Raw genomic sequence first — 144,179 nt, forward strand, 5'->3', positions numbered from 1 at the left:
TGGCAACACAACTGCACCAGGGGGCACTGCCCAGGAAACAGGCTGCCTGGAAACAGTGCTGAGGATGGGCAGGGTCCGATCAGAAACAGCCCCTTCCCCTCTTTCTGAGGGGGAAGCGAAGACAGGAGAAGCCAGGCAAGAGAGATGGCCCTCCAGCAGGAGTGGGGAAGCCCAGCAAGCATCTCCTCGCCCACTATGTAAAGAGACAACAGCAGAGGGTCGTCAGGACCACTTTGGATCTTGCAGTCACTGCTCTGTCTGGAGAAGGGTAGCCCAGAGACAGGTTAAGAGCTTTGGCTCTGGAGCAGACAACCTCAGCTGGTCAATAAGCTCTATCACAAATGTTGGCATCTCCCTGTGCCTCAGTTTCCTCATCTGCGTAAAAGAGGGATAATAGAAGTACCTGCCTCTCCTGGTTCTTGTGAGGAATAAATACAAGTCTGCTTAGAGAGTATAAACACAATACACGTCAGCTCTTGTTATTAAAGTGCCTGGCACATAGTAAACACTCAATAAGCATGCTAATTATTAATTCCTCCTCATCCTGGTAGATTCCAGACAGCCTGCATCCTCAATTGACCCTCAACAATTATTTGTTGACACACACTCTGCCAAGCTTTGTTCTTGGCCCGGGGGATACAAGATTTAATAAAAATAATAATTATTCTTTGTGGACCTCACAGACTAGGGGGTTGTGGAAACCCATAGAGAGACGATGTGACTCTGTGACCTGTGCTAGATGGAAGCAAGAGCAGACTTGGGGGAAGCTTGTCCTGAGGCAGTAACACCTGAGCTCAAGTTTGATTAAGACACTGGCCAGGGAGAGAAAGGCATTCCAGGCAGGGAACAGCATATGCAAAGGCACAGAGGTAAGCAGGAAACAGCAAGTTGCACTTGCAGAATGGCAAGGAGGGTGGTGCAGTTGGAGTGGGAACTGGGTATGGTGGAGTCGAGAGCCCAAGGCTGGAAAAGTGGGCACGGAGCAGGTGGTAAATGGCCTTGAGTACCAAGTGATGTCCCCCTGGATGTCCCCCTGAGGATGGGGAAGAGCCCTGGAGAGTCTCTAGCAGGGGAGGACAGAAGGATACCTGGAGAGGGAGTGGGTGGAGGTAAGGGGGGTATCAGGAGGGTCACTGGATCAGGGCAGGAGCCATGGAAAGAGTGGGAGGGGCGGGAAGGCCTCCTGCCCTCTTCCCACGACACGATGTGGGGCTCATAGCCCCACTGGCTCCTCTCTGCAGCCTCATCCCAAGGGGATGCAGGACGTGATCTGAAGAACTGGCCAAGTCTTAGTGCCTGGAGCACTTTGTCAGTTCCTCCTAGGTCTCCTGGTAACTCTAATGGCCTGGCCCAAAGGGGACCTCCCAGACAGTCCGAGCAAGCACAGTGTCACCAGAACAAGTGCTGTGCCTCCCGAGAGAATGCCAGCACGGTAGACAGAGCTCAGGTCACACATGCCGTCTCATCTTTCTGTTCCAAGAAAATCCAGGCACTCAGCGGCATAGTCACACCTTGGATTTGGGGTCAGAGCTCAGATGTGCAGGAGCCTTGGAGACCCTGCTCTCTGGTTCTTGGACACCCAACAACCCCTACATGAGGGAGTCTCCCCAGTTTCCCCAGCCCATTTCTTGGGAGCCAGAAGGACCCTGAGTTCCTTGGCGGAGCTGGAGCTGCTGTGAACAGGAAATGGGGGTGGCGAAGGTTTTAGCCGGTGGGAGCCCAGTACATTCTCCCCTGAGTTTTACAGGTGAGGAAACAGAAGGCCAGTGAGGACTGACTTGCTCAAGGCTGCGAGAGGCGCTGGGTCATTTTGTCTGCCAAGCCCCTCCCCCAGCTTTCCAAAGGACCAGACGGGCAGTGCCTGCCACACCTGCCAGCGTGGAATCTCAGCTCCAACCTGACTCAGAGGCTGCCTGGACAGCCTGATCTGCTCCTGCTCTTTTGTAAAACCTTTTTTCTTTTAACCTGACCTTGAGCTCTGCTCAGCTGAGGAAATAAAGTGAGCTTTCCGAATGGCAAAAGAGAAGGGGATGAAACTCAGTGCGAGGAGCGAGGTTCAGCCGTTTCAGGTTCCTCATAAGCCCAGGATTTTACCCATTTCCAGCGGGGCTCAAAACAGAAGGGGTTTGGAACACAGCCCTAGAAAGAGACATCACTCAACTGAGAAATTAAGAGAAGACAAGGACAGGGGATTAGGGACACAGGGACCACCAGCTTATAAAGCCTGGACCTGGGAACATCCTCTTTTAAGCAGCAGCCTGTTTTAACTTGAGCCCTCCTGAGTTTCCACAGGTCTTCCCCAGCCCCACTGGAAGTGAATTAATGAAGCAAGAAGGGAGGGAGGAAGGAAGGAGGAAGGGGAGGGAGGAGAGGCTCCTCGCACTAGACTGTGAGGTCCTGAAGAGAAGAATCTTATTCCTTGTCGAGTCCTCAGTATCAAACACAATAAATTGCCTTTAATTGAAGTTCAATAAATATGTGTCACAATAGAAGAAAGAAGCAAGTATTTATTAAGCACTCACTGTGAATGAGGCTCTCTGCTAGGAGAATTCACGTATCTTGCCTCATGTTAGCAACACTTCAATATGCTCAGAGAGCTGTGGCTGTCCCCACCTTGCAGCTGAGGACACTGAGGTTCAGAAAGGTTAACTTCATCTCCTAAGGCCACACAGCTTGTGAGGGGCAGAGCTGGGATTCACACCGGGGCAGCCTGGCTCTGAAGCCTGGGTTTGCTCCTCCTCACCTGTTACCCACAGAGTGGAGGAGCTGTGGGGTGCGGAGAGGACACGCAGCTCTGGCAGGCAGACCTCCCGGAGCAGCCCCCGGGTCTGGAATCCATGTCCTCGCACAGTTCAGCATCTACAGAGCCAGCTTCCACCTCAGCCTGGTTCCTGGAACCCGGCTCCCTGTCAATGCCTCGGTTCAGTGCTCCTGAATAAATGTTTACCGGGAAATGGAAATTTCCCAAAATGACTTTTTTCACCAAATCTGACCTTTGGGGCTTGCTTCGAAAGGGCACTGTGACTGCGGTGTGTACTGGTGGCTGGAGCACCGCACTGGAGAGACAGGGCGGGAAGGTACGGGGCCTGGGAGCATGTGCAGTGTGAGTCCCAAGCAGCCACCTCATACCCCTGTCCCAACCCTCCCTGCATTTGGCAGGTGGAGAAGCCAGGGTACAGAGGAGTGCAGGGACTTAGCCAAGCCCACCACCAGTCTGTGGGGGGCTGAGACAAAAGCACTCACCCCCTGCCACCCTCCCCTTGTGGGAGCTCCTCCTCCCACAGGCTCGGGGGCCGGTTGAGAAGCCTGGACCCTGAGCCAGTACCAACTGGTGGGTGCTGGGGAGGCCGGAATGACTGGATTAATGTCGCCTTGGTCCAGTGGATAATTATTTCTTATGGTTTGGGTCGGGGTGAGATGGCACGGCAGATGGAGAGGATGGAGCTCCAGGGACATAGTAGGTTCATCATCGTGATAAAGGGCTTAGCTTGTGCCAGGCTTTCCACATGCCATCTCACGCAACCCTCTGTTAAATGAGAGCATCACTGTCATGTTCGCAATGAAGGCCCCGAGGCCCAGGTCACACGGCCAGTGAGTGGCTCGGCCAGGATCCGAGCTTCCCATGTCGGTGACCCCAACACCCCCCCCCCATCTCTTGGAGCTCCCTCCTCCTCCCCCGTCTAGGTCACAGTTGGTAAGGATGAAGCACAGCCCCTTCACCACACCAGGTGCCTCCAAGCACCTGGAAACGGGCTGCGCTGGGAGCGGCAGCGGGAGCAGGCTGGGAGACGTGCTGTCAGCTCCCATCTGCGTGGGTTTGATGCCTGCTTCAAGCTTCCCATTCAGGGGTGGTGATTGAAGGCACCGGAGGGGAACCGAACGTCTTCCAGGATGATGATGATTATTTGCTGGATAATGACTCTATGTCTATTCTTAAGCAGGGGGCTGGTGTCATGTGCCCCCTCCTACGGCGACCTCAGCTCTTGACTAAGGCCTGCTGTCCATGGGCCGCCCTTCCAAGTCACAGGAAACCTCCGCTGAAACCCACTGGGAACATGTAGCTGGAGATCTAGGCTCGGCCTCCCTGATGGTCAGCTGGAACTCTCAGGCTGCCCTTGGTGGGTGAGCCACCAGAGAGCTCTCTCTCAGCCAACTCTGAGATCCCTCTGCATTTGTGTCAACTGTCAGAGGCAGGGAGTTTTTTCTCAAGTTCAACCTGTGATGGGAAGGGCTAAGACACTAGCCTAAAAGGAACCCAAGTTCCAATCCTGAATCTGCCACTAACATGCTGGATGCCCACCCCTGCGTCAAAGGTGCTTGACTGGGGATTCTTTTTTTTTTTAATTTTATTGGAGTATAGTTGATTTTAAATGTTGTGTTAGTTTCAGGTGTACAGTAGAGTGAATCAGTTATACATATACATCTATCTACTCTTTTTTAGATTCTTTTCCCACATAGGCCATTACAGAGTATTGAGTAGGGTTCTCTGTGCAATACAGTAGGTCCTTATTAATTATCTATTTTATATGTAGTAGTGTGTATATGTCAATCCCAGTCTCCCAACTTATCCCTCCCCCCACCCTTGACTGGAGACTCTTGAAGCTCTGCCAGCTTATGGTTCAAACCCGAGACATCCTGCAGGTCATTCTCATCTGTTGCTCAGGCCCCAGAAGAGCCACATAGCCCCTTCACCGGCTTGCCCTTCCCATCTCAGTCACCATAAGACAATGAAGAGGGGGAACAATTTCTACTCCACAGCTCTTGGGGCCAAGGTCCAGCTGTTCCTGTTTATGACACTATGGTGTAGTCGAGGATGCCCCCTCCTCCCCCATAAAGAGCTGTGCCTTCCCTATTGGAATAGGGCCTCCTCCAGGCCCACAGTGGGTCTCCCCACCACCCACAAGGGACCCGTTTCCATGGAAATGCTGCCTCCCTCCATCCTCAGATCCCTCAGGACCCCTTTCACTAGGCTTAGACTCCACCTCCCCCCAGACCCTGAAGCACCAAACTGGGTTGGAGCCTCTTAGAGCTGTACCCCCACTGGTCATGGAGATGTCTGATCAGGGGAGCAGTGCAGAGAGACGCCCCAGACCCCACTGAAGCTCTGAAAGCCATCCAGCCCTCAGAAGAGCCCCCCTGAATCTCAGTGTCCATAGGCCAGGCTGGTAAGCAGGGCAAGAGGTCTGCACCACCCCCTCCCATCAAGACACCAATGCTCCAATTAGAGCAATGGCAGCAGCTAATGCCCACCTCCCCCCAGCCCACCTCCCCGCAGGTCAGGGCCAAAAGTGGGACATCTCCCTCCAGAGGCTCAAGAGGAGTAGGGAAAGGGATGGGGTGAGATTGGGGGCTGGCAGCAGAGGCAGCGGGCCTGGAAAGAAGGGGTCAAGGTGTTTTCCTGTGTCTCTTGCAAATTTTCTATACAGAGGGCTCCAGGGCACAAATCTCTTCCAAAGGAGCTTCCAAAACTCCTCAACATGGGCTGCCTTTGCACAGTGAGCCTGCTATTACTCTGTAGATTCTTTCAGATCAATGAAAACAGCCAAGCTTCTAAAGGTGCCTTATTTATACTTCCCATGAGATTGAGAAATCATCAATTGCCGATATTGCGAATAATCCCACCACTTTAAAGGGTGACTTTAGAGGTAGGTGGGGAGATAGGGAGGCTGATGAAATCCTGGGGAAGCAAAAGCCATTCCAGAAGCCTTGGCATGAGGCAACCCCCCTTGGCTGGCTTCTTAGAAGGATGAGGCTGGTGAGTCCCATTCTGAAATCTACCAGGTTTCTCCCCATCCCCTTCTATCGAAGACAGTTTTCCAGAAGTTTTCACATAGTAAGTCCTGAATGAAAAAGTGGGGACCCCAGTCCACAGGGCCCTTAGGAGCCAGGTCTCCAAAGACTGAGGCACCAGAGGGTACGCAAGTCTGTTTACTCCTTGGCAGAAACACAAGTTTCCCTGGCTTCAAAGAAAAGAGGCTTAAAAGGGTTTGGGCACCAAGATGCAGACATCAAAAGCCTCCTGCCCACGGCCAACCAGATGTGTTAACTGCAAATGCAGCTGAAATGTGCAGATTCAATTTCCCTTGAAATGTACCTGTCAGCCCAGAAGGGAAAGATTAGAGAAACAAGGGCTCTTTGTGGCCTACCGCATCTGCCCTCCTCCCTGGCCCCCAATCCCCCAGCCGCCCCTCCACACAGCTACTGAAATCTCTTCTTCGTTTGGTTCACTGCTCATTCTCAGGGTGTTTCGGGAAGGGAGGAGAAAGCTCCTCTGGAGACATGTCGGGGTTGAAGGCAGAGGGATCCTTATAAGGCTCTCAGATATAGAAAGTGAATTGAGGATGCTTTGCCTCTTTCATTGGAGCAAAGGGACATCTATCTAAGGATTGAAAATGACACAACCCCTACCCCATCCCAGGGATGCCCAAGTCTGGTAGGAAAGACCCAGTCCTTGCACCAGAGCCTTCAGTTTGATGGGAAAGACATGGCCCAACTGGAGAAGCAGGGTTCCCCTAGTCTGATGGGGCACAGACAATAGACAACTCATGCTTCCCAGGAGCCCCAGCCTGATAGAGGAGACATAGCCTTACCTCAGATGTGCTCCTACACTGATGGAGGGACAGCTCTGCCCAAGATCCCCCAGTCTGATGGTCGGTCAGCTTTTCCAGTATCTAATAAACAATCAAACAACCAGAGATTCCCTAGCCCTGAAAATTCCCTGGATGAGCCTCTACCAGCTTTGCCATAAGCACAGACAGCTGCTGGGTGTCTGAGCACCAGATGCTCTCCTCATCTGCTTCCTGCCCAACACTGGGATCCAGGACCTCTCCCCTACTCACACTTAGAGCCTGAGCAGGGCCCAGCCTGGGTTGCCCTGCCCACTCTCACCCATTAGCCCTCCATCCACATTCCCCACCTAACATTCTGGAAAGCCTGGATTCCTAAGGCAGAAATAGTAGTGTCCACTCAGCCTGGCAACAGTCCCTGAAAGTCAGCAACAAAAGCAGTGAACATTATCGAGTGCTTATCACGTGCCAAGCACGTGCAATGTGCTGGGGAGGAAACAGCCAATAAGACACGGTCCTGCCCCTGGGGGATCCCCTGTCCCAAACACAGAGTTGTCACACAATCTGGTGCCTGCATATTGAGTGTGCCTGTATGAATCCTGAAGAAATGCAGAGGAGGGACTGATTAATTCTGTCTGGGGTCGGGGTGGGGTGGAGAGGCTTCCGGGAGGAGGGGACATGTGGCTCAAGCCTTGAAAAATAAACAGGAAGTTGCCAAGTGAGGGAGGAAGGAGAGAGAAGCATTCCGGCAGGGAGAGAAGATAAAGGCTCCAGGAAGGGACGTAGCTTGTGGCACTCAGGGATAAAGAAAGGGGCAGCCTGGTTGTACACCTGTGGCTCTCAAACTAGAGCCTGCATCACCCCCAGAGTTTCTGCTTCAGTAGGTCTGGGGTGGGGTTCAGGTGAGGCTGATGATACTTACTAGTCCAGGGACTGACTATACCTTCATGTACCACAGTTGTAAAGGACTGTGGCAAACTGTATTATTATTCCCAGTTCTTCAGTTCCTCCTTGTAATAGAATCACATATCTGCTCCTTTGGCCATGGAGCTTGCCCTCTCCTATTAGAGGAACTGGAGTATATTTCTCTGCCCCACTGGGCTTGGCCACGTGACTTGCTTTGGCCAATGAAGCGTTAGTAGACTTGCCGTGAGCAGAGACTTTAATCTCACTTATGTGGGTCAGCTTGGCGCCTTGTGCTTGTGCCATCTGGCATGGGAAGAGCATGCTTTGCGTAGTTGCTGGTCCCAGAACAAGAGCCATGTGTCATGTTCCTGAACCCAGCCTGCAGCTTGAAACAGAGCTGCCCTAGCCGACCTGAAGACTCAGGAGTGAGAAAAATAAGTGCTTGGGTTTGCGAGCCATTGAAGTCTGGGGGACTGTTCGTTATACAGCATCATCACAGCAGAAGCCTGATGAATACAAAGGCTTTGAATGACACACCAAGTAATTTGGGATCAGTACAGGGAGGAGAATAAAAGCTGAGTGTGGAGTAGGTATAACTGGGCAAAATTGGAGGCAGGGAGGCCAGGTAGGAGGCTGTTGCCATGTTTCAGATGAGATACAGGATGAATGTCCCAATGAGCAGAGGGGAGAGGGTAGGGTATGGACTGGAGAGGCACAGAGATGCTAGAACCAAACCCACAGGACCTGATGAGTAACTGGCTAAAGAGAGGAGGAAGGCAGGAGAAGCTCACAATAACAGCCACCCTCCTGGCAGCAGGGAGGAGATGGAGCAGTTCACCAAGAACACAGACACCTTCTGTTCCACGACGCCCCAGGGAGGCCCGTCACACCTTGAAAGCCAGTACACACAGAGCTTCCCCCAGGAACCTCACCACCCACCTAAGCAGTGCCCTAGCCAGGGTGCTCACCTGGGTGAGCTGCAAATCCCCCAACCCCACCAGAGCAGCGTCTAAGAGCTGCGGGGGGACTTGCCTGGCTGAGGAACTGGAGCCTCTGCAAATTATATTGTTTTTCTTCGATCCATTTGGTTCTAAGTCAGCTGTAGAAGAGTTTCGCCCACAAGCGCTGGGCTTTTAATTTAATTGTGTGGTGCTGGGGTGTTTTTCCCACTGGCAAATACATCAAAATTGTCACATTGTAAATAAACAGCCTTCTTCCCCCACTCAGCACCCACCATCCACCATCATGCCCCCTCACCATGCACAGCTGCAACAATGGGAAGGGAAGGAGGCCCGCTAGGGGCGTGGATCCCCGAGGAAAGCAGGGATGCTCCCCTAGAAGGAAGTGAGACCTGCCTTCTGAGCTGAAGGACCTCAGGGATAGATTCTCCTAAAACCCTCAGCCAACTATAGACCACATGGAGCCCTGGAGAGGCTCGGACGCAAGCTGAGCCATTGGAGAGCATACCCGCTTGTCTGAGCCTCGGTCTTCTTATCTGGAAAAGGGTTTCATTGCAAATCAAAGTACATCATAGCTACAACCAGAACTTGTCAACTGTACACAGTTATAGTGTCGCAGTCACTGGTGTGTGCTTGGTGTTTATCCCAGCTCCACCACTTGCTGTGTGATCTTTGGCAGGTTATTTAACCTCTCTGTGCCTCAGTTTCCTTGTCTGCAAAATAGAACTAATAAAGGTGCCCGAATCAAATGACTGGGTGAGAAGTAAATATGGTACATTTAAAGCATCTAGAACAGAGCCAGTACACAATAAGGGACTGATGAATGCTAGCTATTAATGTTATATCCAGGAAGAAACTGATTCAAGAGGCACAGCCTCCCTCCGATTACTCAGCCTCTAACTCCCAAGCTGTGTTCCATGAAGAGTGAGACGCAGATACGGTTTGAGGGCCAGGAAACCACACAGCAAGAATTATTTTTGGCTGAGTTCTCGCTCTTGAAAATCAGACTCACTGTGCAATGCCACCACACACACACACACACACACACACACACACACACACAGAGCAAGGAAAGCAAAGTTGCAGTGGGGGGTACCCCCAATGGGAGGGAATAAGTAAAGAAATGGAGACCCCACCGGCACATTCCCACAGGGCAAGAAAAAATGGAAGTCCCTCCTCTTGGGTTGAGGTGCCAACATAAAGAAAAGAACAGAAATTCACTCATTCCAGAAATATTAGTAATTCGCCCCCTACTGTTATAAGTGCTGGGAATAAAGTCGTGAGGAAAACTGACAATGCCCTTCCTTTCTTGGAATATCCCTTCTGTGGGATGTGATGGGAAAGTCCTGGGCTCTGACCTCAGGGGCCATCACTGTGGACCCCATCTTTTAAGCTTTGTCACTTTTAAGCTTTGCGATCTTGAGTGAGTCATTCAATGACCCCTCCTCACCCCAGTTTCCTCCTCAGTGAAGAGGAGATGATCGCAGCTGCTGGCAGTGTTGCCAAAAGGTACAAATGAGAGCATGTGCCTACTCAATAAATGCCTGGTTTTGGCGTCTGTTATTTTAGTCCCTTAAATCTGTGCAGTGGAGATGGCTGGTTGTCTCTCCCTCTTCCCTAAGTGATGGATGACGCTCCAGGTTTTAGCTGGGTGCACAGCCCTGCAGAATGAACTACATTTCCCAGCCCTCCCTTGCAGCTCAATCCACGCTGTTTGTGAGAAGGGGCTTGTGCACCTCGGGCTGTGCTCTTAGGAAAGGTGGCTGGAGGCCTCTAGTTCCCCTCCTCCTTTCTAACTGGCTGGAAGGCAGACCCAGTGGACATGCTGGTAAGTCATCTTGCCCGTGTCAAGTAGGGCAGCACCCTGAGGAAGGTGGAGCAGTCAGATAGAAGGGATCCCCAACACCAAGAGACCAGCCTATAAACATGAGGAAGGAAAGAAAGAAGGAAAGAAAGAGGGGGGGGGGAGAAGGAGGGAGGGAGGGAGGGAGGGAGGGAGGGAGGGAGGGAGGGAGAGAGAGAGAGAGAGAGAGAGAGAGAGAGAGAGAGAGAGAGAAAGAAAGAAAGAAAGAAAGAAAGAAAGAAAGAAAGAAAGAAAGAAAGAAAGAAAGAAAGAAAGAAAGAAAGAAAGAAAGAAAGAAAAAGAAAATTTGATCTTGTTCAAGCCACTGTTGTCTTAGACTTGTGGTACAGCAACTGAAGATGTATCTCAGTTGAAATAAGACTATTTTTCCTGAGTCTCCACAGCTACCACTGCAGCTTGATTGTGAGGAGTGAAAAAAACACGAGGAGAAAGGTTTTTGCATAGAGTAAAGTGATGTGCACATGCAAGCTGCTCCAGTAAAACCTGAGGGTGGAGGTAAGAATGGACCAATGGGACATTAAGTATGAAGAGACTGCGTTAGTGAGGAGGGTGATGAAGATGGAGAAGTGTGTGATGACTCCAAGAAGTCTTGTTTGGAAGATGAGAAGAATGATGACAGAGCTGGTTACAGGGCGTGATGGGGAGATGAGGCCACCTGGGAGGGGAGGGGAGGTGATGAGCCCAGTCTGGGACCCATGGAGTTGAGGGGTGTGCACGACCTCCAGGATGCAGGGGAGTTTTGGGGGCTGGAGGTGGAGACTTAGGGGCCATCTCTCTAAGGAACTGAAGCCCAGGTCTAGGCACAGGGGTGACCAAAACCTTTGGAGAGGAGACGGACAAACACTGAAACACAATGTGATAAAGTACAAGAAGGAAAAGAGTCAGGTGCTGTCTGAGCCTATAGAGAGGCTGTGTGAGGAGGGGCAGGGCAAACCTCCAGGAGATGATGGTGTTTAAATGGAGACCTGGACTCTGTGGAGGGCTTACTGGTCAATGGTAGGTGGGGAATGGGGTAGAAAAACAGCATAAGCAAAGGCCCTGTGTTAGGGAGACTTTGGTGTGATTGAAGGCAGGAGCAATGGAAATATGTCATTCCTTTTGGCTGTCCAACATTAGAACCCCCTATGTTTGAGGAGTCCTCTACTTTTCTGGCAAGAGCAGCTTCCCACCCTGGACACTAAAAATGTCAAATAATCACATTGCCAGTCTTCCTTGCAGCTAGGCTGCAGGCACGTGACCTGGGCTGGGTCACCCGAGGCATGCCGTGCCTCACTCTGTCACCCAGGACCCTGCTGCTGCACAGAGATCACAGGAAGGGCAGCTTTGTCATTTAGGATTGCGATCTGTTAGAAGAACCCTATTCAGCCTTTACACAGAGCCCCTCTTTGCCAAATGGAAATCTGCTTTCTGACCCCCAAACACATAACCGCACACTTGCCACAGAGACCTCTTCATGGACCCAGACGCCTGCCCTCACACACAGAATTCCACTTGATGCTACAGAACTCCACGCAGCTTCACAGAACTCGGCTCTCAGCTTTTTAAAAAACAGGTTCCTTAAAAAACTAAAAATAGGGCTTCCCTGGTGGCGCAGTGGTTGAGAGTCCGCCTGCCGATGCAGGGGACACGGGTTCGTGCCCCGGTCTGGGAAGATCTCACATGCCGCAGAGCGGCTGGGCCCGTGAGCCATGGCTGCTGAGCCTGTGTGTCCGGAGCCTGTGCTCCGCAACAGGAGAGGCCACAATGGTGAGAGGCCCGCGTACCGCCAAAAAAAAAAAAAAAAAAAAAAACTAAAACTAGAACTACTATACAACCCAGCAATCCCACTGCTGGGCATATACCCTGAGAAAACCATAATTCAAAAAGAGTCATGTACCACAATGTTCATTGCAGCACTATTTACAATAGCCAGGACATGGAAGCAACCTAAGTGTCCATTGACAGATAAATGGATAAAGAAGATGTGGCACATATATACAATGGAATATTACTCAGCCATAAAAAGGAATGAAATTGAGTTATCTGTAGTAAGGTGGATGGACCTAGAATGTGTCATACAGAGTGAAGTAAGTCAGAAAGAGAAAAATACCGTATGCTAACACATATATATGGAATCCCCAAAAAAAAATTGGTTAGGAAGAACTTAGGGGTAGGACAGGAATAAAGATGCAGACATTGAGAATGGACTTGAGGACACGGGGAGGGGAAAGGGTAAGCTGGGACGAAGTGAGAGAGTGGCATGGACATATATACACTACCAAATGTAAAATAGATAGCTAGTGGGAAGCAGCCACATAGCACAGGGAGATCAGCTCAGTGCTTTGTGACCACCTAGAGGGGTGGGATAGGGAGGGTGGGAGGGAGATGCAATAGGGAGGAGATATGGGGATATATGTATACATATAGCTGATTCAATTTGTTATAAAGCAGAAACTAACACACCATTGTAAAGCAATTATACTCCAATAAAGATGTTTAAAAAAAATAGATTTCAATATTGATATACAGGGACCACCTTTATTCTAAATCACCGTGGTTGGTTATACAGAAACTCACCCGGCTACACAGAATCCTGCCTTTTTCTTCAGAACCATTCTTGGTTGTGCTACACCCTTGGCGATTTTGCAGAAATCTGAATTCACAGAATCCTGCTTTGTTACAGAGAAACCTGCTGTGCTCTGCACAGCCCTGCCCCATTAGAGAGAACTCAGCATCATTACACCAGCATAGTTGACTCAGACACCTGCTCTGGGGCTCAGGACCCTGCTGTCGGCCTGACCCCTGCTTACCAACCTCATTGTGCCATAGAACCCACTTTGGCTGCACAAAGCCCTCCCGGGAGGTTCAAAATTCTGATTTTTAAAATAGATCCCAGAATTGGTACATAGAAACCTAGTGGGTTACACTGAATTCATCTGTTTCGTAGGACCCCGGCCTGGTACATTTTCCCCCACAAAGCCCAGCATCACCCCTGTGGCTTCCCTAAGGATGCTGCACTGTACCTGCCTTTGTGAGGGCAGTGGGGGGAAGAACAGCGGAAGGGTCCTCCCAATATCACCCTTGCTTTAGGGGAGGCTGGGAGGACTCACACCCCCTCCCCCAATTCAGGGTCCAGGCCCCCTTCACTCCTTCCACCCCTGCCAGGGAGGACTTAAGCTTGAGCTCTACAGAGCAAGGGGCCAGCAGGGACTCTGGTCAAGGCCTCAGGGGAGGGGCCCAAGAACCAACCTAGCTTCCCCTCAGTGCTGGCCCCAGCCACCTGGGCACAAATGTACCTGGACAGAAATAATCAGCCGAAGTAATTTAGCTTTAAATAGCAACACTGAGAATGTTTCCACAAAATTTTCTCCAAGGAGACCTAAGCAAAATTAATGATGGCACAATTTCAGAGAGAAATGTTATTTATTAAGGCCTAATCATTCTGAGGAGGGGGGAGTCATTAAAACATAATAAAGTAGAAATCAGCCTGCCCGGCCCAGCCTGGCCCTGCTCAGCCCAGGAGCCAAGGAGGAGCCCCGGGAGGCCGGCCGGGATTAGGAAAGCCTCGAAAAGAAGCTTCCTGCAAAATGAACAGCTTCTGCAGGGGTCTCCCTGGTATGGGAGGACTAGGCGAGGCTCCCCGGTCCCAGCCACGTTTCCTATGGGCTGTGTCCACTCCAGCTCATTTGCTTCTTTGCTGAGTGCCCCAAAGGGGAACAGCCTTGACAATCAATCGCCAAGACGCCGTTAAGGAATGGAGCTCCCCAAAAGAAGACCTTGTCCTGCCCCATCCCACTTCCTGCTGCCCTCACCTTAAAGCAGCCTTCATCCACTTCTTCTTTCAACTGTTATGTATTGAGCACCTAAAACTGAGAGCCCAGCGCTGTCCTAGATGCTGGGGAATAGAACAGTGGGAAGATGGGTAAACAAGTATTGATAAATAAACAAGATGACATCTGGCAGTAATCGTGTTATGGAGGCAATAAAGTGATGGGGGTGATGGGAGAGGGTGAGTGATTTGGGCATCATGATCAGGAAGGGGCGCTAAGAGAAGGCAGCATTGGAGCTGAGACGCTAAAAACAAGGAGGAGTTGGTCCTGTGAAGATCTGGGGGGCGGGAAGGACTCCCAGGCAGAGGGCACAGCACGGGCAAAAGGCCTGGAAGAGAAGAGAAGCTTGGCTTCCTGAAGGAAGCGTGAGATGGCCAGAGTGCCTGGGGCCTGGAGGGTGGAGGGGAGAGTGACAGGGCCTATATTTGTCATTGCGTTACCAACAGTGCAGGGATGGGTCAAAGTCACCAAGGGAAAGATGAGATTCAGAGGAGAAAGAGTGAGGGACCACTGATTCTACAGCCACTGCCCACCCTGAGATCTTCCTCCCATTATACTGTGACCTCCGATGTGCCTGACACTGATGTGAAGCTTGGTCGTTCCCCACCTACATGGGTTACAGGCTACCGGACAAGATATCTGTCCACTCAGGAGACATTTATCAAGCAGCTGCTGTGTGCCGGCTGCCACTTTCCGTAAGGACAGTCAACAGAGTAAGAAAGGTCTGGAGGAGGCTGTCTCGCATCTGTTGAGGACATGATCTCCGGGTAGTTTTCTGGGTCTGTGGTCCAAAATGCAGGTCCTAGGGTTGGCAAGACATTTCATCTCTAAACTTCAGCTCTTCAATTACAAAATGGGATGATTGTACCTACCCTGTGGAATTCTTTAGGCAATTAAGTGGGTGCAAGTAGGCTGCTGTTTGGCTGATCTGGGGCGGGCTCAGCAGGGCCAGTCCGTTGCAGGCAGTGTGGCTGGGTGGCTCAGCTTTACGTGGCTCTCATCCTCCTTGGGCCAGCAGTCTAGCTCGTTCTTCTCATAAGAATGGCAAAGGGGCAAGAGAGTAAGGAGAAATATTCAATCTCTTCAAGACTAGACTCAGAACTGTCACTTCTGCCCCATTCCATTGGCCAAAGTAAGTCACACAGCCCAGCCCAGAGTCCAAAGGAACTGAAATCCCCTCTGTCCCTTAAGTGGAAGGAACTGTAGAGTCCCATTACCAAGGGAGTGGACACAAAGAGGGGTTAAGATTTGGGGCCAGGAATGCAATCTACTATGGGTGGTACCATTTGGGCTCCTAGATCCAGCTGAACCTGAGCCACATTCACCACTTGAATCCAACTGATCTTTCTGCCCTGTTCATACCTTGACAGAGTCCATGTTTTACTTAACATCGAAGACAATTTTCTTCTAAGGGAGACAGGAGGAGCCTTATTACATATTGAGTCCCACCATGTGACAAGCACTGTGCTAGAAGCTATACACCCGTTCTCACACTTGACCCTTAAATAGTAGCTCTGTGAAGCAGCTGGGGACATGCCCATCTTGCAAGTAGGAAATAGGGTCAGCTGGGTTGTGTGACCTGTCCACGGTCTCATGGTGAGGAAGTAGCTGAGTGGTGAGGGTTGAAAGTGCCCAGTGGTCGGCTTGAGAATGAAACGCGTGCTTTCCCCACTTTGTAATTGTGACCCTTCACCCTGGAAGTGGGTGGCACAGATCTTATGCCCCACGCTCCCCTCAGCCAGCAAAACTAACAAAGATAACAACTAATTCTCCTGAGCCCTTCCTGTGTGCCAAGTAACTGCTAAGCACTTCAAATGCGTTAGCTCAGGTAATCTTTGCAAGGCCCTGGATGGATGTAAGTGTTAGCATTATCTCTGTTTTACCGATGAGGAAACTGAGCCTCAGAAAGGTTAGAGAACCTACCCAGGTACTAAGTGGTGGGGCCAGTATTCCAACCTCTCCTGTCTGGCAGCAGAGCCTGGCCTCAGAGACTCCGTTTAGGCCAAAATGAGGGTCCTTAAAACCCAGGGAGGGACAGAGGCTTCAAACCTAGATCACCCGGCCTCTTCCCAGGGGACCATCACCCCAGGCTCCCCCAGTCTCACAAATTCTCAACTCACCCCTCATGAACCAACCCTTTCTCTAGCTGCAGACATGATAAATGGCTCCAATTATCCCCTCCGAACTCCGATTTAATGCAATGTTTTATTAATGGCAACTATCAGAGGACAGCATTAGCCCACTGCGCGGGCTGCCTGCCTTCATTCTGAAGCCTGAGCTCCATGCAGAAATGAAAGGGTGAGAAGGGAAAGGCACTGCCCTCCTCTCCAGGTCCACAGGCAGGGGAATTACTCCACGCCCCTTCCCACCAAGGCCCCAGGCTGAAGGAAAGCCATGTTTTAGCCTGGCACATTCCACACATTGCTAATGCTTTGTTGCTTCCTTGACTGACAAATTAGGGGTTTGAACAAAACGGTGGTGAGGGAGGAGGGAAGATGGCAGCGGCCCACCCTGCAATTAAGAGGGTGTGACAGAAAATGAGGGCCAGGAGAGTTTGCCATCCCGCAAACATTCCTTCGTCTTGTCCAGCTTTGGCTGAGAATTTTGAGAGTGACTATGGGCAACCCTCTGTTAACCACTGATGAATTTTCCACGCAGAGCCTGCCCTCTGGGTCATCCCACTGATCCAGGCTGAAAGTTCCCACCCAGCTTTCAGACCTGCCGTCCCAGGCCATCTGAGACTCAGGCTGGGCAGGTTTCACTGGCCCCACTGGACAGATGGAAAACTGAGTCCTGGAGAGAGGCAGTGCTTTATTCCAGGTCACAGTGGGAGCTGGTGGGAGAGCCAGCTCTCGCACCCCAGGCTTCTGACCCAGCCCAGAATCCTCCTACATGGCCACAGATGGTTTGCAGTGAGGAAGGGGCGTGGGTATCTTCTCCCCACTTCCCTGGTAGACTCTTGAGTCATCAGTCACCAGCAAATTCTAGACGGCGTGTGTATGTATGTGCATGTATGCAATGGATGCTCACCTGAGACTCACCTGATGCCGTGAAATCCCCCTCTTCCCAGGATTAACATAGAAAGAGGCCTGATGTTACTCGTTCAGTCAACAAACGGGTACTGAGTGCCCGCAACAGGCATGTGCTGTGGAAAGAATGGGAGACCAGACCAGACTGTGCTCCCAAAGCACCTTCAAACGTTAACAGACTACTTCAATACCCTCTAAAAATGAGGTAAAGGAGGCAGGTATAGAGGGCCCAGGGGCCCCAGATAGAGGTACTGTTTTGTCCATTCCAGCCTATAGACGGGGATGCTCTCAGCTAGGAATGCCTGAGGCCTTCACCTGGCCCATATTATTCCTAATGAGCCCCATAGACACTTCCCCCACCAGGGCTAGTGTTGTGGCTGGACCCGCCCTTGTGGTTCTAATTGTCATCCCAGGACACTCACTTCAGTAAAAACCACCAGGGAACTTTGAAGATGTATCACTCACAGGTCTTGGAAGGTACACAGCACGCTGGAGGGCCATACAGTGATGTCGTGGGGAGAGAGAGAGTACAGACTTGGGGCTCTGTTTATTAGGGTCCAAATGTGGAGTATCTAGGGTTTTCTGGGTTGGCTCCTTATGGGTAATTTAAAGCATAAGAGCAGGCATTAGTATGTGGGAAGGGATAAGCAGGGCCTTTCAAGCAGTGTATTATCTACGTTACCCAGGGATTTCTGAAAAAGAGCCCTTCCTGGGTGGGGCAACTTAATTCCTTATATTCCTTATCTGGTTGTTGTGGTAGTAGCTGTGTCATAAGCTGGCACTATTTTAATTCAAGATGGACGTCTTGTGAAATGGATACCTTGGCCATCATAAGCTTAATATCAGGCACTTACTGAGCTATAGGATGAAGTCAAGGAAAACTTCTGGGAGGAAAAAATATCCAAGGTGGGACTGAAAAAAGAGTGGGAACTAACCAAGTAAAGGGGGTGGGAGGTAATTCCAAGCAAAGGGAACAGTGCAAGAGGAGAATGGGTGGGGCTCAAACTCCCAGGAGAAGGCATTGGCTAGAGAGCCTGAAATGAAACTGAGGTTGGAAGGGGACAGACCCCCCCAGGGCCAGGCTAGAGAAGTTGTCCTTCCCCACCCAGGACCTGTGTGGCTCTAAGCAGGGAGATGAGGAAGTGATGCTTCAGAAAGAGCATTCTCGCTACAGTGTGGAGAAGGGATGGAAGCCGCAGGACCGTGGTGGGAAGGGCAGTGAGAGGCTGTTACCATGGTCCAGAGCAGGGAAGGCAGGGACTGTGGCCTGAATTGGGGAAGATGGCAATGTAGATTCAAAACAGATTAAGGGACTTCTAATTGACTTACAGAGGTCGGGTGAGGAAGGAAGCATCAAAATATCACCCTGTTTTCTTTTTTTTTTTTTGGCTGTGTTGGGTCTTCGTTGCTGTGTCTGGGCTTTCTCTAGTTGCAGCGAGCAGGGGCTACTCTTTGTTGCGGTACACAGTCTTCTCACTGCAGTGGCTTCTTTTGTTGTGGAGCATGGGCTCTAGGCCAACGGGCTTCAGTAGTTGTGGTACGTGGGCTCAGTAGTTGAGGCTCACGGGCTTAGTTGCTCCACGGCATGTGGGACCTTCCCAGACCAGGGCTTGAAACTGTGTCCCCTGCATTGGCAGGCAGATTCTTAACCACTGCGCCACCAGGGAAGCCCCACCCTGTTTTCTAACATGGGAAATTGTGGCTGTAACAGCAGGAGAAGATTCCCTGAGAGGAAGTTGAGATAGAGGAGACAAATATCCATGATTTTTTTAATGGATATTTTTAATGTGTGAAATCAGATAATGTTGGGTTTCCCAGGGCCCCCAAGCTAGACCAGATGGATGGTGATAATGGGAAGTGGTAATTAGAAAGGAAATTGTTTTCCTTATGACAATAAAACCTAGTACCTCCAAGGCTTGGCTCTGGAATGGGACCTCCTGATGGGGAGGTGGCTGGACCTGTGATTTCACATCCCTCTGCAACTCTGTTCTCCCATCCCTAGAGACTCCAGCATGCTGGCCTGCCAGGGTACTGCTACCCTTTTAACTTCTTTTCTCTTTCCTTTTTTAAAAAAATTGTTAACATAGAATAAAATTAGCTTTTGTTTGATTACAGTTCTTTGAATTTTAACTCATGTATAGATTCATGTTCCCACGGCTACAGAGCAATTCCATCACCCCAGAAAATCCTCATGCTGCCCCTTTGTATTTAAGTATTTTTCCCACTCCTATCCCTTGGCAACCACTAATCTGTTCTCTTTCAGTATAATTTGCCCTTTCCAGAATGTCATATAAATAGAATCACATAATATGTGACCTTGTAAGACTGTTTTTTTCACTCAGCATAATGCCTTCAAGACTCATGTAAAGTGTTTTATGTATCAATAGTTCTTACTGCTGAGGAGTATCTCATTCTATGGATGTACTACATTCATTCACCCATCAAAGGACAATTGGACTGTTTCCAGTTTTGGGTGATTATGAGTACAGCGGCTATAAACTCTCAAATACAGGTTTTTGTGTGAACGTAAGTTTCCATTTCTCTAGGGTAAATACCTAGAAGTGGGAATGCTGGGTTGTATGATGTGTATGTTTTATAACAAACTGCCAAACTGTTTTCTAGAGTGACTGTACCATTTGTGTACACCAGCAATGTATGAGAGTTTCAGTTTCTCCCTATCTTCACCAGTGCTTATTTTTTGTCAGTATTTTTTATTTTAGCCATTCTAATAGGTAGGTAATAGTATCTCAATGTGGTTTTAATTTGCAGTTCCATAGTGGCTAGGATGTCAAACATCTTTTCATGTGCTTGCTTGCCATCTATATATTCTCTTTGATGAGATGTCTTTTGCCCATTTTTTAATCAAGTTGTTTGTTTATTATTGGGTTTTGAGACATATATATATACATATATTACAAATCCTTCACCAGATATGTGATTTGCAAATATTTTCTCCCAGTCTAGTATCTTGTCTTAGTAGTGTCTTTCACTTAGCAAGAATTTTTCATTTTGATGAAGTCTGATTTATCAAATTTTTATTTTATAGATAATGCTTTTGGTGTCATATCAAAGAATTCTTTGCCTAGCCCCAAATCACTAAAGTTTCCTCCTTTGAGTTCTTCTAGAGGGTTTTTTTTTTTTAACATCTTTATTGGGGTATAATCGCTTTACAATGGTGTGTTAGTTTCTGCTTTATAACAAAGTGAATCAGTCATACATAAACATATGTTCCCATATGTCTTCCCTCTTGCGTCTCCCTCGTTCTAGAGGTTTTATAGTTTTATGTTTTACATTTAGATCTATGCTCCATTTTTATTGAATTTTTGTGTAAGGTATGAAGCTTAGGGTAAGGATCACTTTTGTACATATGGATGCCCAACTATTACAATACCATTTATGGAGGAAATAAAAAAACAACTATCCTTTCTCCATTGAATTGCCTTTGCATTTTTGTCAAAAATCAAATGATCTTATTTGTATAGGTCTCTTTCTGGACTTTCTATGCTGCTCCATTAATCTATGTTTTTTTTCTTGCATATGTATCTTTATTTTTACCATTGCCACACTGCCTTGATTACTGTATAAGCTTTATATTGTCTTAAAATTGGGTACTGTGAGTCCTCCAACTTTATTCTTCTTTTTCTAAATTCTTTTGGCTCTTCTACTTCCTATGCGTTTCCATAAGAATGGTAGAGTCAGCTCATCTATATCCACTGTTGACTTAAAAAAATGCACAACGTGAGCATTGTGAGTTAAGTTTTATTGGGGGCAAAATAAGGACTGCAGCCCAGGAGACAGTGTTTCAGATAATTCTGAGAGGAGGCAGGGGAGGAGCCAGCACATATAGGAGTTTTGCAACAAAAGGGTAGGTAGTCAGAATGTCAAAAGATTATTGTTAATGAAAGAAAACCAGATATCTCAAGTTAAGGAATTTAGCGCTTCTCAATGTATGGGAAGATTCAAGAGTCTGGGCTCACAGAAATCATTCCTTTGACATGCACCTCAGCTATCTGGGGCCAGTATCCTGTATTTTCACATCCTGAGTTTCCTCAGGGTTTACCGCAGGGAGTGGATGCAGTCTGATGGCTGCTAGATGGCAGGTATTCTATTCAGCCCTGATTTTCTGGGGCTCACCGGCTCACGTTAGAGGGTTGCAATCATTGATGACTGTAACATCCTTTGTTTATTGATATGGCAGGAAATATTCCATTTATAAATATTCCGTTCCATTTATAAATATTCCATTTATCGCCACAAGAAAAATTCTGCTCGATTTTCATTGGAATTGCCTTAAATCAATATAGACGGATATATTTGGAGAAAATTGACTTCTTTATTATTTTGAATCTTCCAATACATCCACATTATATGTCTCTCCATTTATTTAGGTCTTCTTTGATCTCTTTCATCAGCATTTCATAATTTTCAGCATGCTAAACCTCTGCACATTTTGTTAAATTTATACGTAAGTATTTCATATTTTTTAAGCTATTATTATAAATGACACTGTTTTTAAATTTTGGTGTCCAATTATTTGTTTCTCGTTTTTAGAAATATGTTTGATTTTCTGTGTTGATTTTGTATCCTGCAACCTTGCTAAACTGCCACTTAGTTGTAGGAGTCTTTGTTTTTGTAGATTCCTTAGAATTTTCTACATAGACATACATTTGGTCCTTCAGTAGGGACAGTTATCTTTATTACTTTTCAATCTGCATGCCTTTATTTCTTTTTCTTTCCTGATTTCATTGGCTAGAACTTCCAGTGGTGAGTGAACATCCTTGACTTGTTGCTGATCTTAGGGGGAAAACATTCTATTTTCACCATCAAGTATGATGTTAGTTGTAGGGTTTTTTTTATAGAGATCCTTTATCAGGTTAAGGAAGTTCCCTTATATTCCTAGTTTCCTGAAAGTTTGTATCATAAATCAATATTCTATTTTGTTAAATGTGTTTTTGTATTGGTTTATATGATCATGTGATTTTTCTTCTTTAGACTGTTAATATGGTGGCTGACATTTATTAATTTTCAAATATCTAACCAGCTTGACATTCTTGTAATTAACTGCACTTAGTCACAGTGTATTACCCTTTTCATGTATTGTTAGAATCAATGTGCTAATATTTTGTTAGGAAATTTTGTATCTGTATTCATGAAGAAAATCAATCTATAGTTTTCTTTTTTTATGCTTTGTATGTCTGGTTTTAGTATCAGGATAATCCTGGCCTCACAAAATGAGTTGGGTAGTATTTTCCAGAAGAGATTGGGTAGAATTTGTTATTTCTTCTTTAAATGTTTGGAAGAATTTGACAGAGAAATCATCTTGACTGGGAGATATATTTTTTGAAAGATTTTCTGTGTAAAAATTCAAATTCTTTAATAACTATAGGACTGCTTAGGTTATCTATTTTGTCATGGGTGCGTTTTGATAGCTTGTGATTTTTGAAGAATTGATCCATTTCATCTAAGTTGTCAAATTTATGTGACTGGAGTTGTTCATATTATTCCCTTAATATCCTTTTAATGTCTGTGGTGATATCCCTTCTCTTATTCCTGATAGTAGTAATTTTGTCTTCTCTTTCCCTCCCTCTCTCTCTCTTTTTTCCTTTATCAGTCTTGCTAGAGGTTTATCAATTTTATTGATATTTTTAAGAACCAGCTTCTGATTTCATTGATTTTTCTCTATTGTCTTTCTGTTTTCAATATCATTGAGTGGGGTTCAGATTGATTGATTTGTGCTTTATCTTCCTTCTTCAGCTTGCTTTCAATTTATTTGCTCTTCCCTTTCTAGTTTCTTAAGATAGAACCTAACATTATAGATTTAAAACCTTTCTTCTTTCCCAATATGTGTTGAATGCTATAAATATTCCTCTTACTATTGCTTTAACTGCATGCCACAAATTTTGATATGTTGTGTTTTCATTTTCATTCCGTTCAAAATATTTTCTCATTTCCCTTGAGGATTCTGATTTGACTCATGGATTATTTAAATGTATGTTGTTTAATTCAAAGTATCTGGAGATTTTCCTAGTTTAATATCTGGAGATATCTAGTTTAATTCCATTATGGTCAGAGAACATATTTTGTATAATTTCTACTTAATGTTGATAAGATTTGTTTTACGACCCAGTATTTCCCCTATCTTGGTGAATGTTCCATGTGCTCTTGAAAAGAATGTACATTCTACTTTAGTTAGGTTGAATGTTATGCAAATAACTATTAGATCCAGTTGATTGATTGTGTTGTTCATTTCTACTGATTTTTTTGTCTGTTAGTTCTTCCAATAACTGAGAAAGGAGTTTTAATGTTTCCAGTTATAATTATGGGTTTGTCTATTTCTCCTTCCGGTTCTGTCAGTTTTTGCTCTGATGTTAAATGAATCCACATTTAGACTTTTTTTTGGTCTTCTTTGTGAATTAATGCTTTTATCATTATGTAAAAACCCATTTTATCCCTGTTAATTTCCTTTGCTCTGAAGTCTACTTCATCTGATATTAACAAAGCAACCCAGCTTTCTTTTGATTAGTATTTGCATGGTATATATTTTTCCCTCCTTTTACTTTTAACCCGTTTACATCAATATATTTGATGTGAGTGTCTTGAAGATAGGATATACTTGGGCCAGGGTTTTTTCTTAATCCATTCTGATGATCTCTACATTTAAATGGATGTGTTCAGATCATTTACATTTAATATAATTATTGATATGTTTGGCTTTAGACCTACCATTTTATCAGTTTCCTGTTTAATCCCTCTATTCTTTTGGTATTTGTTTCTCTATTTCCTCCTTTTCTGACATATTTTGGGTTAGGTAAACATTTTTTGTATTTAACTTAAATTTATCTATTGTACATTTTACAATATCTCTTTTTATAGCTGTTTTTAGTGTTGCTCTAGGAATTAAAGTATATATATTATAGCTAACTTCTACAAGGTCACTCAGTAAGTAAGTGGCAGAGCCAGAATCCACACCCACCCCCGCAACCCAGGGAGCCTGAGACCAAAAGCAGGAACATAATCACACCCCCTGGTTCCAATCTGGCCCAGTAGAAAGCCCCGTGAGCTGGAATCAGCAAAGATCCCAGCGCCGGTTATAAAATGCCTTGACTCCAAGAGATGAAAAGGGTATCCCAAGTCACCCCGTCAGACCAGGACCCTGCAGGGCTTCAGCTACCAAGTTTTTAGCTGCTTTAAAAGAAGAAACAGCAAAGGTGGAGTCCTAAGAATGATGCTCCAGGATATAGGGCACCTTCTGTCACTTGCTCCCTCATCAATAACCCATGGAGCAGGAGTCACTAAGAGCTCATGGCCTTGACCTCCAGGTCAGGATTGTGAACAACATCCTAGGCTTGCTGATGAGCGTGGCTCACCAGGAGCTCAGGCAGTGACCTCAGGATCAGAGGCAGGGATCCCAAACTTCCCACCACCTCAGGCCGGTCAGGCCTCCAACCTCCTCAGCCTCCAGCCCTGCCCTGCTTCCTGCCTCTGAACCTTCTCAGCCTCACTCTCCATCTCTCCAGCCCTGCCCCTGCCCTTCAGTTTGATCTCCTTTTTGTTCATCTTTTGCATGTTCTCCCTAGTTCCTCATTACACTTTCCCCTTCTTCCCTCCTTCTCAACGCTTATTCCTCCTTCACTCTCCCTCATCTCTCCCTATTCCTCCCCTCTTGTCCATCCCAGATTCATTCATTCATTCATTCAACAATCATCAAGTGCCTAGTACTGGGATAAACATGGACAATTCCAAAAAAAAAAAATGAGGATACTGCTTTGCCCTGGAGGAGCTCATAGTTCTAGTAAGAGAGACAGATGAGAATGCAATATGACAAGTTCTTAAAACACCTAGGCTCCTGGGTTGATTTGAAGAAGTTTTCCCTCCCTCCCCATACCCTGAGTCCAAGCAGACTTACTCCCAATGTAAGAAGCTTCTCAGCCTCATCCAAGGGTAAGATACCTCTTCCTCTGGGAAAACATGTTAGAAAACAACTCTCACTTGCCCTCTTGGCTAGGAGTCTTTGTGCTGTGTACAACCTGCCCAACAGTTCATGGAAGCCCTGCCCTGGGGTTCACACCTCAGCCAGTGAATAGCTCTGCTTCCCTGGACCTTCCTGGACCTTTTGGCAGAACCAGAAAGGTCTTTTCAAATTGAGCATGGCTCCCCAGACAGATGAGGGAAAATCACAGTGTCTACCAGGTGCTGCCCAACACCTCTATCATCCAGGTTGGCGGGGGCCTCTCTCTTGCTTCTTTGGCTGAACTCCCCCCTTCTCTTCTTCTCCCTCATCCTCCAAGGCTCAGGAAGACAGTGAATCTCTTGCCTGTCATCTTTCTGCACAGTTGGAATTGACAGGTCCTTGGGTGGAGGGACTGGTCCCTCCTCTGACAGCAAACTGTTCTAGATAAATGAGTATTGGTTTTGTTCTGTTTGGTTTTCATCTGTAGCTATCCTCTGATTTTTTTTCCCCCCTACAAAATTGGTTAAGCAATGATACTGTGGCCTGGATCTGCAGTTGCACTGATTGAGAGGCTCCTGGAGACTGGATCTTTCAGTGAGCTTTCTGCTTTGTTTAGCTTTCCACTCCACCCCCAACTCAACTGCCTCTTCTAGATTTGTGAGAAAAGTAGAAAGGGAGGGAACTAACATATACAGAGCATCTATTAGTGCCAGGCACTGTGCAGGTGATTTATGCCAGTTGTCTCATTCTAGCTTCAAAAACAAACCAATGTGGTGGACATTATTATTCCTATTCTTCAGATGAAGAAAATGGGGTTCAGAGAGGTTCAGAAACCCGTTCAAGATTGCACAGCCAGAAATCAGCAGAGCCAGCAGGGGAGCCCAGTGCTTCCCCTGCCAGACACGTGCATTTTATTCTTGGCCAGCTCACTATGTGGCCCTCAGCAAGTGGTCCTCTCTAGACTTCAGGCTTCCCCTCTGTGAAATGGTGAGAGCCCAGGAGGGAGCATGGCAGGGTGTGGGAGCTGGGAGGAGTAGACAGCAATCAGTGGGGGCAGTGGAGTGAGCTGGCTCACAGGTCTGCTTGCTGGGTGGGCAGGTTCCCAGGAGCAGTCAGTCCTGGTATTCAAAGCAAAGACCTAGAGGTCTGACTCTTTCCCTCCCTCCCCCTCCTCCATGGGGTCATGTAGTTGCCAGGCATTGCAGAACTCGCCTTAGTGCCGACCTCAAGAACTCAAGGGAGAAGGTTCCTGTGAACTTTGTGATACCTGGAGCTTGGGACTTAGCATGCCTTCAAGTCCTAGGGTATGTATGGTAGGAGGATCCTCTGTGGATTGGCCAAGCCCTCTGTGACGCCGCCAGGGCTTGAGAGGGAGCAGCCTCTTAAATGCCAGGAAAGGAGAGGGAGAGGGAAGGAGCTTCCAGGGGAGCAGCAACGAGGAGAAATGGAAAGGCCACTGGTTGAAGAGTCAGGAGACCTGGGTGTGAGCCCCACCCCATTTGCACACCTCTTAGCCATGTGACCTTGGATGAGTCACTTCACCCCTCGAAGGCCTTAAAAATAACAAAAAGTTGATATTGGAGGGTTTACTGTCTTCCAAGCACTGATCTAAGCACTTTCCAAATATTAACTCATTTAATCCTCAAGATAGCTCTAAGAAGAGCATCATCCTTACTTTACATTCATCAAAATCAAGGGAAGTTGTGAAGATCAAATGACATAAAACAGTAAAGCTGTTTTTACAGTGTGTGTGGAGGCGGGGGAGGACTGTGTGTGTGTGTGTGTGTGTGTGTGTGTGTGTGCGTGTGCGAGTGTAAGGGGAGGACGTCATTGCAGAACTCAGCTCTGCCAGAGCCCATCAGGGAGGAGCAGCCTCCTGAGGCCTGGCCACCCCCAGAGATGCTGACAACCTCCGTGGTCCCCTGGGAGACCTCCTTGCCCTGGCCTTGCCCTGACCACAGTCCATCACTCAATCCACAAATATTTGAGGGTGGGTCATAGGCCAGGTATGTTCTAGGTGCTGGGACCAGAGACACAGAGAGAGCATTCCTGCCTGTTTAACATATGCATCATCCATAATAAAATCTCATGTGGAGGAGATAAGTGTTTTGGAGAAAAAGAAAGCAGAGTGAGAGATTCTGAAAGGATGGTTGGGGAGGCCCGCTTGAAAAGATGACCTCTGAGCAGATTCCTGAATGAAGGGAAGCAGAGGACCTGCAAGGTCCTGTGGTGGGGACAGGCTCGGCGGATCCAAGCAGCCACAGCCCAGCCCGATGGAGAAGAGCAAGCGAGCAGGGCCAGGTCTCCCTCAGCGCTGCGGCCCACATGAGGACACAGGGTTTGTTGTAAGCATGGTGGTGCGCCTTGGAAGATTCTGAGCAAAAGGGGGCGACCTCATCTGACAGGGAACAGGAGGTGGCTATGCACCTGGCAGAGTGATCTTTCAAAACCTCTCACAATCCCTATCCTCTTTTACAGCTCTTCAGGGGACTCCACGGTCCTCAGGATACAGGCCAGGCTCCAAGGTGTGGCCCCGCTCCTGTGGCCTCCCAGTCAAGCACCTCCCTTCCCAAGTACCAACCAACCTCCAGGCTCGCTGACCCCCACTCTTCTCCTACTGTCCCTAAACCTTTATCCTCTAAATGTGCAGACTCTGCCTGGAGTACCTGTCTCTCCACCAGAACGGGACACCCTGACCCTCACCTCCATCTTGGCCTGTCATCTCCTGCAGGAAATCTCTCCCGGCTGCCATGTCCCACAGCAGGTGAGGGCACTACATTCGGCTCTCAGGGCCCGTGCTGACAGCTGTTTCTCGCAGAGATCGTCACTGCCTGCCCTCTCGTGAGTCTCTGCCAGACGAAGCAAGCTCCTTCAGGCTGACACCGGAAATTACCCAGCCCCTAGTGCCAGCCCCTGGTGCCGTGCCTGACAGATGTTCGGTAGATGCTTAGCAAACACTGAATGAATTAATAATAATAATTGAGTTAATAATATCCGAGTAAGACTGCCCCCTCTCCCCACCCTTACTGCACAAGGCTTCCAGGTTCCCAGGGTCGGGGGCCTGAGGGGAGAACCCCCTTTTGCTTCTCCAGGGAGAGGCAGCAGAGGCTGGGCCAGGCTGGCTCTGAGGGGGCCGGGAGCCAACTGCAAGGCTGACTTAGCACTCATAAACAGCCCAGTTACATTTATAGCCATGTTCTTATTAAGCACCAGGAGAGAAGAGATGAATCATACCCCCTCCTCCTGCCCACAGCCTGGGGAGGTGGAGCCCACCAGCCAGCCTGGCCTTAAATCTCAGGAAACGTAAAAGTCACAAGTGCTCAGGGCCAGCCCTGCATCACCAGGGACAACTGAGAGTAATGCAGCTTCTCAGGCAGAGCCCTGACCTATGCCCTACAAGGGTTCAGGCTGAAGGCAAAAGAGGGAAGGGGTAGGAAGGAGGAGGTGCTCCTCCCCAAGAAGTCTAGGAACAGGATCCTCAATTCAGAGCTGTACTAAATGCTGTGTGACCTTGGGAAGGTCAGATGACCTCTCTGAGCCTTTGGGTGACACGCTTCCCCTTGGTGAACAGAATCTAGGTGTTTTAGGAAACACTCCCAAAAGATACATTTTGCTTCCCCTCAATCCTCCCATTTTACACAACGGGAAAGTAGAACCCAGAGGGTACCCTGGCTACCTGACTCCCACTGCCCTGAAGTTTAGAACTACAGTGAGTTCATAGACTGGACATGGCCTTGAAGGTGAGGCCAGAGACAGCATTTACAACCTCGCCTTCATGGCATCCTCACCCCAACCCTAATCTAGAAGCCACAAAATCCATTACCCTCCTAGAACAGGATAGGGGCCCTTAGCAAATGTTCTGCTCCTGCTACCCCAGGCTCACTTCCCTGGATGGGTGAGGGGTGAGGATGGTTGTACCCATTTCCCAGGGGGGAGTAGCTGGGGCACAGACCACCTGCCAGGACCGGTAACTTGGATGGGGGTTTCCTCAGACCTGAGGCCTCTTTATCTTTCTTTTGCATGTGTAATTGATTTCAGCAAGATTTATTAGGGTTTTTAAACCCTTTTTCATTGTGAAACATAACACAAATACCAAAAAGTGAATAATCCATAGCTGTAGAGCTTAATGAGTTATATAAAGTGAACACCCAGGAAACCACCTCCCAGGGCCCAGGAACTAGGACAGTGCCAGAAGTCACCCATCCCCATGCCAGCTCCTCCCTCCCCACTCAGGGAAATCACAACCTGACCTTTATGGGAGTTCTTTTTTCTGCCCTGTACTGAGCCCACTCACCTGGGAATTCAAGAGAATGAAGACACTGAACGGGAAGGCAAGAGGCATGGTTCCAGATCCCCTCCCCTCTGGGGGCCTCAATTTCTTCATTGGAAAGTAGAGGATTGAAGTCACCCAGCCAGAACAATCGAGAATCCTAACCTAGCAGGAACAAGTTCCTCTGGGGAAACGCGTGTGTGCAGGGGTGGGGGGCGGAAGGCACCTGGACACACCCTGGCAGGCTGCAGTTTCCTTCGTCCCCGTTCCAGGTAAGCAGTGGTGCTGGGATGCTGCGACTCAGGGCGGACCTCTTTCTGCCTCCCCTGCAGATGGAGTTTGGGGGTTTCCTGCCTGGAGATCTATGGGGGAACCCTGGGGTTCTCCAGGCTTATGCCTCGCCCCTGCCCTCCTGGTGAGCCTTTTGCTCAGTTCTGAGTTTTTCCTGTTTAAAAAAAAAAAAGTAACAACACAGAAGCCAAGCGGAGTTTCTTCCTTCCTGCTGTCATGAGCTCTGATGTGGCTTCAGGTCCCCTGCCTGCACAGACCTGGTGTCCCAGGGCTCTGCAGCCTGAGGGTCCAGACATGCATGACTATGGAGGAAAGGGAGAAAGAAGGGGGAAGGTGGGAAGGTGGAGCCAGCATCCCCTGAGCCCCTACTGTGTGCCAAGCACTGCACTTAGCATTCACTTTCAGGTTGAACCAGCCTCTCACACATTCAGAAGCAATATTAACACCTCCATTGCCCAAAGGAAGACACTGCGGCGTGCAGTTTCAGCAACTTGCCCAAAGCCACACTGTGAGGAAGCGGCAGAGGCAGGCTCAGAACCAACCTGACTCCACGGTCCTTATTCTCACTCTATGCCCAGTCCTGGCATGGAATCAAGACAAAGTCAATCTCTTCCCAAGGTCTGGCTCCCCTCTGCCCTGGCTGGGAGGGAATGGTGCTGATGAATGAAGGGGTGGATAAGTTATCAAAGAAAGTTAGAGGTGATGGAAGATGAAATGAATTAAAAGGGAAAATGAGAGTTGGGTGAGGACGTGGAGGCAGGCAAGGTTTCAGAGAACAGGCTGCAGTTTCCAGCTGGAGAAACTCAGTGGATGGTAGAGCCAAAATCCAAGATAGGAAAGAGCAGTTTTGACGGGGGAGGAGCTTAACTTTGAAGACTTTAACATCTTATTTTTTACTTTCTTATTCTTTGCAAAGAGCCAGCTGTGGAGGGTGAACCTTATAAATGGCGGGCTGGCAGATGGATGGATGGATGGATGGATGGATGGTTGGTTGGGAGAAGGGAGGGCTGAGCACATTTATGTCTGATGATCCTCTAGGTCACCACTGCATTTCTGGTGGGGATGGAGAGATGCACACACATTTGGAGTAAATACACTACGAGCAAGTCACATAGCTCATGTGACACAGGCTCGCATCCACAGCATTCCTGGCTCTCCTCCTGCACCCCTACTCCCTCCCCCTCTTCCTGCTCTCCCACCCTTGACCCTCGCTTCCTCCTCTATCTCCCTTCCCCATTGCCCTCCAGACCCCAGAAGGAAAAATGCTTCTCTGAGCCCAGGAACAATGGCTGTGAGCTCCAAACTCCTTTGCGTGTACCAGCAATTCCAGCCGGCAAAGCTGGGGCCCTGCTCAAAGCCACCTACAAGGCCTGGTGCAGACGTGGGACCAGATTGCCTGGTCACTCGACTCCTGGGACTCACTGCTGACCACATGCTGGACGAGAGGTGCCCGGGGGGGGGCGCTGCATTCCCTGGCTTGGGAAAACGCTGAAACCAGCCAGCCTCTCAGCCCGGCTGGGCTCCTGCTTCCCAGCCTAGGTTAGGGCCAGGGCTTCTCAGCTGTAAGCCTTGATTACTCAGTTGCCTTTCCTGCTGAATGATTTTAGTTGAATAATTTTGCATGATCTCTGCACAGTGTGAGAGAGCCCCAAGCTGAGGATGAGGAGCTAACACAGTGGGGGGAAGGGTCAAACTGGAATGTAAAAAGCTCCCTACAAACCAGCCTCTGCTGGGGACGAGGGTTTCCTACACTAGTGGCTGCTGGTCACCACTAACTGGTTCCTCATCCCCTTTGTGATGTGGGCTTTTGATGTGAGGTGGTTCCCGCTTGGTTCCTCATCCCCTTTGTGATGTGGGCCCTTTGGTGTGACTAACTACAGCAGCCCCTCCCTCTGTTCTTTGCTCCGAGGAGCCCCCAAAAGGAAAGGGCCCATGGGTGGCTCCCAGACTTGTGTGGTCATGGGTGGGTCCCATGTGAATCAATGTACCAGGCACTGCACTAGTGTTACCTCACTGCATCTCCACCACATCTAGCCACACGCATGCACGCCCTGGAAACAGGCATTGTCATCCCTAACATGCAATGAGGAAACAGGTGCAGACTTGCATGAGACCCCCCGCCCAGTTAAGACTAAGGGAGCCAAGGTCAAGCCCAAGATTGACAGACCTCAAAAGGGGGAGTGCTCAGGACTCCAAGAGAAGGCACTGGATCTGGGTTGGAAGTGGAGACTTCAAACCGGAAGACCTCCCTAGGTGCAGAGCAGAGTCCAGTAGAGGAAACTAAGGAGTTTCCCTGAAGAAGAAGGAGCTGGGAAAGCAGAGCAGTTAGAAGATCTGCAAGAAACTTAGAATCACAGTCTAGAGCTGCCAGGACTCTTAGAGGGCTTCGAATCATCCTCTTCATTTTACAGACGAATTTCACAGTAATCCCAGAGAAGTCAAGTGGCTTAGCCAAGGTCACACGGTAGGGGAGCTGAGATCAGAGCCAAATGCTTCCAATCCCCATAACCCCACACTGGGCTGAACCTCCCCCTTTCCCTAAGGCCAGCCCAGCTTTAGTTCCAGCAAGCCCCGGGTCAAGTCAGAGCAAGAGGAAGAGGGAATGAGGGAAGGTGGTCCCAGGCCAGGCCCAGGCAGGGAGGGTACCTCTCCTGCTGTCCCACCCCTACTCATTACTATTCCCAGCATCACCCCCTCACTCTCCTTACTGTGGAAATCCAGTGATACTGAGAGCTGGAATTTGGATGTTTTCCCAGCATTGGGGCTGTTAATTAAAACGAATAAATCTGCCACTTGGAGTTGGGTTGAAGAGGAGAAAGGCTGAGGTAGGAGAGGGAGAGGGGGACTCAGGCATAGGCTCCCCACGCACCCCCCTGCAAGGGTCTTTCCCTTTCAGTCCTGCCTCCTGAATTATCTTCTCTATCGGCCACTTACTCATTCCACACTTGAGTCTCTCAGCTGCCAGCTGCAGCCACTTCCTAGTCATTCTCTACTTCGTTCCAAGGAGGGAAGAAAGACTCGTTCCTAAGGCCAGGACTGGCCAGCCCTCCCCTGCCACTCCATGGGATTGAGCAAAAAGCATGCGATCCAGCTGGACAGACCTGGGTTCAAATCCCAGCATTCTAGCCCCATGACCTCTGGGAGTCATTTTTCCTCTCCAAGCTTCCCCTCCCTTACATCTAAAATGCATATTATATTTCCTACTTTGAAAGATTATTGCAAAGATGACATAGGAAAGTATATGGAAAAATAACCTGTCACAAACTAAGTGGTCTCTCTCTTTCTTGGCCTCTGTGATCCCCTATCCTGATCTCCACTTCCTTCTTTCCCATCTCCCCTGACTCTCAGACAGTCTCACCAACATTGTAAGTCATATATTAGTAAGAATAGAAAGAGTGCCATCTTGTAACTGTAAAGCAGACTTTACAGAAGTTGCTCAATAGACTAGGGGGTGCTCTGGGCAATGATAGTGTTTTATTCATCTTAATTTTCTCAGTGCCCACCCCAGTGCTAGACACATAGGAAGTGCTCAATTAACATGTCTTGGATGAATGAATGAAGTGCTTTAATGGCTGGAGGGGACATCCATTCCACTTGTCTGCCCAGTACCCTGTCCCCTTCATCTAGTAACGGCTTCTCCTTTACTCAGGGAACTGTGTTCCCCCACTGCAATCACTGAGTGCTCCTTCCCCTTCCTGCTACACAGTTGGTCATGTGACCAGGCTGGTCCAATCAGAGCCTTCCCCAGGATTTTTCTCCCTGGGACTGGGGGAGAACCCTCTTTCCTGTTCACTCTTGAGGCAGAAAGTAGGTAGAACTGCCTACTGGCAGAGCACCAGCCTTTCTCACTGGCAAAGATGAAGTCATGTGCACAAAAAGAGAGATGAGAGATGAAAAGAGGGTGCCCAGATCCACCGGTCCTGGCTTTCCTATGATGGTTATGTGAATAAATGAAATTCCCATTTCTTCATTAAACAGTCAAGCTGGGATTCTGCCATTCACAGACACTGACTCACAAAACATCTGTTATCTAATCTTCTCAATAACATCCCAAGCCAAGCCAGGAGGGATTCGTTATTCCCATTTTATAGATGAGGAAGTCAAGTCTTGAGAAAGTGAATTTATTTCCTGAGACCACACAGCTGGTAATGATGTAACTAGATCTGATAACAAAGAGTGGAATTTTATCCAGAGTGGCAGGCAGTGTGATTAGGGACTCGTGTGTGTTTTTTTTTTTGTTTGTTTTTTTTTTTTACTGTTGTGGCCTCTCCCGTTGTGGAGCACAGGCTCCGGACGCACAGGCTCAGCGGCCATGGCTCACGGGCCCAGCCGCTCCGCGGCATGTGGGATCTTTCCGGACTGGGGCACGAACCCGCGTCCCCTGTATCGGCAGGCGGACTCTCAACCACTGCGCCACCAGGGAAGCCCGACTCGTGTGTTTAATTCCATACCATCAATAACCCAGTGACATCACAATATCTGCCCTCATATAGATGGGGAAACTGAAGAAGTAAATTACCCAAGGTCACCAAGGTAGTCAGTGGCGTTAGCCTAGGTCTGTCTGCCCAGAGCCGGTACCACTAGCCACGGCGCAGCATCGCCTCCAAGTCCAGGGACCTTTCCAGCCTCTGATGCCGCCTTTCTGGAAGAGGATCACCTCTGGGCAGGGGAAGACTAAGAGCACTGGGAGATAATGAAGGACCTGTCATATGCATAGCTTTGTGCAAGGGCTGTAGGGATGCAGAGATGGCCAAGCCATGCTGCTTACCTCAAGGAACTTCAAGACGTGTCCATAAATTCCAAGCTGCAAAGTGTGAGGGTCCTAATGGAAACTCTGGTGAAGTGCTCTGTGGCCCAGAGGAGGGGGAGGTGATTCCAGCTGGGGGAGGCACGGGACTGGGAAAGAGTTATGGGGCAAGCAGGACTTAAACATGTTCTTTAATACAGGTAAGATCTGTACCTGTGGACACGGCGTGGTCATCAAGCAGAGGGAGATGCGTAAGTAAACAAAGCAGAGGGAGATGCGTAAGTAAACAAACTTCGCGATGGCAAGTCCAGTAGTGCAGCTGGATAGGAGGAAATGGACTAATTTCCGTAGTATGCGTAAGTGGGAAAAGACAAGAAGTGAGTTAGAGGCAACAAGTCTTCCACGCCAGGTTGAAAAGTCTGGGCTTCGTTCAGCCAATAGGGAGCAACTGGGGCCTTTTGAGAAGGACAGTGACACCACTGGACTGGAACATTAATATGGAGGACAGATGAGGAGGGAGAGACCAGTTAGGAGGAGGTCATCTGGAAAGGCAGTGAGGCCTGAAGTAGGCCAGGGGAGGGCAGGGGGAGGGGGACAGCAGATGACCCCAATGACGTTGCGGAGGCAGAACAGTCAGAGAAGAGCAGGTGTGGAAGAAAGAGCTCAGACTTAGGAAGCAGACCCGGCTTGAGCCTGAACTGCCTGCCTCTAAGAGCTGCAATGCAGGTGCGGGTCACCAGGACCTTGAATGGACAGCAAGCGCACTTGATGGATAGATGCTGTCCCAGGAGCCAGATCTCAGCCTGACGTCTAGTAGGTGTTTGACGAATGTGGAAGTGACGATGGGAGGATGGATGGACAAGCGAGTGAATGATCCAGTGAATGAATGAACAAATGAATAAATGAGTAAAGGAAACAGGGGAGGGAGAAAGGGAGGCAAAACAGCTTCCAGTGCTCCCAGAGGAAACTTCCTGACCCTTTTCCCACCTCCATCAGCTCAGTCCCAAGCCTGAACACAGCCCTGGGCTGAGCCAGGGTTTCCACAGCTGCAGAACCTTAGATGGAGGAGGAGGAGGGAAGGGAGGGCGGTGAGGGTTGAAACATGATGAACTGCTTGCCATGTACCACCGGCATCCCTCCTCCTGAAAAAACAGGAGTACTTAGAAGCAAATGTTACTTAAAACCCAGTTAGCGCTGCTGTGATTTAAGGCTCCTCTGTACTTGGTTCCCCACCAGCCCTGCCAGTTTGGGTCAGGGATGACAGCCACTGCTGGGACTGCGACCTCAGCCTAGCCAGGGTCCACGGGGTCCCAGCGCTTCCTCAGTGTGGGCCTGGCCCAGGGGCCAATGGTGTCTGAGCCCGTGTGGAGCCTGGGAGCTAGGAGGCCTCCAGGCAGCCTTCCTGTTGGGACCACTCCTTCCCTTTCAGACACTTCACTCACCTGCCAGTCAATAATCACGCCGTAAATATTATTAATGGTGACTAATGTTGTATACTCATTCTCATTTGATGTCTACTCTACAGCAGCACTGTGAGGTTTCTCCCCAGATCACAGATGAAGAAATTGAGACTCAGAGAACGTGACTTTCCCCAGTTCACACAGTAAGGCGTAGAAGCTGGTCCAACATGAAGCACAAGAAGGTGCCCGGTCACTTCCCACTGCCCATCTCACATTTGCGCTAAACGGGGCTGAGAGGGGAGAACCGATGCAAATTAATCCCCCTGCCAGGAATAGAAAATGCCACCCAGGCAGGAGGGCAGGCAAAAAAGTCCTCACAATAATCATATTGATGAGTGTTAATATTATTGAGGTTTTCTCTTTGCCAGGTCCTCCTACACACTAGAAATGAATCAACTCATTTAACCCCATGGTAACAATGGTTACTATCTCCCCTGTACAGGTAAGTCTCCAGGGAGGTGAATGACTGGCCCAGGGTCACGCACGGCCAGGACACGGCAGAGCCTGGACTCAAACCCAGGTCGTTCAACTCCAGAGCCAGGGCCCTACACTTCCTCTAGTTCCAAAACTGCTCTGAGGGTTACTGCTGCCCCTAGGTTCTCCGGTTTGTTAAATGGAGACAATGACAGTACTTGCCATACACCATGGTTATAAAAAGCTAGTTGAGAATATGGCTACAGGGTCACCCCCAAACTGTCAGATGTCATGTAGTGGATCTTATCATTGTCCCTGGGGCTTGCATGGCCTTGAGAGCCACTTTTTGTTCAAAAGACAGGAGAGGAGTTGGTGTAGGTGGATGGTAGGCCAAGCAGGTGTGTGGACAGGGAGGCAGAGACGGGGTGGGGGCAGCTGGGCAGAAGAGGCTGGGACAGTGCTGATGGAGACAGACAGAAGTCACATTGAGTGCAGACTAGGGTTCCTGGGGCCTGCTGTGTGATCTTGGGCAAGTCACTGCCCCTCTCTGGTCCCAGCTTCCTCCTCTGAAAATAAAGGTAGGGGTGGTGATGAGTGGGATGAAGATGCTCCCTGAGGTCACTTCCAGTCTCACTGCACTGATTCAATTTTCCCGAGAGCTGGCCTGCAGCACGGTGGAACACAGGAAACAGATTTTTGGGTGTCGGTACGGTACAAGAGCCAGTTCTCCACAAGCTTTGCTACTGGAGACCCAGAACTCCAAGCAAATGTGAATGCCCCCAGCTTCCTGCCCTCCACCCCACCCATCCTGTACTCACCCTACCAACTCCCCAAAGATACTGAGAAAATGGAGCACTGGGGACATAGCAGAGTCACTGATCTACTCTGAGCTTCAGTTTCCTCATCTATAAAGTGGGGGCGGGGCACTGTGGCAAGGTGGTAGCTTAGGTCCCTTCCAGCTCTGCCAGCCTAGGGTTCTGGCCTTCAAATGAAGCTTATTTTTTCACGAGGTTATGTGTTTCTCGTGGGATAGGAGTTGGGAGAGGGTGAGAGCAGTGCTAACTCAGTTCTTCCTGGAGTAGAACACCCTCCAGAGGGAGATGAGATGGGAGATGGGTGCCCTGCAGCTGAGAAGAGGAGAATAAAGGAGGGGCTTTAACATCTCTGTGCTAAATTCCGGATCAGCTTGGTGAAAGAATGTCACTTCCTCCGGGAAGCTCCTGGGACTTTTCTGGGTGCTGACTGCCTGAATACATGGTAGTCGTCCCATCTGACCACCTCCTCCCCATCTCCAGCCCGTTCCCATCTGGGTGCCCCCCACACACACTCTCACACACCGACGCCCCTGCCCTACAAGCGCAGGTGTCCCACTGACTGACCACAAGTCCCCACCACCCTGACCTCTGACCCCTGCCCGAGGCCCACTACAGAAGTCAGGGCTTCTGTCCTATTTTCTAATTTCCTTCTGCTTTGATTTTGCAGGGTTTTTTTTGACAGCCTGTGGACTTCCAGGCTTGGCTGAAGGGCAGCTCTTTACAAGGAAAAAAATAGTTGAAGAGAAAGCTGGGAAATAAATACAGAGCCTGCCTCCTTCTCTGCCCAATGTTCTGACCAGGCTCCAGGAAAGGTCCTGTGACCGTGGGGCCCCTCAGAGGCCACTTCATTGTTTGAGGTTCCCAGTGTGTTCAAACAATGAGACTTTGCTGATTTCGGCTTACAAAAAGTATGGTATATATTACAATTTAACATTTAACAAGTTAAAGCTTTAACACAAAAATTACAATGTAATATAATTGCTCTATTAACAAGATAATTACAGGTTTATTTTTAATTAATTCATAATATGCTGCAGATGGTGTGGTCTGGTAATAGGACCAAGTTTAAAGTTACGGGATGAACAGTTTCTTTTGAACCTGTCAGGGTAGCTCTGAGACAGGAGAAATAAACTCATTTGAAAAAAAATGTCAAGAGTTGAATGTGAGAATGGGGGACCCAGCTGGAAAGTTTCTCCTGCCCCTTTCATGCCCCCCACTCCCTTCCCCCATAACAAGCTCTGCTCCCGAACATGTCACTCCCCCGAGATACCCTAAAACCTAGACCAGGGAGGAAATTTCTAGATTAACAGTCCAGACTCCTCCATTGACCAGATGGGAGGACCAAGGCCCCAGGCAGCAGAAAGAGCACTGGATTTGGAGCCAGGAGAGTCTGTTTTCAAACACACCTCTTTCACTTATATGGCCTCGGAAAAGTCAGTTCACCTGTCTGAGCCTCAGTCTCCTCATTTGTGAAATGGGCACAAATAAAGGACGCCTTCTGGTGCTGCAGTGAGGTACCCAGGAATGGACACTGGTGACATGATTCCTGCCCGGGGGAGATGAGGGCGATGTCGACAGGGGTAGCAGCAGAACTGAGATTAAAACCCAGGCCAGGGAACCGTGCATCCCCTATGCTCACCTGGCCCTCCGAAGCTGAGCAGAAAGTGGGTTGGAGGATAGAGCCTTCCCTAATTCCGGGGTCAGCAGGGAGAAACTGTGTCACCTGGCACAAGTCATGCCCCACTATGAGTCAGGCTTTCACCCTCCAGCCATGAAAGTGGGGAGAGCTTGAGGTCAGGGAGGAACTGACCATCCGAGAGGTGTAACCCTGGGGGGCAATCACCCCATGCCTGTCAGATCCAAGCAAAGCCGTCTGTACCCAGAGGCCTCTGGCTATGCCGGAGAGAAATAGTCAGTCAAATTGGCTCCAGCCCTGGGTATTAAGGGACATTGGGAGGGGTTGAATCCTAGACAGAAGGTCCCCCTGGCAAGACTGACTCTGGATTCCAGGGCCCCAGAGACCTGTTCCCAAGCAATCCCCCCACTTCTTTTCCACCTCAAAACCAGAGATGGAGCCCCAGGATTCCAAGAGTGTTGAGGAGGACAGCAACAGCCAACCCCGGCTCCCAAACCCTTCCTGGGTAGCAGGGGCAGCTGGGAGTGAGACTCCAGGCTGGGAAGGAACCCTAGGAGAAGGCAGGTAGGGAGCCAAGAGGCATGTGGAAGCCGCTCAGCAAGGAAAAGGGCTCCTTCCCCGGCCCCCACCTGCATGGAGCATGGAAGCCCACTGGGCAGGAGCCAAAAGCTTCACTCGCAGCTCTGGATTCAGTCTTTGAACTGGTGCCCTCTCTCCAGGTGGGTGCCGCTCCCCTTCCCTCACCCACCCATGCTGCTGAGGTGAACTTTCTAGAACACAGTCTGACCAGGTGCTGCTCATTTCAGCTCTCGTGACTCTCGCCACCTACAGATCAATGAGTGAACCATGTGGCCAATATGGGGTCAGAGTTTCTGGCCCTTCCTCCTACCCATCCTGACCCCTGAGAGCCCAATGCTCTGCCAGCCGTTGCCCTCTCCTCGCTAGACTCCAGGCCCTCAGCTCTCCAACGAGCCTCCTCTGCTCGCTCAGGTCACTTGCGGCCCTGCACCTGAACAACCTCCCTTCCAAGCCCTGGAGCCCTTCCTCGCGGGCAGGGATCTGCTTCCTCTCCCATGACTCAGCGCTGGACACGCCGGCCACTACCTGGGAAGACCAGCTTTCACTGCTGAGCGCTTTGGAGGTCAGCCCTTTCTGGTGGGGAACCTGAAGCCCTCAAGCAAGGAGGAGACAGACCCCACCCCAGGATCCCATCCCAGGTCCATAGGTAACCTGTGAGAGAAAGAAAAGGTCACCTCCCCTCCAAAGGGCTGCAGGGTTATCAGTATTCTTGAAGAAAACCCAGTTTCAGGTAGAGGGAGAAGAGAAAAAGAAATGTGGCTTCTAGCTGCCACTGCTCTCCAAGGACCCCTCCTGCAAGCTGCCCTAAATCGGCCTAACAGGCTGCCCCCAGGGAGGCCTCTGCCCATCCCCCAGAAGCCCAAATCCCCTATTACAGGACAGAAGAGCTACCTGGGCCTCCAGGACCAATGCCATGATGGGTTTCATCCCCCTCCCTTCCCCACCTCACACATCATCCCCCTGCTGAGGCAGTCTGTCCCCAGTTGGATCCAGGTCTCTGGCATCCCCCACCTTGGTCCTAGGGCTTATCCCAACATTGTCCTGCACACCCCCTAGTCGGACCCTATCTCCCACCCCTTCCCAGACTCCCAGCCCTCTGGATCCACTGGTCATTAGCAAATACACCCAATCCCCGGCTTTCTCTGAAGTTTCCCTTCTCCTTCTTGCTCGAGGACTGGCTCCCCTCTGAGAACACAGGTTCTCCTACAGTCCTTTCAAGTGGCATCTATTTTCTTTCACACCCATTGCTCCTAAGTTTCACTTCCCAGAAATTTCCCTGGCTTCTTGCTTTACCATCTTTGAAGGGCACGGCATCAGATACCTACCGCCTGCCTCCCCGCTAGCTGCAATCATTCACAGCCCTCACTCACTGAGGAGCTGAGCACTCGCCTCACCACCTTCTCCATCAAACACCTGTCATTAGCCAGCATCCATGAAGAGGGTCGAGGCAATGCACTGGCCTCTCAGTTCTTTTGATCTCCTTCCACCTTCCCATCATATGCTCATTCTCTAAACCTTATATTATCATATCTGCACCTCCCTTGAAATCTTGATTATAAACATCTCTGAAAATACTCTGCCCGTCACCCCTCTCCTTCCATCTCACCCACTCTGATGCCCCCATCCTAGCAGCACTAACCTCATAGAGACCGCTTCCATTTTCTCAAATCCATCACCCTGGATGAAGCCTCCCTTAACCAGCCTGGATGCCACGGGTCAGCACTCCAGCCATCCCGCCACAAGTGCCCCCAACACCCTCGTCCTTCTTTGCTTTTGTCACATTACCTGGCAAGACCCTGACTCTGGTTAAACCCAGCGATCCATCCACTTTGTGCTAGCACCGAACAGCTGAAAGCCACCGCGGACAATCAGGCACTCATCATGACTGGACCTACTTCATACTGATGGGCTCTCAAAACTGCCCGGGAATCCTACTATAGTTCCCTGGAAAATTCACTTCCCTAATCTCTGAGAACACCATTTCCCACCTTCTCTCCTTGAATCTCTAATGCGTCTCTCATTCTTTTACTCTCGCCTGATGATCTTGTTTCATATTTCATAGGAAAAAAATAGAATCAGGAATAAAGATCTGCCTTGAATTCCTCCTACCAATTCCTCCTTTCTTACCTGCATCTCAACCCACGTAGTCTGTCCTCCCTCCCATAATTACACAAGGAGAGTCTCCATCTACCTCCAACCTCCCGCTGTGAGTTATCTTTACCCACTCTTGCCAACTCTAGGACTTTGCCCTTATTGTGGTCCCCTTTCTCTCCTGCACCATCGTCATTTCTCGCTCTGTTGGAACATTCCATCACCACACAAACATGCCTTAATACAGTGCATCTTAAAAATGCCTCCATGGTCCCCGCATCCCCTCCTGCTGTTGCCCTGTTTCCCTCACTTGTCTTCATAGAAAAACTCCTCCAAAGAGTTGTACATGTCCACTCTCCACCTCCTCGTCCCCGTTCCTTCATTACTGCCAAGCAGATTTCGTCACCACCTGTCCACTGACCCAGCTACAGTTAAGGTCACCAATCACCTACACCTAAAAGAAATCGATGGTCACGTCTCTGTCCTCGCCTTGTTTCATCTCTCAGAAGTCTTCATCGAGGTGACCACTCCCTCCTTTTGAAATGATTGCTCCTCTTGCTTCCTTGACAACACCTCACTTACCTTTCTTCCTCCTTCAGGGCCACTTCTCCTGAATCACCTTTCCAGGTTTCTCCTCCGCCTGGACCCTAAATCGTGGGGTGCCCCAGCCCCCTTATGCTGTGTATGAACCTTCTCTCTTCAGGGGGTCTGGTCTCCTCACACTGCACACGCCATCTATGTGCTGACGGCCTTCCCCTTGTATCTCCAGCTGTGACCCTTCCTTTGATCTGCAGACTCACTTCCCCAACTGCCTATTCAACATCTCCCCTTGAATATCTGAGGCATCTCAAACTCAGCCGGTCCAAGAAGCACCTTTGATCCCCCCACAAATCCACTCCTTTTCCCTATAAAGGCTTCCATATCTCAGCAAGTAGCACCACCATCCACCAGGCTCAGATACCCAGAGTTATCCCTGATTCTTCTTTCCATCACACCCGACAGAGAGTCCTATTGGCTCCGCCTCCTAAATAAACATATCCAGGAACTGACCATTTATCACCATCTCCACTGCTCCAGCCCCACACTCACCTCTCACCTGCACTATTACATCTGTCCCCCGCTGGCCTTCTCACTGCCACCCCTGCTCTTTCACACAGCGGCCAGAGCAAACTTTCTAGAGTGTAATTCAGGTCACACTCTGCCCGCATTTAAATGCCCCAATGGCTTTCTGTTGCAACTAGAATAAATAAACCAGTACCTGACCATGATGTTGCAGATCAGGTTCCCTGGACAGCCTCTGAGGTGGAGAGCAGCATGCAGGAAGTTGGTTGGGGTGTGCTTTCAGGATCGGGACCTGTTGGGGAAGGAAGGGAAAAGGTGAGCTGCCATACAGTTGTAACAGAGGCCTCAGCCGATCCCATGGGAGCGCTGGGGTAGGATAGTCCTTCCGAGGCGTCCCAGGAAGGGAGGTCAAGCCTTACACCCAGCATTGACCTGTCATGGCTGTGGGCTGTCTTCCCCCGGGCACAGGGCATTACCCTGAGGGGACCAGACAGCTCTCTTCAGCTGACCACAATTCCTAGCAAAGGACTCAGCTGAGAGAGCTCAGCTGCCCACCCTCCCAGCCACAAAGGAGAAGGGGTGCAGTCTCCAGGGCACCCACGGCCTCCGAGACCCTGCATGCTCTGCCCCCTGGCCCCCAACGCATTCCCCACCACGCTCCCCTGTGTTTACTCTGCTCCAGTCACGCTGACCATCATTTGGCCCCTAAAACATGACGAGCTCGAGAACTTTGCTCGTGCGGCTTCCTCTGTGTCTCAGTTTCCCCATCTGTAAAATGGAGGAAATAATCACACCTACCTTATAGGTTGAGAGGAGTAAATGTGTCAATACGTGTAAAGAGCAGTGCTTGGCATGTGGAAGTGTCATGTAATCAGAAGTGATGCTGATGATGATGACAATGGCAATGACAATGACAATGATGATAACAGAGGAGACTCTCTTCCCCATTCCCTGCTAAACATCCTAAAATGCACAGGGCAGCTTCCCCTCAACAAAGAATTATCTAGCCCACAATGTCAGTAGAGCCAAGGCTGAGAAATCCCGGTTTCCATGCTGATTTTCTGCACAGTGAGAAGGTTTGTCTTATTCTCTCTTATAGCCCCAATATTGACACCCTGTAGATGTTCAGTAAATAGCTATCAACTGGCAGGGCTTATATGCCCTCGATATGTAGTAGGTGGTCCAAAATGTTTGCTAGGTGAATATGTGATAAGCTCAGTTGACTTCAGAGCTTAGGATCTTGGGGAGTCATTTAACCTCTCCAAGCTTCAATTTGCAATTTGTTCATTTGTGAAACAACTTAAATATTCATCCATGCAACCGACATGTACTGAGAGCTCACTGAGTTTCTGCCCGTCCACCCTTCAGAACTGTTTAGGGGAGCTCTGTGAATTCATCCTTTGAGACCTGCTGACGTGTCACCTCCCCTGTGAAGTCTTCCCTGATCCTTGACCTCCCCAGGGGCCCACTCCCCATTGAAAGACTCTCCTCCTTCTGTTTCCCAAAGCCCCATATTTGCAGTGCTATCGGCTTGAAATGCTCCTTTAGTTCTAGGCCCTATATCCCCTGCTTTTAAAACAAATAGCTTGCAATGGCTCCTTTACAATCCTGAAATGAAATTCATAGACCGTATAACCTTCCTAGACACATCGTTTGAAAATAAATCAACATAATGTCTTAACTATAATACAAAAGTAAAGTAAAGATCATTTCTAATAAAAAATGTATTTCAATATGTAAATGCTCAGGTTCAAGTACACGAGAAGACGTAACGAAAAAGTCAGAACCTTGCACCCACAAGCTGGATCAACGCAAGGGCCGCAGCCTCAAATGCAGCCTGACATTCAGGGGTTATGGGTGGGACTCAAATACCACAAAGAGCATTGTCATCGGAAATGTGATTTTCCAAAAATGATGAATAACTCCGGGTAATGTTTGCAACAGAACAAAATACAGTCTTCCTTCAATTTACGCGGTAGTTGTATTCCTGGAAATTCAGGACACAAATGCTTTATGTTTATATACAAAACAGAGTTAGGTTCCAGGCTCAAATAATTATAAACAGGTTTTCACCTATTTAAATGTCAACCAGGATATTTGAAAGTCAGGCAGGATGCGGGGTAATTCTTTGTTATGCAAGACTCTCCCGTGTGGTTTGTAAGACTTTAGGAATCACCGGCACTTCCCACTCAATGCCAGCAGCATCCTCTATAGTAACTGTGACCATCAAAACACCTTCACTTATTCCCAAAGCTCTCCCTAAGGGACAGCACTGTCCCCATGGAGAATTTGTTCTCATTTGTTTGTCTCTTTCTCCAGACTATGAGCCACCAGAGGGCAGATGAACTTGTCCTGTCCGTCAGTGTGTTCCCAGAGCCTAGAAGGAGCTGGGTACATGATGGGTGCTCAGTAAATACTGATTGCTCAAGTAGCTGGGGTCATGCCCACATCCCCTCAGCCAACCCCAGAGGTCACCTCCAGATGGACATGCCAGCTGCTTCCTAAGCCACAGCCTGTGGGAGGTCTCTGACCCCAGGGGGTGCCAGCCCTTGTGCAGGGCAGGCTCAAAATGCCAGGGAGTTAATAGCCTGGAGGCCACCCACCACAGATGGGGATAAACCCCCCACCTTCCTCCCTGCTCTGTGGGACCGATCTGAGGGACACTGGGCACAGTGTCTCAGAGGGTCCCTTTGTGAGGCTGAGCCCCAGCCACCCTGCATGAACACACCTGCCTGGCTTCCCCTCCCCCGTCTCACCTCCCCACTCCTCAGAGCTTCCTGCGATCGCCTCCCAAATAGAGCACTTGCACCAGACTCTGTTTCAGGTACTATTGCTACATTACAAACTACCCCAAAATGGCTGGAAACAGCAACGATTTCTCATTTCTCCCGATTCTGTGGGTGGCTGAGTGGATCCTCTGCGGTATGGCCAAGTCTCTCAGCTACATCCAGCTGGAAGGTCAAAGCTGGCCTCACCCACATATCAGACAGGCTGGTGGTGCTGGCCCGTGGCCAGGAGACTCTGTTCTCCCACTCAGGGCTTCCCATCCTGTAGTAGCTAGACTGGCTTCCATGCATGACACCTCAGGACAATACCCCATGATGGCAAAGGAGAAAGCTGCTCCTCTTAAGGCCTAGGCCTCAGATCACAAACACCCTTTGCACTGCATCCTGTAGGTCAAGGCAATCACAGGCCACCCAGGTTTGGAGAAACAGACTCCTCTATGAATGGGAGTTGCAGTGAACAGTGTGCATGCAAGGACGGCAGGGGTTTGTGACCATTAAGCAATCTTCCACTTGGGGTCTGCTTTTGTGGGGGGGGGCGGTCCCACATTGACAGTGGAAGATGGAAGCCACGTGAGAAGCGCCTTGGAAACCAAGCCAAAGCACTCCCCAGGCCTCTGGTGAGGACTTGGGCGTGTAGCTCGTGGACACAGGCTGGGAGGCAGCCGAGACCTTCTCAGCATCTCTCGTTCCACTGCCAGACTTGTATTTTTCCACAAGACTGCATAGTTCACCAAAGATACAATTACTGAAGGCAGAACATAAATAGTGTGTGTCATGCACCCGTGGGGGTCTGTAATTCAGACATGTCTCCAGGGGTAATTAGAACCTCCCCCAGAAACACAAAGTCTTGAAATAGTGCCCCAGCCGTGTGCCCTGTGCCTGCTGAGCCAGGGGGGTGGCTGGGGACTCCTTAGGGGGAAAAGGAGCTGAAGGTGGGGAGGTGGAGGCAGCCAGAAATCCTCGGAGAACTCTCTCCAGGAGGCCTCGGCCAGAGGAAACGACACCCTGCTGCAGTGGCAGGAGGGAGTTCAATGTCAGGGAAAACTCTTACCACCAGGGCCATTTTTCGACCCCAGCACAGGGTTGCCTCCTTTGCCTGTAGATGGGAGAGGAGAGTCGGGGGAAGCCTGGCTGGACAGAGGCAGGATAGGGGTACGATGGGCCTTCCAAGGGAGGCTGGGGATGGGGAGAAGGAGACTTCCTGGATAAGGGAGAGGAAGGGACCATGGAGCCTTGCAGACCTGCTCTGTGGCAGGCACTGTGCTAGACACTTCACACCCATTCTCACTCAATTTGTCCCCATTTTATAGATCCGAAAGCTGAGTCTCAGAGACATGAAATGCTACGCCCAAGAGCACCACGTTGCTACGTGGCAGAGCAGGGACCAAGGGCTTTTGACTCCAAAGCCAACAGGAGCATCTAGAGGAGAGCAACAGGCAAGGTGAGGTGTCTAGACAGCAAAGAGAGGATGCTGTCCAGAAGGAAGGAAACACTTCTGCCTTAAAATTCTTGAAGGCCACTCACAGAAAAGAGATTGCCTTAGTCTGCATGTCTCCAAAGGCCAGAAACAGGCCAGGGAGGAGATGTTATCGAAAGATAGATTCCAGTTTGATACAAGAAAGAACTTTTTTTTGTGTGTGTGTAGTACGCGGGCCTCTCACTGCCGCAGCCTCTCCCGTCGCGGAGCACAGGCTCCGGACACGCAGGCCCAGCGGCCACGGCCCACGGGCCCAGCCTCTCCGTGGCACGCGGGATCCTCCTGGACCGGGGCACGAACCCACTTCCCCTGCATCGGCAGGCGGAACCCCAACCACTGCGCCACCAGGGAAGCCTGAAAGAACTTTTAATAGACAGAAATGTCCCACTCTGGAACGAATGGGCTGTGTGGATAGGAAGTGAGCTCCCCATCCCTGGAAGCATGTAAGCACAGCCTGGATGCTCACCATCAGAACTTCTGCAGAAAGGTCGGAGCTGGTTCCTGTGAGTCTCCTGAAGCTTGAGGATCTCTGGGAGTGGCTGGGGTGCACTAGCTGGGGTGCCCCTGGTGTACAGGAACAGAGTCAGGGCAGGGGAGACTTGGTATCTAATGGACAGGCCCTGGGCCCCACTTTCTCTCTTCCCTGAGCCTCCAGACACCCTCATTTCATTGCTGTTCTCCCGGCAGAGCCACTGCCTAGGGGAGGAGAGGGATCAGGTGATGCCCAGCCCCGCCTGCATGCTGAATGGCAACCAGCTAACCCGCTGACCCTTAATCAAAGTCTTGGAGCACAGCGGCAGCTGGATGGATGCAGGCGTTTCTCCAGCTCCAGTTACTCTACAGGAGGCTCATGTGGTAGCAAGAGGCAGAAGGAGCGGAAGGCAGAGACAGCAGAGATGGAACGGTCCTAGGGGAGCCCACAGCCATGGCCTCAGCCCGGGGCTGGGGGCACAGAGGAGGAAGGTCTCCTTCTCCATCCCCGACCACTGGCGCCTTCCACTCCAGCCCGAGCTCACAGAGCTCAGCTACCAGGGAGGTCCCCCAGCCGGGTTGGGAGAGGCCTGGTGCTGGGCAAGGGAGAGGGGAGACTGAGGACCATGAGGCAGCCCAGGCCCTGGTGGTACCAGGGAGATGAGCCATCGAGACCATGAAAGCCTCTACCCCTGAAGCACACCCCCCCATACTGGGGGCTGGAGGTGGTACACAGGGGCCAGCTTGAGGTTGTGGGAGGCATCTGTCCATCCTGGGGAGCCCTCCTCCACCCCATTCCACCCAGCAAAGTCACCCTATGTTCCACCTGGGAGCGGTCAGCCCTAAAAGTGGAGAAAGGGTGGCGTGGATAGAACACACTCACATCCAACCACCAAGATCCTTCCCATCTAGAATTTCTAGAACAAGGTGGTTTAGGAGCCCTGCCAGCCCTCCTTCCTCTGCCCCCTCATCTTCCTCCCGATTCAGAAGAACTTGACAGGTGGGCAGGGGTTCTGGGCCCCAAAGCTACCTGTTGGGGGGCGTGGGAGGCTCCCATCCAAGAAGTGCCATCTGATGGAGGAGACACAGACCCTACCCTGGAGGATCTCCCAGGCTGATGGGAGAGGCAGAGTTCTGAGGTCAAGAACCCAGTCTGAGGGAGGAAGACAAACACGCAGATATGGACTCACAAAGGCTCACACAATGTATTGATAGAAAACAAACTTAAGGTTACCAGGGGATAAGCGGGGGAGGGAGGGATAAATTGGAAGATAGGGATTGACATATGCACACTACTCTATATAAATAGATAACTAATAAGGACCTACTGTATAGCACAGGGAACTCTACTCAATACTCTGTAATGGCCTATATGGGAAAAGAATCTAAAAAAGAGTGGACAGATGTATATCTGACTCACTTTGCTGTAAACCTGAAACTAACACAACATTGTAAATCAACTATACTCCCATAAAATTTTTTTTAAAAGGCTCACACGGTGAGAGGGTCCCCTGCCCTCTGTCACAATTGCACACGTCAGTGCTGGGAGAGCAGTGTATATGCAGAAGGAGGGACAGAGGTCAATCCTGGGGGTGCCCCTGAGGAGGAGGTAAGCTCGGAAGTGGCTTTACTTCCTCCAGACGCTGCCTCAGAAGGCGTTTCCCAGGGCACAGGAGCCCCAGTCTGTACAGCTGTGGAAGCCAAGAAAGAGCAGCTTATTAATTTAATCCTTAAGCAAATTTACAAAATTGCCAGTGGATTTGCAGGAAGCCGAAGGAAGTGGCTTCCGGGGGAGCGGGCAGGGAGGGAGGATCCTTGCAGCACCTCCAGGCAGGGCCCCTGCTTCTCTGCATCCCTGGTCTCAATCTCTTCTCTAGAAGCAGAACCTGAAAATGGGCCAGGGAGGACTTCAGCCATGTTGGCTGCTAAGAGGAATAATTCTAAGATACTGAGTAAGTGCTTTCAGCACTCTGGACACTGAACATACATTAACTCATTTCACCCTTTCTTTCTTACACTTTCTTCTGCTTTAGTGAGGTATAATTGACAAATAAAACTGAAATAAAGCAGGTGTTATTACTAGTCACATTTTACAAATGGGAAAACTGAGGCACAGAGTCCTTCAGTCACTTATGGCCCGAGGTCACACAGCTCGTGAGTGGTAGAGACAGGCTGGGATCGAGACAGGCTGTCTGGCACCAGAAGTCGGCATCCTTAACCTCGCTGCAAGTCTAAGTCCTCCTGGGTCTTTTGCCTCTCTATTTCTTTCCCTTTTGGCTTCTGTGAAATGGGGGAGAGACCGTCCCCAAGGGCAGCGCCAAGGGTCAGCCTGGCCATCCCCCAGCCTCGAAGCACCTCTGCCACTCAGTGCCAGGGTAAACATCTCTCTCACCCCTCCTCTGTCTCCCTCCACCCACTCCTTCCATCTTCCATCTCCCCCCTCCATCCTCCAACCCAAGTGATGGAACAGATGACAATCAATGCTTCCATTCAACTTGTGTTCTGAGCATTCCCCTCAGTCCCTGAGGAAGGCACAGCCTCTCTGTGGGGCCTCAGGCCTTCAAGCCCTACAGAGACTTCCCTGTTTGCATAATAAGCCCTGCGCCCATTAGCCTTCTTGTTTGAAGAGGCCTCTGTGAGCCAGCTGACCCAGCGCTGGCTGAGTCTCAGTCCCCACGGCTGAGTCTCAGTCCCCACGGAAGCCAAGGCCAGTTAACCTGTTTGGAGAGTTCACTGATTAAGCACTAATAAGAAATGACCAGCCTGCAACCCCACCCAGGCCACTGGGCCTGGTCCCTGGTCCAGCTCTAGCACCTCTGTCCAACAGATCCCTTATTAGCATCTTAATGTAACAAGCATATGCAATGAGGCATCAGAGAAAATCCCCAGCATTTAAATTCATTAACAGTCTCTGGAAGTCTTCAGTGTGGAGATGGAATTATCGCTAAACTGCTTTTAACTTACCAGCTGTGCACTAAACGGCAGAGGAGTCTGGCTCTAGTGTTTAGGGGGGCTGGATGGGTGTTGCCATCTGGGGGCCCAAACTCAAACCCAGGGGTGCCGAGGCTTCTGGCTGGAGAGCTGTGTTTTCTAGATTCTGTTCCGCATCCTAATGATGAGTGAAAAATTCAATCAACCAGCTGGCTTGTCCACTTAGGAACAAACAGTCGCCTCAACTGATACTGATGTGGCTGCACGTCTCAGGCTAAGTTTTGTGACCCTGCTTCTCTCTGCTCAGCATCTGATGGATGATGGAGGAAATGTCTCTCCTCTCCCAGGCATGGCCTCCCTCTGCCTGGACGGACGCCGCCCAGGCATCAGTCATCCCCTCCAGGAAGTATTTCCTGATGCTCATCCCCGTCATCTCCATCACCCTGTGCATCCACTGTCCCAGCACACAGCCCACAGTGCAGCCATGACCTTGCTAAGATCATGTGCCCAAGAGCCCTGGAGGGCAGCATTTAGCCTCTGTGTATCCCAGAGCCCAGCCAGCAGCTGACACAAAAGATATGCTTCACAAAGATTCACTGAATCAATTAATTGATCGATTAAATGTTCCTCCTTGCCTGCAGTGTCGATCACAGTGCCTGACTCATTGCAGTTTCTCAATAAATATTTGCTGAATAAATGTTGAATGACAGATAAGCCGGAGCTGCAGGGATAGGGTGGAGGTAAGGAGGTTAGGATTCAGAAATTCAATGCTTTATTCAACAAATATTAATTGAGTAATTAATTGAGTAATCAGAACGATGGTTAATATTTATATTGGACTTCCTATCTGCAAAGCACCAGTTAACTCATTTAATATTTATAACAACCCTATGCAGAGGATTCTAATACTATCCTCATTTTACAGCTGTGAAAACTGAGGCACAGAATATCTAAACATCTTGCCCAAGGCTATATATGGCTAGTGAGTAATGGAGCCTGGATTTGGACCTAGGGGTCTAGCTCAGGGCAGTGCTGTCCAGAGGAAGTATAACGTGAGCCGTGTGTGTAGTTTTACATTTTCTAAGAACCCCATTCTAAAGAGTAAAAATAAATAGGTGAAATTAATTTTAATAAGATATTTTACTCAACCCAATATATCCAAAATACTATTATTTCAACATATAATCAATATAAAAAAGTATTAATGAGATACTTAACACTCTTGTTTTCATGCGAAGCTTTTGAAATCCAGTGTGAATTTTATGTGGGTTTTTTTTGTTTTGTTTTGTTTTGTTTTTGTTTTTGTTTTTTTGGCCAAGCAGCAGGTGGGATCTTAGTTCCCCAACTAGGGCATTAGAAGTGCAGAGTCGTAACCACTGGAGTGCCAGGGAAGCCCCCAGTGTGAATTTTAGACTCACAGCACTTCTCAGTGTAGACACTCAACATTGTAAGCATTCAGTGGCCACGTGCAGACGTGTATTGGATGGGGCTCAGCCAAAGTCTGGATTCTTAAATCCCCTGTGCTCTACTGCCTCTGCCTATCCTGTGTCTGGCACAGATACTGAGGGCACGTAGATGAATCAGGCACAGTCTCTTCAAGGAACCCACAATTTGCTGGGAAAGACACACAGGATGTGACAACACACTGTGGTGAGTGTCAGTAACAGGAGACATGATAAGATCATGGTAAGAGTATGGTGTTGTAGACTCGTACAGAAGGAGCACCTATTCAAGTCTTGAGGGTGGGAGCTTCAGGAAGTCAGGGAGATCTTCCAGAAATCAGAGACCTGAAGTTTGAATTGAGGTTAGCCAAGTAAAGAGGCAGGGAGCAGCACGTGCAAAGGTCCATAGGTGGGAAAGTGGACTGCAAATTCCTGAGACTGCAGGCAGTTCATTCAGAACAGTGGAGTCAGGAGTTTGAAGTGGGTGAAGACGTTGAAAGCTGAGGCTGGAGAGGTAGGCAGGGGCCAGAACACACAGGGCTGTACATAAGCCACAGTGCGAGGGTTTGGACTTGACCCTGAGAAACATAGGGAGACACTGAAGGATTCTAAAGAGGAAGGGATGGAATCAGATGTACCTTTCAGAATGAGGCTGGAGGAGTTAATACCACAGACAGGAGGCTGTGGCCAAGGTCTGGGTGATGGAGCAGAGGCCACGGCACAGGTGGAAAAAAGATGAGGAAGTGAAGTCAACAGGACTTGGTAACTGTGGGTGGTGGAAACTGAGTGGACAATTTGACCCCTGGGTTTCTGACGGGGCAACTGGGTGGATGATGGGGTCATTCATTGAGAAGAAGGAACACAGAGTGGGTTTGGAGAAGAGGATGCAGAGTTTGGATTCTGTCATTGAATTTCTGGTAATGGATGGACAGGCCTTAGAATAGCTTAGGAGAGAAGGCAGGTCTGGAGGTACAGATTGGGAACTTCAGTGGACAGGTGGTTATTGTGGATGGGTGGCAGAATCTCTGGACCCTGCCCTTTGTGGAAGACAAGGCACACACAAGATGTGGCCACAAGTTCTCCTGTGGTTACATGCAGTTAGGTGAAAGGAAGAAAACATCCTGAGGATTTAGGGCCAAAGAGACCACATTAATAAGGGAATAAATCATCTTCGTTATCTCTTTTCATCTGTGTGAATAGCTTTAGGGAGTAGAAAACGGAGGCCCAGAGAGGTTAAGTGATTTGTCCTAAGCCACACAGCCAGTTAGTGGTCAAGCTGAAGCCAGAATCCAGGTCTCCTGACTCTAACTCCAGTGTCCTTTCATCCATCCAGCCATCCATTCAGCAGCTGCTTATTGAGCACCTACTGCATGCAATGCACTGGGCACTGGGATGCACGGTTGAACTCTGACATGCTATGTCCAGGATTTAAAAATGAAAAAGGGCCTGGCAGAACAAAGGGGGGCAATGGTATAGACAAGACCTGTGGTGGGAACTAGTCATGCAAGGTGGTGAGGAAGGGGCTCGCAAGAGCAGCGAATCCAGTCTGGGGAGAGGTGAGGCATGGTGAGATGAAGGGCTTGAGCTTTTGCACAGCCCTGGCCTCACAGACACAGACACCTCATCTTTGCACACCACGAATGACTCCATCTGGCCCTAATGCCAGCAGTAGGACCTAGGATGGCATAAAGAAGTCCTGTTAAAACAACCAGGCCCTCTCGTATTCAGTTCCTCACAGCACCTCTCCCCGTGGCTCACCCTGGGGGTGAGGCAGCAGGACCAAGGTCCTGTAGGTCCAGCTTGGAAGTCATAGTTCACAGTGTGGCCTTGCCTCCCTGCCCTCCTCGGCTCAATGGAGACAGCGGGCTAGATCTGCCTTTCCCTGTCCCAGCTGAGGCTTGGAGTCACCTCACCACTTGTCAACCACTCAGATGCCTGAGCCCAGCTTGGGGAATCAATCCTTCCAGGAATGGGGATCAGATGGGGCTTGAAAACCTATGTGACCCATAAAGACCTCTTCAGCCCAGACCTTCTCAGAGCTCATGGGATACACAAGGAGCAGAAGAGGAGGCTAGGAGGCTGTCAGACCCAAGCCTTAAAATTCATGGTCTTCCTCACCCTCCCACCTTGTCACCAGGGTACCCAGTTACAGATGAGAGCACTCAGGAGCACACCCTGTCACACCCAAGGGCAAAGCACATCACCCTAGTTTGCCCATTTTCAATGGACCAGGTGGCCTTCCAGGTTTGCCAGGTTTAGGAAATAAAAACACAGGATGCCCAGTTAAATTGAAACTGCAACCACAAATAATTTTTTTTTTTTTTTTTTTTTGCGGTACGCAGGGCTCTCACTGCTGTGGCCTCTCCCGTTGCGGAGCACAGGCTCCGGCCACACGGGCTCAGCGGCCATGGCTCACGGGCCCAGCCACTCCGCGGCATGTGGGATCTTCCCGGACCGGGGCACAAACCCGTGTCCCCTGCATAGGCAGGCGGACTCTCAACCACTGCACCACCAAGGAAGCCCCACAAATAATTTTTTAGTAGAAGCATGTGCCCTTCAATATGGGCCCAAGAGTTAGATGAATGGATCCCCCAGCCTTTAGGCTTCAGAAAGCATCAAGGGCCTTCCTCTGGAATTCTCTCCTGCTGCCTCTGAGGGGTGAGAGGCTATTTCAGATTGAAATACACGGAGATCATCTGTGAAGAGAATCAGGGCAGCAGCTCCACGCAGCCTATAGCACCTGACTCAGGTGATCCGGCCGTTGTCTCAATCACCTCAAACCACTGCATCACCCCAGACCACCAGCCCCAGGCCCCACAGCCCACAGAAACAGAGCAGGACTCCCCATGCTTTGGAGAGGAAGGGGCTGGGTGGAGAGATCCGCTGATTAGGACAAGGTCTCCAGGTTATAGTCTGGAAGGTCCTGCTTCCAGACAGACCCAGGCCCAGGAGCCCCGGGCATAGGAGGAGTCCCTCAGTGACTCTTGCCTGCGCTGGTCCAACCCCAAATGATGGGCCACAAGACAGGGCCCTGACCCGGTCCAGGCCCAGGCCTGAGAAGGAGCTCAAGTTCATCATCCACAAGTAATTGTGTAAATCCCTCATCCCATAGCCCGTCCCTAAACATACACACATACACCCCCCCACACCACCCCAACACGTACTAATATTCCCAGCACTTCCCAGCCCCACCCCGGTGCCCTGCTCTCCTAACTCCCAAAACAGACTCCTCACTATTCAGAGATTGAAAACTGATAAGCAGTGAGGCTGCCAGCCCCACCCTCATCCCTCAAAGCCATCACCTGAGAGCCACCAGTTAATAAGCTGTGGGATAACGAGGGCCCTGCACTCCCAGAAGGCGGGCACTGCCATTCTGGGACATTAACTTCCTAAGTTAGGAGGCACCTTCCGCTGCAAACACCAACCCAGCCCTGAAGATGGATTGGCAGGGTAGGAGCCGGCCTGGGGTGGGGGAAGAAGCAATATGCCTCTGGAAGCCCTTTATCAACTCTGTAGCTAATTCACTCCATACACTCCAGGGAGCCCGGCCTGAGAGCCCAAGAGAGGGGAGAAGGACATGGGAGGAAGACTTGAGACTGAACAAAGTACTGTAGCCTAGGAGCACCTGGATTGTGCAGATGGGGAAACGAAGGCCCCTCGAGGGGAAAGGAGGTACCCGAGGGCCCGATGTGGTAGAGGTGGGGTTCCTCCTGGTTACACTCAGCTGAAGCCAGGAGCCCTGATGATCCTTTTTCTGGCTAAAGGGCTGATCCTGAGCGGAGGTGGGGAGTGGAGGGGTGTGATAGGAATGGGGAACTGGGCCAGGTGGCCTGGGGAAGGGCGGCTGGCAGGGGCAGGCGGGGCGGGAGGCCTCCCCTTAGCTGGAACGGCTGTCACTTCTCAGGCCGCGACCAGGAAGGCTGTGAGGCAGGCTCCCCCTGAAGCTGAGCAAATGCTTCCCTCTTGCTTGAAAGATTGCAGCTGTGAGTGGAAGCGGCTGACAACCCTGGAAGCAGGCGTGCCACAGGGGCGGGCGTGTGTCTTCAAGGGGCCAAGCACAGACACGTTCCTGCCATCAGGAGCACAGGCAACCCGGCTCCCCTTGGAGCACACACTCCAGAAGGTCCACATGTGACAGTCAGGTGTACACACACACACACACACACACACACACACACACACACACACACACGTAGCAGTAGAGGTGCAGGGGTGGGGAGGTGGAGACCTGAAGCAACAACTTGGCCCTCCAGCAGCCCCAGAACTGCCACCTGGCCCCGGCCCTGACCACGCAGGGATGGGCCCAACCAGGAATTCTTCCAGCTGGGCTAGTCTCAGGTTTATCATCATCCCTTTTTGTAACAAACATTTTGGAATGCCCTCTTGAAATGAAATGAAATTCAGAGAATATAACCTACTTCTGTAGGTAACTTTAAATGCCCTAATTGTAATATAAATGGGGGGGGGACGTTACAATGAAATAATATGTATCGCAGTGTGTGAATGCTTGAGCGTGACCACCCATGAAGACACATAAAGGAGTCTAACTCTTGCACCTGAGCACATTCATGATTTTCATACACAAAACCACAAATGCTGGCAGGTCAGTGGGCTCTTTTCAGGACTGTGACACCATGAGCCATGTAGCCATTCACAGAATGGTTTTCCAACTGGCAAACAGTTCTTAGTAAAATGCTCATCAAAACAAAGTCCAATCTTCCTTCCATTTACTTGGTGGTTACATTCCTAGAAAATGTCTATTTTCACATACACACACACACACACACACACACACACACACACACATAACATTTATAAATCTATAAAAACATGATCCCAAATAGTGGAAACATAAGTAACACACAGTTAAGTTCTAGCCTCAGCAAATATACTCGGATGTTTCACCTACATCTGGCAGGACACAAAGCATCTTCAGTCCTGTTCACTAGATGCCAGGGCACCCTCACAGCAGGTCAGTGGGCCAAAATGCCCCCTAGGGGGCAGTACTGCCCTCACAGAGAACCACACATGAACCACCACAACTGCCTCTGAAGTTGTGTCCAGGGTGCATCTGCCCACCTCTGAGGGCTGAGGTGAAGGACACAGGGGACCAAAGATGGAAACTAGTTTGAAAACAGCAGGGCCTATGTGAGGTGCCGTCATTACCCCAGAGGCAAAGGCTGGCTGCTGGCCACGGCTTGAGGGGGTGCCAAGGAGACCCATCCCAGCTGGATGCCTGGCACATATTGTCTGTGAGGCAGGCTTTGGTGTTCTCCTTGCACTGGGGGTGGGGAGCGGAGTGACTGAAGCTCTATGAGGTTAACTGGTTGAGTCCAAGTTTTTCTGAGTCCAAAGCCCTTACTCTTTCTAAGACCCCTCTCGCCCTCAGGAAAGGCTCCAGGGAGGATCAGGTATTTGCAGTGATGATCATGCCATTCAAGCTAAAAGAAGGAGAGATTTCCAGCAGGCAGAGATGGAAGGAGGAAGCCATCCCAGGTGGGGAAAGAGCGTGAGCAAAGACATGGAAAGTGCGTCCAAGTCACATGAGTCCTGGGTTTGCTCAGAAGATGGACTGTGTGTAGCTGTGATAGAAGATAACTCTGGAAAGATGGGTTAGGCCAGATAATAGATGGCCTTGAATGTTCAAGTAGGTAGTTTAGTCTTGACTTGATAGAGACTAGGGAGCCAGTGAAAGTTCTTGAGCGGAGGCGGGGAGTTGCCCAGATCTGCCTTTCTGCAATACCCTAAACTGGGCTCCACGGCCATTTCTCCAGTCCCCCAGACTAGGCTTAGCTCAGCCCTACTCCTAAACCAGGCATCTTCCTGGGGCTGGTGCTGTCAAGGAATTCCTCCCAGCCTCCTCAAGCAGTTTTCAAGCCATAATTAATTGCACAGTAATGAGGATCTAATTGCCTTCCCCCTGCTAGCACCCCAGAGATGATGGGCTGTACCTGGAAGAAGGTGTGTTCAGAAGAAACGTGTTAACACCCTGAACAAAGAGGCTGCTAATTGCATTGTTTCCATCACTTGGGAAGACACTTTTTAGGAATGGGAGTCTATTGCCTTGGGCTCACTGTTGGAAAAACTCAGGTCTCTAGGCGAAGAGGCCCTAGTCCCTCTCCTCCCCACAAAAGAACTGCAGTAACAGGCATCCAGATTGCAGGAGCAAGGGCGCATTTTCCCTGGGAGAGCCAAGAACCCAGGTGCCTTCCTGTCCCCGTGTTACAGATGGAAGAAATGAAACCACAAAGGACACAAGGATTTAACAGCTTGGTAGCTTGGGCGCCTTCCACAGTGCTCCTGCCTGCCATAATCTAACAAGGAGGGTGGAAAGGACAGGGCGAGACTGGGGTAAATTTTTCCCCTAAATTCTCTCTGCTCATGAAGGAGGAAGTGTGTGCAAAGAGGCCGGGAAGGCTTAGACTCCAGGGGAAAGTGAGGAAAACCTCTGCTGTTCTCTCCTGGGGCTGCTAACCACCAGGGGGTCGGCCCATCTCACTAGGGAGACTGGCAGGTGGGGAGTGGGTTCTGCATTGAGCCCTCCTGGGGACGTTAGCCTTAAGACCACGCCTCACAGCCCATCCCTGAAGGAGGGGCAGGTACAATGCCTCTGGTGGCCCCCTTGGTATCCATCCGTGGACTTAGCATAGTTCCTGGTGTGTGGTAGGAAACCTCCTCCTGTCTGGGCAACAGAACAGCATAGGAGGGGACTGCCCATGCTGCTGACAACTCACCAAGAGACGGGTAAAGTCCTCTGCAGGCCCTAGACCCAGAAGTCCCCCTGCTCCCCGCCACTCACCTCCCCCAACTCCTTCCATGGTTTACTGTCCAGAGTGAGGCCACCTCCCTTGTCAAACCTGCTGGCCTGAAAGCTTCTTGGCCTGGGGACCTGGCTTCTTCTCCTAGTGGGTGGGCTACCCCCAGGAGGCTCTTCCATCAGTTTCTCTCCCCAGGCAGACAATCCCATGGCAGGGGCAGAAAGGGAGAGAGGTGCTGGCAGGCAAGCATTCTGGGAAAATCCACAGACCTTGATGAATGGAGGGGAAAGCCCAAGCAGCTAGACCAAGCAGAGCCTGGCTGTGGGCTCGTGGCCAAGGCAGGAGGGAGGGGCAAGTCACAGTGGCAGGGGCTTGGCTCTGAGGCTGGGCTCTGGGCTCTCCGGGAGGCTGGAGAGAGTTCCAGCGGATCCCAATTGTGAAAGCTAGACGTTTCAGGAAAGGCTCTAGGACCTCTGAGGAGGTATGGATGGAACACAGATCAAAGCCTGGAATTGAAGTTGGAGACGGGAGAGAATCCAGCACAGGCTGCCTTCATACTGGCTGCCCTGTCAGTCTCTGGCTCTACCAAGTGCCCCTGGAGCCCAGAGGATCTGCGAGGGGTCAGTGAGTACAGAGAGGAGGGAGGTTGGCAGGAGGGTGAGCATGGTCAGCCCTGCCCGGGGCCCATGGTAAACAGATCCAGAGAAGGCCAGGGCTGGGCTACCCACCGAGGAAGATAAGGCACTTTTTAGGACCCTGCCCAATTTATCCTGACTAGAGAAGAGGAAGCAGCAATAACTTGCCTTGTGGACATCCAGCATGAGAAGCATCACACCAGACTAGGGAGGGCACAGGGTCCTTGGAAAATATTACTCATATTGAGTGCTCCAGCAGGCCAGTCACTGTCATACTATGTTACATGTATCACCTCATTTAACTCTCTGGAACAATGTTATACAGTGGGTATTTTTATTCCCATTTTACAGATGAAGAAACTGAGATTCCAAGATATCATGTCATCTGCTCAAATTCCACAAAGCCAACAAGTATCAAGTTTGGATGACTCTCAAACATTTCCTCTGTGCCCAGGGATGAAATTCAAAACAGGTAATGAGCAGCATGGCATGGATGTCAACCCTGGATGCCAAGTGTAAACAGCTAGTACAGCTAAACAGCTGGTTGCACCAGGCAACCACTGCATGGAATCCTACCCCCACACATACTCACAACACAATCCATCTAAAATACAAACAGGAAGTCATCCCCTCATTGTCTTCACTGCTGAGGAAAGGATCCCAATCCCAATGAGTCTGAGACCCCGATGTCCGACAATCAAACCAGCCCACAGTCAAGGGGCCTGGTGTGTCCACCAACACAGATCGTCCTGCCCAACTCCTTCATTTTACAGACAAGAACACCTAGGTCCAGAGAGAGGAACTGACTTGCCCAAGGTCACACAGCAAGTTGGGGGCTGACCCTAGTCCCAAGAAACAGAAGTCCTTGTCCCCATTGCATGGTCCCATCCCTGCACATGCTGGTGGCAGTGCTATAACTCGAGTCTGTTCTTGGGAAAAGCAATCTGCAGTATGTTCGTGTCCTCTGACCTGGTACTTCTCCTTGTGGGAATCAACCTTTGGGAAATAATCTAAAGGGGAAGAAAAACAGGGAGTTTAACAAAGATGTTCATGGCAACATTGTTCGCAAGATTGGAAATTTGGCCATCACCCAAATGCCCAACAATAGCAGTAAGCAAACAGTGGTCATATTAATGTGCTATGGTTATTAAAAATGACAGCTCTGTAGACTAAGTGTACACAAAAGAAACATTCATATTAAATACCATTAAGTGGAAAAAGCAGAAAACGTCTTCGCATGTTGGTTACAACCAGGCAAAACAAGTGTGTGCATTAACAGAGGCTGGAGGAGATGAGGAGAGATGAAAGTGGCTTATTGTTCAATTGGGGTGGGGTTTTTCCCTGAGTGTTGTTTGGTGTCATAATTTTTTGTGAAGATTTTTAAGTTACCCAACTGCAATGGAGGAGAATTAACTATGGTAGAACAATACTGCATTCAAACCCACCAAGCAGAGTCCTAAATCCCACTTAGCTCTGCTTCCATGCCACACCCAGCAACCCTAGAGACCTGATCAGCACCTGCCTCCCTTTTAGAAGGATGGTTAACAAACTGCTTTGGAGACATGAGATGTCAGGAAGTTCTTCACTGTCTACCCATCTCCTGGAGACTTTAGCAGAAGTGAGAATTGGCTCCATGGAGGCATCTTGGCCATGAGTCCTAATAGAAACAGATCCAAAGCTGAGAGAAGCAGAGAAAAACACCTGAGAAATGAAGACAGTGAGACAGAGAAACTGGGTAGGAGACAGTGAATATTAAGCCCCATAGGAGTGCATTTGGGGGAAATAAGAAGTGTAGCTGGTTCCAGGCCCAGGAGGAATTATGAAAATCCTTCCGTATAGAGGGAGCTGGTGTAATCAGAGATATGCAGCCTGCAAAGCCAAGCAGAGGCACCACATTTGCAGCGGAATTGGGGGAGTGGGTGACGGTCACTTGGTTGTGTTGAGTGAGGAACACAAAAGAACAGGAGGAAAATATAAGGAGGGCAGTGAGGGGGAGATAAATGCACACTCTTCCTAGCCCCTCAACTCCTTCTCCCTCCTTAATCATTTCAAAATTCATGGCTGTGAGCCTGGGAGGATCCTAGCATCCAAGAGCTTTTGGTTACACTACCACCTGTACCACCATTGCCTCCGTGTCAAACTGATGAGGCCCCTTGGCCTTAAGCAGAGGAGGGAACAGTAGTTAGAGGACAACTCTGTGAGCCAGTCCCTAAGGAGTAACCTATGAGGTCAATACTCCCTTTTACAGATGGAGAAACTGAGACTTGAGAAGGCTATCTGACTTGCGCAAGGTCACACTGGTAAAGGATGGAGATGCTTCTTGATCCCAAAGGCTGTATTTTCCACCATACCACATTCCAGGGAAGGAAAGAGCCCCACCAGGGATAAGCAGGGTCCTTGGAAAACTAGACATATCCCACTTCTTCAGGCCTTCATCCCAGTTGAATCATAGCTAAATATGGCCAGAAGAACAATCCACAGTTTCAGCATCAGGAACAGCAGGAATTGGACACGTTGTAGGGGAATAAAAGCTTTCGGAGGGGGGCTCTTTACACGGCTGTCTGGACTTGCCTCTTCATGGTCACAACCCAGCTCGGCATCATTCTTGGAAAGTGAGGAAGGCACTTAGCACCAAGTGTGTGGTTGTAGGATCCTGCTAGGCTACTTCGGGGCTGACTGTTTAGGAAGAAGGGTATTGGTCTAAAACAGGTCCCATATCTTGGACAAGGCAATGAAGCCCACCGTGCAAAGTCAGGCATATGCCATGTGACCAGGTCACAGCACATTGGAAAACCAAATGTGGGCTCCTCAGACTGGGAACACCCTCCCCTAAAAGGGCTGAACTGGGCTAGTCAGGTACTCTCTGCAGAATGTGAGTTGGAAAATACACAAAGTTTGTCAGGCCATGAGGCTGCCAGAGAGCAGGGGTAACTTAAAGTTACAAGTAAGTAGAAACTGTGAGGCATTCAGATGTTGAGAAAAGGAGAAGGAAGCTTTTGAGAGCAGAAGCAGACAGACCCAGAGAGAAGCCTCCACATGGGGCACAGCTGAGCCACGTTCATATGCTTAGTAGGGGAGCTAAGCAACACTTGATGCTGCTAGGGAAACAAGAAAACCAGATTCTTGGTCCCTGAATTCTTTCCCAGATCCAATTACTGTGACGCCTGAATCCTGTATATCACACAGGATTCCTGTCAATACTGCTATTGTAGCTTTACAATAAGTTCCATTTGTTGAAGAAATTCAAGTGAATGTCTCTGTTCCTTGCAATCCAAATGTCTGAACACAGAGCACAGACCTGGGTTAGATGCCCTTTTTTTAAAATTGGGGTATAGTTGTTTTACACTGTTGTGTTAGTTTCTACTGTACAGCGAAGTGGAGTTCCCTGTGCTATTCAGCAGGTTCTCATTAGTTATCTACTTTATACATATTAGTGTATATATGTTAATCCCAATCTCCCAATTAATCCCACCCCCACTTCCCCCCTTGGTGTCCATACGTTTGTTCTCTACATCTATGTCTCTGCTTCTGCCTTACAAACTGGTTCGTCTGTACCATTTTTCTAGATTCCACAAATACATGTTAATATACAATATCTGTTTTTCTCCGAGTTACTTCACTCTGTATGACAGTCTCTAGGTCCACCCACGTCTCTACAAATGACCCAATTTCGTTCCTTTTTATGGCTGCGTAATATTCCATTGTATATATGTATCACATCTTCTTTATCCCTTCGTCTGTCGATGGGCATTTAGGTTGCTTCCATGACCTGGCTATTGTAAATAGTGCTGCAATGAACATTGGGGTGCATGTGTCTTTTTGAATTATGGTTTTCTCAGGGTATATGCCCAGTAGTGGGATTGCTGGGTCATATGGTAGCTCTATTTTTAGTTTCTTAAGGAACCTCCATACTGTTCTCCATAGTGGCTGTACCAATTTATGTTCCCACCAACAGTTCAGGAGGGTTCCCTTTTCTCCACACCCTCTCCAGCATTTACTGTTTGTAGATTTTCTGATGATGCCCATTCTAACCAGTGTGAGGTGATACCTCATTGTAGTTTTGATTTGCATTTCTCTAATAATTAGTGATGTTGAGCATCTTTTCATGTGCCTCTTGGCCATCTGTATGTCTTCTTTGGAGGAATGTCTATTTAGGTCTTTTGCCCATTTTTTGATTGGGTTGTTTTGATGGTATTAAGCCACATGAGCTGTTTGTAAATTTTAGAGATTAATCCCTTATCGGTCACATCATTTGCAAATATTTTCTCCCATTCTGTGGGTTGTCTTTTCATTTTGTTTATGGTTTCCTTTGCTGTGCAAAAGCTTTTGAGTTTAATTAGGTTCCATTTGTTACAAAATTCAACACCCATTTATGATAAAAACTCTCCAGAAAGTGGGCATAGAGGGAACACACCTCAACATAATAAAGGCCATATACGACAAACCTACAGCTAACATCATACTCAATGGTGAAAAGCTAAAAAGCATTTCCTCTAAGATCAGGATCAAGACAAGGATGTCCACTCTCGCCACTTTTATTCAACATAGTTTTGGAAGTCCTAGCTATGGCAATCAAAGAAGAAAAAGAAATAAAAGGAATCCAAATTGGAAAAGAAGTTAAACTACCACCATTTGCAGATGACATGATACTATACATAGAAAATCCTAAAGATGCTACCAGAAAACTACTAGAGCTCATCAATAGATGCTCTTTTACATTTTCCCACCCAGCACTTCCCCATCACAGCCCTTTTGTCTAGCTCTCCCTCTAGACTCTAAGCTCCATGAGATGGTGACTTGTGCACCATTTTATGCCCAGAATTTGACAGTATTGGGAAAAGAAAAAAAGAAGGGGGGGGAGGGGAGGGGAGGGGAGGTTGGTAGGAAGGAGAAGCGACATGGGCAAGTTTGTGTTGCTAGACAGCCAGCCCAGCATATCGCACATGCACAGAGGGCTGAAGTTGACCTCTATCCTCTCCAAGCCAACTGCACCCAGAGCCAGAGCTAGCCATCCAAGCTGCATTTCCCATAGAGGCACCACTGGCATAGTGGGGGAAAGTGGTTCTTCATGAATTGGGATGTCCTGCATATTAAAAGATATATATCACCCCAGCCCCTTCCTAGTAAACACCAGGAGTAGCTCCCAATCATTAGGAAAATCCAAAATACCCCATTTCTGGTTGCCCTTCTGGAACTGTCCCCAGTTCCTCTGACCATGTCTTCCCCCCTCAGAAAATCTTTCAATGGTGCCACAGAACACTTGTAATACTAATGGCTAACATCCATAGACTACCTTCTCTATGACAGGCACTATTCTAAGTACTTTTTTTTTTTTTAAAGACGTTGGGGGTAGGAGTTTATTTTTGCTGTGTTAGGTCTTCGTTTCTGTGCGAGGGTTTTCTCTAGTTGTGGCTAGCAGGGGCCACTCTTCATCGCGGTGCACGGGTCCCTCACTATCGCGGCCTCTTTTGTTGCGGAATACAAGCTCCAGACACGCAGGCTCAGTAGTTGTGGCTCACGGGCCTAGTTGCTCCACAGCATGTGGGATCCTCCCAGACCAGGGCTCAAACCCGTGTCCCCTGCATTAGCAGGCAGATTCTCAACCACTGCGCCACCAGGGAAACCCCTATTCTAAGTACTTTATATGTATTAATTCCTTTGCTACTCAGAGCAATTTTTATTGTAAGGTGAGTACTGATTTTACAGATGAGGAAGATGAGGCTCAGAGAAGTTAAGCAATATGACCAGAGCACAGTCCATAAGTGGCAGAGCCAGGACTCAAACCTATATGAGCCTGACATGAGCCTACACTCTTAACCACCACTCCAGGCTCCAAGCTTGCAACAAGCTCATGCTCCTGAGTGCATGCAAACACATACACCCACCCCAGCTATGGTGGACCACTCACTGCTGTCACAACATGCTCGTGTTTTCTCTGCTGAAGCTCCTCCTGAAATGTGCTTCCCTCACTCACGACCAGTTAGGTCTTTCCCAGCCTCAGAGTTCCTACTCAGATAGTGTTTTCTCCATGAGGCTTGCAAGCTTCTCCCAGGCAGAATAAACTATTCCATTCCCTCATCCTCCAGCGGCCCTAGAGTCATGTTCCGGTTAACGCAGGCTGCCTTGGAGCCCAGCTGCTTCGTGGGTGTTTAGTGGATGGCTGGGCCAGCTCTGAGCACCTGGAGTCTGTTCACAGCATGTGCTGGTGGCCCAGACTTCTTCTCCCAGCCCTCACCAGTTGTCTCGCTGGATCACTCCACCGCTCCAGCTGGCCAGGCCCTATGCAATCTTCCAATATGCCATTTCTAGAGATAGCTTTGACCACAACCTCCCTCAGTCCCCAACCCTGGCACGCAGGATCCCAGGGCCACCACTGGGGGTGTGTCATTTAGCCTCGAGCCTTCCTACTACCCAAGCTGGTGATGGGCAGCTAGAACCCAGGGGTCATCATGCCCTCACTCTGCCCTCCCCATAGGTGGCCAGTCCTGTCCCCAGCATACATTCCCTCAACACAAGGCTAATGCCCCTTCTCCCTCAAACTCCAATCTAGGTCCACTCCCAGCCATTAATAATAGCAGCACCATCAAGTGGTTCGTTACTTAGCAATTTGCAATCATTAATTAGTGGAAATTGAAGATTGGGGCCATGAAGGAGGATAGCATGATTAAGCTCATTTGGAAATCAAGTTAATCGAGTGATAGAGAGGGATGGCTGCCTGGTCCAGAGCAAGAGGCCCTCCTGTACCTGCTGAGCCAGCCTCAGCAGGTGGACCCTGGACCAGGGCGCAGCTTCCCCACGGGCAAAACAGGAAGGAGGTGCCTGGAGGTACCCTGGGCTGTGAAATAGGAGAGTCTAGAAAGTTACTGGGATAGACATGAAAGACTAACATGGACACCATGGTCACTCACTCTCTAAATTGATACTTGTTCCCAAGTTGCCAACTGCCCCCTTGAACCTCTATGTTTCCCCCTCCTGTCCTCTTAGTCCCAACCAACCTCTTTGAAGGATTTCAAATTCCTTAGGCATTATTCACCTCTGGGAATTGATTTTGCAGAAAGCATTTAAGGGAAAAGGGTTAAACACTCTTCCTTACCCCACCCCACTCTGGAGAAGGATGCTGAGTAGACATCTCTTCTCCCAAAGCTGAAAGAAAGATGCTGCTGCCTGTGCCCATATTTCTTCCTGAGGAGACACAATTATCTCCCCCACTTCCTTTTCCAGTGAGCAACAAGACGACACAGCCCCTGATATACGGGCGGCCAGCGAGTGCCCTATGCTGGATAAGGATTCATCTGAGGGCTGCCGCCCCTAAGTCATTCCTCCACCCCCCTTGTCTCTGAGGAGGAATCTCAATGAGGAAGGCAAAATCTGAGCCGGCTGGCAGATGCTGGGCAGACTCCTAGTCTCTCCCACCCCTCCCATTCCAGGACCCAGAGCTTGGAGTTCCCTTCCCAGAATGTAGGATAAGGACCCAGAGGGCTGCAGCCTCCACTGCACCCCAGCTCCTAGGTCACTTCCCATTCCAGCACAGGGATCACTTGTTGTCCCTCCTCCACGCCTATGCCCAGGCTGTGTTCACTGCCTGGAATGCCACTTAGTAACTTCATCATCTGGTCATTCAACATGCACTAAGTGTCTACTGTTGGCACTAATAAAACACTGACTAGGATGAGATTAACAAGCCCCTGCCTGGTGTAACAGAGGAAGACTGTCTCACCAAAAAGTAATTAAAATGTAGTGTGGTGGGTGTGATGGTAGAGAGAGACCTACAAAGGGCACCTGCAGCATAGGGTTGGGTCCCGGAAGATAAAGAGAAGTTTAGCAGGTGCATAAGTAGGCTGGGGGAAGGTTGTTTTAAGCAAAGGAAGTAGTCTGTACAGTGGCTCAGCCATAATGAACACGTACATGCGGGGAACTCGGAGCAGTGTGTGATTGCTGGATTGTGAGGGGCGGAGTGGTGGTGAGACACGGAACCTCAGTGTCTCACCATGCCGAGGGGTATGCAGCAGGGCCACTGCTGACTGTGACCAAACACTTGCCCTGGCAGCTGAGCAAAGGATGGCTACTGGGGGTGAGACAAGAGACGGAGTGATGGCAAGTGTTAAGGGGCCACCGGACTAGTCCATGTGAGACGGGCTGAGGCTGGAACCAAGGTGGGGCAGTGAGCATTGTGAGGACTGGCAGACTCAAGAAACATCTTGAGTCAATATAGGACAGTCAGTATATCCACTGAAATCTTACCCAGACTTCAAAGCCCAGTTCAAATACCCCCTTTCCATGCAGCTTCCCTGATTTATTTCACACCCACAATAATGGTCTCCTTGTTGTGTCCCCAGACCATTGCGTTCTCTATCAAATTGGTAATCACATTCTGCCCTGTGTTAGAGGGGTCTAACTTGCCCCATCTCCCCCGAATACTGCCTGAAAGTAGGGGCAATATCTTGTCTTCTCAGAGCCTAGCCCTGTCCCTGATAGTGGCTGCTGAGTCAAATTGAATTGAAATACAGGGAGGCTGTAATTCGGCCTGTGAGGGACAGAACTCAGCACTGACAATGCTCAGGCAGAGACTGGCCTTCCCTCGTTGGTGGCCTGGCAGACGGGGCTCTTAAACGGAGTGTGAGGTTGGAAGGCACACCCTCTGAGCCCACGTATTTTAGAGGGGCCAGTCCCCCTTTCCCCAGAGAAGGAGAATCACTTACCCCGGGCTGCCTAGCAATTCCGCACAGGATGGAGATGGGTACATGGCCTAAGAGTCTCCCGAAAGTGGATTGAGGCTGTGTTCAGGGGCTTGGAGTCCCTTTTCTGGAGGAAGCAGGATGCCTGTCCACTACCCTTCCTCTGCCAGATCCCCAAGTGATGTGGCCTGAGCAGGCACCATCCAGTGTGACATGGAAGTTTTGCTGGCTTCTAGATTTTAACCCTTCCTCTCTGTGGCTAGCATGAGGGGAAAAGTCTGGAGAGAAACAGAGACATGGCAGAGGCCAAAGTCCAGTGAACAGGATGAATGCAAAAGAGCTCAGATGCAATGACCCCTTCTTGGATGCTTGTTGACAAGCATTTATTGAGTGCCTACTGAGTACTAGCCCCTGGGATTTGCCCCCATCTCCACTCCCTCACGCAGGCTACAGCACTTCTACACTGACACTAAAAACCAAAATGAGGGTGCGGAAGAAACAAAATGCATTGAGGCCCTCTGATTATCTTAGGTGCTTTGTAAATCAGCACCTCTCAAACTTTAGTGTGCATAACCAGTCACCTGGGATTTTGTTAAAATCACATCCTGGTTTTTTAGGTCTGAGTTGGGGCCTGAGATTCTGCATTTCTAACAAGCTCCCAGGTGATGCCAATGCTGCTGGTGTGCAGACCATGCTTTGAAGAGCAAGGTTGAATCCCCTGCCCCCCAAAAAAAGACCTACAGAAGAGTGTTGAGAGTCCATTTTATAGATGAGGAAGCTGAGGCTTAAAGAGGTAAAGAACCAAAGAATGGAGTCCTCACGCCCAGGGGCTCTGGTGGGAAGACAGAACATATACGCAGAGAAATCACAGTCTGATGGAGGAGAAGGCCCAAGTCTGATGAGGGATATAGAGCTTTATCCTGGGGGTGCCCCCCGCTAGAGTGACAGGTATAAAGCCTTACCCAGTGGGAGTCTCCCAGTCTTGTGGGGAGACAAGCCCTTGCCTTGGGAGACCTAGTCTGTTTGTAAGGGTACAGCCCCTGTCCTTTGGGAGATTCCAGTTGGCTCAGAGACACAGGGAGAGGAGGAAGAAAGGACCAGCTCCTGACCCATGCTTCCAACACAAGGGTCTGCTTCCCAGATTGGAGAGGAGATGCAGGCGAGAGAGGGTTCATGGGGAGTCCCTTCTAAATCCACCCTCAAAACCCAGCCTAGATGCACTGAACTCCTAGCCTGGAGGGTGGCCCCCAAGCCTGGGTGGGGGCCTGGCTATTTAACACTGTAAATACCACACTTTACTGCAGCCATTAGGCCCATAACTGCATCCCATCCATCCCTACCCTAGCCCTGCAAAACCAAACGTTGATGGTGCAATTAGGCAGCAGAGAGTGGGCTGTAAATTGTGGGTGCAGCCATGCCTCTGCCAGGCACAACTGAGAAGCCCCTGCCTGTACTCCTGCATCCCAGGCTCCAGTAATGAGTGGTGGTCATCCTCAGTCTCAGGACCCCCTGCCCGCTCAGAGACTCCCCTCAGAGGCTGGGGCCCTGAACACCAGAAAGCCTTTTGCCTGTTAGGGCCACAGGAAACTGTAAAGCTCTTTGAATAGCTCCACCCCATAGGTATTTTTGTGCCAGAAAGCTCTGGGGTGCCTCTTCTGTGCTTTTTTTCGTGCCAACCACTAACAGCTATCACACTGTGTCCTGGAGGGGATGGGCCTGTTTCTCCTGAGACCATGAGCTTGCCCAGGGCTGGGACCATGCCTCCTGAACACATCTTTGTATCACTGGGCCTAGCACATTGTGGACGCTCCAAGTTAGAGGATGTACATTCTAGTCCCTGGTAATATGCTTCTCCTGACATCTTGGGCAACCTGCATCCTTTCTCTAGACCTAGTTACGCATCTATCAGATGAGGGGAGAGGTTGCAAACTGGAGGCCCACTGACCCCACAGATGTGTTTTTTATGGCTCACAAGACTGGAGGGGGGGTAAATTCAATTATTTGGCAATACTTATACAACAGAGAATTTCATCTAAAAATCTACATTTCCAGTGTCTCTTTATAAATTAGGAGATGAGACAACACTGGCCCCACTTCCCTCCATGGCAACAACCATGTGGTGCTGCATTACCACTGTTCCTTTGGACAGGATGTGCACTCTCCAGTTTGCCCCAGACCTCACCTCTCCCTAGTCTATCCCTCAGTTTTCTTCTACCTGACTCACTTCACTCATTTCTGCTACCTTCCTGTGGGCCTTTAGAGTTCTCTCTCATAATCTAATCAGAGCCCCCCTATGTCCTGTGATCCTGGATTCTGCACATGAATAAATAAATAGATGGAAGGAGATGATTGGTTAATGGGTTCCAAGCCCCTCTCTTTCTTTATGAGAAAAATCACCAAGTTCTTCATTTTTCTGCCTTCATACAGCAGGGGATATCCTTCTTGCCCCTAGTTCCCTCAGATGATGGTGAAGGAGGTTAAGTTTATATAATCAGAATAATGATGTGTTGGGACACTGAAGGGTCACATTGCAGAAAGGTTAGGGGAAGAGTAATTTTGGAGGTTTTAGGGAGAGAGGCCCACTGCCCACCTACTCTGAAGCCACCACCATCCAAAAGCTTCCCTCTCACCATACCCCAGGTCTCGCTAGTTCCCTTGCACCCTTCCCCAATCAGCACCAAGGACAGTTCCACCCATCGCCCTTGATCCTCACTGCTTGCCAACCAGGCCCAGCCATTCCCAGCGCCACCTACCTCCCCAGCCTCCTCCTCCTCAGTAATGATCCCTCATTCCTTGTGTTCCCAGGCACATGGGCCTTGTGTCTATTCCTCAAACTAGACAAGCTTTTTCCCATCTCAGGGTGTTTCTTGTGCCATCCCCTGGAAGTTTTATCCTCATACTTTTTTTTTTGCGGTACGCAGGCCTCTCTGCTGTGGCCTCTTCCACTGCAGAGCACAGGCTCCGGACGCGCAGGTTCAGCGGCCATGGCTCACGGGCCCAGCCGCGCCGCGGCATGTGGGATCTTCCTGGACCGGGGTACGAACCCGTGTCCCCTGCATCAGCAGGCGGACTCTCAACCACTGCGCCACCAGGGAAGCCCTATCCTCCTACTTTTTGTAGGGTTAAGTCATCCTCACTCTTCAGATCTCAGCTTCAACATCACTTTCTCAGGAAGGACTAACCCGAACTTATAGTGCAAATGAAATCTCCATAGAATGCCATCTCGTAACACCTCACCCCTTTCCTTCATAGCACCAACTGTGGTTGTAATGACTTAGACATTTGTGTGATTACTAACTAATGTCTCCTTCCCCACTAGAATAGGGGCCCTAGGAGACAGGGTTCATATGAGTTTTGCTCACCGCTGCATATCCACCCCTAGTATAAGGGCTGGTTATGCAGTTGTTGAATGAATAAATCACTGAGCCCCTTTTGTCTGCAGGAACTGTGCTAGAATATAGTCCCTTTCCTACAGTAGCTCATGACTTTGTTGGCTAGTTAAACTCCAGTTTAGCTGGAGTTAAAAGTAATCCAGTCCTCCGCACCCCCAATAAAAAAAAAGTTGAATGAAGATTCTAAGGCGTAAAATCACCCCGTGATTGGGGCAGACCCGGGACTAGAACCCAGCCCCTCTGCTTCCCAGTCCAGCCTTCTCTTCCCTCTGTGTTCTGTCATTTCATCTGCCTGTTAATGGCCATGCACATACCCACCTCCATTATCTCATCAGCCCTGCTTGGGCATCTCTGTTGCTCCATTTAACCCCCTAGAGTTTCTGTTTGCTCTGACTTTACCCCATTGCTGCTTTCCCAAAGACTGCTGTCTGGGCCTCCTTGCAACTCTGAGTGTGGATGAGCAGGAAGATTTAATGTTGCTGCTTTGGTATTTGTCTCTGCAAAGCAAACCCTTCCCCTGCTGGGAAACTCATCATCACCAAGCATCAAGCTCAAGCTGAGCTCCACTTAGCTGTTTGCAAATGGTGGTGAGTAGGGGCATGTGGGTGTGTGAGTGAGAGGCTTGAAGCCCAGGGAGGGGGCCTAGGGGGCTTGTGAGGAGGCACAAAAGTATGGGGGCTGTGGGGAGGCAGCTGAGGTGTGTATAGGCATGTGAGGAAGATTGGCTGACTGAGCAATGCCTGCCCTGCCTGCAATCACATCCCTAAATTTACATCCTCTAATCACAAGCATAGACACTGGTCAGCACAGGCTTTGGCACAATTCCTGTCTTATATCCATCCAGGCAGCCCTCAGTCTTCTGTGAGTAGATTGATTATCCAACCAGCTGTGAGTCCCAGGGAATTCACCTAATCTCTAATCTCTATGGGCCTCGCTTTACTCATCTTGAAAATGGGAACCTTGTAAAGTTGCTGTTGGGATGCAACGTGATCACTCACAGACACACCTAGTGAGGGGTTCACACATCATCAGACCCATGACCAGCATGCTTTCCTCCCTGTAACAAGTATCCAGCATTGCTTGCTCCCTACTTTGACTCATGCAACAGTGTGGCTCACCCGTCACAACTGGCCCATGACTACCAGGGGGGCCATCAAGGAGGTCAGAATGGGATGAGGTAGGTCGTGGCCATGCTAGCACTTCATGTCCTCATCCACCCCTGTACCTCCTCCAGCCTCACGTCTCCCATCCTTGTTCCTTCCAGATGCCAATATTCTCTGAATCGCAGGCAAAGTAATTTATTCTGTGGTCTGAGTGTCTTCTGCTCACCCCTCTGCTGCTGTCTCTGTCTTAGTCCTCTTCCCCTTCACCCCATAAACATAAAGACAAAACACCCACAGATGAAACGAAAAGGGTGGAGAAAAGAGAAAGAACAGAAAGAAGGGGGACAAAAGAACGCCACCATCTCAGCCTACCTAATTGAATGACTCTCCTACCTGACTCTCCTTGTCAGCTCCCATGTTCCTTCATTGCCCCTGACAGGCCTTAAAATCCCCCCCCATCTCATCAAATCCCTCCCCTTTCCTCCCCGCTTATTCACTAAGCTGCAGATTACTTTTGCATAAAATTCAATTTCTAGCCCTTCTCATTACTTACTCACTTAATGTGGCTGGCTGTGGGGAGGGGAGCAAAGGAGGAGGATGAGGGGGACGGGGGGACACGGTGTTCTGTGCAGCACTTATCCAGCCTAGTTACTGAGGCCCCTCGCTGAGGTGTATTAGAGTCTGATACGAGCAGATAATGGACTTCTGTCTCACAGAGGGAGACGGCACTGGCATATTTGGAGATTGCAGCATCGCGTCGGAGGGTGGCAAGACTCACGATTGTCTTCTGTGACTCCTCTCCCGCTGGGAAGAGTCCACTGGGGGAGCCATTTGTTCAACAAATATTTACTAAGAGCCTTTTTATAGACCAGGCACTCTATTCGGTGTTGGAAGTGTAGCCGTTGTAAGAGGGGTCCCTTACCCAGACCTTGTGGTTGGGGAAGAATTTGGGAGGAAGTGATACAGGTGAAAATCTGAATAAGAATTATACAAGCTCAAAAGAGAAAATCAATGTCTTAATTTGGGTTCCTCTCAAAACAGAGCCTGAAACAAGGTCCTGAGGGCAGGTATTTCACTTGGGAGATAATCTCAGGAAACCAGAGCAAGGAAGTAGGGGGAGTGAGACAGGGAAGGAGAGAAAACCAATAAAGAGCAGATTATTGACCTAGTTACTTCTACAGAAAACTCAGGGCTCTCTGAATAACCATGCAGAATGAACCTCAGAATTATCCTCTTGAAGGAAGGAGGGTGGGGCATTCACCTGACTCCTGTCCCTGTTGTTTGAGGGTGGCCCCCGGAGGTATTCGTTTTCCTGCACTTCCCATGCTGCACGTGTGTGGGCTGAGCAGCCTTCTCTGGATTCAGAGAAAGCCCTGAGTCAGAAAAGCAGAGAGATTCTACATCTAATGCTTGAGATAAGATGGTGGCAACAGGCTCAGATTTTTCTACCAGAGTTGCACTGAAATCAGGTCACCTGAGGGAATGGGGCATAGGGCACAGAAAGTATCTGTTACAATCCACCCCTTATACTGCTCAGATCTGCTGCTGACCCAAAATATGTGCACTTTGTCACTGAATTTTCAAGATGTAGCTGGCCTTAATCTCTAAAATAAAAAATAAAAATAAATAAAATCCTTCAGGCAAGAAAGTTAGTGGGTCAAGGTACAATATGAGCTGCTACAACAGGACCTAAGGCTACAATTGATAGTCATAAGTTATATCCTTTACCACTTATACTACATTTCCTTCACCTTCAGTCACTACTTCAGCTGGCCTGGGTTGCTTTCTGCTTGAGGCGGGTAAGCCCTTGGTCGCCTTGCCTTCCTCAGGCTATGGTTGCTGCAATTGCCCACTCACTTATCAGGCATGGAAATATCATGTCTGTCCCAGTGAATCCCTGAGCTCCAGACTGAGTCCTCCTTGCCCTCATTAGAGAGCAGTAACCCCAGCTCCTTATGAAAATCATGGTCAGATACACCCCCACTTTCTTTGCTTGCTATTCCACTGACATGAAGATCCCAGAATGACCAGGCACACTCACAGTGTCACTCACGGTGGAACCCTGCAGTGTCTCCTGGTAAGATATGTTCCCCACAGGAACCAGAACTTTTACTGCACCAAAGCCTAGAGTTGTAACAACAGAAAGCACACATTCTCCACGAACACTACTAGAAATGGTGATGAGTGGACCCAATCCTATTTCCACCCCTTGTTTCCCAGAGACGTGTATCCTAGCTTTGGGGAACACAGCACCATACATTAGCCATTGACTCAGTACATATACCATATCCTGGAGGGCACTACCACAACCCCACAAAGTGTCTTTCACAAACTGGCACCTTCCCTAAACCTTCATTAGGCTATTTCAGTATTCAATCAGACTAGCTGCTTCCAGACAGCATGTTACAGAGTAGGCCAGTGAATTTAATTACATGTCTCATGACCATGTTGACCCTTCACCATGAAATGAGTCTCTTGGTCAGAGATGATGTTTTTGTGGGATCCCAAGCTTATAAATCAGGCACACTTTAATCCCACAAATAGCAATACTAACAGAGGTACTGCAAACAGGAACAACAAATCAAATCCAATGAGGAGGCCAAATGGGTGAACTGAACAGGTATATGACAGAGACCACCATCCTGCATCTTTTAGCTCTTTGAGGGTTGCACTAATCTCTGCAATTCCATCTGGATAGTTTTTGACTTTCTATCTTGGTTACAAAGGGGGAAAGTTAAGGAGGTTCCCTCTGGCTCTCTTACCATAAAAACTCTTATCCATAGTGAGGGCACCAATGTGAGTGTTCTGCTAATGTCTAAGTATATCCATCCCAGTAATGCACACAAGGGTTAGAGAAATGACTGCAAGAAGAGTCTATGAACCTATTCGAGATACTGTAAAGTGAACAGAGGCAGGACTCCATTTATCACCTGGCCTTCACATACCCCCAGTCTAACTGGGGAATTGTGAAGGCATCACAGGTCTCCTAGCATCAATGATAGTTCAGACCCTGTATTCAGTAGCCCTCAAAAGGGATCTCTTTCTTTGGTGAATGGTTATGGGTCCCTTTGGGAAAGCATTAAGGAAATACTTACTGTACTGTATGTACTCGGGGTAGCTTTACAGGTTCTTCCTCAAGAGGACCCAGTCTTTCCATCAGTTATGGGCTCTGGGTCTAAGAAATAGCTCAGATCTGGAAAGTGGGTGAGGAATCATGGTTTTCTACTGCAGTGACTGATATCAGTCATCAGTATTTTTATTTCTCTTGATCATACAATTCATGGAATCCTCTAGTTGGCCACCCATCTATCTAGTCCCTAGGAACAACGCAGTGTGTTGTCCATCACCACAGTTCCCTGGGTGCCAAGGCACCCTAGTGGCCACTCTGGTCTTGCTTCTCACTATGATAATTATGTCCACCAGCAGACCTCAGCTAGTCCAGAACCTTCTCATCCCCCATCAATGCAAGGGAACTCAGTTCCATGGCTGTACCCCCTACTGTCAGCTCTGGCCTACAGAGGACAGCCACCTGCTCAGTGGTGCTAGAGAGGCCCCCTCACTCGTGCATTCCTGATCGACTTAATGCTGAGTATCCTATTGGCCCTCCCAGGGCACATAGATTTAGGTGGTGGGTTTCCTGGTTTCATGTAGTAAATCCATTGAAATACACCCACTTCTATGAGCCTTCTGACCCCCTCAGTGCTCTGCCAAGGGGGGCCATTCCAGCAGCATATTAGAACTGGCTCCAGAAGTCCCTGCCAGAACATTAAATCCTGAGTCATGGGAGGGCAGCCCCATGTCAATAAATCAGTTTCCAGCCTATATTCCACCCCACACCAAGTCTTAGCCCCCAGATTCCACTTCCATACAGATTTCCCAGTTTCTACTATCATATATCAGCCAGGTCCTCCTGCAACTCTTTCAGTGAGTAAGTATTTCCTCCTGTAATGGGAAATATGTGTCTTCCCTTGAGCTAGGCTAAGATCTGACTCCAGTTAATGATTTGGGTGGAAAGGGGGGTAGATCTTGAGGTGGGACAAGCATCATCTTACAAAGCTATCATCTCAGGAGAGGTTTCTGCATCATCTTCAGGCAAGGAGACACTGATCTACTCTAACAAGGGGGAGGGAACTGCTGCTGTCAGCCAAGAGAGTTCAGGGGAGTTCAGCTGGGAGTTCACTGTCCTCAGGTGCATCACCGAATAGCCCCATCTCATTCTCAGGCTCCCATTCCTTCTCTATCAGACCTGACTTGAGCCTAGGAGACCTGTGGAGATTGCACATTCAGTCTCCTTTGCACTTCTGCTCCCTTACCATTAACTCCTGGGCTGGGGTTCTGGCATCATCTGCCCTCTAACTGAACCTCACCCAATCCACTGAGTGAGAGTCTCAGTAATTGAGATACTTCAGTACATCAGAGGTTATTACACCCCCCACTAGCCACCTGCAACGGTAAGGGATGTTCCAGAATCCCACGCAAAGGATGTATGCTCTAGGGCCAATTGTAGTATCAACTGTAATGTTTAGGGTTCCCCTAAAGGCAGAACCTGAGACAAGGTCTTATACAGGTAGTTTATTTGAGAGATGATCCCAAGAAACCAGAGTAAGGAGGTAGGGACAATGAGACAAGAAGAAAAGTGAAAAAACAACAAAGGTACTTGGTTGAGCTAGTTTCAATGTAGGCAACTGGAGCTCAGTCCTGCTGGGACCCCCAAAGAACCATGTGCAATATACTTTAGAGTTGTTTCTCTAGGCATGAAGGATGGGGACATCAGTTCACTGACTCCTAGCCCACACTGGTGCCCCCAAGGATAAAAACTACCCTACCCCACCCTTCCAGACTGTGTTTGTGCACAAGCTCAGTGATTTCCATGGCTTTAGAGAGAGGCCAGTGTCAGAAAACAGGAAGGCAATGCAGCCCGTGTTTGAGGTGGGGCAATAAAGGAATGCATGGGGGGCTTCCCTGGTAACGTAGTGGTTAAGAATTCACCTGCCTGGCTTCCCTGGTGGTGCAGTGGTTGAGAGTCCACCTGCCGATGCAGGGGACACGGGTTCGTGCACCGGTCCGGGAAGATCCCACATGCCGCGGAGCGGCTACGCCCGTGAGCCATGGCCGCTGAGCCTGCGCGTCCGGAGCCTGTGATCCGCAATGGGAGAGGCCACTTCAGTGAGAGGCCCGCGTACTGCAAAAAAAAAAAAAAAAAAAAAAAAAAGAATTCACCTGCCAATGCAGGGGACACGGGTTCAATCCCTGGTCCGGGAAAATCTCACATGCGGTGGAGCAACTAAGCCTGTGCACCATTGAGCCTGTGCTCTAGAGCCCGCGTGCCACAACTACTGAGCCCACGCGTCACAACTACTGAAGCCCACACGCCCAGAGCCTGTGCTCCGCAACACGAGAAGCCACTGCAGTGAGAAGCCCGTGCACTGCAACGAAGAGTAGCCCCTGCTCACTGCAACTACAGAAAGCCCGCGTGCAGCAACAAAGACCCAACGCAGCCAAAAATAAAAAATATAAATAAATAAATACTTTTTTTTTTTTAAGGAATGCATGGAAGAGTCCATGACAGCTACACTGAAATCAGCTGGGCTGAAGGGGTATGACATGAGACTAAAAAAAATTTTAAGCATCTGCAACAAAGTGTTTCTGACAGCAGGAATAGCATGTGCAAAAGCCCAAAGGTGAGAGAGAAGATGGTTAGAGTACCAAGGATTTGAGGGAAAAGGACTTGAGACAAAAGAGGTAATCTCTGGTTCAGGAACTCTCATAGGTTGTGTTAAGATTTTGAATTTTACCCTGAGAGAATCTGAACACCATTGTAGGATTTTAAGCAGGGGAGTGAAATGATGATGAACTTGTTGTAGAGCTTTGTAGTAAAAGCCACAAATTGTTCCCCAATACCACCACTCACCTTCTTCCTCAGTGCCTCTGATTTGTCAACAGGCACATGACTCCAGCCCAAGTCTTTCTTGCATCTAGGTATGGCCATGTGACTCAGTTTTGGCCAATACGATGTGAGTGGAAATGGTGGGTGCACTGTCTAGGAAGTGTCCTTAAATGGAGTGTCCTCCCCCCTGATGGCTGGACTGCAGATGTAATAGCTGGAGCTGGAGCAGCCATCTTGGTCCACCACGTGACAAGGTAAAAATGGCAGAGCACTGAAATAAAAAGGAGCTTCAGTGCCTGACAATGCCATGGAGCAGAGCCACCATGCAAACCACCTGAACTGCTCACCTACAGACTTTTCCATGTAATTTTGAGTCTCTGTTACTCACACTCCAACTTAATTCTAACTGATACAAGGCTATGGAGTGAACACAAACACATCAGTTAGAAAGTTATTGCAATAATCCATGCAAAGGGTAATGATAGCTTGGACTGGGGTAGTGGCAGTAGAAATGGAAAGAAGTGGATGAATTGGAGATATTTTGGAGGTTAAATCTATGGTTTGGTGTTTATGGGGGCATATGTGGGGTAAGAGGGAAGGAGCAATCTAGGTGATGCCCAGGTTATAGGCTTGAGCAAAGGGGTGGTGGTGAGACCTAGACTGGGAATGACGACGAGGTGAGCAGATAGTCTGTTCCTTTGTTCCTAAGTGGGGACTGAGATACCTGGTACCAGGCCCTCAAGGGCACCTGCTCTCACGAAGGAGACCTTGAATCAGCTTCCAAAACCAGCTCAAGATTCACCCTTTTGGTAAATCTTCTCAGATTATTCCTGCATCCCCACTCACAACACCATTCAACTTGTTCCTTGTTCTTGACATACCCAACATCCATTCTCAGTATTTCACATGCAGCTCAGAGAATATCATTGAGTCTATGCTCTATGTACGGTGGAGAGATGGCTTGGTTGGAACCAGAGTTAACTCGGGCACTTTGTTAGGCACTGGGGATAGAAATAAAACTGAAGTCTCCATTCTCAAGTGGCTCACAGTAAAGACGGTAGATTAATAAAGCACATGCTCTCAATTCCAGAGAATCCATCCAATGTCAGTATGTTCTGGGTGCACGATTTCCCCCAAAGAAAGTGGTTGTCCCTGCGTGAAGGGTTAGAGAAATTGTCACAGATGAGGGGGCATCTGGACCAGACTGTGACAACAAGATGAGGACAGACATTCCTGGCAAAGATATCTGCTATACAAAGACATCTGAGAATGAATCGGTGTCATAATTTCAGAGAATTGTTAGCAGTTGAGTATTCCTGGAGTGTAAAGTTTTCATGGTTTTTGGAAGAAGGAGGGATTGGGAACTCAAAATGCAGTCAGGACCCATGTCAGAGGGAACTCTGTGAGCCATGTTATGTGGTCTGGACTGTAGTTATGGGCAACAGAGGGGGTGGAAATAAAGAAATTTAGGCAGGAGAGCGCTGAGATATACAGCAAAGCAGTCATCATAATTACAAAAATTGCTAACATGTAATGAGTGCCTCCTATGTGTCAAGACTGGCGCTAAGCATCTTACCTAGATAACCTCATGTACTCGCCACCCAGTACAATGAGTATCATTAGCATCCCCATTTATACAGATGAGGAAACTGAGGTCTGCAGATTATGCAACTAACCCAAAGTTACACAGTTAATAAGTGGGAGAGCCAAGATTCCAATCAGAGAGGTCTGCCTCCAGAGCCCATGGCCTTAACCAAGATGCTAATGCTAACATCCCCTCTCACTGCTCATGTAATGAGATGTATAATGAGGTACATTTCATTGCAACTGTGCTTTAAGTCATTCCATGTATAGTGGTGGGGAGGAGGGAGAGGCGGGTGTTTGTACAAAAGGAGTTTTCAATAAATATCTCTGACCAAGGGAGAAATTGAGACATACACATGGAATTCTAGATGGCTAAAACTCAATGCACTTCAGAGAAAATCCAGTCTAATTCTCTCACATTCCCAGAGACGAAACTGAGGCTCAGAGAAGGGGGTCACACAGACAGTTGGTGGCAGGATCTGACGCTGATACTTTTCTTACACTATCAGGGGAAATTAGCAGTGCCCCCGTAGTCTATTCCTTACCACTCTGCATAACACTATCTTTCTGGAGGTACTAGCAAACTGTACTCACTCCCTGGAAGTAAAAGAACAGCTTTGTTCTTTTTCTTTTTAAACAGCAGAGGTCCCAGAAACAAAGCCAGAATCAGCCCTGAGAAACTCTATGTGCACACTGCAAAGTCTGGGCCAGCAGGGAGTCAGTTGAAGGAAAAGCAAAACTTTCCCCAAAGCCATCATTATAGGGAGGACTTTTACCATGAAAGAAGAAAAGATTAACAGGTCAAAAAAAGAGCTCCAAATATACCCAGCAAGCCCACTACTGGGCATATACCCTGAGAAAACAATAATTCAAAAAGACACATGCACCCCAATGTTCACTGCAGCACTATTTACAATAGCCAGGACATGGAAGCAACTTAAGTGTCCATCGACAGATGAATAGATAAAGAAGATGTGGCACATATATACAATGGAATATTACTCAGCCATAAAAGGAAACTAAATTGAGTTATTTGTAGTGAAGTGGATGGACCTAGAGTCTGTCATACAGAGTGAAGTACGTCAGAAAAAGAAAAACAAATACCGTATGCTAACGCATATACATGGAATCTAAAAAAAAAAAAAGGTACTGATGAACCTAGTGGCAGGACAGGAATAAAGACATAGACATAGAGAATGGACTTGAGGACACAGGGGAGGGGGAGGGGGAAGCTGGGGCGAAGTGAGAGTTGCATGGACATATATACACTACCAAATGTAAAATAGCTAGCTAGTGGGAAGCAGCAGCATAGCACAGGGAGATCAGCTCAGTGCTTTGCAACGACCTAGAGGCGGGGATAGGGAGGGTGGGAGGGCTCAAGAGGGAGGGGATATGGGGATATACGTATGCATATGGCTGATTCACTTTGTTGTACAACAGAAACTAACACAGTATTGTGAAGCAATTATACTCCAATAAAGATCTATTAAAAAAGAAAACATGAAATGTAATTAAAAAAAAAAAAAAAGAAAGCGCTCCAGCCAAGTCCCCAAATCCCAGAGTGGGAGCAAGTGAGCCTGCTCTGGGCTCACTACCTTCCTCCATGGTCAAGGTCAAAGCCAAGCAGACAGGTGCCCAGGGTTATGGCAAACTGAGTCAGAATTCTGATCCCAACCAAGTCATCGGTCCACCACACACACACACACACACACGTACACACACACGTACACACACACAAACCCCATCCTCATCATCCCCCAGCATGCCTAGGATCTTTCTAGTGTCTCCAAAAGGAAACTAAAATGCAAGACATTTCGAATGATGCAAATGCCAGAAAGGGCACCAAAGTTTGGGGGATCTTTCTCCTTCCTTGACACACTGTGACTAGGTTCGTTAAATTTGTACTCTATGCTCTGTCCCAAAAGGGGAGCTGGTGGTAGGGTGTAGAGGAAAGAGCACTGGACTGGGAGACAGAAGGTTCTGGTCCTCTTAGCATCTGCTGTGTGAACTTGGGTTTCCTATTTACCCTTTCTGAGCCTCAGTTTGCTGACCTGAAAAAAACTGAAGGCTCTTTCAAGTTCTAGGATCTTATTAAATACAATGGGTCAGTCTCTTTTCTTCCCCCTCCCAACAAACCCCTATTCCCCCTGCCTTTGCTCTGGCTATTCTTCTTACCAAGAATGCCCTCCAAGATCCCCTCCATCAATTCAAATCAGAACCCAACTTTCTCCAAGAATCTTCTTCTAATTAATCCCACAACTCTGTGCTCCTTACTATGGAGCCCCTTAGCAAGTCTGTGCTATTTCTCAAATAAGTTGCCTTATAATCCTTCATGCATGAGTGGATTAGCTCTCCAGCTGGACAGTGAGCTCCTCCAGGGTAAGGACCCCAAACCTCAATTCTTCCCCCAAGGGTACTTGATAAATGTCAGGATCATGCTACTCTCTACCCCTCAACCACCTTCAGTTGGCTGAAGTTCAGGCTCCACATTGACTGCAGGCCAATGTCATTCATTTACTCAGCATGTATTTATTGAACACCTACTCTGTGCTGGGCACTGTGCTAGGTAGTGGAGATGCAACAGTGGACAAGACACAGCCCCTGACATCCCAGGTCCTTCACAATTGGTCCAGTCTCACCCTCCACCCTCCTCCAGCAAGGATGGTCCATTCCCTTGCTTTCTCCCTCTCTTTGACGTAACTTATGCTAAATTCTTTGCTGGTATTTGCTCCCTCTCCACTCCTCACCATCTTTATAACTCCTAGAGAATGGAGAAGAGAAAAAAAAGGAAGGAAGAGAGAGAAGAGGAAGCATAAGAGGAGAAAGGATTACCAGAAAATATAAATCCAGCCCAACCGTCTAGGGCTTAGAAAAACTCTGCCAAATTCCATCCTGTTGGTTGGGACCTAGAAACCTGCTGCCCAGTGAGCAGGCCAGGGTAGAGTCACCTAGTGAAGGACAAAGTCAGGCCACCTCTCATTCATCCCAGAGATTCCCTTACAGGCACCACTCACCCTCCATCCTGATTCATCCATTAGCCCCACAGGCTCCTGGGTCACCCCCTCGTGCCTATTGCTTCACTCGAGTGATACAGCTGAACCAGAATGCGTAGTTAAATGGCTGGAGGAGCCAGTGAGTACCAGACACACTAACCTGCCATCTCTGGTATTTTCCCTAATTGGATCAAGAACAAAACTCAATTTCCTTGCTTTTCCTCTGAATGCATGTTACAGATCAGTGCTCCTAGCAATTACACTCCAGCACCTGCTATGCAGGAGCACAGGGATGCCAGTGGGCAGCATCTGGAAGCCTAGAACCCCTCTTGCCTGGCATCCCTACCCTCTATGCCCACAACCCTCCCTGGCCCTGCATCCAGGACATGCACTCATGAGCCGGAAGAATGAAGGCTCAGTCTCCAGGGGACAGAGGGAAAACATCGGGCATCTCTTTTGTGGAACATTTACTTCCTCTGACTTGCCCCCAGGTGCTTGGGCTCTTGGAGGAGAAGATATTGTGCTGGGACATACAGACTCAAGTAGCTCTTGGCTGCTGGGGAGGAGCATACCGTCAGCATCCCCTACAAATTAACAACTTTCTCTCCCCAGACTCCCAGCCAAACTTCCCATAGCGCCAGTACACAGTGATGAGGGCATTGGATCTAAGTCCTTCCCCATCAGATTAGGAACTCCATATGGGGAAGAAGTTAACCACATGACCGTGAGCTCCCAAAGGACAGAGGCCAAGACTCCTCTTGTCTTCAGATCGGGGCTTCTGTGAGTGGAGACCTTTCATCCCTTTCCAGATTGGGGCACCTCCCCGAGACAGGGCTTTCCCTCCCTCATCAGACTGGGGACTGTGTCAAGGAAAGGTCTATTCTCTCTCACAGACTGGAGGCTCCCCCAGGACAGGGCTTACTAGATCCAGTTTATGTAACCTCCACTGTGTGCCAGGTGCTTTCCTGAACAAAGACTGAGACCTGGTCCCTGTGTGAGGAGTGGCCAATACAAAGGAGGAGGCATGGCTAAGGCCAGCAGCTAAGATTGGGGCCATCTCTTCTGATCAAAACAACCACCTGAAGAAAGTAGGAAGAAATGGATGTACCCAGAACAGGGTGGTCAGTGTCTGCCCCTCTCTGCATAGGCTTTGAAGCAGAGCTGAGTCAGAATCCCAGCTTTGTTGTGTACGAGCTATGGCACTTGGGGCCAGTCCCATGACCTCAGTTTCGTAAACTGTAAAATAGAAATAACAAAGTCTACCTATAGGGATTTGGCGAGGCTCCTGCAGTATGACAGGTAAAGCCAGAATGTTGGGTGCTGGCTGGGGGAAGGGGGAGCCTTCACTAATATCTTACAGAAAAACCCGAACGAACTTTTTGGCCAACTGAATAACATGTGCCCATTTCCTTGATTTCAACAATCCCATCATGGACCATTTCCAACTACCAATGTGGCATCACTGAGAACAGAGTTGGGAAGAGATGTGCTGAACTGGCTTTCAGGAGCCAGTTTGAGCTGGTTCTAGCGCATCACCATTTAGAACATACTAGATGCTCATGAAATGGTGACCGCTCATTTGCTACCTGGTCAGGCTACACCTACACCATTTTTTTTTTCTTTCCTTTTCTTTTTTTTTTTACAGTACGCGGGCCTCTCACTACCGTGGCCTCTCCTGCTCCGGAGCATAGGCTCCAGACATGCAGGCCCAGAGGCCATGGCTCACGGGCCTAGCCACTCCACGGCATGTGGGATCTTCCTGGACCAGGGCATGAACCCTTGTCCCCTGCATCGGCAGGCAGACTCTCAACCACTGCGCCACCAGGGAAGCCCCCCTTTTCTTTTTTAATGTCTGAGTGTCACACTTAAGAGGGGCATGGGCAAGCTGAAGTATGTTTGTAGAGGGTGAGCTAAGGATGGTATGGTATGGACCAGCTAGTTCACCAAACCATTTCCCATCTCCTCTTGGACGCACAACCAGACTATATTTCCCAGCCTCTCTTGTGGTTAGGGGCAGTCATGTGACTGAGTTCTGGCCAATAGAGTGTGGACAAGAGTGATCTGCATCACCTCCAGACATGACCCACTCACTGGCTAAATGGAGAGAACTTGAAGGTCCTACAGGAGGGCAGAGCCCAAGAAGCAAGGAAACAGGGATGCAGAATTACTGCACTGAAGGCCACCTGCCGAATGCCTGCACTGAACAGTTAGTTACATGAGACAGAAGTCAACTCCTGTCATGTGAGGGAAGCCACTGACATTTGGACATGGTGGATCACAGCAGTTAGCCCATTCTGACTACCACAGGTGGACTCGCAACCCCACCATGGGAGGGACAGCTGAGGAACTGCTGCCCTGGAGAAGAAGAGGTCCAGCGGAGGACATTATACATTATCCTCAAATACTTTATGACTGTCAGAGGGCAGGGTTGTCCTGTATGACCCCAGAGAGCAGCTGTAGGACCAATGGGAGGAAAGTTACAGGGATCCAGATCCTGGCTCAACATGCAGGAAGATGTGGTCAGAGAGAGACCTTAGGAGGTAGTAAGCTCCAATCCCTGGGGGGTGTGCAAACAGGCAAGAATCCTACGGAAGCTACTTGAACTTCAGCTAGCGGCTTGACATCAGCTTCATACTCTGAAGCAGTCTTAAGACCTTGGAGTCTGTGACTGTTGATCTATCATTCCCCACTAAGATGCTACTTCCTCCATCAGTCCAGGATCTCCCAAAGGCCCAGGCTTGATTCCTGAGCAAGACAGAAAGCCCTCAGGGCAAAAGTTCTAATTCTCCTTCAGACTCCCCCACTGCTCATCCAAGCCCCAGCAACCAACAAGGGCCCCATGACCAAATGTGGGGACGGGATTCCGTGTTTGGGGGAGATCTGGTTACTAGGGAAAGCTACATTCCTGAGCGGGAGAGGGTGGAGAATGAACAGACAAGACTGAGCGGGGAGTGCAGGCAGAAGCAGGAGACTTATCTGGAAAGCAATTTGCGCTGGAGGAAAGGAGGGTTGGCTGTTCCCAAGCATCCAGCAAAGGCAGTAATCTTCATCTCTGTCTGCTTCGTCCAAGGAGGAAGGCTCAGAGGGAACCTCAGTAGCGTAACCTCGAGACAGAAGCTCTGGCTTGGCCCTCCAAAGGCTTCTTTTTTTTTTTTTTTTTTTTTAATTTATTTTTGGCTGCGTTGCGTCTTCATTTCTGTGCGAGGGCTTTCTCTAGCTGCGGCAAGCGGGGGCCACTCTTCATCGCGGTGCGCGGGCGTCTCACTATCGCGGCCTCTCTTGTTGCAGAGCACAGGCTTCAGACGCGCAGGCTCAGTAGTTGTGGCTGACGGGCCTAGTTGCTCCGCAGCATGTGGGATCTTCCCAGACCAGGGCTCGACCCCATGTTCCCTGTATTGGCAGGCAGACTCTCAACCACTGCGCCACCAGGGAAGCCCTCCAGAGGCTTCTTGACATGAGAGTCTGGACTGTGTTCTCCTTCAGCATCCACACACACACACCCCTTTCCACCTCTGCTCTGGCCTGCTATCTCCTCAAATATTTCCCAAAGCCAAGCTCCCAAAAGCACCCTGAGATTTCTGGGAAATCCGGAGGCTGGGCCCGGAGTGGCCAGGAAACAGGCAGAGAGAAAAGGCTTCGGGGTATTTTCCTGAAAGAGTCATTAAGATGTATTAAAGCCTGAGGTCGCCTCCTCCTGCCCACACCTGGCCCACCTCTGCCAGGGCCTCCCATCACCACGTGCTCCGCATTAGGGCCAAATTGAATTAGAATAATTAACTTTTGGTCACACTTTTAATTTGGTGCCAGAAATAAGAGAGCTAATGGAAATTAAACAAGGCTCTGACTCTGGAGGCCCGCGTGGAAGCTGCACAGGGAGGCCCCAGGCTCTGGTGGGGAGGGGAACAAGCAGCCAGAGGGAAGAGGCTGGGCCAGACGTATGCGGTGTGTGAACCTCAGCCTGTCCGTAGTGTTTATGCACGTGTTCGTGTTCTGTGCCAGTGTGCACTCACTGCCCATGGGAAGAGGCCTGTGTGTCACACAGGCAAACGTGTACTCGTGTGTACGCGTACACAGGTATCTGGAGGTTTGCACACACGAATGGCTCTTTGTATGTGTGTGAATGCACATGTGCACACATTGCTTTAAATCTTAGGCAGGCAAAGCTGCCTGACTTTTATGGAATCCTAGCAGCTCTGACCTGAAAGGGGCCTTCATAAATGTCTTCAAATCCACCAACTGCTTGAGGCTCTTCTAGCACATTTTCCCCAGGAGAGTACACATCATCAGCCCACACTCCCTGACTGATGGGGTGCACACCACCACCGAAGGCGCCTGCAGAGCTCTTCCTGTAGGAAAATAATTCCTTCCTCCAACACTCACCTGTAGTCCTGGGTCTGCCTCCAGCATCACACAGAACAAGGCCTATCCCTCTCCCTCAGCATCACCCGAAGGTGTGACTGTTGCCTTCTAAGGAATCTCTAGGTGAGGCATCTGGTTCTCCCCTAAGGTCTCCCTCCCCAAAATGTGGGGCTTATTTTTCTGATTAAAAAAGAGCCGTGCCATTATTTTTTTAAAAAGAGAGAGAGAGGGACTTCCCTGGCAGTCCAGTAGTTAGGACTCCGCACTTCCACTGCAGGGGGCACAGGTTTGTTCCATCCCTGGTCAAGGAACTAAGATCCCGCATGCCTCATGGCGCAGACAAAAAAAAAGAGAGAAAGACAGAGAGAAACCTCCCTAGATCCTCCTACAGGACTTCACACGACATAACATTTGCACATGGCACCGAACACTCAGTCACATGCCAGGGCATGAGGGAGACGAGCTGGAATACACTCCAGCCAGAGGGCCCTGGGCTCATCTGCTCCAGCCATGGTCAGACTTCACATGCAACAGAATCACCTGGTGGAATTCATTAAAATACCGATTCCCAGGCCCTTACTCAGAAGTTTTGATGCTAAAAGCCTACAGAGAGCACTGGTCCTCCTCACTTTTAACAAGCAGCCAGGTGACTCTGATGCAGCTGCCCATGAACAGTTATTTGAGAATATCGACGTCATCCAACCCCCTCATTTTACAGATAGACTGAGGCCCAGAGAGAGAGAGATGCTCAGAGTGAGGAGGAAACTAAGCCAATACTGGCGCCCTATTTTCCAACCCCTGGTGCTCATTCCTACCACCAGCCCAGGATGAATAAACACAGACTGCATCCCTCTCAGCCTGTTTCCCCCAAGGGAGCCCATCCCCACCACCCCCACCCCCACCCCCGCCCACCACCACCACCACTAAGGGGTATCCAGGTCTAGGAGAGAAGCATCCTTCTTCAAATCTGACACTTCCATCTGTTCCCACACTTATCCCTGGCTGGGGAGTCAGTAAGACAGAGGCATGTATCAGCAGCCTCATGTCTGCTAAATGAAGTATTTCCCAGCTCTGGAGGAGCTGAGATTCGTGGAGGCCACCGCTGCATTGGAGGGAATTCCCATCAGGGAGTGAGAAACAGATGAGGACCAAGGCCTCACTGAGGATGCCCAGGGGCGGGGGGAGATGAGCCAGGCGAAGGGAGGCCAGCCTGGAATTCACCAGAGTGAGAAGACAGCAGACACACAGGGCCTGGTAGCAGCCAGAGGCCTCACCTCCCACAGAATCCAGAGTTACCTTCCAGAGTCTGGCTACATCCTTCTGCCACACTGACCTGCCACGTCCACCCAGGGGCCTGAGGTCCTCTGGTCAAACCTAGCCCTACAAACATAAGGACCAGAGAGGACAAGTGAGGACATAAGATCACATAGCTTTTCACGGCAAAGTCCAATCTCCCAGCTCCTAGCCTGTGTCCTTTCTGCTGTTCCACTCTCATGCTTGCTGCAAGAAGCCAGCACCGACTGGAACTATCTCAAGTGGCTAGATAATGAAGAAACATAAATAATAAGGAGAACGTTACACCAGATCTTCTCCCAGCAAAGTGAAAGCAAAACCAAAGTGCCTGAGACCAAGCCAGGAAAAATTGTCTTTCACCACCATTGACCTTCCTCATTACCTACAACCATTGGTCTCCCTGCCCTGGTCTCCAAGACACCCTCACTTTCTAGGATTAAGTGAGAGCAAGCAGATGCCTTCAAAACTCAGAGTGCCCTGGACACTTGAAAGCAGGAGACTAAAAAAGAAGAAAAGGGAGTTTGACTTCTTTCAAGCCTGCTCCCTGATTTCATTTGGCCTGAGGTCTTATTTGTCTTAAGCGATGGCACCACGGTCACATTCCATTTCCAAGACGGTTTTGAAGGTGAGATTCCCCAGTTCCCCAGGAGGCGGGGTTCATCCCCGAGTGCTTCGACATCACTCATGGCCACCATCACCTGCTGTCTCCACCAGCGATGGCACGACCAGGCCCCAGCAACACTCAGCCTCATCTCTCTGGATGTGACAGGTCTGCCAGGCCCCCAGGAGAGCTGGGAGCTGTGCGCCCCCGATGGAAGAGTGAGAGCAGAGGGAAACGAGGGAAGGGAACAGCCCAATCCCCTTGCCACGGCAGCAGAGAGGCAACAGGGGACAGACCCCAGGCTGGGCAAGTCCCTCCTTTTCTCCAGCTGCTGGGAAGGGTGTGAGCAAGGAGGGAAAAGAGGGGTCCTTGGTGCCAGGCCCCTGCGTGTGAGAAAGGGCTCGACGGGAGAGGGTCCAGCTGGGAGATGGGTGCTGGTGTTTCTGCCCAAGTCCAGGCCCCACTGTGTGCTTGGGAACATCTCACTTTCTCAGGACCCCATCTCCCTGGCTTTCTCCCCTGTCCTGCTTGTGAATGCAGAGGAGAAAGATAAGAAGGGAACAAAAGGTATCATCAAGGACATCTTACTGTCTCAAGTCAGGAGGACAGAGTCCAGGCCCTGCCCACAGCTCAATGCACACGTGCCCTTGGCAGGTCCATCTGTCCTTGGCCCCAGTCTTCCCCATCCTGCAGAAGCAGCCCATCCCTGACCCTTCCAACACCAGATGCCTCCCATCTCACTTCTCCCTCCGTGGGCATCTCTCCCTCCTTCTCCCTTTCCTGTCTCTGCCCCAGGATGAGCACTGAAGGAAAAATCATGAATGCTATATAAATAAGCCATGTGATCAGGGATCAGGGGAGGCCCCCCGAGAAAGTAACTTGGTATCTGAGACCTGAAAGCTGAGTTGGGTTTGCCTACAAAAGAGGATTAGAGAGGAGTGTTCTGGGTAGAGGGACAGCCTGTACAAGGCTCCAAAGTAGAAAAAAGCTCGACTCACTCATTCAGGGACTAAAGAGAGCCTCCTCTAAAGAGAGGAATGAGGGCTTCCCTGGTGGCGCAGTGGTTGCGAGCCCGTCTGCCGATGCAGGGGACGTGGGTTCGTGCCCCGGTCCGGGAAGATCCCACATGCCGCAGAGCAGCTAGGCCCGTGAGCCATGGCCGCTGAGCCTGCACGTCCGGAGCCTGTGCTCCGCAACGGGAGAGGCCACAGCAGTGAGAGGCCCGCGTACCGCAAAAAAAAAAAAGAGAGAGGAATGGAAGGAGCCAAGATACTTCAGAGGAATCAAGGGCCCTGGGGCTCCTCAGATGTGGGGAGGAGGGGGAGGCCCTCACGCAGCGTAGAGGTGGAGGTCACCTGTCCCCGTGACCCCCACACCTTCTGCTAAGTACAACATGCTCTGAGAGCAGGAACTGTGCCTTTTCATCTGGCACCTCGAGGAAACCTCACTAATGCCGAAAACTGTCTCCCTGCGTTGGCTCCTGCCCTCTGCATACAAGGCTCGACCCAGCCATCAGAGCATCCTGTGAAAAGTGAAGTCAGGTCCGGGCACTGCTCCGCTCTAAACCCTCCAATGGCTCCATCTCACTTGGGACAAAAGCCAAAGTCGCAACAATGGTCTGCAAGGCCCTGCGTGCTCTGCTCCTCCCTGTCTCTCTGCCCTCATCGCCTACCACTCTCCCCTGCATCCTTTCTGCTCCAGCCACACTGGCCTGCTTGCTCTTCCTCACCCCTGCCAGGCCTGCTTCTGCCTCAGGGCCTTTGCACATGCACAGATATTCACACTCCCCCCACTCTTTCAGATCTTTACTCAGATGTCACCTGCCGGGTAAGGCCCTCCAGCCAACATCCATGAATTATACCACCAGCACCCCCAATCTCCCCTCATGCTTTATGTCTTCCTCCATAGCATGTACCATCATTAATAATGCTATCTTTTAAATTTATTTTGTTTTTGTCAACCCCTCTAAAATATAAATTCCTTGAGGACAGGGGTTGTTTTACTATTATTACTATTATTGGTTTTGTTCATTGCCATATTCCTTAATACCTACAAGAGTTGCCTGGTGCATACTGAATATTTGAAAAATGAATAAGAAAGAGGTGGGGAGGGAGTGGGGGAGGGAAGTTTCCACTCCTCAAAGTCCCTGAGGCACTGGACATCTCATCTCAGACAAAAGCGGGTGTCGAATCGTAGCTGGGATTGTAGGTAGATGTGAAGCACACAGTTCATTCTGAGCACTCCACGCTCAAAACTACCCACAGTGAGAGTTCAGACTCACAAAAGGGAAGAGGCAAGTTTCCAGCCATGGACACCCCTGCTGTGAAGGGTTGGCATGAGCTGTGAATTCACCATGATTCCAGTGCCCTCCACCTCCACCCCGGGCCGGGATCCAGAAGAGCTTCTGAACGCCCTCCTGGCTCCTAGGGTGAGCCTTCCCCAGACACTGCTGAGATCACCAGGGCAGCGAGCAAGCTCTTCAGTGAGGCCCATCTCGGTGACTGGAGGCCTGGGGAATCACTGACCCTCTGCTTTTCTACCTTGAAAATGTGAGTGACAATGGTCCCTGCGTGTCCTGCCTCACAGGGGTTTTGCACAGCTCAAGAGTGTGTGGAAAATGTAAACTTCCACACAATTTTTTCTGGTCCTTAAACTCTCCTCCACCCAAGCCGATTATTTCATGATTCACAGAATAAACACCACATCTTCCCTTTCACTCCCAAACCAGTTTAAAACTCTACATTTTGGGAATTCCCTGGTGGTCCAGTGGTTAGGACTCAGTGTTTTCACTGCTGAGAGCCTGGGTTCAATCCCTGGTTGGGGAAGGGGAAGTGCGGCCAAAAACAAAACTTCTACATTTTGCAGAAAGAAAACTCATCTGTCTGGCCCCCCTGGTTTGCCTCATGTCTATCTTTGTGTCTCTTTTTCTTTTTTTAAACTCAATTCAATTTCTTTTTCTAACCCAGCCTCCCTATGTGTGAGTGTATGTGGTGTGTGCGTGCGTGTGTGGTGTGTGTGTCTCTGTCCATCCATGCTCTCCCTCTTCTCCATCTGTCACTTTGAGTATCTCTGTTTCCCTCCTTCTCTGCCTCACCCTGTTCATCTCTCCGTGTCCCTCTGTCTCACACTCGCTTTCCATGTTTCCTTCTCTTCAGACTCTGTTGTTTCTCCATCTGTCTTGTTGTCTGTCTCTGTATCTGAATGTGTTTCTCCCTGTATCCTACCATCTCTCCCTCTCTTTCTCTCACTTTCTCTTTCCGTCTCCCTCTGAATCTCTGCTCGTTCCCTCTCTCTCTCTCTCCTCCCTAATTGCTTCTTGTCTCTGTGAGGATTTATGTGACACACGGACAGCAGTGGCAGTGGCCAATCTGAAAGGCTGCTTGCAGGTGTAAGAACTTAATGGGGGCCCAGCCTCAGGAAAATGAGCTGCCATCCTCCTGAGGGCTCCTTTGCTCAGGGCAGCCTGGGCCATCTCCCTTATCCTGAAAAGAGAGAGGCAACTCTTTAGACAGCGCCCCTGTGCCCTCACTGTATTCAGGGACCTTTGCATCTCCTGCCTCCAAAGGAGTAAGTGTCACAATCAGCCTGCACTTTTTTTTTTTTTTGCAGTACGCGGGCCTCTCACTGTTGTGGCCTCTCCTGTTGCGGAGCACAGGCTCCGGACGTGCAGGCTCAGCGGCCATGGCTCACGGGCCTAGCCGCTCTGCGGCATGTGGGATCTTCCTGGACTGGGGCACGAACCCGTGTCCCCTGCATCAGCAGGCGGACTCTCAACCACTGCGCCACCAGGGAAGCCCCAGCCTCCGCTTTTAAGTAACACAGTGGAGACAGCACTGGACCAAAATCAGGACACCTGGGTCTCACCTGACTTTGGTGGAGGCCTTGGACAGATCATGGCCCCTCTCTGAGTCTGTTTTCCCATCTGGAAAATGGCCACAATAGTCTAAGATTCCTGGAGCATTCTGCTGTAGGGGAATCAAGTGACCCCACACCATACCACATTCTGATGACAGCAGGGCTGTGGTCAGGGCTTTAACAGAGGAGGTGTTGCGACTGACAGAAACCCATAGCAGAGGTGCCAAGAGAGTGACTCAATGACCTGGGGGTGGAGAGTGGGCTCTGGAGCAGAGGCAACAGGGAAAGCCTTCTCCCATGTCCACCTGCCCTGCAGCTGGTGCCTGGCATCCCTCCCCGGGATATAGTTAATTTCCCCCACACTCTTGGCCATTGCCCACCTGGCACCCAGCAGATCAGGTTTGGCTGCAGCAGCCAAGAGCCAGAGAGAAAGTAGGAGAGAGGTGGGTGAGAGCAGGAGCACCTGATTCCCAGAGTTGGTGGGAGAGAAGGAAAGTAAAAAGGCAGGCGGAAGAAATAAACACTTACTGCGCATCTGCTCTATAACCTGCTTGGTGCAAAATGCAGGATCTGAGCCTTGCTCAGAGCAGTTAAGTCACCTGGCTGGGGTTGCCCAGCTCATAAATGACCACACATGAGTAGGAAAGCACATCCTAAAGCCTGTGCTTTTCCTATACCAATGAGGACTTTTAGAGGAGGAGAGAAGAAACTCAGATAAGGAGAGGAACCTTGAAGACACGTTTTTTCCTACCGTACATTTCCCCAGCGGTCATCCTTATTGGTGGAAAAAAAGGTTAGGGGAGGTGGGTTTGCTTGGTCTGCAAAAGAGAATCTGGGAAGTATTTTCAGAGAAGCACTCAATTTCTATTTTCAGGTACTTGAAGGGCTTACATCAGGAAGGCAAAAAGATGTGATCTATTTCCACAAAATCGAGACCATGGACCCAACCTGCAACAAGAGAGACGTGGAACAGACTGAAGGAAGGACCTCCTACCCATCAGAGCACTGGTACAGGCTTGAGTTCATTGTTGTAAGTTACATCAATAAAGGAGGGGCTCCCTCCCTGAAATGTGTCGGAAGGATGCTAACGTGCAAGGACACAGAAAAATCCTCTGTGCCAGATAACCTGTTAGCGGCTCCTACAACTCTTGGGGTCAGAGGCATAGGTAAAGACACCACCAGGCACATTCAGACACACACACACAGTTCTTGGAGGCTTGAACACGGGCTTTTCCCAGATGAGGCTCTGCAGCCCACCTGCAGCCCTCACCCTCAACTTCCTCTGCATGGTGGCACCACAAGGACAGGGTTCCTCCAGCGGGCTGATGGGCACTGGTGCCCCTGCAGACAGGCAGGACGCCAGAGCCGACACTGCTATCTCCTCATCGCTCCAGGCAGCCACGTCTGAGCCCTCTCCCTTTCAGGAAGCCAAGCCAGGAAATTAACAGGGAGCCCAGACGCCTCCAGATACCTGCCCGGAAATTCAAACCTGGAGCAGGCGGGGGCTGGCTTAGGAGAGCAGAGTGTAATGGGAGGGGCTCTTTGCAGAGGACAGTGGGTACATGCAGTGGGTGTGCACCAGCCCTTTTTAAAGGGGGGCTGCTGTCACAGATCACCAACATGGGCTCCCTGGGGATGAGACCAGGAGGGACACAGCCAGCTTGTTCTGGGGAGCATGCTTCACCCAACAGCAGGAGGCCTCAGAGCAGGAGAGCCCTGGCAGCAACTTGGTGATTTATTCTGCAGCTGCCTCCACCTAAAATCCCCTAGGGGATGCAGACAGAGGGGACAGAAATGACGACGAGGTTTCTCCTTAGAGTCAGGAGCTGAAAAGAGGCCGCACTGATTCTGAAGCAAACACAGGTATCACAGCCAGGCAAACCTGGGCTCAAACCCACACTTTGTCGCTTACAGGTTCTGTGACCTTGTGTTTCAGTTGCCTCATCAATGAACTGGGCATAACAATAGCAAGGCAAGCCAACTGTTCTAAAAAATAATCCCCCAAATCTCAGGTGGTTTAAAGATATATTTACTTCCAGTCTAATTCCTTGGGGGCAAGGAGAGCTGTGCTCCATACAGCCATTCAGGAACCCAGGCTCTTCTTTTCAGAGTATCCCAGGGCCTCAGGACTCTCGAGACCAGGGTTTCTCAATCTTAGCACCATTGACCTTTGGGATGGCTAATTCTTTGTTGCAGGGGTTGTGACAACCAAAAATGTCTCTGAATATTGCCAAATGTCCCCAGGGAGAGGGGGAACAAAATTACTCCGCCTGAGAGCCACTGCTTTACACGCCGCCCCCACCCCCGCACCCTCACACCAGCTAACCAGCAGAAGAGGAAAAAGAGAATACATGGAGCCTCACAAAGGGAGTTTGAGGGGCCAGCCTGGAAGAGGCATCATGCATTACATCGCTCACACTCCACTGGGCAGATTGAGGTTACCTGGCCCCACTGCAGGGCAGGCTGTGTGTCCAGGAGGGAAAGGAAACAGGGTCTTGGGAGCCTGTAGTCTTGCCTCTGACACACCACCTCTTGGGGCTGTTGGGATGATTTGATGAGCTGAGAATTTTATGTAAATAAAATGCATGGCATATGGTAGGCTCTCAACAAATACTAATGACTAATATTCTTGGAGGGTTTGCATGAGCTCCATGCCATGAGAATGCATTAGCTCGTTGGATCCCCATTTGCTAATGAGGAAACAGAGGTGCAGGGAGGGCAAGTAACTCCTGCAAGGTCACAGAGTTGGTGGCTCTGAGATGCTGGCTCCAGCACCCACCTCTTGACCCATATGCTGTACTCTACTAAGTATCAGTCTCCTGCCCCAGGTCCCCTCATCCTGCTGTTACATGCAGTACGGTCACTCAACAAATCACAGATTCACAAAACACTTTCTCTGCACAAGGAAGGAAACAAGGGCCCCAGGAAGTGAATGCCCAGGGTCACTCAGCTAGAAAGTGGCAGAGCCAGAACTAGAACCCAGGGCCACTGGCTGCAGAGGCAGCACCCTCTCTGGGGAGGAGGCCACTTCTATCCTCGTGCCATGGTTTAGAGATACTGGCAGAAACCTCTGCCCAGGACAGACCCTGCTCTGGGTCTGCCACTAATTTGCTGGGTGGCCCTTAGCAATCTCTTTTGTGATGGTTAATTTTCTGTGTCAGCTTGACTAAGCCACGTGGTGCCCAGATATTTAGTTAAACATCATTCTGGGTGTGTCTCTGAGGGTGTTTCTGGAAGAGATTAAGAATTAAATTGATAGACTGCCCTCCCCAATGTTGTAGGGCCTCATGCAATCTGTTGGAGGCCTGAATAGAACAAAAAGGTAAGTGAGAATTTGCTCTCGCTCTATCTCTCTGCCTGACTGTTGAGCTGGAACACTGGTCTGGAACTCACACCGTCAACTCTTCTGGGTCTCCAGTTTGCCACCGGCAGATCTTGGATTTCTCAGCCTCTGTAACTGTGGGAGCCAATTCCTTATAACAGGAGATAGACAGATAGATAGATAGATAGATAAATAGATAGATAGATAGATAGATAGATTTCTCAGCACTATTCATTCCTCACTTGTTCCCATCTGTGGTCCCGGTACTGTGAGGGGTCAGCAATCCTGTGGGAAAGGTGAGGGTATAGCCTCTACCTTGCACAGGGCCCCATCCACACATCCAGGAAGAAGCAGAGCCAGGGCTCAAACCCAGTCATGTCTAGGGCCAGACTTAGGGCTTCTCAGGGCTCTCCCATTGCAGTATTCTAGAATTCTGCCATTCTGTGGCCCTAAGCCACTCCCAGCCAAGATCACCAACACTTGGTCCTCAGCCCAGGGAAAGGCTCTGGGGAGACAGACAAACTTTGGGCACATGAGGGAAAAGATATGGCCCTTGCTCTCAAGTGGGGGTACCCTCAAATCCTCTCTCTCCCTCATCCCCACAGCCAATCAGAGACCAAGCAGTACGGCCCAAGTCAGTTTGGAAGGATTCAGAGGTGAGTTGAAGTCATCCTCCAGTGAGGCAGCAGGACCAGGCCTGGCCCTAGTACTGAGTGCTGGCCATGCATCCCTGGCCATTCTCAGGATCAAGATCGATGTTTACAACTATCACCCACATTCAGCCTGACATTCCTGCCTCAGGTCTGAGCCTCTCCTGGACCACTCCCTCTCCTTCCACATCTAGTTATCCCTAACTGAGTTGATGTTACAGCTTAAATGGCTCTGCATCCAACTCCCCCACTTCATCCTCACTGAGACACCCCTTAAGTCAGGCCCCCTTCATCTTTTTCTGTAGTGGCTTTCTCATTGGTCCCAGCCTCCACTTTTATCCCTCCAACCCATCCTCCACAATGCTGCCAGGATGATCTTTCTGACAAAACTGGCCATGTCACTCCCCTGCTTGAAACCCTCCATGGCTCCCTGATACCCTCAGGACAAAATCTGGACTTCTCAGTTGGGCCCACAAGATGCTGCTTTGGATCCTGTCACCCTGCCACTCTTCCAACGTAACTTCAGTCATGCTCTTCCTTGCCCTCAATGCTACAAAAGCACCAAATTACGCATGGTTCCCCTGAACACGTCATGGTTTCAAGCCTTCTTTGACTTTGCCTAAGCTGTTTCCTCTACCTGAATTGTGTCCCCTAGGTGGTACATAGCAAACCCCTATTCATCCTTCAAAATCCTGCTCAGATATCACCCTTCACCCTGAAGCCTTTCCTTACCACCTCCTCCCCACAGCAGCACTAATTATAATAATACTTAACGTTGATTTGGTGCTTACAGGCATTGTCCTAGACCCACTACATGTCTCATTTAATTTAATTATCCAGTGCTATGAGTAGAGTGACAGTTTTAAACTGTCCCCTCACCTTAAACCTAGGTAGGTTGTGACCGCCTCAACTAATAGAATGCAGCAGCAGTGATGTGATGTGCCTTCCCAGGTAGGTTATAAAAGACCACGCAGCTTCCACCTTGGTCTCTTGCTTTCCAGACATTTCCTCTCTCAAGATGCTCCCTCTCCAAACCCACCAGGCCCTGAGAAGTCCAAGCCTCATGCACAGGCCGCTAGTGGCTCTGCTCGTATTGTCCAAGCTGAGCCTTGGAGTCACATGTGAGTGACAGATGATTCCAGCCCCACCCACTTTCGTCACCCCTAGACATTCAAGTCTTCCAGCCGAGGCACCAGATTGTGGAGCAGAGACAGGCCGTCCCCACTGTGCCCTGTCCAAATTCCTGACCACGGAACCTGTCGACACATAATACGATGGTGGTTGTTTCATGACACTGAGTTTGGGGAGTTTGTTATACAGCAATAATAGTCACAACTCTGTTATGGTCCACCCCATTTTACAGATGGGAAAACTGAGGCAATGAGAGGGTAAGTAAATTACACAAGGTCCTAAAGCTAGGAGGGAGTTGAGTCAAGATGGAAACTCAGGCCATCAAGTTCCAGAATTGGAACTTATCTGCTTTTCTCTCAGCCAATTCCACATGATGGTGTAATTGACCACTTATATGTCTGCCTCTACCTTCAGACTGAGCTACTTGAGGGCAGGGAGGCATCTTACTCCTGTCTCTATTCCCAGCACTAGCTCAGTTCCTGGCATAGAGCCGATGCTGAGGACAGTTTGCTGCACTGGCCTGAGTGCCACAGGGAAGCCACTGCAGCGGGGTAGGGTGGGGTTTGGGTCACTGGAGCTGAGCCTGTCTGTGCCGTGGTCTCCCCCCTGGCTTCCTCCAATGCTGCCCTGCTGATCCCCAGGCCTTCACCCCACCCAAGGCTTTGACTCATTATCTATTTAAATTGATGATTTTCTGCCCAGTCTTCTCCCTGTGCCCCCGTGGCCCAGCTGACAGCTTCATTAAAAACGGTTGTGGGGCTTCCCTGGTGGCGCAGTGGTTGAGAGTCCGCCTGCTGTTGCAGGGGACCCAGGTTCATGCCCCGGTCTGGGAAGATCCCACATGCCGCGGAGCGGCTGGGCCCGTGAGCCATGGCCGCTGAGCCTGCGCGTCCGGAGCCTGTGCTCCACAAAAAAAAAACGGTTGTGGTTGGCGCCTCTCAGTCCAGCAGAGCCCACAGGCATGCGTCATCATGGACCTCACAGCCCCGGCCACCTCCCCACTTCTGCCACCAACGACACGTGGGACAGCCCAGCTTAGAGTCAAGGGTTTGAATCTCCACTAGTTACGCCCAGGGACCCCTCCCCTCTGGGTCAGGGGACAAGGGGAAACCTCCTAAGTCTAAGGCCCCCAAAGAGATGGGTCCATGGTCAACAGCTTCCCCACAAAGAAGACGAAGACCGGGACCAGAGTCAGTGGAGATAGCTGAGTGCAGACCCTGGCTCCGTGCTGGGGCAACACTGGCTTTGGGGAAGCCACCCTCCTGACCTGCCTTCCAGCTGCAAGAGGAAAACCTCAGAGTGACTCCTCAGGAGTAGGAGAACTTTCAGGCACTGCACAAGCCTCCTGGGGGCTGCTTTTTATAGAAGGGGTCTTTGCCCTCAGCGCCACTGACCCCTGCTCTCCCACTGGGTGACCTCAGGCAGGCCACTCAACTTGCCCTTCCTCAAAGGCTCAAACAAGAGGCTGGATACCCTTCATCTGAGTGAGAAAACAGGCACAGGCCAGGGCCAGCTCAGGTGATGAAAAGATGAAATAATAATAATAATAGCTAAATTTTATTAACATTTTTCTATATCTCAGACACTCTTCTATGTGCTTTCCCTGCATGAATTTATTCATTCATCCCAACAACTCTAGTGGGTAGGCACTGTTGTGACCCCATTATGCAAATGAGGAGACTGAGGCACAGAGGGGTCAGGTTACTTGGCCAAGGTCTCACATGCAGCTAGCAGGTAGAGGAGAGAGGAGACACAGTCAAGCAGACCAGATCCAGAGTCCTGACCACTCATCCCTCTCGCTGTGCTAAGCCAGTGTGAAGTGCTTAGCACAGCGTGGCACACACAGTAGGTGACGAAGGACCCTTAGGCCAAGGAGAGGGGCACACACGGGCCCCAGAGGCCACAGGGAGGGACTGCCACCCCCATCCAGAGCAGTGGAGACAGACTGTCCCCACCTGCTTGTAGTTTAGCCGTGAAGATGATGAAGGCGAGGAGGCCAGTCTCCAGCTTGCCTTGTCCTTTTGTCCTTCTGCTGGCATGAGAAAGGGATCCAAGAGTTATTTACTGCAGAGTTTGCATTACGATGTTCTCACCCTTACTGTACATCCTTTAAAGGTGAAATAAAAATATCTAAAGGGGAAAAAAAAGCCTTTTTATTCAGCATCGTAAAAGTCATTGGCAGAGCTTCCTCTGGAAGGGGAAAAAACAGCATAAAATTCTGCAGTGACATTGTTCTGGGAGAACCTTCACAGTCAGCCTGAGTCTGGAGGGTGTGCCTAGGGGTTAGACTGCTAACGGGGACCCTGCACATGGCTTTGGGCTCCACCAGGTGGGCCTGCTGCTGCATCCCCAGAGTCTACAACTAGATTAGCGGAGTGGGAGCTTAACAAATGCTGGTTAAATTCAAGAGTGAATACATGAATGAGTACTGGAGTGAACCCTTCCCCAGAGTTTGCCCAACTGTCCCCAGTGGGAGGGCCAGCAGTGGACCGGAGCATCATGGTGCCCAGCACCTTGAGACTGACTTCCCAGCAAATCACCAGATAGGTCACACTTTCTCACATCCACCTCACACTCTGTCCTTCTGCCGTAAGGGGGTTTAACGCAGGCTTCCTGCCTCAATTTGTCTGCTCAACATCAATTGCTCATGCCCTCCACTTCCCGCCTTGAAATCTAAGGGGCCTCCTCCTCCTCTTGCTGGGGACTGTGCCTTGCTCAGTGCCCTTCTAGGCTCTCTGCACAGGGTATCTAGGCGCCTGTGTCTTTGTTTCCCTCAAGAGGAAGTGTATTCCTCAGAACAGTGGACCTGTTAGGAAATGCTCAGTAAGTGTGTCTCAGGTGAATGAGTGAATGAATGAATGAGTGAGTAAATGAATGACTGACATTTGCATGATCCTTGACACTTTACAAAGTATTTCCCCATATAGCACTCCAAGAACTCTCACCACCCCTTCCTCAAATGTGGTATCCAGCTTTGACATCATGAACTCATTTTACAGATAAGAAAGCAGAGACACAGAGAAAGCAAGAGAGTTGCCTAAGATGCAATGAGTATGGGTGTCCTTGAATCCAGTTCTACATCCTTTGCTTTTCCACTGTACCAAGTTGCAATTCACAAACTGTCACTCTTGTCCAACACACCTACAAATGCATGCACACACACAGACACAGATGGATACAAACTACACATATGCACACAGATGTGTGCTCACACGCCTGGATGCATGCATGCACATACACAGATGCATCCAAATACATACATGTATGCGCATGCACACACACACACACACACACACACACACACAGACATTCATGGCAACGAGCAGAAACGATAGGCCTGAAAAGAAAAACAGGAGTTGAGGAGAGAGGGGAGAAGTCCCAGAGGCCTCCTTCAGTGCCTCCCACCACCATCAGGCTTTGCCTTTGATTTTCAACTTTTAATTTTCACATCATCAGTTACTACATCAAAGCAATTTTACTGCAGGTGCGTTGGACCCAAGCTGTTTCTAGCAGCCCTGATTCCAAATTCCTCTTCCCGCTGGGCCCATGTTGCCAATGGCATTTCACTTCTCATTAAATTCCACGTGGGGAGCATGAGGAAGCAGGGGCGATGGCCATGAAAGCACCTCTCACCTCTGTTTCCAACACTTGTTCACTTCTGTTTAAACGTTGCTTAAGGAATTATGTTTGGGGTTCTGGTTAAACGTGACGGAAAAAACCTCCTTCGCTGCCTAGTCCACTGGGCTCTTGTGGAGATAAAATGAGAGGACGGATGTGGATGGGCTGTGTAAACTCTGAAATGCTGTGCATACACGATGAAGTCACCCTTCACCTCCCTTCCTCCCAACACAGCACTGAAATGACTAAGGGCTTTTGTTACGACTTAAACAAGACAAGAGAAAAGGAGAGAAGGCAACAAAATTTGCAATGCTGAGGAGCCGATGGGTGAGTAGTGACTGACTCCCCAGGCCAGAGAAGGCTGAAACCTGAGTGAGCAGGACCTGGCTGCCCCCTAGTGCAGAGGCCCAGAAAGTCTCCAGTACTGGGGATACCAGCTGTTTCTGAAAGTGGGGCTCAAAGTCAGGCTAAAAATGGAAGCATTGACTGAATGCTGCATATGAAATAGTCAGAACCTCCAGATATAACCCTCACTCCCCAGCACAAGAGAGAAGAGCAGTGGATCTGGACAGCTACAAATTCCAGAACACAAGGCCTCACCACGGGCAAGATGCTGATGGAAAACAGAGGTATTAAGTAAAGGTCTACACACCTCCTACTCCCACTCAATTTCCTGAACTTTGGCAGCCCAGCTTCTACCACCCAGGCTGGAGCTCAGAGGATTCCTCTCTGATGGAACAGTACAGCCCAAGAACAGACTGAGAGCTAGGTGTCCCCCAGACACCCTCCACGGTTTTGCCACACACCAGGCCCATGCACGTGAAACTTCCAGGCAGCCAGGGCATCCAATAAAAAAGATGAGGACCCCAAAACAACAACAAAAAAATCTGGGGGAAAGGGGCTCAGGTGAAACAGAAGCAATTTAGGAAGGAGCAGGATATCTCAAAACCCTACAATTATCCTTGGAGAAATAAGAGAAAATACTGCATCTGTGAAAAAGAAACAGGCTCCTATTAAATTTTTTTTTAAAAAGAATTCTTTAAAAAATAAAAAGAATTCTTGGAATTAAAAAGAGAAAGAGAAAATTCCACTGGGGGGATGGTGAATAACATTGAGGAAATCTCCTAGAAAGCAGAACAAAAAGAATAAGAATAAAAAACTGGTGAGGAACTTCCCTGGTGGTCCAGCGGTTAAGACTCCGTGCTCCCAATGCACGGGGCCTGGGTTCGATCCCTGGTCAGGGAACTAGATCCCACATGCCGCAGCTAAAGATCCCACACAAGGCAATAAAGATCCCACGTGCCACAACTAAGGCCAGGTGCAGTCAAATAAATAAATAAAATTTTTAAAAAACAGGTGAAAATGATAAAAAATGACAATTAGTCCAGGAAATCCAACATCTAATTAACAGGTGATCCAGAAAGAGAAAGAAATTGGAAGTAAGGCAATTATCACAGAATTAATATAAGCAAATGTTTCAGCACTGAAAGATATAAGTTTCCAGATTAATGGGTCCCCGATACCAAGGTGCTTCATGGGGAAATTTCAGAACACTGAGGATGAAGAAAAGATATTAAAGCCACCAGAGAGGAAAGAAAAAATCTGGTCACATACAAAAAGATCGGGAAGCTGCATGGCATTAAATTTCTCCTAAGCAGTCTCAGAAATTTTATCTCCCATGCACCACCGAAATAAAACCATAAACCAAGAAAAAATGAAGGTGCAGGATCCAGGAAACATGATATGCAGACAGGAGAGAAGCAAAGGAGGTTTTGAAGTGGTGATAAAGAAACCCCAGGATTGCAGCTATGCCAGTGCGTGTGAAAGGAGAAGGGTGGAGGGCTCCACAAGGGATGTCTCCAGAGGAAAAGTGAAGCCAAGGGACCACATGATGGATACCCTGAGAGCAGCGTGTGGAAACTCCAGGCTTGGAAGAAGGATGCTCCTTCTAAAGTGCTTTCTTTAGACCCTAAGATGCTAATTTCCTTCACCTACCACCCCTTAACCCAAAGCGGTTTGTGGCTCACCCTAAAGCACAGCTGGTTGCTATGGAGATGGTTGTATGCATAAGCAGAACAAATATTCATTTCTCTCCAAAACTGGGCAGGGGAAGCTATTAAGGCATTGCTTACTTGGATAGATGTGGGAGACATTATATTAGGGTTCAGAGAAGATTTTACTTATTTATTCAGAATCATCAACATCAGTGTGAGGTTACCTGGTGGAGAGGGAGAAGACTGCACAAGAAGCTTAGGTGGGAACTTCACCTCTAGTGAAAAAGGTGGCCCAGAACTGATATTATAATGTTGGCTGCCTTTTATTTATTTATTCATTCATTCATTCATTCATTCATTTTGGAAGGGAGAAAGAATTTCAACCATGAAAATTCAAAAAGTCCTAGACTTTGAAAACAGAAAACAAGAGATTATGGAGTGTGAGCCTCTCACTGTACAGAGAAGTGCCTCAGGTTGTACACAGCAAGTTAACTAGAGACCAGGACCAGAACCTAGGTCCCCTAACACTCCTAGCCACATGCTTCCAGAACCTTCTTCAAGGTCACCTATCTCTCATTTAAGCATTCTACAAAAATAGAATCAAGCATTTTATTCTGGGCCAGGCACTGAGTGTATTTAAACAAAGACACAATCTAGTGACAAAGAAAGCATGTAAACAGTAAACAGGCACAGGTAAAATAATGGGATGTGTGGTATAATGCAGGTTTGTACCAGGTGACATGGAAAAGGAGTGCAAGTCAGCCTCTGGGGGGTCAGGGAAGGTTTCCCTCCCAGGGCCTTAAAGGGGTGGGTTTTCTCCAGAGAGGTGTAGTAGGGTAGGGGTAGCATTCCAAATGGAGGACCAGCCTGTGCAAAGGCAGGACGGCTCTGATTCGCTGGAATATAAGGTCAAGGCTGTGAGTTGAGGATGGAAAGACAGGCTGGACTTCAGACTCACAGAGGTGCTTTTGGAGGATGGACTACTAAGGATCAGCAAGTCAGCCTGTAGAATAGGTCTACCAGGACAGCCCAAAGTGGGAAATGGGAAGTGACGGGGAGGAAGTTCATCTCAGAGGTCTGGGGAGAATCAGGAGTGGGACAGGTAAGTGCTCCTTCACCCCTTCTCCCACCCTCAGGTCTTGGCTCCCTCCCCCTTAATTCCTCAACCTCCCACTCCACCCCCAACCAGCGGGCCCAGCCTGCAAGGTAATTATAAAGAAGTTAAACCAAATTATACACGCAGGGCTTATTTTGTGTTTTTCTGCTGCTGCCGGCTGCCAATTATGGTGCAATTAGACTGCCTTCATTAGCAAATGAGAATAGAATTAACATTGTTAATTATCATTCTGTTAAATGGAGAAGAGGGTGTGGTGGGATGGGGGTGGGGGAGTGGAGGGAGAGAGAGTGCACGGCAGGGGGGAGGTTTGCAGTCTCCCTGGGGCTCCAGGGCCCATGGGAGGTGAAGGAGGAAACCAAGATCTACCCAATGTCAAGACACAGGTGGGGTGAGACAGGCCAGAGAAAGGAGGCTTTGCTCCTTCATGACACTCACTTCCACTCACTGTGTACTCAGTCTGTACAGCACCTCACATACAGTATCCACTTCATCCTTGCTACCCTGTGTGAAGTAGGTCTTAGCAACCCCACTTTGAGAGGAGAAAAGTGATGCTCAGAGAGGTTAGGTAACTTTCCCTAAGCCACACAACTCTAGTAGGTGGTAGAGTCAAGCACTTCTCCACTGCTGACTGCCAGGACCTTTGGTTCTCCTAGGAAAGGGGACCCACATGTAAATTATACTTTATGTAGTGACAGTTTTGAGTCAACTCATTTGATGCTTAGATTTGCCCCATGTTGAAAGAAGAGTTATTAGCCTCATTTTCTCATGAGGAAGCTGAGACTCTGAGAGTCTAATCCAGGGTTGATTTACTATGGCCTGTGGGCCAAATCCAGCCTGCCACTTGTTTTGGTAAATAAAGTTTTACTGGAACACAGCCATGCTCATTTACTTGTATGTTATCCACGGCTTGCTTTCGAACTAAAACAATAGAGCTGAATAGTTGCGACAGTGACCATGTGGCCCACCAAGCCTGAAATAAATACTCTCTGGCCCTTTGCAAAAAAAGTTTGCCAATCCCTGGTTTAAATAATTAACATAAAGTCATAAAGTGCCTGCATAAAAGTGTGGGATTTGAACCCAGGTCTTCCGGCCTCCAAACCCAGACTCTTCAACAACTTTTATCCAGAGGGAAAAGGGGCAGTTCTAGATAAAATAGGCTTCCAGTGAGTTCAGAGAACCTTTAATTGCCCCCGAGGAGAGACTCAGCAGACAATTAGAATTATTTCATCCTGACTTCCGAAATTTGATAAGGTTGGCTGCTTTCAGCAACAATCAATAGAAAAGTCAATTATGAGTTGTTTTGAAAAAAGAAGATAAGGAATTCATTATTTCTTATAACAGGAAAGCCAGAGGTAAGGCAATTCCAAGTTTGGTTAATTCAGCTGGGTCCTTGGGATACCATCCAGGACCCAGGTTCTTTCTCATTTTCTGTTCTCCTTTCCTCAGCAACTTAACTACTTCCCTTGTGATCTCAATATGGCTGCCAAAGCTCCAGGCATCACATCCTCACCCAACAAAAACCAAAGATGGTGGGTAGCTGCTTCTTCTGGCAAGTCAGTTTTTCAGATCTCAGAAGGCCTTTCCCAGAAGGCACCCCTGCTCCACCAACAACCTTCCCCTTAGTTGTCACTGTCCAGAATTGCACAACATGCCTGTGCATGAACAATAACCAACAAAGGAAATGGAACTATCATTTGGCTTAGATTAATCGCTTAGGATTCACTCCTAGGGCAGGGAGGGTCCCAGCCTCCCCTGAAAAAACATGGGTGCTAGTATCTTAGGTCTGATACCAAAAAAGAAGTGGGGGAGAGGGGTGGCTGTTGGGAAGGCAATGGACGGAAACTTTAGAATTCTTATTCCGCTGGTCACGTGAAAGTCTTTAACCCCTGAGGTCTGGGCAGTAGACACAGTCCCTTTTCCTCATCTCTCTTTCCAAAGCCCTGTTGCCTCTTCTGCTGCAGGGGGCCAGGAAGAGCCAGGGGAAGGGTTCATCTCCCCAGCTTCCTGGCCTCTAATTAACTCATAGTGTAGGCACAGCCCTCCGGGGACTCTTTGGCCTTTGGTCCTCTCTTCCACATCCCAGCCCAGAAAGGCCAAGGTTTCCTGGCAACCCCCTGCGGTGCTGCCTCCTTCATTCTTATTCTCTAGTCTTCCGATTAGATGACCTCACAAGCCATGAGCTATGCACCAAGGAGTGGAGGCCTGAGTGGTCCCAGGCAGTGGGCTGAACCAACAGGTCACACTTTCTGAGAGGTGCTCAGAACTCTGCCCACCTGGGCTAAATGCCAGCACTGTAGTGCAGTACAGATGGCCAGGGCCAGCCTGGGCAGGGCATGTCCCGCTTCTCCAAGTCTCTCCCTCCCCTCCATCCCTGCCCAGGCTGGCACTTCATTTTCCTGCTTCCAGATTCCCAGCACACATTCTCTGTCTCTCTCTTTGTCTCTCTCTCTCTCTCTCTCTCTCTCTCTCTCTCTCTCCCCACCTTCTGCTCCAACCCAGACACAATCTCTTCTTTTAGACTCTGGGCAACTGGGTTCATGCACCTTTGCCAGAACTTCCTTCCTGTCATCTGGGCAGGATTGGTGAGGCAGAGAGGTTACCCAGCCATTTAAAGAAAGTTTGGGGAGAAGGATGTCAGGCAAGGTGGGTCCCATCTGGGTGCCACCTGTCACACACAAAGGCTCAGAGGCAAATTCCACAAGGCCACGTGGCCTTCGTTAAGAAAGAAGAGTTACAGGGAGCAGGGGTGGGGAGACTGTACATGAAGCCAGTGAGGGAAGGCCTGGGTCTATTTCCTCCCATCATTGATGACACTGCACTGGAGCAGGGCCACCTCCTGATGGCCAGTGCAGGTTTGCATTTCAGGCAATGTTGCTGGCAGGCCCAGCCTTGGGTAAATCTTCATTGTGTAAAAGAGGGGAGGCATGTTCCCTCCTGTCTTAGGTCAGTCGGGCAATGTAGATGCCATGGAATTCACCCCAAACCTGGGGGCCTGGCAGGTGGTGACCCCAAAGGGAAAATCTAACTCAGCCCCAAGGGGGAATGGCCAACCCTATGGGTTAGACATATATGTGACAGAGCCCAAAATACAGAAAAAGAAGAGGTTTAAATGACTTCTGTCCTGTCCTAGTCCAGATCTGGAAAGGCCGGTGCCCCTGGAGAAGAAGTGTACATCCTTGCTTGTCTGGAGCAGACATGAACGATGATGCAAGAATAGGACAGTTGGAAAGTGACCCTGTGCCCCTGGGAACATGGGTGGTTGCACTCAGGTCAGCTTCCTGCAGGGCTGTGGCTTCCCCCAGCCCACCTCTGACCTGCAACTTTCCACGGGCCCCAAGGCCCCATATGCTAAGCAGCCGTTTCACAGCTAACTCCTTTCAACAGCAGGCACCCATGTCCAGACTGCCTGGAGCCAAGTAGTCTAGGTTTTCTCCCCTGTAAACAGGTAGATGAGCCTGGGGTCAGGAGTCAATGTCTTCCTAAGGCATGCAAAGCCGCTCCAGTGTCCAGCACGTGGCCGGGCCCAGACAGCCTAGGATGATGGAAAAAGCAGGGCACCGGGTCTTCCCTTCTCTTGTTCATCCTGGCTTTGTACATTTCCCCTTTCTCAAACAGAGATGCTTCCCAAATGCCATGTGGCATTTGGAATTCCCAAGTCCCAAGCCCTGGTACAGGACAAGTAGCCACGCTGAAGATGTCCTACCTGGCCTAGGTTGATAAAAAGGGAGAAAAGTGGGAGACAGGAATTTTCTGAGCGCCCAGAGCATGCCAGGTGTAAGGGCGTCTGAGTGGTCAGGGGTCTGAGAGCCTGAGGATCAGTTTCCTCATCTATAAGATGGAAAGAATAACACAAGTGTTGGAAGGATGAGATGTTGGGGTCTGGGGGTTCCCCAGGTCAAGGGGAATTGGGAAGGCCCAGTTCAGGGAGGCGCCAGCCCTCAGTATACAGAGAGAGGAATGTGGTACCTGGAAAGGTGAATTAGGGACAAATCCCAAAAGGCTTTGAATGCCAAGTCAGGGTTTCTGGACTTATCTGATAGGCCATAGGGAGCTATCAAAAGTTTATGAGCAAGGGAGTGACCTATCAGAGCCATGTTCCCAGCAGAAACATTAGGATAAAAATTTGGAAATGTAAAGAAAATAAAAACCAACAGAAAATGAAGTTTGTTGTCTGTCATCTTGGTGAAGAGAATATTCCAGTCCCAGGCAAAGGAACTTAAATGACTAAAGACATTCCAAGGCGTGAGTGGGAGCTGGGTTGCTAAGGCCAGATGGTGTGATACATCCAGACCACTGAAAAATCCATCTCCCACAGGTGGCCCCAAAACAATGTCAGCTCCAGGCCAGATCCCATCCACCTGCCATTCCTGTTAATAACAAAGCCTAATTAGCATGGCTTTTAAGCATCCATTACCTTAATTTAACCCAAAAATCTAATGGAGTTTTATTGGAATTTTTTTTTTAATTTATTTATTTTTGCTGTGTTGGGTCTTTGTTTCTGTGCAAGGACTTTCTCTAGTTGTGGCGAGCGGGGGCCACTCTTCATCGCGGTGTGTGGGCCTCTCACTGTCGTGGCCTCTCGTTGCGGAGCACAGGCTCCAGACGCGCAGGCTCAGTAGTTGTGGCTCACAGGCCTAGTTGCTCCACGGCACGTGGGATCCTCCCAGACCAGGGCTCGAACCTGTGTCCCCTGCATTGGCAGGCAGACTCTCAACCACTGCGCCAAATTCCTATTGGAATTTTTTTTCAGCAAAATTAACCCTGAGGGTTTCTTACACATGTTTTCATTCGGGGCTGTGAGCAGTGAAGACAGAGAATTAGAATTAGCCCTTGTGGGTTTTGCTGTAATCCAGTTCCTCTGTCCCTAAGCCCCCGGGTATGTAGGTCTTTGTTTAGCAAAGCTCCTGTCCCTACACCAAATGGTCCCCATAAAGACCATTAGGATGGTAGGAGAGTCAAGCTCCAAGGTTTGATCAGGTGCCTCTCTGATTCAAACATATCCCACCCCGCCCCAAAAGCTGCAATTCTGGGACCCTGAAGAATCTCAGGATACCAGGATAGGATTCCTAGATAGGCAAACTTTCACCATTCGATGTTTTAACCCAAACCCATTCCCCACTCCCTTCTCCTGGCTATCTTCCAGCTAGGGGTGGCCATGTAACCTGGTTCTGGCCTAAAACAAATAGACAGAGGCTCAGGGGAGGGCATCTTTCCCTGAATAAAAAGACAAAATTAACTAGAAGAATGCCCTCTGCCCATTCATCCTTCCCTCTTCTCCCCCCTGGGAACATGGATGTAAGATGTGGAGCAGTACAACCATCTTATGCCATGAAAATAAAAGCCCCAGGCTGGGGGCAGTGCTGTAAAGGGCTGTCCGAGGGGGGGAAAGTGGAAAACAGGGAGAGCCTGGGCCATGGTACAGTCCTCAGCAGTCTATGCTTCAGCTCCTTGTTGCAAGAAACAAACTCTTTCCTTGCATAAGCCTCTGTCAGTCAACCTTGCTGCTACTTGCAGCTGAAAACAATTCTAACTGATAGAGCTGGATTCTGGTCCCAGATTCTGTGTGATTTGGGGCAGGTCCCTGTATCTCTCTAAGTATCAGTTTCCTCACTTGAAAAACAAAAGAATGGAATAAAGCATGCTTAAAAAAATTTTTTTTACTCAGTACACCCTAAAAATCCCACCCTACTCCACTGAAATTGTGTTCCATGAAAAGCTTATACACCGAATCCAAGGGGAGGTGTTGAAGCAAGCAAGGAAGCTGGAGTCCTGCCTGCACCAGAGAAGCCACAAAGACACCACTGGGAACCCCAGTGCTCCAAAGTGCATGGTTCACAAAATGCCCAGCCTTAGAGACATCTGAGGGCTTTTCTGGCTCTGGTATCACGTGGTTCCACTTCCAGAAAGCACTCAGTAGCTCTGGAACCTGGAAGCCAACGTGGCAGGCAGAGTTCTAGAGCAGTGCTTCTCTGCCTCTAGTGTGCTCAGTCTCCTGGGGATCCTGATCAAATGCAGATCCTGATTCAGTAGGGCTACAGTGTGGCCTGATTTCTAACAAGCTCCCAGTGATGTTCAAGCTCCTGGTCCATGGACCACACTTTGAGTAGCAGTCTTAATATCATCTTCATCACCATTATCATCATTGCTAGCCAGGCCATTCCTCTTGCCCTGTCACACATCCCCAGTCAGGCAAACAGCCTAGGGCAGTGAGGAGAGCTCGTCCCAGAGTCAGGTAGATTGGGGTTGAATGCCGACTCTGCCACATCACTCTGGAATTTGCAGCATCTTGCTCAGCCTCCAAGCTTAACATGGATGCTACGAGGCTGAGTAATACTGTAAAGCAGGCAGGGGCTGCAGCTGAGGCCCAGCACAGTGCTCTCAGCCAACTCAGTCATCCTTCTGGAGCAAGGCAACCCGGCAAGACAGGGCCAGGGCTGACATGGGGTGCACGGTGGGGGGATAGAAAGCAGGTGGTGAGAGGAAGTGGGAGAGGGAGGGAGAAGTCAGGGTTGGTATGTCAGAGAATTTTGACATTAAAGGAAAGTGCAAATTATATGCAAATGGCATCTCTGTCTAAGAATACTATGACTGGATAAAGATGCCTCTGCTTGGAGATATCCCCCATCTCTGCAGCCTGAGTCCAGAAGTGACCCTGACCTTAACTTCCCAAATACCAATTTTTAAGATGGAAAGAAGTCATCACAAAAACTTAGCAACCATCTGATCTAACTTTCATCCCCATTTTTCAGGTGGAGAAATTGAGACCCAGAGAGGTTAAGCAACTTGCTCAAGATCATCTAGTTGGTGGCTGGTCTCTTGTCTGTGGCTCTGCATGAAATGGTGACAGGGAATAGGGGGACCCCTATTTCATACAGGCCCTGAAAAGGAGGCAGGCTGAAGGAGGCCGGAAGGGCGTGACAAGATGCTGTCATTGAGCCAACCAAAACAAAGCCCTTTTGTCGGGCCAAGCAGCCAAGACAGGAAATAAAGATGTCAGGGCTCCTGCTCCCCAGTTAGCATCAGTGTTTCTCTTTAACCCAGCCACCTGAAGGTGGCAAATCTGGCTGCCTTGGGGGCCCTACTTCTCACCAGCTCCTTGAGGATCTTGGCAAGACCGACAGTTGCAGAGCTTGGGGGTAGGGAGCAGGACCCCGCCTTCTATGCGGTATAGGAAACGCACCTAGACTCTGGCATCGCCCAAGGCCAGCTTCCAAACCCATCTCTCACACTGGCTGTGTGACCTTAGGCAAGTGCCTCCCCTCTCTGGTCTTCAGGCTCCTTGGCTATGAAATGGAGACAGAAATTCCACCACACCAGGAACATTCAACTACACACAAAGGTGCAATGCCTGGCACAAACAGGCCCTTGACACATGTGACTTCCTGCCCTCATCCTGCCATCTGGTGACACAGACACAGCCCTGCCCTTGGGGAGTTTCTAGTCTGTGGAGAAAGAAATTTAGTCTTTAAATAATTCAGAAGTGATTTACTCTTGGGCACCTGGAATATTTTCCTAGCACTAGCAGATTTTTTTTTTTCATTGGGATTAAGGTTTACTCAAGCCAAGATCAAAATGAGTTTGCATTTTTGAGCTCACAGTGGAAGACAAATTTAGGAGAGAACAATGACCAAAAATGAAGACTCAGAAATTACTGAGTCAACTGACCAGAAGTGGATTTGTACTGGCAGTGTGGGAAATAAAAGGACAAGAGGAAGACTCAGTGAGGCCACCCTGCAGGACCTCAGGAAGCATTGGCTGGAGGCCACAGGGCAGGCTGGTGGCCCGGGCCAGGGAGAACTGGGGCCTTCCACTTTGCTGTGAGCACAGGGGATGACAGCAGCAGGGTGGGAGAAGCGGCTAGCGGACCCCTGAGAAGCTCCATGCCTCGTGGTCCCTTGCTGGCTTGGAGCATTTCTGAGTTCTGCAGGGTGGGAGCTCACCTCTCCCCTTCATAGGAAACCCTCAGATTTCAGCCAACCTTTGAGGTCCTCTCAGGCCCTCAGGTACATGGAATCTAGGGTTGTTCTCCACTAGCTTTCTGATCACTTCCTGCTCTGTTCCTCCATGGAACATGAGTCTTTGAAGGTTTGGTCCACTGCGTATTCTTCTCTTGTAAATACCACCTCCACAGTGCCAATGAAGCATGGGTCCGGCTGGTCCACTCTGATAGCACTCTCACTCCATGCCACCCTGGCACCTGCCCTGCCTCTCCCAGAGATGGGGGTGCCAAAGCCGTAGTGGCCCAGGGCCCACCTGGAATAACCAGTCAGAGTACCTCCTGGGTATGTCCAGCAGTGAGACCAGAAAGAGCCCTGCATGAGAGTTGAGAGACCTGGTTCTTGGCCCAGTGTTGCTGCCTACTTGCTGTGTGATCTTGGGCTCTCATTGGCCCTCTCTGAGTTTTATCTGTAAAATGTCCCCAACGTCCCTTCTGGCTCTGACATCCTCACCTGCTCCCCACCAAGCCCTCATCCATCGCAAAGGGAAGCTGAGAAGGAGAGGAGAGGAGAGCTGGCCTGTCCTGAGCTCTGAGTGTTGGCCACCCAGAGCTCAGGGTAATGTGAGAGAGGTGAGCAGAGCTGACACAGGGCCCTACCTCTGCTCCAAACAATCCAGGGAGCCATGTGGTCGTGTGGGAAGGAAAGGGAAGCCCCACACTGCTTTAACTGCACGGAAGCCCGTCGGAGATTTAGAGCTGAGAGTTAGCTTAAAGAAAAAATGGTGCTTATTTGGGTAGGTATACAAACTGATTGCTGCAAAGACTACTGGGAAAACTGATTATCTGACTGTGTGAAGAAACGGGATTAGGATGAGAAGAGGGAAGACACCACGATCTGCAATTCTCATCTATCCTTCAGAAATTGGATCCTCTGTGCTTTCCCAGCCCTGCAAAGTAGAGCAAGCTCTTCCCACATCACAGAGATGGCAATCAGAGGCCCGGGGAAACTGGGAGACTGCTCAGGGTCACAGAGCAAGTTGGAGGCAGAGCCGGTTGAGACCTGCCCTGTCCTAACAACGTAGGAAGGCCCTCCCCTCCTTCTCTAGGGAAGCCCTGCTTTCTTAGCCCTGCTACAGGACTGCTGCTGACGCCTCCCTAGAGGATGGTATGGTGTGTGGCCTCCAAGATGGACCCCAGTGATCCTCGCCTCCTGAGATCCTCACCTCATGTAGTCCCCTCCCATGCTGTGTGACGAAGCAGATATGACAAAATGACCTGGTGTGACTTCGAGGCTAGGTCACTGAAGACATTACCACTTCCAGCTAGCCACCACGTTGTGAGGATGCTCAAGCAGGCTGCTTCTCTAAGAAGTCCACGTGGTGAGCAACGGAGGCCTCCCAACCACACCAGCATGAACTGGCCAGGCATGTGAATGAGCCGTCTTGGAATGGGGCATCTGGGGGCAGACTCTCCAGCTCCAGTCAAGCCCTCAGATGGCTGCAGCCCTGGGCCAGCATCTTAACTCTAACAAACTTGGGGCCAGAAGCTCTCAGCTAAGCTGTTCCCAAACACCTAACCCAGAGAAACTGTGAGACATAATAAAAAAAAAAATTTTTCTTTTTTTTTTGGCCGCACCTGTACGGGATCTTAGTTCCCCGACCAGGGATCGAACCCATGCCCCTGCAGTGGAAGCATGGAATCTTAACCACTGGACCGCCAGGGAAGTCCCAATGTTTGTTTGCTTTTTAAGCCACTGAGTTTTGGGGTAATTGTTATGCATTGATATGTAACTGATACAATAAGGAACAGGCCAGAACAGCAGGGACCCTTCACCCCACAGCTTGGCTTTCTATTCATGAGGTCCCAGGACTTGAAGGAGCTCAGGGGCCTGGGCTGGGAGGCTGGGTTATTAGGGCTGGTTTCCAGCAAAGAGACAGCAGTAGTTGTGACCATCTGTGTCCTACTAGTACCTCCTCAGCCATGGTCTGAAGGTCCCTAGGGTCCCTGGAGTCCCATGGCCTGAAGATCAAGTCCACATGTCCTAATGAGGTGTGCAGGCCCTCCACAATCTGAGGCCTGGCCCGTGGTCTCATCCCCCTCCCACCAAGCCCTCCAGCCACAACTCCCACCCCTGCCCCACCCCACGATCCCTACCATCCTCTCACATTGGGCCTCTCTCTATTCCCTGGACAAGAAGAGCCCTCCTGGGACTCCACACCTTTGCATATGCTGTTCCCTCAGGCAGGCATAGGCTCCTCCCTTTAGTCACCTGACAAACTCCTGCCTGAAACCTTACTGTAATGGCTGCCCCTCTGGGAAGCACCCAACTGTCTCAGGCAACTGCCCCTGGTACTCACAGCACCTCGTGATATACAGTTCACCTCTCCATCTCTCTCTCTCTCTCTCTCTGAGAGCAAGGCTGTGCCTTCCTTATCCACAGGCCTTTATCACATGGCACTGGGCTTGGCACGTTGTCTTTCTCCAATAAAGTGTTTTGTTGAATTAATGAATGAATAAATAAACAAACGTGTCCTTGAGCACTTCACTCCCACTCTCTGGGGCTCAGTTATTCACCTCTAAAATAGGAATAATCATCATCTTCCCTTCCCTGCTTACTTCACAGCCTGTCGTGGTGATCCAGTGGGACAAAGGATGTAAACTGTGAAGTGCAATGCACCCATAAGGAGGGCTTCCCTTAACTCTGCTAAGACATCACCACCACTCTGCCTGGCTGCCCTCTCCCCTAGCTTCCTAGTTCAAGGAACTTCACAGGACCTTCTGAGAGAAAGGCAGAAAATTGTCCTCCTCTGTTCCCTGCCTCCCTTCCTCTCCCTGGAGCAACTGTGCTCTCCGTGCCACCCCCATCTTCCCCCAGCAGCATGTAGAGGCCCCTCCAGCCAAGATCTTCTCCCCCTCCTTTCTTTTCCCCCCTCTCTCTTTTCAACAAGCAAACTTGAGAAATGGTAACTGTTTTCCCATTATTCAAATGGCATGGAAATTACCTACTTGGCATTCCTCTTTGACATGGAGGCTTTAATTAGCCACTGGCTCCCCAGTCCCCAGTATTTCTCCTGCTCTGCAGCTCCCTCACTTCCTCAGCCCCCTCCTCCGTTAGCATCCTAATCAGAGATGTCCAGGCTTCAAGGGAAGAGAGAGAGAGGAGCCGTCCGGAAAGAGCTCATCCATGGCTGGAGTGAGGAGCCTGGGTTGCAGTCTCTGCTCCTGTCACCAACACTCCAGCGACCTTGGACTTCTGTGAGGTCACACACAAGTTGGGGGCAGAGCTGTACTCTGATCAGTGCTCTAGTCTCAGTGCATATCTCCATCCTCAACTCAACAAAGTATCATCGCCCCTGTTTCACATATGCCTTTCCCAGACTTGCCTGGCCTTGGCTCCTGCCCTATTCAGCCTTCCCTCTTTCAAGAGTTTAGATCTACTGCTCCCTTGCCTATTGTTTTGGGGTGCTCACACCCGGGGACTCTAGAGATTGGGAGAGCTGATCTGTGAGGTCAGTTCTCGGCATGGTAGGATACAGGCAAGGCGCCCAGTTCAAATCAACGCTCAGTTCAAATCAACACGTCTTTATTAGCAGGTGCCTGGTCCCTGCAGGTCATCCACGTGGAGTGGATGAGAGGCAACTGGTGCTGGGTGTCACGAGCCTGCAGGAGTGTGAGCCATTGTCCTGGCTCTCATGGAATTGGCAAACTAATCGAAAAGACTAGACTGTCACACAGGATGCCACCAAGAATCAAGGAGGAGGCGTAGATGCTGGGCAAGTCACTCTACCTCTTGGGTGTGTTCGTTAAGATAACACTAACTGGGGACTTCCCTGGAGGCCCAGTGGTTAAGGCTCCATGCTTCTACTACAGAGGGCACGGATTCGATCCTTGGTCGGGAAACTAGGATCCCACGTGATGAGTGGCACAGCCAAAATTAAAAAAAGATAACACTAGCTACCACAACAGGTAAAGCCTGAAATCTCAGAGAAGTGTTCCTCTTGCTCATGTAAAGTCCAAAGCAGCACTGGGAGTGGGGAGAGGAGGGTGTACCGACCAAGCCCCCCACCGTCACTGACTGGGCCAGGCTGAGGGAGGCTGTGCCATCCTCAACAGGCAGCTTCCAAGGTCCCCCTGGCCAGGGTGGGTGGCTGGCAGGTGGGAGAGAAAGGATGGATGCCTTAACCGCCTGGGCCCAGAAGTGGCGCACACCCCTTCGGGTCACATTCTATCTGTGAGAAGCATACTGGGAAGTGCTATCCCGTGGGGACAGCTGCTTCTCCACACCGTGGAGGGGGTATACAGCAAGCTGTCTCTGCCACTTAAGCCTTGGTTTTATGATCTGTAAAATGAGGGCAAGGAGGACTGGATTGAATATCAGGACCGGAAAGAACCTCCCCCCATTTTACATCTGAGTCCACTGAAGTCTGGAAAGTTAACAAGACTTGCCCACGATCACAAAGGCACACCCAAAAATCTAGGTCCCTGGACCCTCAAGCCAATGATAAAAATTCCAGCTACCGCTCACCTCCTCACACAGGCCCTTTACAAACATTGTCTCTGATCCTTGAACAAGCTGTGAAGGAGGTACCATTGTCCTCATTTTACAGACAAGAACATTGAGGTTCAGAGGAAACAGCTTGCCCAAGGTCACCTGACTGGCAAGTAGCAAAGCCAAGAGTTGACCCTTCCCAAACTGCCTCTCCTATTACTACACCGTCTTCTTCCCAAACAGCTAATGCTGAACTCTCCTTGGTACAAGGACCGAGGCCTCAGGCCTTCCTGCGCTCTGTCTCCTTGGAGCTGAAATCTTTGCCTGCTCACCCTTGACCCCCTGCATGGGCAGCTATCAATATCAACAACCAGCAGAGGCCCAGAGAGGCTGAGCCACTGCCCCAGTCACACAGCAAAGGAGGGCCTACAAAAACAGGATTGGGTTTAGCTAAAACTTTCCAGGTAGGAGTCCAGGGTTGCTGTGGTGCTCTCAGTGTCAGGAACTCAAGTTCCATCTACCTTGTTGCTCCACAGCCTCTCTCCTAAGTCCACCTCAGGGCCTAGCATGGCTGCCCCAGTGCTACATCTGCATTGCGGCCCACAAGAAAGGAAATACAGGGGAAGAGAGGTCCTTAAAGACCCGTCCCTTTAAGGACACATCCTGGAAATTGCACATACAATTTCTGCTTCCATTCCCTTGTCCAGAACTTGCTAACATGGCTACACCTCATTGCAAGGGAATCTGGGAAATGCAGTCTTTGTTCTGGGTGGCCATGTGTTGGGTTCTTATTGAGAAAGAGGAGAGAATGCCTGTAGGAGGCCCGCAGTCTCTTTCCCGGAAACCAGTCAGGCTCAGCTCCCAGTCCAAGCACTGGGCCTATGACAACACTGCCAGGGTGATGGAGACAAGGGCTGCAGGCTTGGTGCAGTCCCACGGTAAGAAATGATGGGTCCCCAGCTGACTCCTTCCTCTCCAGGAGCCTTGGCTCATATTTCTGACTATAAGGACTCAGCCCCAGGCAGGAGCCTAATGGGAACTAATGTCCATTGGGGTTTATTTGGCTTCCACCTGTGGGGTTGGTCTATCTGTCTTCTGGGAATGGGTAAGTGTCCTCCTCCGAAAGGGCAGAGAGAAGGGTTGAGCCCCCTTCTCTCTCACTGACTCACTCCTCCAAAATAAGTTCTCTGCAGAGAGGGAATGAAATGGGATCCAAGACCTCCTCCTCTAACTTTCCCTGGAGCCACACCGTGATGGTTAATTTTGCGGGTCAACTTGACTGGGCCATGGTGCTCCCAGACCTTTGATCCAACATTACTCTGGGTGTGTCTGTGAGGGTGTTTCTGGATGAGATTAACATTTGAATTGGTAGACTGAGTAAAGCAGATTGCCCTCCCTAATGTGGGTGGGTCTCATCCAATCAGTTGAAGTCTTGAATAGAACAAAAAGACTAAGTAAGAGGGAACTCCTCCTGCCTGACCACTTGAGCTGGGACATTGGTTTTTCCCAGCCTTCAGACTCAAAAACATCAGCTCTTTATAGGTCTCAAGCCTGGCAGCTCCCAGACTGGAACTTACATCATCAGTTCTCCTGGCTCTCAGGCTTTTGGACTCCGACTTCAGCTGCACCAGTAGCTCTCCTGTCCCCATCTTGCCATCTGCAGACCTCAGCCTCCATAATTATATAAGCCAATTCCTCAAAAAAGATAAACAAACAAACATATTATTTATTTATTCACTTACTATACATAATAAATATATCTCCACCCAACTGGTTCTCTTTCTCTGGAGAACCGTGACTAATACACATACCTGCTTGAGGCCCAGGTAAATTGGGGTCACTGGGCCAGCCCTGAGCCCCACTTTTTCTCAGCTGGGGGCTTGCACAGGTCACCTAACTTGCCCAAGCCTTGGCTTCCTCACCTATAATATGGGGTCATCATAGCTGACTTATAGGATTGGCACAAATACTAGATTAAAGGAGATTACCTAAGTGAGAGGTCTGACACGTGGTAGATGGTTCCCTTCCCTTCCCCCATCCCCACCCAGGATAAAGCCCAATGAACTGGCAACAGCAGGCAGCGGCTGTATCCTTCTGGAGGTAAAAGTTATCTTGGATTCATATATCCACAGCAGGTAGCCCTACAAAGGGACATAAAAATGTCTCCGAAAGCCACTCCCACACCAACGCAGGGTTTATACATTTCTGAGATGACTCCTCTTCATATATTTTTCCTTCGGGGCTTTCCTCCTATCTTAATTCTTGCTCACTGGGAAACATGGCAGGGGTGGCCTTGGCTAGGGGCCACTGTGGCTGCATCCCCAGTCCCACATCCCAACCCCCAGTCAGGTGTGACAGTGCCATCCATCAGCCCCCAAGTGTTGACCAGGAGTCTGTCCCTGCACTTCCAGAGCTATCCCAGATACTACATTCTCTAGATTAAGAGAGAACTGGGGTGAGACGGAGGGAGGACCCATCAAGGCATATTGGCAGGAGGGCCTTTGACCCATCATGATAAAGACTGATGGTGCTTTGAAGGCCCTTTATAGTGTTAAAACATTTCTGCCCCCTCTCTGGGGAGAGCACCCAGGAGAGGAGGGTCTGGTCCTGATTCTGTCACTACCTGGAAGTGAGGCCAAGACCTCAATTCCCTCATCTATGACACAGGAGAGATCAGATGACCTTCATGGTTCCCTCCAGAATGATTATTTGGTGATGCAAGTGGTGGACACATGTCTCCTTTGTACACCAGCACCCATATCCCCTTCCCTTTAGCCCAACCTCCCTGTTAGGAAGCCCCCAACTGTGTGTATTGGGGGCAAGGGTGGAGGGTCCCCTCTGGTGGAGCATCCTGACCCAGCTGGCCTGCAGTGGGCAACTCTCTGTCCTCTTCCCACTCCATGGGAGCTACTGCGTTCCTGCTGTCCCCAAGATTAGCCTGTCCACCTCCTTAGGATCCAGGGAGGTCCCATGAAACTTAAATAAAATCCCCTTTTTGTTAGCTGCCCAGAATTGGTTTCCATTGCTGCAGATACCCTGGCTGATACATAAGCCACACCCATGCCCTGAACATATAAGCCCGTTCTTTAGGATGGCGCACCTGCCCTATTGCACATCCTTTAGTTTTTCCCCATCCCTGCCCCTTTTCATTATCAGTTACTGACGTCTCTTCCCCTTATTTATTTATTTATTTATTATTTTTTTAATTTTTGGCCTCACTGCACGGCCTGTGGGATCTTAGTTCCCCAATGAGGGATCGAACACACGCCCTCAGCAATGAAAGTGAGGAGTCCTACCCACTGGACCACCAGGGAATTCCCTATTTCCCTTTTTTAAGGGAGAAAAAGAAGAAGGTGGTAAATCCAGGGTGAACGAAACTATTAAGAAGTATAACCTTAAAGGCAGCTCCTCTCCAAAAATAGAAATCATAACAAACAGAACTGCATTGCTTTAACTTAGACTGTGTTCATCCAGCAGCCCTCTGCTGAGTGCCTGCTGGGTGCCAGGCACTGTGCTAGGCATGGGGACATGCACGAATATGGACACGCCTTCCCAGGAGCAGCTCACAGCCCAGCCTCCCTCAACAGATTAGAACCGAAGTCCCTTGGCAGCACAGTGTCCCTGTGTTCGATGAGATTTTGCATTATGTGAATTTGACACTATGATATAAAGAGATTAAGAAAATCTCACTTAATATGCAAAATCTGAAATAACGTGTATCTCAAACATTTTTCTTAAGCATGAAGAATGTTGAAGCTGGCAGTGAACTGTAAACTACGCTTGCATGCTCACCACACAGCAATGCCACTTTAGCGGATAAACAGGAACACCTACCAACCTCTGTCAGGATTTGCCTTAAATTATGCAGCTTTCTGAATTACACAAGGCCTTCTGGACCATGTGTCTCACATATGAGGCGACAGGTCTGGTGTTCAGAGCTCTGGCGGTGGAATCAGAGCGCCAGGATCTTACTCCCGTCTCCACCACTGTGTGATCTTGGATGAGGCACTGAACCTCTCTGTGCCTCAGTTTCCTCATATGCACAATCAAGATAACAGTGCTGCCTCTAGGGGACTTAGGAGGATTAAATGCGTTCTTCCACGCAAGGTGTTCAGGGGAGAGCCTGCAGCCACTGGAGCAGGGGGTGTTTGCAGCGTCTCCCCAGGCTATGGGTTGGCAGGAAGAGGTCACCACGCACATTATGAGGAACATGAACTGCTGCCCAGAGTAGAAGCAGTTGCCTCAGCACTCTGTATGACCTTGGCCCTTGAGGTCTCCAGGGACCTCAAGGTAGGTAGGTAGGGCCCTCCGATTCCAGCAACATCACTGCCCATTCATGCCCAGGGGGCTAGGGCACCATCCAGACCCTTGGCCATGACCATCTTTGGACTCATTTCAGGGCATTCACAAACACTCTATAGATTCTTTTTAAAGCTAACCCAGCACTAATAGAGCCACATCTTCATCCAGAGGAGAAAGCTGTGCAGGTGCCCATAGCTCCCAGAGCCAAGCCTCTAGCCAGCACCCTGTGTGCCAAAAGCCTGCCTCTCCAAAGTGCTCCATCATAGTTAATTTTTTTAAGCCAATCTAATGCGATAAATACTACCCTTACTTACTCTGGGGAAGTAAGGGAGGCCACCTAAGCTGGCCTGGAAGACTAGGGAGGCCTCCCCGGATGGGGGTAGAGGTACTGCTCTCCAGTATCTTGAATAAACCCAAGAAGCCAGGTGATGGGGTGGGGTAGGGTTGCCACAGATCAGGCAGGGGCAACAAAGGTATGGAAGAGAAAGCATTGGCACATTCAAGGAATTGCCAGTAGCTCCATACACAGTGGGAAGAGCGTCCACCAGGGTCTCACTCGCTCACTTCAGTGAAATGGTTTCTGGAGCAAATGAGTGAGGCTCAGAGAGACCCTCTCAGAGGAGTCCGTGGCCTTCTTTGCACTGTGGTTGCCTGCCTCTGGCAGTCTGGTGAAGCCCATGGGATCCCACCTTTAAAAGCATAAAACAAAGTATATAGAATTGCAAAGGAAATCAATTATAGCAAAATAGTTGTTATTTTCAAAAGATTTTTAAAAATAAATGTGTGCTTCTAATAATATATGAGGCTCTTTATCAATGCATTAAGTGATAAGACCTAGTGGCAGGAAGTAGTGCTGAGCAAAAATTGTTTTTCCAGATATTAGAACAATGGTGATATGATACGAAAATGCCTATGATTTCTATTGATGACAAATCCCCAGTACTGCTAATTCTACTGTGGTTCGTTGCCTACATTCTTAATAAAGGGAAATACTCAATTGCAGTTAAAGATTAGGGAAAATAAAGATGTTACTTTTTCGCATCCAAGTTCACAGAGCCCCAGAATTCTCTCCACATTCCCCTGGGATCTCCAGGATGCCAGGAGCAAAACCCCCGCCTTACAGGAAGACCCAGCTTGGTTCTCAGAACACAGGGGTTAAGAGAATTGACCACTTGTTCCATTACTGCTGCAGGACCTTGGGCAAGAAACCCTGCCATTCGGTGCCTCAGTTTCTTGAGAATCAAATGAGTTGACACACATAAAGCAGTCAGAATCGTGCCTGGCACACAGTCATTGGTCAATAAATGAGGGTTCGCTCTTTTCATTCTTATTCTCAGCCACCAAAGACGATGGGGAGAGAAACTCACCGAGAGGGGCTCATTATTTACTAACTCAAGTCATGTTAATAAGGACACGAAGCACAATTAGCAGAGTTATTTCAATTCTGAGGTCTGCTTGACTATAAAAGCCTCACATTTGTCCTTCCCCGATTTCTCTGCTAATTACAACTGCTGCTGTCGTCCATCGCAGCTGCCACATGACGCCCGTGTTGGCTGCATCTAAAGTAGTTGTTAAGGCCGCATAATGGTGCACGCTAACTAATTGGCCATCATACTGAGGATGAATGGAGTCAGACAACGGAGGCTGGCCAGGACTGGGCCCTAGAACCCCGAGCTGCACAGCCCCAGTGAGCTCTCAGGCCTCCACCTGCCCTCCCAAGCTGCCCCTTGGGACAAGGCTATGAGAGGGTGTAGGGATAGGAGTGCTGAACGAGGTGGCCCTGGGGACCCTGACTGGGGCCAGCCCTGCAGCTATTGATAACTTGCTGTGCAACCTTGACTCGGGCCCTGAACGTCTCTGGGCTGTACTTTAATCATCTATAAAATGAGGAAGAGGAGCAGGTAGATCTAGATGCTCCCTAGAGCCCACACTACTGTACTTTGATTGTTCCATAGTAGTTTCTCTTTAGAGTGGCTGGCAGTTCTGCCCAGTCCCCTGGAGGCACCACAGGCTGCCTGAGCGTGAGGAAGTATGAAAGGAGATTGGCAGAGACAGTGGTGCTCACGGAACATTCCATCTGGAGCCCCATACTTCCCAACTTTCATGCAGTTACTAGGCCAAGTTCTGGCCAAAGGACCGTGGGCAGAAGTAACAAAGGGGCAAAGCAAAGAAGAGCTGGTACGTGGTTGCCCCACAGTCTCTTCTCACTTGTGGCCAAAAGGCTTTGTGGGGAGATGGAGGAATTGAGCTGAGATGGGAACAGCACAGATTGCCAAACTGGCCCTTGGAGGACACTCCCAGTGGACTTTGCAGAGGTTAGAAGTAAATCTTAGTTGTGTTACGCCATTAAGATTTGCAGGCTAGGGCTTCCCTGGTGGCGCAGTGGTTGAGAGTCCGCCTGCCGATGCAGGGGACACGGGTTCGTGCCCCGGTCCGGGAAGATCCCACATGCCGCGTAGCGGCTGGGCCCGTGAGCCATAGCCGCTGAGCCTGCGCGTCCGCAGCCTGTGCTTCGCAACGGGAGAGGCCACAACAGTGAGAGGCCCGCGTGCCGGAAAAAAAAAAAAAAGATTTGCAGGCTATTGTTACTATAGCATAACCTGGTCTCTCACCTCATATAGTTACTTTCCAAAAAGTATTCAAATGATGGGCTTTTTAAATAAAGGATTTAGGAGGTAACTGCTTCATAGTACTGTTAAGAATAGAGGTGTACTATAGCAAGAGGGAGTGGACTTTCTAACAATGAGGCCGGCTCAGCGATGAGATGAGTGATCCTCCCTAGGCCCCCTCACCATGCTCCCCATAACTCCTCAAGTGGGGAACTTGAAACCAAGTTTAATGCACCAGAAATCTATCAGCAGTCCCAACCATGGGGACCAGGATAGAGAGTGAGAGACCAGACATTCTCAATTTTCACTTGGTGAGTTACAAAGAAAATAATGGGTTCCGTGATGGAAGAATCATGCGATGATTTTCAAAATTGAGAAGAAAGTGTTTGGGTGTGGGTTTTACTCTGGGGTTCCCTCTCTCAAGAGGATATCGAAGAAGAATTAAGTACAATTGGGTTTTCCCCCTTCCCAGCCACAGATTGCACCCCAAGAGGTTTCCCTTTCCCTCCTCCTGGAGGGGACTCCAGAATGTGGGAAAGAAATGGATCCTTTCTCATCTCTACAGGGTGAAGGAATCCTACAGAACTTGTGTTTCATTTTTTTTTTTAATCTCAAAGTTCTTGAGTTAGGAAATAATTCTGGATTGTCCCAATCCTAAATCAAAGACCCTAGCATTGATCATGATTCCACAGCAGCACAGAATTCCACTGTCAGAAGAATCTTAAAGCAACAGAACAGTCCTGGAAAAAAACAGGACAGCAGGTGTCACCGGCCTGCTCCGCCATCAAGGCCTAACCCAAGAGGCGGGCCATTGGCTTCTTCTTCTTGGGGATGACCAGGTGAGCCAGCCCTCAGCCTCCCTCTCTCCCCGTGCCCATGCTTCATGTCCCCACAGCGGAGCAAGCTGCAAGCAAGCTATCCCCATGCAGCAAATAAAGATATAAGAAATAAAGAGTGTGACTTTGTGTTTTTAGGATGAATGCCAAGTTTCCTCTCCGAGGCCCTCTCCCAAACCTCTGTATATCACCTCCACATGACCAAGCTGTCAGGCCTGCCACCCCAAGCTCTGCTTGGCTGTGATAAACACAAAACAACGCATTTTCTACACCCTCAGGCCCTGCAATCAGGAAGAGGGGGGTGGAAAAAATCCACCCAAGCCATTCCAGGATTTATGTTTGAAACTCTTTTCCTTTGTCAGGGGAGAAAACGAGCAGATGTTCCTAAAGGTGAACCCTGTAAATCAATGCAGATGTGTTGGTGCATCTTGCCCTTTTTGGCAACTCGGCTAGGTTCAGTTTTGCACCAACACCTGGCCATGCACACTGACACACACCCATCCCACCACCTCCCTTTGACTTCCCTACCTCTTATCTCTCTTTGAATCATCCTCGATCCCTTCTCCAGGAAGTCTGCCCAGATTATGCTCATCTCTTGCCCAGCCCTACAACTTGGGCCCTTTCTCAGCCCCCAATGTGTTTAGGTCATTTCATAATCATTTACTTCTCTTCATCCAATGAACAGCCCGGGAACTCGTAGAGAGTGCTAATTGTCTCCCCCATCAGACAAGGATCTCCCCCAGGACAGGACATGTCTCCCCCATCAATCCAGGCACTCCTAAGGACAGAAAGCATGCTTCCCCAACTCTATCCCTTTGGCAGGTCAATCACCCTGTTTTAGAAAGCAGGGGAAGCAATACCTTCTAACTCAAAGGTTCTAAACAAGGGGACATTGTGAAGTCTGAAAGTACCTGCCAAATGTTTGTACATACTCGTAATTTTCTGGAAAGAGGATCCATAGCTGTCAAGTGATCCTCAAATGGATCTGTTCAGAGTCAGAGTGAGAGCTTTGGAAGCACCAAGCACTGAATGGATTGTGATACCGGTGCCCTACCCTTACCCACCATATGTGATTCAAAATTAAAACAGCACTGAACTCTGAAACACAAAGCTTCCGCAACGCACAAGTTCATCAGAGCTAAACGTTCTATTTCTTGCTAAGTCTCCTTAGAGGGTGATCCCTGCACTAGGCCTGCTACATAGCAAAGGTTAAGGCCAGTGGCTCCCAGGATGGAGGTGGTGAAATAGAACATGCCCCTCCCAGCCCCTGACGCAGTCAGGGAGGTGCCGAATCTGGCTAAGTCTCTCCCCTGGGAACCTCTGCTTCCCCAGCTTGGGCAGGGGCAAAGGAGGTGGGGGCCATCTTCATGTTTTCTGAACTGGAATGAGACACGGAAGATGAAACTCTGCAGTATCAGCCGGGCTTCACAGGACTTAGGAACCACTGAGCACCCTCCTGCCTAAACACCCGCCCCTCCCTACACCCCTGACAGTCTCCAGGAGATGAGGGATTTAAGAACTCCCAAGAAATCCCCCACCACCTTTGAAAAGCCATCAGCCTTGAATCTGGTGGGCCTCATGCAACCCAAGTCCACTTCAGTACACAGCCTCACCAGCCACACCCTAAGTGCAGCCCTGGAAGTCAAGTCTCCCAAAGCAAGGGGTCAAGGTTAAGGCTGAGACCCCACTTCCCAATCCTCCCAGGGTTTTGAGACCAACAGGAGACACACAGAGGATGCTGGATGAAGAAGCAGCAGGGGCTCCAGACTGGGAGTCGGGAAAACTAGTTCCAGGTCACAGCTCAGCCACCACTGTGCTATTCAACCCTGGGCAAGTCACTGCGTCCTCCAGCCTCCACTACCTCCACCTATAAAGGGAGGGGTTTGGCCACCTGAGTGCTGACCACATCTGTGTGTCTTGGTTGGGGGTCTACACCACAGAGAGGGGCTGGCTAGGAAGACTCATCTCGGAGCCTTTTCTCCACCTCAGCATGCTAGTCTGGTCTTCCCATGGCCCCCCAATGCAAGCCAACACTCCCCAAACTGGGCATTTGCCTTAGGGAGGAATCTTTAATTTCGTGGGAGAATGAACAGGAAGACAGCAGCCCGGGGCCTGGGGGAAGTGCCAGCAGAGAGTAGAAGCAAAGGGGCTTGAACTCTCGGACCATGGTCTGGCTCAGGGGAGAGGGTGGCAAGGCAGGTTGTAGACAGGGCCCTGAGAACTTGGCAGTTATGATTTCCTTTGGGCCCTAAGGGCTCTTACTCTGTTGAGAAGGAAGGGAAGTACCAAAAAGCAAACAGGATATGAGAGAAAAGCAAGGTTTGCTGAGGTTTTGCTAGGTACACGAATAACTGCATTTAATCCCCACAGACCTATGAAGTCATACTATTGTTACCCCCATTGTACAGATGAGAAAACTGGGGTACAGAGAGGTCAAATAACCTACGCAAGATAACACAGCAAGGAAATGACAGGACCAAGACACAAACTCCAAAGCACACGTTCTTTCCATGGGATTACTCCACTGACAGGGATCTCTGGCATCAGGCTCAGAGACCCAGGATACAGGCTGGCTAGGGCTCTCCTTCAAGGAACTAGATGAGCAGTCACTGCCCAAGGTGCTGCGACAGGTCACTGCCCCTCTCCCACTACACACCACCTGCCCTGCTCCCAGGAGGCTCTCAGAGCCCAGCCACCCCTTGGTCCCCTCAGCTCTGAGCTGGACACCTGGAAGGCCAGCAATGGGACACCTCAAGCCTCCTCCAGGAAGTTCAGTCACCCCTGGGCTAGGCAGCACAGTTTCTCCCTGCCACCCCAGCTCTGCCATGCCATGATGTGCCCACAGCCCGGCTGGGCTCCCGGCCCCCAGCTGCCTGGCTCATGACCACTGTGTGTAGTGAAGTGTGCAGTCTAATTGTGTCCCCTAATGATAGCCCTCAGCCGCCAGGAGACAGGTGCAGAGACGGAGGGGAGGGCCTGGAGCTGGAGCCGGGGTAAGGGGCAAGGGCTCCATCCCATTCCCATACCTGCAGAGGACTCAGGGGAGGGGATCATGGAAATGGGGGGACGCTGGGGTGGGAGGGGTGCCTAGCCTCCTGGGACCACAGAGTCAGGCTCTTAGAAGGAGCTCTCCAGCCACCAGAACCTTCAGAAAGAATATTCTTAAATAGCTCCGTACACAGCTAACCGCTATTAAAAGAAGATAGGATCTGTCAGTGCGGAGGCCAGCCAGGCAGAGAAGATTCAGTGGGAAGGGCAGTGGCCCAAAAGAAAGGACCCCTGGCTTCCCCACCAACTTGCTCTGTGACCCTGGTAAGCCATGGCCCCTCTACGAGCCTCAGTTTCCTTGTCTGAAAATCAGGATTTGGGTTTGAACTCATGTATGCAACAAATGATTCATGCTAAGTAGGTTCCAGGCCCTGAATTAGGTCCTGGGGATGGAAAGCACAGGTGAGACCAAGAGATGACTGAGAAAGACACAGGCTCTGCTCTCAGGGAGACTGCAGTCTAGGAGAGAAGCTAAGATTTATAATAATACTAACAGCTAACAGTGATGGAGCACCTACTGCTTACCAGGCAAAACCCTATGAGATAGATGCTAGTATTAACCCCGTTTCACAGATGAAGAAACTGAGAGACAGAGAGGTTCACTAATTTGCCCAAGGTCACATAGCTAGTAAGTAGCAGAGCCAGGATAAGAGTAAAGACAAAATACTGTGGGTATTCAGGAGAGGGAAGGTTTCCTGGAGGAGGTGGCTTCTGACCTGAGCCTTTGAAAGATGGGGGCAATTTGGACTGGCAAACATTTAGGGAAGGGGGAGTAAGAAATTCTATTAGCTGAAAATTCCAATAGCACTTGGCCCCCAGTCTCTGCCAAAACACCAACCACGGTCCCAGGAGAGCAGCAGAACCCAGGCCAACCTCTGTACAGCAGCACTGATAGAGGATGAATGCAAGAAGGATGAGTGGCAAATGGGGAGGGAGGAGGTGGGGAGAATAAGAACACTTCCCAAACCAAGTCCTGTCTGAGCTCCTAGAAATGGGGCAAGAGGGAAAGCCAGAGGGCAGCAGGGCAGTTTTCAACAGACCAGGGAGGAGGGTGCACTCCACACATGGAGGAGGGGAGGGCAGTCTCCCCAGCACCCTAAGGATTAAAACCCCAGTGGTGAGCCACGCACACTCGGAACACTGTGCAGACATAAACCACAGTGCTGGGGAGGATATTTATTGCCGTGGGAAAATGTTTCAAGTGAAAAGGCAGGTTGCAAAATAACATGTATGGTATGATGCCATTCTTGGAAGGAGAAAAATATCTTTATATAAGTCTGGAAGGATATGCACCCAAAATTTCAACAGTGGTTATCTCTGGGCAGTAGATTGTGGATGACTTTTATCTTCTTTACACTTACCTATATTTTCTAATTCTTCTACAATAACAGGTATTATCTGTGTAATTTTTAAAGTTTCTTTTTTTTTTTTTTTAAATGCAGTAAACACATCAAGGATTTTGGCAGGGTGGTGTGGGCAGAAGAAGAGATGGGCCAGCAACCTGGGTGCAGTGGTGGCAGAGGATGGAGGGTGGCAGGGCTCCACCAGGATGGGGGTGGGGTGGGATGGGGAGGAAGACCATGCTTCCTTGACAGGACAAAGGACTTATTAAAAAGACTAGCTCATGGGGCCCAGCCTCCTGCATCTTCTGCCCCCCAGTCTCCTCAGAGCCCAGAGGTCTTTCCAGCCCCCAGAAGTGAAGGGTCTGGTCTGGAAGCCCATGGCTTTCTGATGGAGCACAGAGCAGAGGGGGTGGAGCAGCTGGGGGTCCCAGAAGAGATGCGAATTTGGAGGACTAAGCTAGGGAGGTTTGAGAGGCAGCCAGGCCTCAGAGAGAGAAGTGGGCCTGGCACGGAGCAGGGGCCAGGGTGACGGGAGAAGCAGCCTGGAGGGTTAATCCAGGTCACCACCAAGTGCAGAGCTCTCGGGAGGGGAGCCCCGTGGAGCTCTTGATCTGATGGGAAGCCTGAGCTCCAGGCTGAGGAGGGAGTGGAAGGTGAACTGGCCTTCCTGGCCCTTCTCCGAGAAAAAGATAAGAAAGACTGAGCAGAAGCCACAGTAGTAACCGGCCTGGGTCAAGTGTTTGTTACTCTCTTTGCCCTCTTCTATTTCCCCTGTCATTAGCAGTAAAACCCTAAAAACAGCCAGGACTCTCCTTGATTGCATAATAATCAGAGCTTCTAAAACATCCTTAGGCTAACTTGTAAGATAGTGAGCTTCCTGTGCCTGGAAGTATTCAAATAGAAACCGGGCCACCTTCCTGGCCTGCTCTCAAGGGTTTTGCATCAGAAAAACAGCCAGACCTCTGAGGTCCCTCTCATTCCTGAGATCCTCTGAGTCAGTGAAAGTGGGGTTTTAGGCAGCAGTGGCCCGGAAGAAGGTGCCAGGAAAAAGAAACTGTGAAGGCACACACCCTGCCCCTCCCTTGTCCTCACAAATCTCAAGGACCTCACACGGTCTGAGGGACGATCTGTCTGCATGCATGGTCCCCCTTCCCTGCTTCAGTCGAGATGGATGTCTGGTCTACCTTGTGCAAGTGCTGTTCAGGTTCAGGGCCAGAAGGAGAAAACATGCCTGGTATAAAGGGAAGCAGGAGTTCACACAAGGTCACAGGGAACTTTGCAAATTGAAACATCAGCCTCATTCTAATTATTAGTCTTTCAGCCAGTGCACTGAGGTGACAGCACAGACCTCCAAGAGCCTTTGGTAGTGCATAGAATTAGTGGAAGCATCAGCATCATTGTTGGTTATAGATACAGGAGAATCAGCAAAGATAAAATGCTGTAAAAATGTGGTAGGTCATGCAAAGCAAACTGATACTAGTGTAGTCACACTGTTTACCATTTACCTCTCACACAAAGCCAAGTAACTATTGGCATTCATTGTTAAATGGGGAGGACTGATAGGGAGGCCAACTTGAGTTTGCTGGAAGGAAGAACTCCCCAGTAATTAGGGCAGCCCAATAGCCGGACCTCAGGGAGGCCGTGAGCTCCCTGTCCTGAAAGAAATATTCAAGCAGCAGCTGGCTGCGATGGAGGGCTGGCTGGGTCCCTTCCGCTCCCCGCTCAGATCCACTCTCCATCCTCACCCTGCCCTCATCCCAGCATGGACCCCATCACCGCCTGACTCTCTCTGCCTCCTGGTTGGGTCTGGCCAGTGGGAGCCCTGGCAGGACATAGGAGAGGGGACAAGTATTTGTTTCCCACACTGCCTCCCTGCAAGGCCACCTTGGGCCTGAGGACCTCCAGACAGAAGGTCACAGCTCCCCGTGGAGCAACCTGCACCACACACCCGGCTACCTCTCGCTTCTGATTTCTGCTCCGTTCTCCCCGTTCTCGCAGCCCAAGGGAGGGGTATAGCCAGGGAATAGCTGTTCCTAGTCCTGAGGCACTGCTCTATCCCTTGTGGCTTCCCTACACCCTGCCCACACCTTTGTAAATTGTGCCTTTATTAATACCTTCCTGGAATTATCCTAATGAGAGGGTGCCATCTGTTTCCTGCTGCAATCCTGGTTGATAATGGGGGCTCCCAATCAGAGAAAAAACTAAACTGTATGGGCTCTCGACACCGTACAATTAATTCAGCAGCTCCGTGAAATGTGAGTCAGATTCACTTTGTCGTAGGCTTTATTTCATTACAGTACTAAACTTTATGTTATCAGCCATTATCAGATATAGCTTGTGGCTTACAGCTTCCAAAACCATTGCTGCCCATGGCTGCTGTCTATAGATAGAGAAACTGAGGCCTCCCAGAACCTTACCCAAGGTCACAGCCAAACACAGGAAGCCAGGAACCCCAGGATCCCACCCCAGGGTGGCTTCTCTGAGCAGAGCAATCCAACTGGTCTGCCCAGGCATGCTTCCCTATCCCCCTCCCCACCACTGAAGCAGCTGCCCCTTCTCTCCTCAGTCCCCTTTTCTCCCCATTCCCTCGTGGGAGAGGATGGTGGGGAAAATGATGAGGATTTTATAGCATTCCTGTAGTAAGCACTTAATAATTCTCCAGGCTATAGATCTGTGCTTCGCGTGGGCTGGGGATAATTCACAGTAAAATATGACTTTTCATTTATCACACTGATATGTAATAAATACTTCCCAGTGAAGGTTGGGCACAAAAGCGGGTGGGGTGAAAGACAATCAGATGAGGCTCCATGACTGGGTGTTGGGGTTCAGGTCCGTGGCAGGTGGACTCAGGGAACCAGAACTCTGAAACTAGGGATGCTCACGACGTAAAGGGAAATTCCTCAGGGACTATCAGCCAGTGCGGCACCACAGGTCCCCCACCAGCCTCATCAACACTTCTGAAAAATCAGGAACATCCCTCCTGGAGCCAAACTCCCCCCAGAGACCTGTGGGGCCTGAAACCAATGTGAAACCAACAGCCCAGGCAGCTCTCCTCCTCCTCCACTCTCACATCTGGACCTGACTTGTCTCAAGAGCTTCCCACCCACCTCCCGTTCCACCACCCCCTTTCCAGCCCAACTGACACTGTGCTAATAACTGGACATCTAGATTGTTTTCCAATTTTTCACAATTAGATAACAATCATAATAGCTCCCATTTATTCTGCATCTTCCGTGGGTCAGGAGCACTCGATCATTGAATTCTCAAAACCCCTCATGGCATTATCACCACCCCCAGCTCTCAGGGGAGGGCACTGATGCTCAGAGGGCTGAGCATCTTGCCCAAGGTCACATTGTGATCTGTCTGACTACAAGTCCCACTGTCTCCATGGCCATGTGTCTTAGGTCAGGCTCCGCTGAAGCAGATCTTGGGACAAGGATTTGAGGGCAAGATGTTTATTTAGGAGCATCAGTAGGAGTGTGGGGCTGGGAAACAGGGGAGGAAGGAAGCCAATACAGAATGTGTTATGAGCAGGTTACCACAGAGGACAACTAGGGGTGGGGACGGGTGTCTGGAGACAATGTAGAGCACACCTCAGGGTAATCCCGCCCAGTGAGTGAGTTCACTCTGAGTGATTAGTAGAGAGTGTTCTCTGGCCCTGCTGAGATGGCTGAGCAGTTCCAGGAGCCAGAGAAAGCCCTGGGGCAGAGTCCCAGGTTGCAAGCTGGAGTTGACAGCCATTGGATCCCCGCACATTGAAATGCTGAGTGTCAGGGGCACGGGCAGAGCACCGGCAGCACCTGCCTCTCTGGACCCCTGTCACTGCTTGCCTGGACAAACACAGTAGTCACCTAACTGCTCTCCCTGTCTTGGTCTTGCCCCATCTGAAATATCCCCCAGCCCCAGACAGTAAGCACATTCCACCTTAGTCCACATAGCAAAGGATGGGTTGGAAAGTATCTCCTCCAACAGGAAGGATACCTTGCTGATGTCTCAGCGGGAGGGGGCCTGACCACCCAAATGTAGAGACCACAGGGTCTGAATTATCTTTGAATCCTCACTCAGTGCCTAAGGCAGGGCGTGGTCTACAGTAGGTAGACCTACTGCATTTTAAATAAATCCCCCCCAGGCAGGCTTTGCAGTGAGGGGAGGGCTGGCTTCTCTGATAACCCCTCTGCACCACTCCTACTGAAGAACTAATCATGCCTTCCTTGCTCTGTCCAGTTCAGGCTGCTACCCCAGCCCCTAGAGCACGGCTGCCTCCCTGGGAGACTGAGTCTCTGGCACATCTTCGTATATGCATGTACAAACACACACACACACACAGCCCAGAGCTGAGCCTAGAGCCTGACTTAGGCTTACTACCTGCTGATCAAACGTATGCCTAAGTGACTGAATTAATAATTGGTTAGTGAGTGGTGCCATGACCCCAGCTTGAGAAATTCTTTGGACCAGCAGCCTCATGTGGCCAGGAGTCCACTGGCCTGGTGAAAGGAGAGGCAGGGGTATAGTAGAGGTATCCATGATGGTGAGAGGCTGCATGGTGCCCACACACTACCACCACCAGGGGCGCTCTTCCCTCCTCTTAGAGTTCCGACTCCAAGACCAATGACCTGGCCCATGTCCAACCATAGAGACAAGGAACCAAGACAAGGATGACTGACCAAGGACCAACAGCTGACTCTGACTGAGCTGCATCAGTGCAGAGAGCCAGGGCTCTGGGATGCCATTCAAGTTATTTTCCACCTGGAAAGCCGACTTTCCTGACAATGCTCCACAATTTGACAGGAAAGGGAGCTAGGGGACACATGTACCTCAGATCAAATCCTTGCTCTGCTATTTGCCACTATGTGACCTAATGCAAGTGACAATTTTGCTAAGCCTCAGTCTTTTCAGCTGTAAAATGGGCAAAATAATCCGTGCCACACAAAGTGGCTGAAAGAGAATAAAGAACTCAGGAAAGTCCACAGCCCAGTGACCAACACATAGTAAGCACTTGGTTTTCTCCTCACTTTCTGTCTGGCCTGGTGAGTCAAAAGCAACTGCCTACCATCTTGACCCAAAGACCCCATGCTAAGATGATGTAGAATCTCCCCAAGAGCCCATGCAAGAAGAAATCTCAGGAATGATAGGAGGGGTGGCTGAGCATCCTGCTTCTCTGAAAACTTCTGAAACAAGAGCATCTCTGTCCATTCTCCTGCAGCTTTCCTCCCTCCCACCCTGCCAAGCCCCAGGTCAGAAGAGGGACCAGATGAATCCCATCACTAACATTCTTTAACTCCTCGAATTCAGGAATTCTCTCAGGTCCTGAGTGATCTTCACAACCTCACTGTCCTTACAGGGCAGAGTGTATGTGAACCCATTTTTCAGATGAGAAAGCTGAAGCTCGAAGAGGATAACTGATCTCCAAAAGCTCCTCAGCAGATCTATGGGGAGAATGGGGACCTGGGTCATGGGACTGCCTCCCCTGCCCCTGACCCATGGGCCACGCTGGCCCTAACACAGCTGGATAAGATAGGAGTGTTCATACCCAAAAGTGAACATGAACTTACCTCGGGCAGCCAGAGACGACTCCCAACCCCTGCTTCCCACTCCAGAATTGAAGCAAAGAGCAAGAAACAATTTGTGGCATTTCTTGCCTGTCGAAGTAGATTTCTTGCTTACAGAGGATATACGGGTTTCTGAATAATTAAGTACGACACTCAGCTTCCAGGGCCCAAGACTCCAAAGGCACAGTGAAGCTGAGGCAGAAGTCTTCCATCAACAACTGAGCCAGAGACTTTGAGAAGTTTCCTCCTCCCATCTGAGGACCAGAAAGACCTGGGCTCCACCTGGGGACAAGAAACCCAGGCTTGAAGGGGCTTCAGGGATGGTCTAGGGTCAGCACCTCATTTCCAGGCAAGAGAACTGAGGGCCAGAGAGGAGAACTCACCCAGGGTCACCAGCAGCCCTGGGAAAATGGTAAAGGCCCTAAATAGGGGCCTACACATCAGGATTAGAATTCAGCTCTACTTCTTTCTAGCTGTGTCACTCTGAGCAACCAACTTTACCTCTCTAAGTCATACTTTTTCTCTTCTGTAAAGTGAAAATAAAACTTCACACATGTTGATAACCTCCATTCTATAGATGGGGGAAAAAAGGAGGTGAAGAAAGTGAAAACTATTGGTGAATTATAAAGAGATATGCAAAGATGGGCTTCAGAAGCCAGGCCTCCTGCCTCTGGGTTCCAGCATCATACTCTCTTCTCTCTCCCCCTCCTCCTCAGCCTCCCAAGACTGAAGGACCCATTCAAGAAGCAGAAGGAAAACAAGGTTAAATTAGAACCAAAGTGCCACCTTCAAAAGAGTAACAGAACTTGACAGACAGGCAACTGACAGCTCCTTGAAGAATCAGAGTTCAAGGTCAGCAGACTTAAGGCTAGTGACTCTCAGGACTGTGAATAGACATCATCACTAGCATTTACTGCCTGCCTACTATGTGCCAGCACTATGCTGAGCCCTTTACATACTCTGTCACATTCAGTACTAACAACGACTCTGTGAGATAAGGTACTATTGTCCTCATTCTACAGAACTGAGGTTCAGAGAGGTTAAGGAATTTCCCTGAGGTCACACAGCTAGTAAGTGGTGGAGCCAGGATTCAAACACAGTGGTCTGCCTCCAAGCCTACACTCTTAAGCCCTCTGCTTTTCTGCCTCCTTGGAGCATTAAAGGAGGTCTCTCTGAACCCCAGGGACTCTATGCAGTTCAAAGAAAGCAGAGAAGACTGTGTGAGTATCCACAGCTATAATTTTTGTTTTTAATGGATCTTTATTGGAATATAATTGCTTCATAATACTGTGTTAGTTTCTGTTGCACAACAAAGCGAATCAGCCATATGCATACACGTGTCCCCATATCCCCTCCTTCTTGAGCCTCCCTCCCACCCTCCCTATCCCACCCCTCTAGGTCATCGCTAAGCACCGAGCTGATCTCCCTGTGCTATGCTGCTGCTTCCCAGCAGCCAACTATTTTACATTCAGTAGTGTATATATGTCGATGCCACTCTCACTTCATCCCAGCTTCGCCCTCCCACCCCATGTCCTCAAGTCCATTTTCTATGTCTACCTCTTTATTCCTGCCCTGCAACTAGATTCATCAGTACCAATTTTTTTTTAGATTCCATATATATGCATTAGCATACGGCATTTGTTTTTCTCTTTCTGACTTACTTCACTCTGTATGACAGACTCTAGGTCCATCTACCTCACTACAAATAACTCAATTTCATTTGTTTTTACGGCTGAGTAATATTCCATTGTATATATGTGCCACATCTTCTTTATCCATTCATCTGTCAATGGGCATTTAGGTTGCTTCCATGTCCTGGCTATTGTAAATAGTGCTGCAGTGAACATTGTGGTACATGACTCTTTTTGAATTATGGTTTTCTCAGGGTATATGCCCAGCAGTGGGATTGCTGGGTCATATGGTAGTCCTATTTTTAGTTTTTTAAGGAACCTCCATACTGTTTTCCATAGTGGTTGTATCAATCTACTTTCCCACCAACAGTGCAGGAGGGTTCCCTTTTCACCACATGCTTTCCAGCATTTATTGTTTCTAGATTTTTGGATAATGGCCATTCTGACCGGCGTGAGATGATACCTCATTGTAGTTTGTTTTTTTTTTTTTGGTTTTTTTTTTTTTTTGCGGTACGCAGGCCTCTCACTGCTGCGGCCTCTCCCGTTGCGGATCACAGGCTCCGGACGTGCAGGCTCAGCGGCCATAGCTCACGGGCCCAGCCGCTCCGCGGCATGTGGGATCTTCCCGGACCGGGGCACGAACCCGCGTCCCCTGCATCGGCAGCCGGACTCTCAACCACCGCGCCACCAGGGAAGCCCCTCGTTGTAGTTTTGATTTACATTTCTCTAATAATTAGTGATGTTGAGCATCTTTTCATGTCCACAGCTATAATTTATAGAAGAGGGTAAAAACCTCCTCTCACCCCTGCCCCTGCCTAGAAACGGAAAAAGGCAAGGGAAGAAGAGGAAGAAAGAAGTTGGATAACTTTTCTGTTTTAGCCTCGCAGGACAATAAATGCAACTGCATAAATCACCCCAGGGCCAGGGAAATGAACTAAGACAGAGGGAGGATGGGCCCCCATTTATCACATCCCCCTGCACATAATAAATGCTCCCTATTGAAGCCCAGTGAGTTAGCACCCTTCTCAACACACACTCACAGTCCCACTGCCCCTGCCCTTTGCTCTGGGAACAAAGCCTCCACTCTGGTGGGCTTCCCCCAACCCAAAGGTCACTGAAAGACCTCCAGGAAATGGTGGTTAGATAGGAATTTCAGGGACCAAGGCAGGACCCCACCAGGGGCTCAAGCACAACTGCCCTCCCCAGAAACAAGCAGGGCAGCTTCCCACAACCTCTGTCCAAATCTCAAGCCCCTCCAGGCGATGTCACACTCATCCTGGAGCTGGGCCTGCCTAGAAGGGCCTCCTGTAGCCTGAGGATCCAACTTTAACTCAGAAGAGCCAGTGGGAATGAACCTTAATGATGTTCTCATCCAACAACCTTGCTGACACAGAGAAATGGAGGCCTGAAGAGTCATAAGCCTCATTAGGCTAAAGCTCAGGTGAGAAGTGGATAGCCTGTCTCCTGGTCCAATGCTCTCTCACCAGCCTCCAGGCTGAGCTATGTAGCTGTCCCCTGCAACCCCCACTGCATATGTGAGCCCTGGAGCTGGACGCTGAGGTGCTACAGGGCCCACAAATTGCCAGTAGCTCCTCCACACCGGGGCTAGAGGGCAGAGGTAGAGAAAGGCAGCCTGGTGCAGCAGAATCAACCCAGAATGTTAACAAACAGACCTGGCTTCAAATCCTAGCTTGATCATCATGTTAGTTATCTATTGCTGTGCAACAATTACCCTAAAACTTAGCAGCTTAAAACAGCGCTTATTCATTGTCTCACGTCTTCTGCAAGTCAGGAGTCTGAGTACAGATTAGCTGGGTCCTCTGCAAACCATGGTTTCTCACAAGGCTACAATCAAGGTGTCAGTCCAGGAGGGCCTGCAGTCTCATCTGATGGTTTGATTGGGGAAGAATTCACTTCCAAGCTCACTCACGTGGTAGGACTGAGTTTCTTGCAGCCTATTGCAATGAGGGCCTAAGTTCCTTGCTTCATCGGCCTCTCCCACCTGGCATCTTGCTTCACCAAAGCATACAAGCCAGAGGGCAATAAATGGAGTCTGCTAGCAAGAAGGAAGTCACAAACTTTGGTAACCTAATCATAAAAGTGACATCCTATTACCTTTGCCACATTCTCTTTATTAGACTCAAGTCACTTGTTCCAGCCCACACTAAAGGGGAGAAGATTACACAAGGGTGTGAATACCAGGAAGTAAAGATCACTGAAGGCCATCTTATAAGTCTGCCTACCATAGCCATTGCTAGCTGTGTGTCCTTGGCCACATTCCTTAACCTCTCTGAGTGTCAGTTTTCTCCTCTGGGGATACTACGCTTGGCATCAAGCACATAGAAGGTGCTCGAGAAATGGTAGTTATTACTCTTCTAATTGCTATTGATAGACTGGGGGGCCAGGAGAGGCATGTCAGGCTGATGAGCCGCCAGGCACACACAGGAAAATAGGTGGACCTGGACACCAGGCAGGGACAGCAGACAAGGTACATGGGCCTTCCCAGTCTGGGCGGGGGAGGGAAGATTTGCTTGCGAAGTAGAGGAAATCATTTGCTAAATTGGCTTCCAGCAGCAGTGTAACAGGGAGAGTTTGGGGCAACCTGCAGATGTTGAACTAGGAACCTTGAGAGTGAGCCACACAGAGCTCCCCTTCACATCATGGCTTCAGGAGGCAGGCTAGAACCTCTGGGATTTGGAGTCCCAAGGAGCTGGTCTCCTCTAAGAGGATCTGAAGGGAACCAGTACTGAGTACAGCACTGGCCAGCTGGCTGATCATATAGGACCTTCCCAAATCAGATGTTTGCAAGTCAGGGGAGCTTGCACGTAACATCAGCCAGTGCTTAGTGAAAGGTGGTACCTATGGAGAGCAAGGACTTTCTTGAAGAGCTCTGCTTCACGCTGTTAAAACAACTGTCTGATGAAAACCATAGCCAGTTGCTCTAGGCTGTAACCCATAGAGAAGAAAAAGAATAGAATCCTGGAGTACCCACGCTGAAATGACTTTAGAGGATCACAGATGGGCATCAGGGAGCCATGAGCCCTCTGAAATTATTTACAAAATTGTATGTGTGGCTGTGCATTTTGTGGAGGCAGAAAAATCTGTCTACCATCCCAAACAGATTAGGAACACAGACCCAGTCCGACTCTCCCATTTTACAGATAAAGAGAGTGAGGCCCAGGTGGTAACAGGAACTCCCCCAGGCCATACAGTTATCCAGCAGGGGACCAAGATGAGGACCCAGGCCAGCCCGTTTTCTCTTGGCCAGATTCAAAGCCCACCCTTCACCTGCAGAAGCTTAGACTCTGCGTCCTAATAATGCAGTGACATCTCTGAATGATGTTTAATTATCTTGCAAAAGAACTGCTTCAATGGGTTGCATGAAACTTAAAGGATTTTTAATAAAATCTCACAAGCTCAGGGGGCTCCAGGCCCCTCCCCATGCTCCCCTTTGTTATTTCTCCTGATCCCATGAAGATATAACATTTGTCACTGTTTCATTAGGACCTGCGGTGCCCCGTATTATTTATGAGCTTCCTATTTATTGAAAATTGTATTTTTGAGGGAGAAGAAGAGGGGGATGAAGTTTATCACAGAGAAGCCTTGGCAAGAAAATTAGTGACATTTCAATGTCCTCAAATCCCTGCCCCTATAAAAACTGAATGAGTCCAGTCCCCAGATGTCAAAGCATGACTTCAAGTCCTTTCCCAGGTGGGGTCTGTCACAGGGTTCCTTGGTACCATGATGATCCTTAGAAAAAGAGAAAGGCTTTTATAATCTCCTCTTTGATCTGATCCATGTCTATCTTCCTCAACACAAAACAAAAAAGAAAAAAAACGCCAAAAAACTGTTTTATTCAAAATAATATATGCACAAGGTTAAATACAGTATCCTGCTAAACTACTTCCTACTCCCAGATCTGTTCCCCCTAGGCAGCCACGTCTAACTTTTTAAAACGTCTCTTCTTACATTTACCTTCATCTTTCTAAATAATATGCTTCTCCTGATATTTCTTCATGCATCAGTTTTAGACACAATCTGTTGACTTACTACTGTAACAGACAAGGATTTACCTCTCTTGCACCACCTCCACCCCCTCCTGCCATATCTCTATTTTTAGTTCTTCCATTGGTTACCTCTGTGATCTTCTACCCTCTAGGGTTGCACTTTGCAAAAAGAGAATCTGCACTTTGTAAAAAGAGGGTATTAATACTCCTATCCTTCCCTTCACCTCACTTCTCCCACTTCTTCCTCCTAACTTCTGTCATCCATACTTATACTTTTATGTTGGTAAAGTTGATAATATTTACATTTATTCTATAACCATAATAAGCCTTTTGGATTAATTCTAAGAAATGAAAATTGCTAAAAAATCACTAGGCACATTATTGTGCATAGGTAAAGACTACTCATTGCAGAGCCAAGTAGTGTACTATAATTACAGTTCTCTTTCAGATATAGCTGTGTGTGTGTGTGTGTGTGTGTGTGTGCGCTTATAAGTTTCAAGTTGTCTTTCTTTATTCTTTTGTCCTAGAAGTCTTAATAAAGCGTATTCTATCTAGTGCCCCTTTTCATTAGGGACTACCACCATTACCGCCACCCCTGCCTGCTGGGACCTTTGGTCCTCTTGCTTCAATCTGGAATTGTTGCTCTCCAGGCCTGTGCACAGCTCTTACCCTGGAACTCATCCCTGCTCTTCTGAATTCTATCTGCTACAGCTTCTTGTCTTCCCAATTTTCCCCTTTTCCTGGATTACTCCCTCATTTATTGTAATACATCCTCAAGTCGCTTTCTTAAAAAGGATTTACAGGAGATAAATTGTATGAGTCCTTGCAACTTGCGTGATGGGTTGGCTGGATACAGAAATCCTGGATTGAAAATCATTTCTTTCAGAATTATAAAGTATCCGATGTTGCTGATGAGAGTTTGAAGCCAGTCTGATTCTTGCTGCTTTGTAAGTGACCTGATTTCCCTCTTGGCTATCTTTAGAATATTCCTTTCTCCTGTCGTTCTTCTGACTCACAATGATGTGCAAAATTGGTGTGGACTTTTTTCATTTATTGTGTTGGGCACTCAGTGGGCCGTTTCTTATTTAAGTTGGAATTTACATGTAGTTTTGTAACTTATATATTGTAAACTACAGAAATATATATCAAGATACAAACATTTCCAGTATCTAATGAATTCATTCATGCCTCCTCCTGCTTGACAGCTTTCCAAAAGTAGCCCCTATTCTCTCCTCTATCACCATGGACTAGTTTCACCAGCTTCATATGAATGAACTTTTACAGTATGTATCCTTCTGTGCCTAGCTTATTTTGCTTAACATTATGTCTTTGACATTCACCCATGTTGTTCCATGTAGAGTTTATTGGTTCTTTTTCACTGCTGCATAATATTCCATTTGCGTATACCACAATTTATTTATACAAATGGCAATGAACCTTTGGAACCGTCCCCAGTTTTAAGCTACTATGAACAATGTTTCTGTAACATTCTTGTGTATGTTTTTTTAGTGGAAATAAGTATTCACATCCCTTCAGTCTACATTTAGAAGTAGAATTGTTGGATCACAGGGTAGGCATATAATTTAGCTTTTGTAGATGCTGCCAAACAGTTTTTCAAGGTGGTTGTACAAATTTAAACTACCAGCAGCTATGTCTGAGAGTTCCAGTTGCTCCACATTCTCATCAGTACTTTCAGACCTTTTATTTTTGCCATTCAAGTAGGAGTATAGTGGTATTTTATTGTGGTTTTAATTAGCATTTCCTGATGACAATAATATTGCGCATCTTTGAGTGTGTTTATTGACCATTTTGTACTTCTTTATTGACATTTTATTTTATTGACTTATTTTGTAAATCTTTTGCTCATTTTTACAGTTTCTTTATGAGTTTGTGGGATTTCTATATACAGTCTAGATATACATTCTGTGCTGGGTTTATGTATTACAAATACTTCTCCAAGTCTTTGGCTTGTATTTTCACTCTCTTAATGTCATCTCTACTGAAGAGAAGTTCTTAATTTTAATAGGGCCTAAATTTAGTGATTTTTCTTTTATAATTAGTGGTTTTTGTATTCTATTTAAGAAATCTTTGCCCATCCCAAAGACATGAAGCTATTCTTCTGGGGTTTTTTTGTTTTCTAGAAACTATACTGTTTTATCTTTCACATTTAGGTCTATGATCCATCCTGAATTAATTTTTGTATATGGTATGTGACCAGGATTAATGTTCATTTCTTTTTCATATGGCTATCCAACTGGTCTAGTATTCACAGGTCCTTTCAATATGTAGCTTCAGGTCTTCCAGCTTTAGGATATTATCTTGCATTATTTCTTGATAATTTTCAGCCCTCTGTCTGCTTTGCAGCACCCATCACTTAGATGTTAGACCTCCTGGATTGCTCCTCTTGGTCTCTTCTTTTTTTCTCTTATTTTTCTTGTCCTTTTCTTTTTTTACTTTCTGAGAATTTTCTTCAACTTTACCTTTCAAACCTTATATTGAGTTTTATCTCAACAGTACTATTTTTCATGTCCAACTAACCTATCTTGTTTTCCCATTGTTCTTGTTCCACAGCTCCACCCCACTTCTAGTTGTTAATGGAGAACTGCCCTTTTATGTCACTTTAATGGGCCATTCTCACCCCCTGCAGAGCCTTCTGCACTGAAATGAGGGCTGAAACATCTAGCCTCAGTTGGAGTTCCAGAGAGGGACCCATATCTTCAGAGGGTTCATCCCCTTTCCTCCATTATTCCTTCTTTTCACATCTTCTTTCTTCTCATTCTCTTTCTCATTGTCTAAGATTGGGTTATCTGGGGAAATAAAACAGAAATTTACACACCGGAAATTTATGGGAGTGCCTCCAGGATCAACCCTGAGGAGAGGGTGAAGAAATGGGCAGAGGAGAGGAATTGCAATGCAGTTGCAACAAAGGCTTCATCTGATTCCCAAAGACAGCTCTGGAGTTGGAATGGCCCTCCAGTCATCCCACTTTGAGGAGAGAGGGCCGGAATTTTATCCTCCCCAGACCATTGTCAGTTGTTGAATGAAGCCTATGTTGGGAAGGAGGTATAATCTTGGTCTTAGTAGCTCTCTCCAGCTGAGGGAAACTGTTGGAGGACTCAGCTGAGAGCTATCAGCTGCCAACACTCCCAGCAGCTGGGAGAATGAGTGCCTCCTATCCCTCTTGCACTGTAAGGGATCCTGTACATATTCACTCACTCCTGCTGGAACACACTGTCTGGGTCCTGCAACAACTAGGGTATAAAGTCCCTTCCCTTTTATAGTAGACCCAGCACTTCCTCCAGCCAAGTTATGTGTTGACTTTACCCCAGTAATTGTCTGACGACCAGAGGAGAGGTGGGGCTGGAGTCTAAGGGCAGTGTATGTTGTCCAAGGCCTCTGCATCATCCTCCAGCAAGGGCAGAGCAGAGGAGGTGAGTGGCCTTTAATAGGGAAGATCAGGCCATCTGCAGGCCCAAAGGACCAGAGGGATCTGAAGATTGATGATATTCAGGTGCACTGACCCAGATGTTCCCATCGCAAGTTTGGGGATCCCACTCCTTCCCAGTCATGGTTATGATCTTGGAGAAGCAAACTGGCCTTGATATTCAGATTTTTCTGCCCTTCAGTTCCAAGATCATTTTAGGTGCTGCCTCTTGGGCCACTCCTGGCACTAACTTTCTCAGGTGGATTTAGGTAGACAGAGGTTCATGTTCAGAAAGTTTCCTAGGAGTTTCCTGGGGGTCGACACCCATGGAAGAGCATCAATGCCTCCAGCCAAAGACCCCAAGGAACACCTCCACAGGTGAGCAAGTTGGCGTTACTGCTTGCTGGAGTGAGGAACATCATGAGGACTTGTAGGACATCTCAGTAAGGGGATGTTAAAAAGGACCTAAAGGATTTGGA

The 144,179-nt window shown here is 49.3% G+C and overlaps 1 long non-coding RNA gene across 1 annotated transcript; it reads right to left on the minus strand.

The window, feature by feature from the left end:
- Positions 1 to 13,678: 13,678 nt before the first annotated feature.
- Positions 13,679 to 118,587, minus strand: LOC132510841 (uncharacterized). Its single transcript, XR_009537444.1, has 3 exons — positions 118,529 to 118,587; positions 42,646 to 42,741; positions 13,679 to 15,133 (listed from the first exon to the last, which is right to left on the minus strand). It is a non-coding gene; the product is annotated as an uncharacterized LOC132510841 (long non-coding RNA).
- Between the last annotated feature and the right edge of the window lie 25,592 nt (positions 118,588 to 144,179).

Source organism: Lagenorhynchus albirostris, chromosome 20, assembly GCF_949774975.1.
Source record: "Lagenorhynchus albirostris chromosome 20, mLagAlb1.1, whole genome shotgun sequence".
Classification (NCBI taxonomy): Eukaryota; Metazoa; Chordata; class Mammalia; order Artiodactyla; family Delphinidae; genus Lagenorhynchus; species Lagenorhynchus albirostris.